We start from the raw sequence: 143,347 nt of genomic DNA, 5'->3' as shown, positions 1-143,347 counted from the left end.
GTGCTTGCTCCGGGGCACTGGAGTGTTAGCTCCGGGCGCTGAGGTGATCACACCGGTGGTCACACACCAAGGCTGGGTGCTCTTCGGATTTTTCAACACAGGTATTATAATAAAGGAAACTTGTAGATTTTTGTCCTAACTTCAAATAAGCTTTTCTCTCTATCCTACAATCCAGTTTTGTTTTGTATTTTTTGCTTTGCTATACAAATGTGAGCATAAAGTTGCATACATTTTACTCTTTAAAGCTGTTTCCTTATTTAGTGTCACACAGACACACGCTCAGTTGCGTGTTGCTCACCCTCTGAGAACGGCATCGTGTATTTTCTTGTGATACCTAACATGAAAAACCTAATTTATTTTTCAGCGTGATTTAGGCTTAAACAAATTTACCTTCCCTTAATTGAGAAGCACATGTTCATATAAGAATTTCCCAACCCTATAGACATTCATAGAGAACAGCCAACTAATAGGGCATCTTATTTTATTTTTTTATGGTATTTATTTATTTTTAATCCTCATTCAAAGACATCTTTCCATTTTTTTTGTTCAGATAGAGTGGGAGGGAGAGAGAGAGAGAGAGAGATTGACCTGAGAGGGACACATCGAGTGGCTGCCACCCGCACGACACAACCAGGGCCGGGGACAAACTGCAACCGAGGTACATGCCCTTAGTGGGAACCGAACCCGGGTCTCTCAGGACCGCAAACCGACGCTCTAACCTCTGAGCCAAACCAGCCAGGGCCTAAGAGGGTATTTTCAAGATTAGGCACAGATGTCTGTGTCAGAATGAGCGAGAGGGACTCTCCACGGGCTGAAGAGCGAGTACTCGAAGAATGTACCCACAGCTGTGGGCCTGTGATCACAGCAGAGAATCAGACAGTCGGAAGCCGTGTGGGGGAAGAGGAGGAACCAGAAACACCCATGACGTGATCCGCCGAAACGCAGCAGAGAAAGGGAGACCCCCCACTCACAGCTCCGCAGCACCCTTGTCCATCAGCACACACGACAAGCACAAGTTCCACAAGCTAGAGCCCAGGAGTTTAGAAAGATTGTTTTTTTTCATTTAAAAGTGATGCTAGTATCTCTCTCTTTTTTTAAAAAAATAAAATATGTTTTTATTTTAGAGAGAGAGAGAGAGGAAGGGAAAGGGAGAGATAGAAACATGGATGTGAGAGAGAAACATGGATCAGCCGCCTCCTAGACGCCCCCTCCTGGGGATCGAGCTCGCAACCCGGGCATGTGCCCTGACCGGGAATCGAACCAGGACCTCTCAGTCCATGGGATGATGCTCAATCCACTGAGCAACCTGGCCAGGGGTCCTAGCATCTCTTAAAATCCCTAAGCAACTCCACCATGCTGCCTCTGTGTTCTCCATCCACCTCTGAGCAGAGCCAACCTGACCGGCCTTTCTCACCAGGACTGGAGAACATGTGTTCCCTCCTTGGGAGCCCATCCAAGCTCCGTGCTGTGACCTTTTCACATTGAACTTAAACCATGTGGCACACGAGTTCCTTTGGTCCTGGCCAAACATGACTTCCTGTTCCAGAGGAGAGAGGCTTAAACAGTCTCATAAAAAGACTCAAAGGGCTTCTTAGATATCAAAGGGTCCTTACAAAACATCATTTGACGAGTTAAGTGTACGGAATAAGAAACACACGGAATTCATTTCCTTCAAAATGCACATGGGATTAAGAATTATGGAGAAAAGGGCTTAGGAAAATACATTGGAGTTTTTATCAAACTTAACTTAAAATGTGTAAAACATAACTTGAGCTGCATTAAATATATAAATCACGGCTGCATGTATCTCTTAAAATGTGCAACTGTTTATGCATAAATACATCCGCACAGAAGATGAACCTATAAAGTGATGTGGCAGATTTTTATGACTCATAGTAGACATTTTACATCCAAATGAATTTTCATTTCGGAATAAGCCGCTGGCAAGGCCTTGGCGCAAGCCGAGACCCGGCACCGCCGCCCGCGCCCCGCACGCCGGCGGCCACACGCTGGCCTCTTTGTTTGGAGGCCGTCTTCGGGGGGGAAATTTTACGTAGAGTCAAGTTTTATGTATACGTTAAGTGATAAATCTAGGAATTCTCATTTAGGCTTAAGAAAACCAGATGTGAACTCACGGAGGGACTCAGACTGATTTTCTGACTGTTACCCCAGAGGAGACCCGAACACACGGAGAGCTAGTCAATCAATCATTCTTAGAAGAAACTATCAGGCTCATCAGATGATTATTTAAGAAAAACGATGCTTACTTATACTGGTCTATTTAGCATTGTCTGTTCAAAACACATCTCTTGCAATGACTATTGGTTGTAGTGTGTGTGTGTGTGTGTGTGTGTGTGTGTGTGTGTGTTGGCATAGAAAAGACCAGAGAGAAAACATGGAAATACTGACAAGGGAAATTCCCCAAATGGTAGAAAAATAGGTAATTATATTTTCTTTTTTGGGGGCACTGATCTATCACCCATGTTTTTTAAACTGTGTGTTATGGACACTCACTGTTACGCTGGTAACTGTTCAGCCACGGACTCTCGGGAAAAAGAAAAGCAGCAAGTTTTGTTTAGCAGTGTTTGCCAATTCCCGAGGTGTAAATACTCCCTCCGTGGTTCATGTGAAGTTACCGACTTGCTGTCTGTGAACCCTTGCTGGGAAGAGACTGCCCAGCTGGCCCTCGGGAGCCTGGGCTGAGCATCTCCACACACCCCTGGAACATTTGATTGTTCCATAAATAAGAGGGTGTCTTACATACAAAGGAAATGAGAATAGGAGGCTTGTACCTAAACCAAGACCCTAGATTTTTAATACATTTTTTTAAAATGGAAAAGAATTACACGAGCATATTAAAAAATTGTCATCTCTTTGCCATGATTTTAGAATAAGGGAAGAGATACAGGGCTTTTCAACTTAGTCTAAGCTTTAGCACTGAGGTGAGCCTTAATTTACTATGGAAGCAACTTTAAGAGTGAAAAGAGGCACCATTATTCATGATGCTGGGAAACCGGCATCGACTAGAAATCTCCCTAGGAAACCGGAAAGTGTGGGCACCCTACCGATGCTTAGCATTTTGAGGAAATGCTAAGGGTCAAGACATGCATGACCCTTAGGTTGGTACTGACGTAGGTTTTATGCACTGAATCTCTATCTTATTGTTTCTAGTCCGTTCAATGTATGCTGAACACCTAACATGTGATGATCATGTGATGACCATGTGATGATCATGTGGTGGGGCGAGGAGCCTGAACCACTGTGACGTAGTCCAGTCTGCTAAGCACAGTAATAGATGTTCCACAAGTCACGGATGGCCAGGGAGAAGCCAGAGATGTCAGGATGAATTCCTGGTGTGGTCCGCCCTTCCCACAGTGTGTTTGGGCAGAGAGGGGCTAGTGTCCCTCCACCATTTCCCTCTTCACCTGGAGACGGGTGATTAAGTCCCTATTATTTAGTTAAAAAACAAAACACAAAGAGAACACTGGATTTCAGGCTGGAAACTTACTTCCATGTACGTGCTGAGTCTGAGAAAACGGTCCCACCCAGCTCCTCTGTTTCTGTGGAGACATCCATTCACCCTACGCCCTCCTCCAGGGGGGAGTCAAACCTGTTAGTGAAGACTTGCCTGGATTCTCCTGCCCTCGGGAAGCCTGGACCGGAGCCTGCGGATCGCCGCCATGTCTCTGAGGATTCCCGTGGTGTGTGTCGTTGGCACTGGCCTGGGCTGTGCCCTGCTGGAGGTACACCATCCTAGCGTAGGGAAGCTGTGGGTGGTTCTGCGCATGTATACGTTCTCTTTTACTTAGTTAATTCCTCTCAGTGTTCACATTTCTCAACTAAGCCCACAGCACAAGCTCTGTGTAAACAGTATTGTAATCCATCTGCCTCCTTTACACGCTGCCTTGGATGCTGTTTTGCTCGTGAAAATAGCGAAACAAGTCTGTTCATCGATGGATTAACAGCCGCTTTGAAGTGGATGCACTGAGCACAGCACAGGCTGGTGGACACCTGTCGGTACACAGAATGTCTTCCTAGAAGCAGCAAATTTCATGCATTCGGATCTCATTCTACGTACCCAAGCGATACCTCCGACCAATCAGAGGGCAGGGAGGGATGTGATCTGCCTGAGATGAGGCAGAACTCGGATTCTGCCTCCCAAGACATGCTTGTCGGTCACCTTGAGGAACAGAGTCAAAGTCATGTACTTGGGCTTCGACGTGGGTGCTGTTTGGGTAGTAACTTTTGATATTAATATTTCCTATGGATGTGATGCCGTCACACGGGTTCAAGATAAGGATCCCAGAGTCCCAGAGCCTGCACTGTCCACCATTCGCTGGCCAGATGATTCCGCACCCACCCCTGGCAAGGGTCCTGTACCCACAGCATCAGCCTTGTCCTGTACCCACAGCATCAGCATCTGCTCCGTGGTTCCAGGATGACCTTCAGTGACGCTGTCTGGCTCAGTTCCCCTGGTAACCTGGCAAAGGTAAAGCTGTCACTTACGTTGCTAAGCAACCCTCCTTAACAGACAAAGGCGCTGATGGAACCTTGAACTGAACTGGAAGCAACAACCCACGGACGAAATTGCTGACAGACGCCACGCTGTGGGCTTTCCTGGTGCTGAGGCTCCGGTAACTGGCCTGTCCTTGTGCCTGTGAAATTCTCAGTTGAAAAAGGTATTGGCTTCTTTCAGGGTGTGGGGTGTTAGTCCGGAAGCTTTTAAGCCAGGCCAGTGGCTGGACCTGCAGGACGGAGGTCATCTCCTGTCGCCTGTGTGCATCACGGTGACTGAGCAGCCAGGAGCTGCAGTGGGGAGGCCGGACCCCACATCCCGCCCAGCAAACTGCAGTCGGTGTGGCAGGGACCTTCTGCGGGTGGGTGTCTACGGGAGGGACCTCACGGGTACGACGCTAGCCCACAGTGGGGCCCAAGTTACTGCAACAACTATTCAAATGCATTTTGGAACCGAGGGTTTTTTGTGAGTTGAAATAAATCTCTCACACATATTTGCACTGCTGTGTTTTCAAGTGTATACATGAGCTCAAGATTTTAAAAGTACGTAAAATGCTAAAGACTTTATGATATCTTGTTATAATTGAGTACATGCTCAGCAGCATATTAGTATTATACGATGATCATATACACAGTTTTGACTTTGAAATACATTTGTTTTTGCTGTCAGTATTCCCTGTAGATTTAACATTCTGACGTGATGCTTATCTGTGCTTTAACAGTATGACTGTTACTGATATTAAATAATGTTGTGGCTAACACCGTGCCAACTGAAAAATCAACAAATTCTCAGGTTGCCCTGCAAAACGAAAAAACAAAAAACATGCTCCTCCAATCTCAGCTTATGAAAACTAGAGTAACCAAAAGTTGGCTTTAATTGTTCTGAGGACAAGAGGCAATTGATTTTGTCTGAATTCAACCGAAGTCTTCAAAGGTATATGCATTCATGATGTGTCAGACAGTGGACTTCTATGGGTCTAGACAACACGTGCATGTACATGAATTTGAACATTTTTAAACTCTAGAGTGCAGCAGATTTTAGAAATTCAGAACGTCTACAATGTTCCCCTCCGTCATGATCCCTTTCTGCAGAGCTGGGGGCGGGTCGGGCTGACCGGGGCTGGTGTAGGCGTACCTGGTGATTAAGAAGGTAATAGATCTCCAAGTGCATGAAGTTCTGTTGATGAAAATCCTGTAATTGCACCCAGAACCATGCTGGGCGGCGCTGGCTGGTTGGGTGGCGGTACTCAGGGCCATGTGTCATGTGCTTGGCTGTCTCTCACCAGAGCAAACTCTGCAGGGTCGATGCAATGCGTAGTCTGAAGTGTGCAAATCTCACCTCATCTGGTAGATGTACAATGAAACAGACATTTGGACGAAGGTGAAGGGTCTCACGAGGGACAAGGAAGTCCACCGTCCTCAGGTGCCGGGTCCAAGCATCTCATGAACAAATACGCGGGTGATGGAGGGTGTGGTGCCCTCAGAAGGCACAGCCTATGTTTTTCATAGACGGCACATCACTTATAAAACCTTCCCCCATCGGCCAAGACGCAGATGGAGAGACTGCCCGGCTTCCCAGCCCAGCCTCCGTCCCAGTGACTTAGAATACGTGTGCTCCTTAAAAATCCTGCCACGCGCCAGTAACTAGAAAATGGGGGGAAGGGAAGAAAGGAGGTGTCACAAGGAAAGGAAGTCGGGTTATTAAGGTTTGAGACCCCGTACCAAGGTTTTTTCTTCCTGCCAAATCCTGTTCCTCTTCTCGCTTTTCTTTCGCACAGAATTTCCTTGGGAGGCAGCTACAAAGAGCCTCGGGACTTCTCGGCATCTTGAACAGATCAGAGGAAATTCAGACGAATTGAGAGGGAAAGGTGGCCCCCATCACTTGCAGCCTGGGGCCTCCGGGAAAGAGGTGCCCCCAGTCACGAAGCAGCAGCTATTACTCAAAAAATGTACGGGTGAGAAGAAGAAAGGGGCAAGACATGGAGGTAGAGCAGCAAGAGGGCAAGTGTGGACGTGGGGAAGGAGAAGGGGGACAATGGGGAGGCCGGGAACTGGAGGGAGCTGAGGGGGGCCAAGCAAAGGAAGGAAGGAAGCAATGATAAAAGAAGGGAAGAGAGAGAGGAGAGAGAAAACATCTGGAGGCACGGAGGATACTGAATATAAAACTATTAACGCCAGGCAAGGACCACACCCCTAGACTGTGGCAGGGTCTTGTCCGGCGCATAGTATCGGTTGTAAGGAATGACTCAGCCATTGTTGCAGCGAAGCACGGAGCAGGGATCTACCGGGATGTTTTACGGGAGAAGCATCTTGCCACAATGTATTCGTGTGTTAGAAGCATCTTGCCACAATGTATTCGTGTGTTAGAAGCTGGAATTCGGCTGGTTTTCTACAAGTCCCATAAGCTTTCCGTAGCAGGGATCCAGGCTGTTAGCCCAGCACGGGACGGCGCCTGTGACCGCAGTCCCTTTACACCCAAACAGCTGTGTCTTCTCACGGGGAAGACACCTGTGTGACCACAGGCCCCGGGTTTTCTAAGTTTTCTTCTCTGCGTCACAGGTTGGCCTGCATTCAATCATGAGTCCCAGTAGCTATGAAAATATTGAAATGTTTTTACTTCTTTTTTTTTAATCCTCACCCGAGGACATTTTTGCATTTATCTTCAGATAGAGCGGGAGGGAGAGAGGGAGGAAGAGAGAGCGAGAAATATTGATGTGAGAGAGACACATCCCCTGGCTGCCACCCGCACAACCCCAACCGGGGCCGGGGACAAACTGCAACCGAGGTATGTGCCCTTAGCGGGAACCAAACCCGGGTCTCTCTGGTCCGCAGGCCGATGCTCCAACCACTGAGCCAAACCAGCCAGGGCTTGAAATATTTTTAACTAAAGGGCCCAAGGGCATGTTGTCCCAAATTCAATGACCTCAGCCTCTGAGCCCCTGGATTTCCACCCCTCCCCCATAACAAGACAGATATGTGCACACGTTGGGAAACCCACAAAAGAGACCCTGGCTGACGAGTGAGCCCGGGCACAGGCCAGGCCAGCCGCCTGCCCGTCACCGTTTATCACCTCTGACAGGCGCATGCGCCGGGAGGAGGGGAGGAAAGCACCTCATCTCCACGCCGGAGGTGAGTCCCATGACCCGGGGCACACCAGGCTCTGCAGCGTGGCCGCTGGGTGGAGCGTGGGCACGGTGCGGTGTGGGGGGCCTCCCTGGAGCCCATGCAGTCGGGCATCAGGGACTCAGGCCTCTCTCCAGTCCGTGGCTGCAGCCCCTCATCGAAGCCGTTTCGGAAGCAGGTGGAAATCGCCAGTTACCGAGGCCCAGGAATGTCTGTCGTAGCTGAGTGGACGTGCAGGTCGGCCGGTCGCACGGGACTGGACACTGCAGCACCTCGGAGCCCTGGCATCGGCCGCTCTGTACGGCCCTGCTGCTCACGGCTTCGGATGCCACAGGCTCGCGTCCGGGACGGCGTCAAAGGGCGGCGGTGCCGGGGTGCGCCCTCTCGCTGCAGCACCTTATGTGGCAGAGACACGCTGGGGTCGATTCTTTAACACAGATTTCTTGCCCGGCTCAGTGGTTAAGCGTCAACCCTGCACCAAGAGGTCGCTGGTTCGATTCCCGGTCAGGGCACATGCCCAGGCTGTGGGCCGATCCCCAGTGGGGGGCACGTAGGAGGCGGCCAATCGATGTTCTCTCTCATCGATGTTTCTCTCTCCCTCTCCCTTCCTCTCTCTAAAAATATCAATAAAGAAAAAATACATTTTTAAGTACAGGTACCTTAAAAATGGAGGACGTGCGGAGGCTAACGGCCTCTTCTGAGGCCGAGGAAGAAATTCGGACACCAGCCACATGCGGAGCTTCTCTCGGCAAATCTCAGTTCGCCGAGAACAGAGGGCACAGCTTCCGCGATGGTTGACCAGATGGCGGTCGGGAGATGGCGGCTGCGCTTGTGTGGTCCTGCACTGCCATCGTGTCTGCTCCACGCCAGCCATTGTGCCCCTTCTCTCCCTTCAGTCCCCTCCATCTGCGTGGGACGTGCCCTGGCCCATGGGTGACCTGCCACCAGCCGGCAGAGAAGCCGAACTGGCAGGAAGGGGGACGCAGGAACCAAAGCCAGGGTTCGCTCCGCGCGTCTCCCCGGCCTCGTCTCCTCCTTCTCTCCTCCGCTCTCACTCGGGTCCCCAGGAGTCTCCGCAGCACGAGGCTAAAGTGCTCAGCAGGCTAAAGGCAGGCTGACAGTAATGATGGCTCTTCCAACCCTTTCCATCTCCTCAGGAGTCTGCGACGTCTTCTGGGGTCTGTCGGTTTCCGGGGTGCTCTGTCCGCCCTCGGAATGCGTCCGGAGAGAGCAGAGATGGCCCTGACGTCTTTCCACGGCAAGGTGTTCGCTGTCCTCACACCCACCACACCTTTGCTGGTCCCCCAAACTGGCCCAGGGAACCCTGCTCCCCCAACGCCGTTTCTTCTCGTGAAGCAAACCCCTGCATCCTGTTGATGAATCCCTGGCCAGCTGTGGAGATCGCCCCCTGCTGGGAGTGTGTGGAGGGACCATGCAAGGAACAGTGTCCCGCCCAGAAACTCAGCTCCTCGTGGGCAGGGGTAGAGCGCACTGGTGCGCGTCAGGGGTGCTCAGTAACCCAGGGTCTCCATTTGCCAAGTGTATGGTCTGGTGCACACTGCATGGTTGCTTACATATCGGGTTCTCAATTTGTAAAATGGGAAAAACAATACCATTTACCTAATAAGGCTTTGGTGACTTTAAAAAATTAATCTGGCCCGTCAGGTGTGGCTCAGTGGTTGAGCATCGACCTATAAACCAAGAGGTTGCCAGTTCGATTCCCGTTCAGGGCACACACCCAAGTGTGGGCCTGATCTGCTGTGGGGGCCATGCAGGAGGCGGCCGATCACTGTTCTCTCTCACCGATGTTTTTCTCCCTCTCCCTCTCCCTCCCTCTCTCTCTAAAAATCAACAAAGGAAAAAAATTTTTAATAAATAAATTAATCTACTCCTGGCTGGTTTGGCTCAGCACTTTGAGCATTGGCCCGAGGACCTAAGGGTCCTGGGTTCGATTCCAGTCAAGGGCATGTACCTGGGTTACAGGTTTGATCCTCAGCCCTAATTAAGATCATGTGAGGCAGACGATTAATGTTTCTCTCTCTCTCTCTCTCTCCCCCCCCCCCTTCTTCCCTTTCACTCTCTCTAGAAATCAATGGAAAAATATCCTTGGGTGAGGATTGAAGAAAAAAAGAAATTAATCTGTAGTAAGTACTTAGGATAATGTCTGGGGCTGAGCAAATTCTCTGTATTTTTTATTCTTCTTATGTTTGTAGTATTGTCATTATCATGTCTATGATCTCATGGTCTCAAGCACAGCTTCGTATTTTTTGTAGTTACTCAGTAAACGTATTTGTTATTTCTTAGTTTATTTGATTAATAGGTTAATATTCTTTATTAGTATTTGGAAACACTCAGTTTTAAGTGTAAACATATGAAAACTACAAAGTCTTCACACTGAACATCAAGTCTCCTACTCTGTCTCCGAATCTCTCTCCTTTGAGGCTACCACCATTATCTGTTGTTCATATATCTCCTCAAAATATCGCATGTGTGTGACAGCACTTGTGTGTCTGTGAGTGTGCGTATTCCTTGATTAAAAAATACAGCTGAAACTGTCCCTCCCCAGCCCACACTCCTGTCTTCCCACCAGCAGGAACTACTGCCTTAAATTTCACCTTGACTCACCTTGTTCTCCTTCGGAGTAGCCTCATCATACATAACTCTAAGCAAAGCTTTTAATTATGTTTATTTTAAGCTCTGTAAAAAGGCTATCTTTCACCACTTCATTCATTTTTTAAGGAATTAGAGCAAATGATACATATTTTTCTGCCCTTTTATTCTCTTAACAATATTTATTAATTTTTGGTTTAAATATTTGAGTCAACTGACCAGGAAAACCCTTATCATTGTAAATTAGAATAATAGAATTAAGATTAATTTTTATAACCAATGATGTCTAGAAATAGTATCATTTTCTTGTATCTTCTAAAACATTGCTTTCTCCTTAAGTTTCGAACACCTTTGAGAAGAGAGGGTTCAACGTTGGTACCACCTCAGAATGACAGAGGGTGCGTGGGAATGACAGGTGGCAGCAACCCGCTCTCGTGTTCACGGAATGGCTGGTGCCCGACTGACAGTCCCGTCGCATCTATTAGAGCACCACATGTATTTAATTTGGGGGTAATAGCTTCATAATGACGCTTATAGACATGACGGCTGTTGGGTGATCCTAAAATGAAACGAACAGCTTCATATCTAATCATTCTAGTTAGTCCTTCAGGGTATTAGTAAAATAGGCATCATGTTGATGATACAGATATGCTGTTTCTGATAAAGCTTCAGGCGTTTTCATGGAGAAGCCACGAGGCGGGCGGCACTCTGGGTTCGGGACCCCAGCCCTAGCCTGCGGTGCGCCCCACAGCTCAGCCCTGAGACCGATTCCATCTCGGCAAAGGTGTTGATGGCGACCCTCGGGCGGGGGCTGGGCATCAGAGGACCGCTGAGAGAGCAGGCAGCCCTCGGAGCGGCGCCCAGGGCCCTCGGGAAGGGTGGACAGTCCTTCCCACGGGCCTGGGAAGCCGGGGAAACGCTGGAGGCCACGGATGACTCAGCTCTACAACGTTTTGTGGTTCGCGTGCGTTTACTTTACCAAACTGCTGTCTATTTAGCATTTAACTTGCGTCACACTCCCCTGGGGAAGAAAGGAGAAAATAATTCGCTTAAGAACATCTCCACACACGTCACCAAAGCAAAGAGCTGAGACGGGTTCCCACGTGGGAGCCCAGGCTGAGGACCAGGCTCGGTCTGCGGACAGGTTCCGCTGCCCCCTCCTCCCTCCCCCTCCAGCCTGTCCCCCCCGGCCCTTCCTGCTGGAAACATACTGGTTCCAAGCTGAGGCTCTGGGCAGCGACCAGGGGCAGCGGGGAATCCGCAGGCACAGAGCTGCAGCCTCCGGACTGGGTGTGAGCTGGAGGTGACTCCCTGGAGAAGGGCGTGAAGGCAAAGGACTTGGGCTCGCGGGTGAAACTAGACGTCACCCCTCACGGGCCCCCAGGCTGCCTCTTTGCAGAAGGTCTTGGGAACTATCAGGAGGCAAGTTAAAGGGAAGGAAATCCCTTCCCTGATGAGCAATGTCATTCTGCGTTTGTAATAACCAATAAAAAGAAAAAGAGGAGCCCTGGCCAGCGTGGCCTGTGTGATTGACTGTCGCCCCATGCACCGAAAGGTCACCGGTTCCATTCCTGGTCAGGGCACATGTCTAGGTTGCAGGCCCAAAGGGAGGCAACCAATTGATTCCTCCCTTTCCCTTCTTCTGTCTCTAAAATTAATGAAAACATTTTTTCAAAACAGAAAAGAGGACGCTAGTGAATAGAGTTGGAGTGTCCAACCCATGAAATGCAGCTTCTCCCTCCCCCCGGCAGAGCGGTGCGGCCGTGGCCCTGGCAGCCCCCCTGGCAGAGTGGCGTGGCCGTGGCCCCGGCAGGCCCCCAGCAGAGCGGCGTGGCTGTGGCCCCCGGCAGCCCCCCGGCAGCCCCCCGGCAGAGCGGCGTGGCTGTGGCCCCGGCAGGCCCCCAGCAGAGCGGTGTGGCTGTGGCCCCGGCAGTCCCCAGCAGAGCGGCGTGGCCGTGGCCCTGGAAGCCCCCCAGCAGAGCGGCGTGGCCGTGGCCCTGGAAGCCCCCCCGGCAGAGCAGCATGGCCGTGGCCCTGGCAGCCTCCCCGGCAGAGCGGTGTGGCCGTGGCCCTGGCAGGCCCCAGGAGCACACAGCAGGCTGGCCATGGGCCCGGAGGAGACGCACAGCCTCCTGCCTTCAGAGATCAGGGACAATCAGCAAAGCAACGTGCACGGCACAGCGGTCAGTGGTCATCAAAGCTGCACAGTCTGTCCCGATAGTGGCTGCCTCCTGAGAGCGGACCGTGAGCACTAACCATGGAGGCTGCTTGGGGACCGCGGCCAGTCACAGAGGCCCGTCCTGTCTTAGCCCCGTGTCTGGACGGTGGTCGGCAACTCTGCAGAGACACTGTATATAGTGCTCGCCTGGGGTGGGGGTGGGGACGGGAAAGGAGAGTGACCGACAGTGACCAGGGCACTTCTCATTGGGGGATGGAAGCATCGCAAGGATGGGGTGGGAGAGCTGTGCAGCCCTGTGACCCCTACGGCCACCGCGCCGGCCCTGCCCACGGCTTCAGGGACGCAGAGCACAGCACAGGGACGCCTCAGAGACCAGCGACTCTGGGGTTCAGGCCTCCTCCGCCCTCACGCTGGCCGTCTCCCAAGTGAAGGGGCCGAAGAGACCCCGGGTGGGGTGGGGAAGCGGAGGGGAGGTGGGTGGGAGGCTGAGGGGAGGCTGGAGGGGAGATGGAGGGGAGGCTGGGGAGGTGGAGGGGAAGAGGAGGGGAGGAGGAGGGGAGGAGGAGGGGAGGTGGAGGGGAGGAGGAGGGGAGGCTGGGGGAGGTGGAGGGGAAGAGGAGGGGAGGAGGAGGGGAGGAGGAGGGGAGGTCGAGGAGAGGTGGAGGGGAGGCTGGGGGAGGAGGAGGGGAGGTCGAGGGAAGGTGGAGGGGAGGCTGGGGGAGGTGGAGGGGAAGAGGAGGGGAGGAGGAGGGGAGGTTGGGGGAGGTGGAGGGGAAGAGGAGGGGAGGAGGATGGGAGGAGGAGGGGAGGAGGAGGGAAGGAGGAGGGGAGGTGGAGGGGAGGAGGAGGGGAGGTTGGGGGAGGTGGAGGGGAAGAGGAGGGGAGGAGGATGGAGGATGAGGGGGAGGCGAGGAGAGGTGGAGGCTGGGGGAGGAGGAGGGGAGGTCGAGGGAAGGTGGAGGGGAGGCTGGGGAGGTGGAGGGGAAGAGGAGGGGAGGAGGAGGGGAAGAGGAGGGGAGGAGGAGGGAAGGAGGAGGGGAGGTGGAGGGGAGGAGGAGGGGAGGCTGGGGGAGGTGGAGGGGAAGAGGAGGGGAGGAGGATGGGAGGAGGAGGGGAGGTCGAGGAGAGGTGGAGGGGAGGCTGGGGGAGGAGGAGGGGAGGTCGAGGGAAGGTGGAGGGGAGGCTGGGGGAGGTGGAGGGGAAGAGGAGGGGAGGCTGGGGGAGGTGGAGGGGAGGAAGAGGGGAGGCTGGGGGACGAGGAGGGGAAGAGGAGGGGAGGCTGGGGGAGGCTGGCGTGGAAACTGTGCCCGCCCCCCTGACCTGCGTTCCGACCTCCCAGTGCTCAGGGCTCTGAGCAGGAGGCCCCGCCAGGTGTGTCACACACCACGGCCACTGCTGGAAACGAGCGGTGCAGGGACAGGAGGTGTCCAGGCAGAGAGACAGCAGAACTGTGAGATCGTTGGCGTTGTCCCTGTTCTTCCACAAGAAGACCCTCCTGGTCCCCCAGGGGCTTTGGGGTTCCCCAGGAGCTTGTGTTTTCCTTGCTCTGTACCAAAGGGGCCCCTCCTCCTGGAAATAAACGAAGGGGGGTTCGCACAGTAGCCCCGGTTCCCAGAGGAGAGGGTCCGACACGGCAGCCCAGGCTCCCTCCCCCTGCTCTTCCCCTTGGCGTGTTCCTCTGCTCCCGGCTCACCGTGGTCGCTGATATGTGCAAGAGCCCCCCTCTCCCACCTCACTGTCACGCTCCCTGGTACTCTGATCTGTGCCACCCTGAAATGTGGCCCATGCTGGGCACTCTGTTCACGCGCTCTTCCCAAAGGAGGGAGTTTATTGCGCATCAAGGTGAATGGCATTTGTTGCGAATGTACTGTTATAATTCTTTTAGTCTCTTGCCCATTTAGTCTAAAATTATGTTTGAGCCCCAGCCAGTGTTGCTCAGTGGTTACAGCGTCGGCCCAAGGACCAAAGGGTCGCAGGTTCAATTCCCAGGCAAGGACACGTACCTGGGTTGCAGGTTCGATCCCTGGGCCCTGTCAAGGTGATGCAGGAGGCGGCCAGTCGATGTGTCTCTCACATCAAAGTTTCTTTCTCTCTCCCTCCCTTCTTCCACCCTATCTAAAATCAGTGGAAAAATATCCTCAGATGAGGATTAATAATAACAATAATGTTTGAATATCACCCACCAAGTGATTCAAGGACTTATTTAAAGCAACTATACAAAACCACACGAATTTTATAAAATGAACCTTGTTACAGTACGTTCAACTCCCTGAGGGAAAGGCATGCACTTCATCAATATTTGTCGACTGTTAGAAGCAAGTAGGAATGAGAAAGGAAGGACAGGGGGACCAAGCGGGACACTGTCCCCCGGAACTGAATTCGCCCTCCTGAACGCGCTGCTGTCCGGCACCGGGCCGCGGCCGACCTCCCCCCGGCTCCCGCCCGCCTCCCGCCCGCCTCCCGCCCCCGCCCCGCACCCGCTCATCCTGCCCAAGCAGAGCTGGGAGCAAGCACGTGTTTCCATACATAATATTAGCTGACTAAATAAAGCCGTCTGTAAAAATACGAGTCGTCCAATACCGTTTATAGACCAGTGGGATGAAAGATGGAATCCCATAAAGATCTCAGGAAAGGCCAAGAAACACATTGAATAAAACATGTCCTGTAAGAAGAGAGAGAAGGGAACATTTCTGGTCAAGATGGGGCCGTAGTGACAGAAAGAAGAAGACAAGGAGAAAGGAGAAGACAGTGCGGTGGTAAATAAACAGACACGTCAACCGTTTTAAAAACACAGACGACAGCGAGAACGAACCCACCTTAAAGCCCTGTTTTCGGGTGAACCCGACGCCAGACATATCGATGTTGTCTGTTTCGTTTCCGCTCTGACCTTATGGATTGAACCATCTCATTCAATTATATGCATTAGAAGCTGTGAAGTCTTTATCAGCTACATGGGAAATTTTAATCGCTTTGTGTTCATGGTGGTCATTCCCGTATCATTTTACTGTCTTTCTTTTAGCACTCTGTCGATAACGGCCTTTGAATAAAGATCGCTTGTCCTGGACGAGCAGCCTTTGGGTATAATGTTGGCCCGGACTGTGTGGCTCAATGGTTGAGCGTTGACCCTGCACCAACAGGTCACAGGTTCGATTCCTGGTCAGGGCACACGCCCAGGTAGTGGGCCTGATCCCCAGTGGGGGGCGTGCAGGAGGCCGCCAATCGATGTTCTCTCTCATCAATGTTTCTCTCTCCCTCTCCCTTCCTCTCTCTCTAAGATCAATAAAGAAAAAAAAAGAAAAGAGTGTCACACTGGAGGAGGGTGGCCGGGTAAGGAGGCGCAGGCAGGCAGGCCCGGGCGCATGAACCCAGCACCACGCCAAGGGTTCGAGCCCCCCTAGGCTGTCCACCCCAAGCCCCTCAGTCAGGGGCTGGGATCCAGCCCTTGGTGGGAGTTCAGAGCACGAGCGAGTGACCATGTCCAGATCAATACCCGAGCGACCCCTTGGCCAGCCTCGTAGACTCGTGCTCCGACTGACTGCAGAGCCGAATGCCCAGGACTGGACTCCGGGCCTGAACGGACTCAGACCAAGGCTGACCGTTGTGAAGCCTTTGGGCTTTGAATTGGGCTTTTGAAATGTCTTCAGAGAAGTAACACCTTCGGAAGAGCTGTGACCAGGTCCTGGCTGCCAGGGGACGGACCCGGGGAAGGTGTTTTTCATTCCGGTGGATTCATGTAATCTCAAAGCTCCGCGGATTCCAGTGCCCTGCTCTCTTAACAGTATGTCCCAGTGAAAAACCACAGCCTCCCAGTAGACATGAAGTAAACTCCCCTCTCGGAGGAAGACGCTTACTGCACACGGGAAGAATGCGGGTGTTGTCATGACAACGGGGAAGAGCGTGTCATTTGATGTCTGAACCGAACGCCTTACAGAGCTCCTGGGCTCTGGGGTCTTAGCTCAGATTCAGGAAACCTTCCTGCGTCTCCTAACCTGAAAGTCGTAGAAAATGTGGCGACTGTGATCCCCAATGTGGGACCTAGTGAGACGCACTCCTTCCCCCTTAATCCTGGAGCCTGGTTCAAAGCGGATGAGCATCAGCACCCACGGGAAGCTTGTCCCTCCTGTGGAAGCTTGCAGGGGTGTCCTGTCCCTCCTGTGGAAGCTTGCAGGGGTGTCCCTTCCCCAGGACGTCGTCGCAATGTCTGCTTCGTGCTGAGTGTGAGGGGAGTCGGCCCCGGACCGAGAGCTTCCATGAGGGGAAGGGGACGTCCAGCTGGGAGGAAAGTCAGATCTAAGTTGTGTTAGTAATTTCAGATTATTTCCAAATGCGCTGCGTTCCCTCTGGGAGACCACGGAACCGGGGATCCCGTGTCCCGGAAAGTAGCGAACTCGGCTGTACAGAGACGTACCCACGTCAGTTCACCTGGTACCAGAACCTGCGTTGGGGGTTCTGCACCCACGACGTTTTCCCTTCTTGTTGACCTCAGACTGTCCGCGTCCTCGTGCGAAGCTCGAACAGGCTATGTCCTCTAACCTGAGAGGCGTCTTCCCTCTCTGCCTCCAGCAGGTCAGCTGCACACTGCAGCCCACGGAGAGCTGACAAGGGACTCGTGACGGATTCTCTGCGGTGTGACTTTTACCACCATCATGAGGGGACCTCGTGGACGACCCCAGAAGACAGCGCCGCATCTTCCGTGAATGGCTGGAAACCCATCGGTGGTAGAGGCTGCGCTGGGCCTCCTGCCCAATGTCTTTGCTTAGTTCCTCCCGTGGTTGGATGGCCCCCGGGCCCCCACCTCCATTAAGCAACTGTCTTGGTTTTGGTGGGTGATGTCCTTCTCGGACTTGTGTTCCTGTTCTCACCGGGGATCAGGTCTCACCAAAGTCCTCTGCTGTTTCTTTCTCATTCATTTTTTTTACTTCTTATTTTCTATAATGACTAACTATAAGATCTACTATTGGCAAAGTCCAACGCCACCCTCGAGAGTCCTGGGTGGCCGGCAAGGTCACATCGTCCCCCGTGTACTGGTACCTTTTTGCTCCCCGATTTCCGCTCCTCCCCCAGCCCCCCTCGGAGCACGGTCCACAGCCCCCCCCCCGCAGCAGCGAGGGGGTCCCAGCAGCTCAACCTTGAATTCCTGACGTGCTGTTTCTCCCTTAACGTCCCCCATGCATAGCTCTTTAAAGTCTACTGAGCCTATCAAACCCCTATTTGCCCCAGTTAAGACTCTTCAAACTTGTTTACCTGTCTCTGATCTCTTACCTTTTATTTTTATACATTTTTATTGATTTTAGAGAGAGAAGAAGGGAGAGACAGATAGAAACATCCGTGTGAGAGAGAAACATCGATCGGCTGCCTCCTGCACTAGGGGTGGAGCCCCAAACCGGGGCGTGTGCCCTGACCGGGAATCGGACCGGGACCTCTCAATCCACAGGACGATGCTCAACCACTGGGCCACACTAGCTGGGCTGATCTCTTTACCTTTTAAATAAGATATTTGTAAATGTTTCATTTTATCAGTCAAAAATAAATTCTGTATTTGGTTTAACAAATACCAGTCCTGCTTCATGAAGGACATTTTCAGATATAAAAAAAAAAAAGTACAAAGATCAGAATTCGGACCATTCCATTTTTGACTCCACACTTGCATTAATCTGCTGTCGATGCCGTAATGACCGACCCCACACTGGGTGGTCACACAAGATTAAACAGCAGAGACTCGCTGCTCACCATCCGGGAGCGGGCGGTTCAGGATCGAGGTGCTGACAAGGCAGGGCTCATGCTGAGAGCGTCTAGCCTGGAAGGCAGCCTCCTTCTGCTGTGAGCGCACACGACCCCGCCTGTGCACATGCAGGAGGACAGAGCAGACCCTGGTGCCGTTTCCCGTAAGGACACGCCTACCTGCCCAGGCCCCGCCCTTACACTCTCCTGTGACCCAGGTATTCCGGGAGGCTGGGAGCTCCACACCCTGATGACACCCCGTGGGCTCAGGCTTCAACACGGGTTTCACAAGGACACAGACCTCCGAGCTTAGCGACACCAGCAGCAGAGGTGAGGATGTGCCCTGAGGGCGGGGACATGGGGACAAACAGGCCAATAGGGTTCCGCGGTAGCCCTGCCTTCCAGGGAAAACAGACTAAGCAGGAGTCGGAGGCAGAAGGGCTGTCTGGCAATGGTGGTGATGACCCTGTAAAACGCAGGAGTGAAGTGTGTGTGTATGTGAGTGTGTGTGTCCTGCATCTACACGTACACGCATTTGTAGAGATGAATAAAATTCTTCTCTTGCTGTGTTGCTGGATCTTTAGCCAGTGAGCAATCCCTGACCTCAGACGGAACAGCTGATACAAATTCACTCACCATTGACCACGTGATGCTTTGAAGGAGCCGAAACAATAAAACATCGAGGGAAAAAAATGGGAGAATCTTGGGATGTTGGGTTTAGCAAAGATCCCCTACATGTCACACCGAAAGCGGGGCTCATACAAGTGGAAAACAAAAACAACAAATTAGACCTCATCAAAATTAACAGACCATCGCACTTCAAAAGACATCATGAGGGAGATGATACAAGCCACGGGCTGGAAATTGTTTTCCTAACACCGTTATCAGAGTATATTCTGGCTCTAGTGAAGGTATGTGTAGCTTCATGCGGGGGTGATTCAAACACTGCAGGCTGGTAAGGGACACCCGTTCAGTCTTCCCGCCAACTGCCACTAATTCTGTCCACGCGTTCATCTAACCCGTCACCGCTCCCCCGTGTGCCGTTCATGTAGACACAAAGTCAACTCGCTGCTCTCGACGCATGTTCTGATGAGAGGAACAGCACCCGGACTGGGGCACAGTGGCCTGTGTGTCCTGTTTCCCAAAGCGACGACTCGCCTGCCTAAGTGACCAGCTGGTGGAGTCGGGTGCTGAGCGGGAGCCGGTGCCTGTCAGGTGTGTGTCTGTGACGCTCGCTGTCAAACACAGGCTCTCGAGTCGGCAGGAGGGTGGTGGACTTTAAACCCGTGTGAAAGGCAGGCTGGGGGTTGGAGCATGCACGGTGGACGTGCCCGCAGACACACGGTGCCCGCAGACGCACGGGGCCAGGAGCGCTGAGACTTCCACCTCCCGGGAGCAGACAGTGGAAGGGGAGGAGGAGGAAGGTGACGGAAGGTCTGGGAAGACCCTGGGAGGTGCTCGGGGAGGTCAAGACAGAGCAGAATTTCAAGGAGAGGGGACTGATTGTCGAGTAGGATCAAGACCAAAATGAAACATTATGGTCAGAAAAGAGCTCATAGGAATCACGCATCGTTCCTCTCGGGGTGGAGAGGACGGGACAGCGGGTCCGTGACCAGGTCTCACGGCGGGAGAGATTTTGTTGAAGGAAGCCCCACGGCCACAGCACCTCCAGGATTCGGGAACATCGGAGGACAAGGGCGACAAGTAGGAAATAAAAATGCTAGAACGTCTCAGGAGCCTGAGCCAAGGAGTCTTGCCCAGGTGTCCGGGACGGATGGGTGCACTGTCATCAGACGGAGCTGCCGGCACCGGACAGAGGCGGCTCCGTGCAGCCCGGCAGGAAGGGGAAGGGGACGCGGCGGCCGGGCCTGTTTGTCCCCACATGTGGACGGTACATGGGAATGATCCTGCACGGTGGCGATCAGACTTAAAGAATGAACTCCAGCCCTGGCCGGTTTGGCTCAGCGGTTAGAGCGTCCGCCTGCGGTCCTGAGAGACCCGGGTTCGGTTCCCGCTAAGGGCACGTACCTCGGTTGCAGTTTGTCCCCGGCCCTGGTTGGTCGTGCAGGTGGCAGCCACTCGATGTGTCCCTTTCACATCGATGTTTCTCTCTCTCTCTCTTCCTCTCTCTCCCTCCCACTCTGTCTGTGCAAAAAATGGAAAAATGTCCTCGGGTGAGGATAAAAAAAATAAAATAAAAAAAAGAATGAACTCCATCGTCAAGGGAACGATTGAGCCACCGGAAGGAGACACAACCAGAAAGCGGCGGCCGAGCCCGCGGGAACAGGCTCTCGGTGCAGGCGAAGGGGTGCCGGCTGGTAAGAGATGACGGTGAAAGGGGAGATGGCGTCCTCAGAGCTGTTGTGCTCATTCGAAGTCTATCTTGACCAGAAAGGAGAGAAGCCCGACGGGGCTGTGATAAGTATGCAGAGGCTGCCTGCAAGCAGAGCGGGGGGGGGGGGGGCGGGGGGGAGAGGCCAGGAGCCGCGGGGAAGCGGGGTGCTGTCGCGTGAACCTGGAGGGGTGCACACCTGCCGCTCTGGGGCCAGGCTCCGGGAGGGCTGACGTCACGTGGCGCCCTTGCAGAAGGTCCTTCTGGGCTGGGAGGAGATGGCACCCCGCTGGGGGCTGGGAGTGAGGGTCAGGGTGTTCCGGGGGAAGGCCTGGTGTTGTGGTCCAGAAGGCTCCACAGGCAAAGCCAAGGGGAACACAGACTGTCCTGCAGCTACTGATTTGCCCACAACAGTCCTTGAAGGAGGGTGGCCATGGGGCAGAAGGGTCTGTGGGTGCAGCAGGGCTCACAACAGTAATAAACGTGTGATCCGAGGGACATCCGAAGGGCCCATGCTGGGCGGGGCGGGGCTGAGCTGGCTGTTCAGGCCACACAAGGGCGCTGTGTCCCAGGGGAATGCAGGTGCCACTCAGGACAGTGATCACAGGAGTACAGTCTCCGAGTCACGGACGCCGTTTCTCTCCCACTTCAGCTCTTCACGCACTGGGCCGGAGAGCAGGTGGGGACAGGAGGCGGGCCAGCAGCTGCCACCTACCTTCACATTCAGCAAAACCCACCAGGGCTTCCGTGTCCCTTTGAAAACCTGGGAGACTAGGGGCTGGTCGCTTCTGCCAGATGCACAGACACTCTGGTTAATTTGAAAGATTTTGTAATCAGATAACTTCTGAAAGACATCGATCGCTCTGATTTCCAAAATCACGCCAAAGTCAGTCATGTCCACCAGGCCAGAGACAAGCGGATGCCAAGGGAATCTGCAAGGCGTCTGTTTTGAGGTTTGAGAATATTGTTTTTATTGTGTGTATTCATAAGTGACTTTCTTGGTTCACACGATCATAAGTCCTGACCCCGGTTTAAAAGTGCACCGTAAAGCAGCTCTCGTTATTCCCAAACGTTTTCAGAGAAAGGTAAGGGGTCTAATGCGATTGGTGGTTCTGCTGACATTGCCTCCTCTTGGTTTACAAACAGCCGCAGCTCGTTCCAACGTGGGCGGGGCAGAGAGTGCCCCTGGATCTTCTTTTTCTTCATTTTCTGCCACATTGTCAACCACCTCTTAGTTTTCTACAATTTCAACGAGCGTCCTTGCCCCCGTTTATAAGAGCACAGAAGGAACGGCTCAGTGAATTTAGTCCTGTGGATACAGCTAGCTGCTGCCGTTCAACCCTCCGCCTGACCAGTGGAAAGAGGGCTTCAGATCAAAGGCCAGTCCTCGGGAGCAGGTAATGCCGCATTCACGTCAGAATCCTAGCCTGCGGCTCTGGGGGTTCTGGTGGGCGAACACTGCCCCGCATTCCATTAATATAAATTCCTGAGAGACTGTTCTCCTCCTGCGGAACGACCCTTTCTGGAGGAGTAGCCATACTGTAGGCATGGAGTAGTTACCATGTCTCGGGTCCCCCACTGGTAGATGTCCCAGGAGGCTGTCTCCATCCCTCACATTCAGGCCCTGCCAACTTGGATGTGGTCAGAGAAGGTTTGGGGCAGAAAGAACCGCTGAGGTACAGTCGTCCCTCGTTTATCATGGTTACTCTGTTCCAGACTCTAGCGGTTGCACCTGGCGGTGAAGGATTCTGGGGGTGCTCGAATACATAGTCCATACGGACAGTCATTTTAATTGTAATACAGGGGTGTGTAATTGACTCAGTCAACCGAGCGTGGGCTGTATCACTTTCACTGTCTGATCAACTTTTTAATGAATATATTGGAAAAACCATGATAGAGTGGCTCGGGCTGGACGCTGAGTTTGCAGAGACCTGTCTGTCCACTCGCCCTGTGGCCAAAGACAGAGGGCCTGGGAGATAAGGCCCAAGACATTTGCGGGGTCCGATCCAGTGGTGTTTTCTGTTAGTTAAACTCTCCGAATGCACTGGCCTCCCCTCTCCGCTGAGGGAGTTCCTCTTCCTTTCCTCCTGCAAGTTTCAGTCACGCCCTAGACTCTCCACCATTTCTCGTCATCCCTAAGTCTCCATGTTTAGATCAGCTCTCCAATCTCAATCTCCAAATCTTTCCCATCACCCCTGGGAACCCTCCAAATTTTATCTTTTCTCTTCACGTTTGCGGGGCGGTAATCCAGTGCCTCCCGCAGACCGATGGTTCTGTTTCAGCCACGCCACTCTCTGGAGCTCAGCGGGGGTGAGTTCTCAGCCTGGGTGCTGCTCTGGCTGACCCATCGCCGGACTGCGCGCCGTCTTCCACCTTCGTCTTTCCTCCCGCGAGGCCCGGGAGCCCAGTCTGAAAGGAAAGCTCGGTCTGGGTCTCACATGGACGATTACAAATGCCTCTAAAAGAGATTGCTTCCTACATCAGATTATTTTTGCATTTGTGAACTTCCTATGAGTCATTAGGATGTTTTCTCCCTTTCTTTTTCCTGGTTGTTAACAAATAATATCTCTGCAAATTATATATTTTTATAGGAAATGTTCACCGTGGCACGATTTAAGACGGCAAGAAATGTTAGCGATAAATTCCAATCCTGCATTACCGGGTTATTTTTGTGCATTATACCACTTTAATACAATGAGAGCAGTTCACGAAGATCCCAAAATGTGAAGTTTATGAAACTATGAGACCATCTGCGGCAAGCTGGGAGGCGTAAATGAAGGAAACAGAGAAACCCCAGCATGGGGCTGCAGGAGATCCGCTCTGCAGGCCCGGGGGGCAGTGGGTGCTTTGGATTATTTCTTCCTCTTTTCCTATAACAGAGCTTACATCTTATGTTCAGGCGTGTTTAGAAAGCACATTTCTGAAAGCTATGTAGGAATGGGTCTCGGTTGTGTAGTCGCCGTTGAACACAGTGATAACTTTGTCTCAGAGATACCCAGCTAATTATATAGCTAACACAATTACTGTGATTTAGAATTCTCCTCATTTACTGGTGTGGCAACAAGATTAGGTACATCGAAGCAAACAGAACGTAGCTTTAACCTCCCCAAGGGTCCCTGTTTCTAGATCTGTTAAAAAAAAATACTGGAGTTGTCTTAGCCTTCAAGATGTCAACTAACCTAATTCTTGCCTTCTGTGATTCTGATGACTAGATGTTTCATTCCCAGCAATTAAAAGACAGGATAGAAGAAATAAGGGAAGATAGAATTTGAGCTAAATTTTCAGTTTTATAGAATTCGGATTGGTAAAGGTTAAGGAAACACAGTGATGTCTGATACGTAAAGTAAAGTTTAAATGCAAGGTCAGAGCAGAGATTTGGTCCAGCGGGGAGGCATAGGGAGCACGGGCCAGTCCCTGATGGGCCAGTGCCCTGAGTTACAGCGACAGTCACTCACCGTGGGCTCCAGTAGAGGGAGGAGGACTGGACTGGAGCTGCGTGAGGAGACTCAAGGGTTGGTGGCCATCAGGAGCTCTATGCTGAGTCACTGTCCCACAAGACAGTAGCCATTGCCCTCAAGGAGCCCCTCCCCAGAGCTGCTTTACCCTGGGGGAGAGCAATTGCCCCTCCCTCAGGAATTTAACACCACTCTGTGGGAGAAATGTGACCCGAGGCTCATTAACAGCCAGAAAGTACCTGACAGCCACTAGGCAGAGAAGAGCCTCTGAAAGCGTTGAGCTTTGAAGCTGGCTCTCAGTGTTGGGGGTGTGGCTCTGGGGACTGAGCTGTGAAGGCTGAGGCCTGGATCCCTCCACTGAGCCAATAACACACACAGCAGAAACCATTTTCTACTCTTTTTTAAAAATATTTTTTTCTTTATTGATTTTAGAGAGAGAGGAAGGGAAAGAGAGAGAGAGAGAGAGAAACATCCATGAGGGAGAACAGCAATTGGCTACCTCCTGCATGCCCATCACTGGGGATTGCACCCAAAACCTGGGCATGTGCCCTGGCTGGGAATCAAACTGGTGACCTCTTGGTGCATGGGTCAATGCTCAACCACTGAGCCACACTGGCCGGGCTGATATATGTAGTTGTTTATTGTCATTTTTATTTATTATGGCTATGTTTCTGTCTCCATTTCTTCTACTTATTACCACAGTCCTTTTAACATTTCTTGCAAAGCTGATTTGGTGCTAATATATTCCCTTAGCCTTTTTTTTTTTTTTTTTGTCTGGGAAGCTCTGTATTTCACCTTCTATTTTGAATGATAGCCTTGCTAGATAGAGTAGTCTTGGTTTCAAATCCTTGTTTTTCAACTCCTTGAATACTTCATGCCATTCCCTTCTCCTGTTGAGAAATCAGCTGATAGCCTTATGGGGGCTCCTTTGTAGGTAACTTGTTGCTTTTCTCTCGCTGCCTTTAAGATTCTCTCTCTGTCTTTAATTTTTGGCATTTTAATTATAATGTGTCTTTGTGTGGGCCTCTTTGGGTTCTTCTTACTTTAGCCTCTTTGTGCTTTCTGAACTTGTATGCCTTTTTCCTTTACCAAGTTAAGAAAATTTTTTGCCATTACTTCTTCAAATATTTTTTTCTAACCCTTGATTATGTTCTTATTCTTCTGGCCCTCCTATGATGTGGATGTTGTTACATTTCATATTGTCCCACAGCTCTCTTAAACTGTCCTCCTGTTTTTTTATTTTTATTTTTCTAGTTCTCTGATTGGATATTTTCCTACCCTGTCTTTTAATTTGCTGATCCAGTCTTTGACTTCCTCTACTCTGCCGGCTATTCCTTCCAATGTGTTCTTTATTTCTGCTATGCCATTCTTCATTTCCACTTGATGGTTTTTCATTTCCAATTGTTTGATTTTTATTGTTTCTATATCTTTATTTATACTGCTGTGCTTCCTCATAATCATTACTCTGAACTCTACCTCTGATAACTTGCTTAACTCCATTTTATTTAGCCCTTTTTCAGTACAATTCTCTTGCTCTTTCATTTGGGATTTGTTTCCTTGTTTCACCATTTTGGCTGTCTCAGCCGGGTTTAGAGCCTGCCAAATTTTCCCTGTGTATGTTGATGTTCTACTGATTGTGGCTCCCTCCTCTTGGTTTAGATGAGTATAAAAGGAACCATGCTAAATACCAATGTCTAATCTTACTTTCCTGGGTAGAATCACAAGCCAAGCAAAGATTCAATTATTTCAGAGCTTTTGCCTGCAGGCTGACAATTAGTTTCAATTACTTAATAAGCCTCAGGTTGTATTCTTCAACTGAAGGAAACATCCTTTAGTGGGCAGGGTAAGAAGATGTCTAGTGGGTGGGGAAATTGCTTTCCCCTGGGCTAAAGTTACTTTGAGAATATAAAAACCATATGATCATATCAATAGATGCTGAAAAAGCATTTGACAAAATGCAACACCCATTTCTGATAAAAACACTCAACAATGTTGGAACATAGGAATCATAACTTGACATAATAATGGCCATATATAAAAAACCTACAGTCAACATTGTACTCAATGGGCAAAAAATATAAACATTTCCCTTAAGAACAGGAACAAGAGAGAGATACCTGTTTTCACCACTCTTATTTAACACAGTACTGGAAGTCTTAGCCACAGCAATTAGACAAGAAGAAAAAATAAAAGGGATCAAAATCAGAAAGGAGGAAGTGAAACTGTCATTATTTGCAGATGACATGATATTGTACATTGAAAATGCTAAGGTCTCCATCAAAAATCTACTAGATTTAATAAATGAATTTAGCAAAGTAGCAGGATACAAAATTAACATCCAGAAATCAATGGCATTCTTATACATCAATAATGAACACTCAGAAAGGGAAACTAAAAAAAAATCCCATTCACCATTGCTGCAATAAAATAAAATAAATAAAATAAAATACACAGGAATAAACTTAACCAAGGAGGTAAAAGATCCATTGTCAGAAAACTACAGGACATTGAAAAAAGAAATAAAGGAAGATGTAAAATAGTGGAAACATACCATGTTAATGGATTGGAAGAATCAACATCATTAAAATGTCCATACTACACAAAGCATCTACAGACTCAGTGCAATCCCTATTAAGGTACCAATGGCATATTTCATAGATCTAGAACAAATACTCCAAAAATGTATTTGGAACCACAGAAGACCCCAGATAGCCACAGCAATCTTGAAAAAAAAAAAAAGAATAAAGCGGAAGGGATCACAATACCAGATATCAAGTTATGCTACATAGCCATCATAATCAAAACAACCTGGTACGGACACAAGACCAGGTGTATAGATCAATGGAATAGAACAGATAACTCAGATATCAACCCAAGACACTATGCACAATTAATATTCAACAAAGGAGGCAAGAGCATACACTGGAGTAAGATAGTCTCTTCAATAAATAGTGTTGAAAAAATTGGACAGCTACATGCAAAAAAAAAATAATAATAATTAAATTAAATTAGACCACCAACTTACAGCATACACAAGAATAAACTCAAATGGATAAAACACTTAAATCTAACTCGTGAAGCCATAAAAATTCTAGAAGAAAAATCTAGGCAGATTCTAGGTGTAAAATTCTCGGACATCATATGTAGCAGGCTTTTTATTGATACATCACCTAGGGCAAGAGAAACAAAGGGAAAAAATTAATAATGAGACTACATCAAACTAAAAAGCTCTGGACAGCAAGAGAAACTAGCATCAAAATAGATGGGGAATCCACTCTCTGGGAGAACATATTTGCCAATGATACATTGGATAAGGGGTTAACATCCAAAATATATAGACTACTCACATAACTCAATAACAAAAAAGACACTCCAATTAAAAAATTGACAGAGGACCTGAATAGACACTTCTACAAACAGGACATACAAATGGCTAGGAGATATATGAAAAAATGCTTAACATCTCTAATCATCAGAGAGATGCAAATTTATATGACCATGAGATGTCACCTCACACCTGTCAGAATGGCTGCCATCAACAAATCATCAAACAACAAGTGCTAGCGAGGGTGTGGAGAAAAGGGGAATCTAGTCCACTGCTGGTGGGAATGCAGACTGGTGCAGCCACTATGGAAAACACTATGGTGTTTCCTTAAAAAATTACAAATGGAACTGCCATTTGACCCAGGGATCCCACTTCTAGGAATATATCCTAAGGAGCCTGAAACACCCATCAGAAAGAATATATGTACCCCCATGTTCATAGCAGCACTATTTACAATAGCTAAGATCTGGAAACAGCCCATATGTCCATCAGTAGATGAATGGATAAAAAAGCTGTGATACATTCACACAATGGAATACTACGCAGCGGTAAGAAAGAAAGACCTCTTACCCTTTGAAACGACTTGGAGGGAACTGGAGAGTATTATGCTGAGTGAAATAAGCCAGTCAGAGAAGTACCACATGATCTCACTTATATGGAACCTAATGAACAAAGTAAACTGATGAACAAAATAGATCCAGAGACATGGAAGTAGGGAACAGACTGATAAACCTCAGAGGGATGGGTGGTGGGAGGGGTGCGAAGAGATACACCAAAGCACGTGTATGCATGTATGCACGACCAAGGGACACAGACATCAGGCTGGGGAAAGCAGGAGAGGAATGGGAATAGGAAGAAGGTGGTCAATGGGGGAAAAAGTGAGACATCTGTAATACTTTCAACAACTTAAAAAAAGAAAAGAAAATCCAACGTAATGATATTCACTTCCTTCTGTAGACACTGATTTCTTTCCTATAAGACACATCCGTCTGGTAATTCTATAAATGGGAATAGTGAGTAGGTAATTAAGAAAAATCAATGCTTGCGACATTTGAGTATTTAAGATGTTGTCCTCATTGTTACCGTAATATGGGTAGTAAAACGCTTTGAAAGAAATCGTGATGATTTGAGTCACTTCAACAGTAAAAAAATACACCAGAATAACCCTGGCCAGTTTGGCTCAGCAGTTAGGGCTTCGGCCTCGGGACAGAGGAGTCACATGTTTGATTCTGGTCAAGGGCACATACTCTCCAGCCCTGGTGGGGGTCATGCGGAAGGCAAGTAATCAACGTGTCCCTCTCACATTGATGTTTCTCTCTCCCTCTCTTTCTGAAAATCAATGGAAAAATAGTCTCTGGTGAGGATGAAAAAACAAACAGACAAACAAAAACATCAGACTAGAACTCTGAGACATGGAGGTCTACTCTTTTCATTCTTTAGACTTTAATAAAAATGTATCAGTGTGATCGAGACTTTTGAAACACATGTGCGGACATCTGAAGCCACCTTTGAGTCCTTGGTTTTATCATTCGAAAGCACCCAGTAATGCTCAGAGAACGCGTTTGAGACCCGCCACCCTGGTGGGAACACCACAGTTCGCGGCTTTTGATCGTGAACGAGCGTTTATTGTACAGAAGCTCACAGCTGGTTTTTCAGTCCTTGGTGGAGGTAGATTTGAGCTGTGCCCAGATTTTAGGAATTATGCCTGAAACCACTAGTCACGGGCCGATTCTTTCTGTATGAAGCGCTTTTCATTTCCGTTGGTCAGATACTCACACGTGGATTCAAGCCGTGGAGTAAACATACACTGAACTTTGTGGGAGCCAAGCAGTCTCCCTGCCCACGAGGGAGATGTGTCTCCCAGGAACGTTTGTGGGTTCCAGGTACCGCACATCTTGGTCAGCACTTGAAACTGTCACATTTCAGCTCTCCAGTACATATTTTATGACTTCTCTGAGTGGTCTAAACATTTAAAATCCGTCAGTGTTTTATTGGAAGTATTTTAAGCATCATTTCCAAAGGAGGGAACAGAAAGCCTGTATCACTGCTTCTAGCCAAGCCGTGCGCCCCACTCTCGGGTGGCATGGGGACACTGCTTTAGAAATGGCGCAGGGTCCTGCCGGTGTGGCTCAGTGGTTGAGCATCTACCCCTGCACCACGAGGTCGCTGGTTCGATCCCAGGTCAGGGCACAGCCCGAGTTGTGGTCTCGATCTCCAGTGGGGGGCGTGCAGGAGGCGGCCAATTGGTGTTCTCTCTGATGTTTCCATCTCTCCCTCTCCCTTCCTCCCTCTCTAAAAATCAATAACATAAAATTTTAAAAAATCTTAACCTGAATGAAGAGCCTGGGGATTTGCAAGGGTGGCAGAGGACGAGACGGGCAGAGGACGAGACGGGCAGAGGACGAGACGGGCAGAGCGAGGGGGCGCCGTGAGGAGGGCTGAGGCAGCGTGGGGGCCTGAGAACGAGGGGCCCCATAGTGCAGGGGGCGCAGCTTCACAGGTGACTTCAGCGTGCTCGGGGGTCAGAGTGATGCCCAGCGAGGGGACCACTCAGCGATCTCGCGGTTGAATTGCTCACGGAGGTGCTCAGAGGCTCAGTAGAAACTGGACGCCTGAGTTGCATGAACGCGCCTCCCGTGAACGGGGCCGGGGGAGGCCACAGGGCAGGCCGGATGTGGCCACGTCACACAACAACGGCCTCACTCAGGAGAAACCGCAGGTCTGGCTCCGTTACCCCTCCTGGAACTGGTGTGTGGCTCAGGGCACGTGTCCGTCACGTCCCCAAACAGAAGCTGGCGAACAGGACAGCTGTGAGCACTGTGCTCTGCACAGGGGCAGCGCCCGTGAGCCCGCTGGAGGGGGGAGTGACCCGGGAATGGAGGTCAGGCACAGGGAGATAACGCCGAAGTCCGGCTGGGAGAGGTGAGGCAGGAAGCCACCGTGTCCTTCAGCCTTGACACGCCCTGTGCCGAGTGCCGGGAGGGACAGCACAGGGGACTTGGAAAAGCTGCAGACCCACGCGTACCCCGCGGAAGCCCGTGCGGGCACAGTGCCAACAGGAGGGCCCCACCCAAACCCCGGCCAGTGTAGTGGGACAGCGCGGAGACCAGCGTGGATTCTGGGCCACCCGGAGCCCCTCCGATTTTCCTCCCAAGCCAACGAGAGGCCATCCGGCTGGGTCACAGCTTTGGTTTGGGGAGTTCAGGTTCTGGAGAGAAATGTTTGCTGCGGAAGCTGCCCCCTGCCAGGAGCCCGTCTCCATCTGATCCAAGGTGGGGGCCCAGGCCGCCCCTGTCTCGGTTTCCCTCTGCAGACCCTGCCTCTCTGGCTCCACAGCGGGGGGGGGGGGGGCCCTGGCGTGCTGCCAAGGCCGCTGCCAAGCGCTCTCTCCTGGCGCTCACCGAGTTCTTAACCAGCAGGCGTCACGGTGCCCACCTGCAGGTCAGAGCTGGCCGGGCCGTCGGAGGGGAAGGGGCAGTGCCCGAGGGGTCTGGGGGAAGGACGCCCTCCTGTCCACCGTGGGGATTTCAGTGGGTGCGGATCCGACGCTCTCAAATCACGGAGACTCTGCCTGAGAAGCACTCGGCCAGCTGGCGGGGCGCCCGGTGCCGACCAGGCAGATGGAGGCAGCTGGCCCGGACACCCACATGCGTGGACACAGGCACCTGCTCATGAGATGCTCCTTCCCCAGCCCCCCAGCCTCCTGGAAGCCCCGTGAGGGCCGCTTAGGGGATCGAGGCTGGGCGCAAGCTGACGGGAACCCCCCCTGGCTTGGGGAAGCTACAATGTTCTCACGTGAAATACTGGTGAAGCTTCACCACTGACCACAGGGGTTCGCTCCCAGCACGGGCGGGCTTGCTCGGGGTTGTGGTCACAGCGGGGATCTCTCTCCTTTGTACCAGGAATTCTTGTGTGTTATCGAGTCTCTTAGGTTGATCTGAGACCCAAGGTAAGTGTAGATAGGGGAGAAATGTGTATCCCACATGGAGCAAAATGTGACAAATGTGTCATTTATGTGCGAATCTGGAATAAAGGAGGAGGTGGCTTGGGGGAGGAAGCGGGGCAAGTAGAAATTAGGAAGTAAGAAAATATAAGTCGTCAACGCAGCACCTACCATGTGCCAGACACTGCGCTGGGCAAAGTCCGGCATCCTTTTGTTAATGTCCCTAACGCCCCTCAGGTCGCCCTCACCATCCTCCTCTGATACACTTGGAAGCTGATCTACCAAGTGATGGATCCAATAATTGAGCAAGCCTTTATGAATCGACCTCGTAAACAAACAAACAAACAAAAACTCTGCTGAACCCCAGGCCTGAACATGCCTTCCCTAATTCTTTAATTAATCACTCTGTAGTCACCTGTCAAATTTCAGCCTCTGTGTGATAAACCTCTTCTAGTTCCTGCTTCATTCTCCGCCTCCAGTGGTCACGACACAGTAACATCACAAATGTTACTTTGTTTAACATTTCTGGTGGCAGGGTCTGATTTTGTTACTATTATATTCTTAGTGCTTAGCCTACAACAAATAAGAATTCCTTGGAATGAGTGAATGAATGAGGGAGGGAATGAGTGAATGAATGAATAAATGAGTGAGTGAATGAATGAGTGAATGAGTGAGTGAGTGAGTGAATGAATGAATGAATGAGTGAATGAATGATAGATAGTACTGATGACCGAAGTCCGTCTTTGTTTTCATAGTCCCCTGTGCATCTCCGGAACTGGTTAACTGGTTATGACTCTCAAACCAGTCACGCTTTGCCTTTTACCTCCATCCTGGGTGAACCAAATCTGTCCCTATTGTTGCCTGGGCATCTCTCCTGCCACACTGACGGCACATGCCACCATCAGACCTTTCCTAGGTGGAGATGTTCATTCATCTTCACTCCTCATGGAGCACCCAGTCCCGCACAATCAATGATTAGTAATAAATACCCCAGGCATTAACTATGTAGCTGGACGACCCGCTGTGTCATTTACATAACAGAATCGTGGTGGGCATGAATGCTAATAAATAACAATGCGACATTATCAGTGATCACGGACACGGGCGACATGATGAATTAAGCAGGAGCCTCTAAATTCTTGAATGTAACGTTGTGCGAGAGGAAAGCGATCAGAGGTATATTTTACTCATGGCAGACTCTCTGCCTTTGTGTTGTTGACGGGTCTAATCACCTCACCGCAATTTTATGATTAAAGGGGCCGTTGTGTCCCATAGATTCCGGTTAACTCTTTGCAAACTGCGGGGGAAGGCATCATTTTTCACGGAATGTCCCAGCCCACGGCGCTCACGAGAGGTCCCGAGCAGGGGCCTTGCTTGCACCGGAGAACTTGCCAGATGACCCTGGGGCATGTCCCCGTGGTTCCCACAATCTGTGCACTTACTTTCAGGCTGCGGAACAGTTTTGAGTGGCTCTGTCCTCCAAGTCCAAGTTGGTTGCTGAGCACTGTGGGGTGCCTTTCTCAGGCTGGGATGTTGGAGAGGGGGTGCCTGCTGAGTTTTGAGGATTTACTATCTGCTGTGCATTTTACTTCTTGGTTTTGTTTGTTTGTTTGTTTTAATCTTTGCAACAACCCAAGTACTTTTACCCACTCTGGCCCTTATTCTAAAGTAAATAACCAATCTTAGAGTCACTAAGTAATTTGCAAAAGGTCTACATAAGTGACAGAGAAAGGATTTCAAGGAAGTCTCCCTTAAGTCGACATTTATTTATTTTTACTACATCCCAGGCCGACCTGGGCAACTCAAAGTATATCTTTGTCATCCCTTCTCCTTTGGTAGCATTCTGAGTGCTATTTCCCTTCAAGCACACATCTAATTAATTGACCATCTGTTACATGCTGATAATGTGTGGCAACCGTGGTGAATAATCAAGATTCGATCTCTCCCTCCACAGACCTGGTAGGAATAAAACACTTAGATCTGGCCCTGGCCAGTGTGGCTCAGCAGTTAGTGTGTCAGCCCATGGACCAAAGGGTTGTGGGCTTGACTCCCAGTCCAGGGCATGTACCTGGGTTGGAGGTTCAATCCCTGGCCCTGGTCAGGGTCAGCTAGGAGGCAGCCAATCAATGTGTCTTTCTCATTGATGTTTCACCCCCCCCCCCTTCCTCCCACTCTAGCTTTAAAAAATAAATCAATGAAAAAAAATCCTTGGGTGAGGATTAACAATAAAAACACAATAAACAAACAAAAGCCCTTAGATCTACTGAGTATTATTATTATTTATTTATTTTTGAGAGAGGAAGGGGGAGAGAGAGAGAGAAACGTTGATGAGGGAGAACATGGATTGGCCGCCTCCTGCATGCCCCCCACTGGGAAATTGGACCCACAACCTGGGCATGTGCCCTGACAGGGAATCGAACTGGTGGCTTCTTGGTGCAGGGTCAATGCTCAACCACTGAGTCACACTGTCCGGGTTGAGCATGGGTCAAGGCTCAACCACTGAGCCACACTGTCCGGGTTGAGCATGGGTCAATGCTCAACCACTGAGCCACACTGGTTGGGCTTATTATTGTGTTTTACAATAAAGAGAGAACTAAGCGGTTAGGGCTTTGTCTCCTTAATCCAGCTCAATCCCGGGACTGAGCCCCGGTCCTGGCCTTGGAGAACGACCCACCATTCCACTGAAACTGGTGTTCCCAAGGCCTCGCTCAGCGCTGGTCCTCTCAACCTCAGCCCTGCTTCGCAGAGTCGGCGGACTCCTGTCTCCCTGCTGGGTTCCCGGCTTGCCGAGGGCTCCCCGAATTCCCGGCAAACGTCCGGTGCACCCGGGTGAGCGCCTTCCCAGACCTGAGGGAGGACGGCGTGCAAAGCCCACCTGCCACCTAGTGGGAGGAGCAGGAAGTTCAACCTAGAATTCTGCGGTTGGGGATCTGACTCGATTTTAATTTATTCAATTTCATCTTATTTTATAACCTGTTCATTCTTTTCCACTTTATTTTACCTTATTTGTCCTCAAGAAAGGGGAAGGTCTACCCGTCTCTGCCCTTCTGAGAAGTCTCAGCGTCCAGGTTAACGTTCGTCCACTGAGGCCAACCCAGGGCAGGGCCTTGATTCTCGTCTTACACCTGCTGCCTCCAGTTTGCCTCCTGGACAGACCTTTTCCAAAGTGCAAATCCGCCTCTATGACCAAACAGTCCCACGGCTGGGCTTGAGAACGGAACCCTCGGCTGGTGGGAAGAGGCGACGTTCTGTGGGGACATCTGACTGGTGGAATGGCCGCTGTCCATACATTGTTTTTCTAGCTTGTGTCTGCCTTTCCCTACATCGGTGCTCCTCGAATCTGTGTGTGCTGGGTCATCCTGCTGGGCAGCCACGCTGAGAACCACAGTGAGTGTCGCCCCAGAATGACAACAGAAAATAATGACACGTTCCAAAGCTCTACACTGAAAGGCCTCATGGGACGTGTGAGGGCCCTTCCTTGAGGAAAGACTATCACCTAGAAAAGGTCAGAGGACCAAACAGGCTTGTGAACCTTGGGGAAGTGACGAGCCATCAACTCTACCCACGGACGGAAGAGCCTCCATTCACAGAGTGTGGAGAGCGCGGGCGTGTCTCTGGACACGCGTGTGAGCGGAAAACCAGACAAGGTCACGGAAACGACCCTCGGCTCAACCCCGTGTCCTCACTGAAACGCTCGGGTGGAAACAGCAGGGAGTGAGCGCTGAGCGAGCAGAGGTCTAGGGTCTGGGCGGTGGGAGGGCCGGAGTCCGGGAGGTCTGGGCGCTCGGGGAGGTCTGTGGTCTTGGTGAACTGACCGAACTTGGGAATGTTCGGGGCGGGGGGGGGCGCTGCTGATATTCGGGTTCTCATTGTATTGCATTTTTGCATCGAACAAGCAAATCCTTAGGTTTAATATTGTTTGTAGTCAGGAACACAAAATAGTGTTCATTGATAAAAATAAATCACAGTTTCTCCCTCAAAAATCCAAGGAGTAAGATCATGCGTGTCTCCCTTCCCCAAATTCCACCAGAAATACAAATTTTCCACATGTTTATGTATGTTCACCTGCTGCCCGGTAATGCCTAAAAGTATATGCAAACTAACTGGGCTTCAAGAACACGAATACCTAGCTCTTCCGTGGCAGAAGCGAGGAGAGAAGAGTCGAGAAACACATTTTGAAAAAAGGTCCCGAACCCATCTGTGCCTGAGAGTCGGCCCCCGACCTCGTCCATCTGCTCTCCGTGGAGTCGGCGGCCGGGGCGGGACCCAGGGCTCACCCGGGCTCACCCCCCCACAGTGGCCCGGAGGGAGAAGGAGTCTCCGTGATGAGCACGCACTCGGCAAAGCTCGCGAACCTGCCGGGTGGGTGAGCACGGAGCTGCCCGGGGATGCAGACCGAGAGGCCCGGACGCACTGACGTGTTCGAGGCCGAGATCACTCAGGAGAGTGTGGCTAAGGCTCGGCCACATGACACTTCAAAAAGGCAGCGGATCATCGTGATGAAAGGGAGAGTTGTAAAAAAAGATTTATTTAAATTCCTGATTTTCTAAAAACTCCTCTGGAAATGGATATGAAGAGAAGTCGGGAATTATTTGGTATTAAGAGTTAAAAATTCCCCTTTTTTTTTTTTAAGCCACACTCACTGCGTAAACTTCCCTTAACAAGATCATTTTCGTACGTGAAATTCTGCAGCTCACTGCCCCTCACTGCACCCTTTGAAAGGCGTCCTTCCGGGGCGCAGGGTGGACCACGAGGAGCCCAGAACGCTCGCTCTCCCTCCGTTCCTGCTCATCACGAGTCCGCTTACGGATGACTAGCGGTTCTCTCTGTACCCCAAATCAAACACTTCCGTGTGCCACCTGAACGTCAGAGATTTTCCTTACGGGGAAGAGAGAGAGAAACATACCATTTAAGTGGATTTGCAAGAAGCATCTGTCTTCCCCTTCGAAAGCACCGTCTTCTCACCTTGCTCACCTCGGGTAACACGCTCCACCTTGTCCTGTCAGCTGTTTGGGGCTGCACCACTACACTGCCTCAGAACAGGGTCCTGTCCTCCACGGCACTCTGTGTTCTTGAATGTTCCCAACGTCCAGCGCTCGTCCTACCTGGCGATCACCATTCACCTTGCCTCCGCTCCGGGCACTAACTGGGTCAGGCCAGCCAGAGTCCAGCCTCTCCCGTCAGCCTAGCGCGTGCTTGAAGATGATTCTGTTAGACCTCCGGATACTTCTCTGCACCTGTCCGCCGCACCAGTGCCTTCATCTCTTGCTTTTAAATTAAATCGTCCTAGTCCTGTTGCTCTGAATATGCTCTTGTATGTATGTGTGGAATATATAGTGATCAGTAGAAACCAAGGTTGGAGGTCAGACTTGAGGTTATTTGTTTACTTAAAATAAATAGAACCATCCCTGCTCTGATACAGTGTTTCTACTACTGCTATGTGATACTCTCCACACACACACTTGGCTACTTTTAAAATAGCATCGCTCTGGCCAATTGAAATGATTTTACTTTTCACAGAAACCCTACCTTTTCTTAGCTTGGTCATCATGATAGGGGATTTTACATTACACACTTAGGTGTGATAGCAAATACCTTGGGGTACTTATCTGGCAATAGGTAATGTGCATGTGTCATCTGATCCGAACACCCCCTTCTAACGCAGAGGCTAGAATCCCCTTTGTTATGCAAACAAGAGCACTAAGGCTTGGGGGTGACGGTCCCTGGAAACTTCTTCCCAATCCTCTCTGCTCAATGAGACCTCCTTAGAGTAGAACTATGTTCTCCTTTAACCTGTCGTTCCGTAAACATCCGGCACCAGGAGCGCTGAGTCAGACACGTCGGGAGGGGAATGCGCTCCGCGGTCTGTGCGTATGTTCTGGAGCAAAGCGATGCCCGGGGGGCGAGGGGGTCCCTCCCTCCCCAGTGAATGTAGAGGATGTTTCCTGATGACCTCTTCCCCTCCTGGACTGGTGGTATCCGGGCCTTTTTATCTCTAGAGGGAAGGTCGGAGCCGAGACCACGTCCCGTGGAGAACGGCTGTGGCCAGACGGGATCCCGAGTCCTTTCCCACATCGAACCATCTGGCAGTCATCTCTACACAGGCGGGGAGGCCCTGGGTCGGGGCCTCATGGTGTCCCCGTCTGGGGCGGAAAGCTGTCTTGTCAAACGTGCTGATTCGCGTCTCTTTGCGTTTCTGTGAGGCCTGGAGGCTGCTCCCACCCCCGGTCAGCTGGAAAGTGTTCAAGCAAACCCACTGGGAAGCAGGCTTGGAGGACAGGGTTGGACCCCCTCCGTTTAAGACTGGTCAGCGGAAGGATCCACCAAAAGAGGGTCCCCCAGTGACCTGACCGTGGATGAGAACAAAGGGCACTGTCCAGTGGTCAGACTGCCTAAGGGGATGGTCAGGTCATCTCTGCCCTTGAACGATTTGTCGCTCAGAGATCGAGATTCATTGGGATCCATGTCCAAAGCCCCCAGAGCTCATGGCTTAAATCTTCAGAGAGAACCGTCCTGCGCCGTCAGCTTGGTTCTGACAAACACTTTCACCCTGACACTCAGTTTGTCAGTGACTGCCGGGTGCCGAGGCTGGGGTTTCCACTGGAATCACAGACTTCGGTCCCCCTGCCTTTTCTTTAATTTTTTTTTTCCTTTATTCATTTGAGAGAGAGGAAAGGAGAGGAAGAAAGAGATAGAAACATGCATGAGCGAGAACATCGATTGGCCGCCTCCTGCACGCCCCCCACTGGGGATCGGGCCCACAACCTGGGCATGTGCCCTGATAGGAATTGAACCAGGTGACCTCTTGGTGCAGGGGCCTAGGCTCAACCACTGAGCCGCACCCGCTGGGCAAGCTCCCCCTTTCTTCATTCTAACACTGATAGTGGTCCCTTAGCTTCTCCATCAAGCGTGGAGACCCAACAAACACAGTTCTCAGAACCAGCTCCTTTACCTTCTGCTCACAGCTGAAGTCTCCCCGGGACGGGGGAGGGGGGCGCGTGTGAGTGTGCACATGTGGACGTGTGTGGAAAGGAGGCGTCACAGGAAGGAGCTGGGAGCTGTGAGGTGGCCGATGGGCCCAGACACCTAGTGCAGGAGAAGGACGAAGGCAGCGGCGGGCTGAGCGAGGGGAAGCGTCACACGGTCTAAACCTCCTGTGGAACCGCCCGGCTGCGTCCACCTCTGAGGCGCCGCCAGGTCGAGCTGACGACTCACCTGACACCCGCGGGACGCGTGGCGAGGGGTGTGCGGCATCACCGAACACCTGGAGAGTTTCGGGTGCTCATCTCCCACTGTGTGATTACTAACAGTCCTGCTAATAAAGAGGGAGCACCCCCAGATTAGAGCGAGGACAGCACTGCGTGGTCCCCGCCCCGCTCGGTGCGGAACATCATCCGGACTCGATCGTTTGAGTCATCAGCTCCGGCTTCATGTTAAATTAACAACTTAAAGCTGCTTTCGTCAGACTCCTCTTGTGTCTTCAACACGACGCTGTCATTTTTTCCTTGAATGCAATTTCCAAGATCATCGCTGCGTGTTTTCCTCTCCGATTACTGATTTGCATGTTCGCTCCATTTGCATACGATGTTCAGGCGTGTAGATGCCATCTGGGCAGCGCCCCGCACCCTCCGCAGCTCCGAGACTCGTTGGATGCCCTCACCACCCACTCACTGAAACTCCGTTCTCATTGGGACAGGTGACGAAGGAAGGAGACGAACGGCGGCTGAGGGTGAACAGGCTGCTCCCCGAATCGGGGCGGTTCCGAGGCAAAGGCACAGCTAAGGTTGCATTTCTACACGAGTCCAGTACGGGAACCCGAGAGTCCACTCAGACGTGTCCTGGTAGGCAGGCTGCCTTCACCCTTAGTGTTCGTGAGTGGAGGCCACGCATGGCACAGTACCGTCCACTGGGCGACACAGTGGGGGTGTATCCCTCATTGTTCTGGAGGCCGGGGGAGGCCGAGGGCTGGACATTTCGGTTCCTGGTGAGATTCTTTTTCATGCTTGTAGATGACCACCTTCTCTCTGTACCCTGAGATGCCTGTCCTCTGTGCATGCACACACACACGGACACACACACAGACACACACGCACAAATAGACAAGGACACACATACATACATATGGACACACACAGACACATACACATGGACACACACAGACACACACAGAGACACATATACAGACACACACACATACACAGACACACACATAGACACACACAAATACACATAGACACACAGAAACACACACAAGAACACACACACGTGGACACACACACAGACACTCATAGACACACACATACACAGATACACATACACACACACGGACACACGCACACACAGAAATGGGAGCATACTCTCTGGTGTTTCTTTTTTTAAAGACATGAAGCCCGTTATGAGCACCCACATAATCTCACTAACCCTAATTACTTTCCACAGGCTCAATCTTCAAACACCACCGCACTGAAGGCTAGAACTTCGATACACAGATTTTACAGGGGTACAGTTCAGTCCACTGGACCTCTTATACCTCAGAGAATATTTTAGCTGTAGATATAATTTACTTAAAATTGTCGTGATCTCCCCAAGCTGGGAATATTGTTGAACAGCCTAAATGCCATGGATTCCAAAGGAAGCAGTGCGGTGGCCGGGCACCTACATTTTCCAGGAAAATCTATGGCGTGGTTTTAGCAGCAATCACTCGAATCGACTGACACAACAGAATGACAGTGACCTCCGTTGTCCGCTTGACCCACCGTGCAGCCCCGGTTCTCCAGCCTGGAAGGTCGTCCTTGAGGACACTCAGCATCTCCCCCGTTATAAGTGGAGAAGAAGGAGCCCCTGTAGGAGCTTCTGCCATGAGGGCCAGCGCCCCTGGAAGCAATGCCCTGGCCAGGAGCTGCTCGAAGCTGACTCTTGCTGGCTCTCGTGGGACCAGACTTTGCAGGAAGAGCTGGGAAGGAGGAGGAGGAGAGGGACAACTGAATTCCCAGCAAAGCCCTAACTGGACTAACTGGAGTCCAGGGCTGGGAGCAGGGGAACCGAAGGCTGACATCAATCCAAAGGCCAAGGATGAGTTGACCCGTGGGGTAATGGAGTCAAAAGATCAGAGTAAATGGGGGGCAGGGGAAGTGCGCACAGGCTCACGATCCTACGTCGCCTTTGGCCAAACAGGGTCTGACTGATCAGCTGCCGAGTGCTCAGTGGAGAGAACCATGTCCCTCTGGCTCTAGGCTTGGAGGCCGCGTGGCCGCAGTCGACCCCGAGGGGCTGAGAGAGGGGCCACGGATGGGGGAGCACGGGGCTCTAAGCTTCGGGGGTTCCAGCTCACCACATGCGGGAATTGCTCCGAAGTTCACCACTGCGGAGCCCGTGCGTTATGAGGATTCCATCGTACTCTCTTTCTCTAGCGCCCCACTTGGTACACGTGGGTGCATCGTATTCAACTTACGTTCCACTTTCTTGTGGTACGTCAGGTTCGAATGTGAGCTTCTTGAGACGGGTAGTGTTTGAGGGGTTTCCTGCCAAGGGCCAGTGAGTTTCAGGTCCGTCCCTTGGACTAGATTTTGGTTGGATGAGGGGAATAAGCTCATCCAGCCCCCGGCTCCCGAAAGAGGGGCCCTGAATGGAAAGAGGGGTGACAGGCAATTCCAATGATATTTTTCATACATAACATGTGTTAAAATCAATATTTTATTACATGTACTGGACGACATTGGTGAACAAGGTTATTAGACCTCACGTGTATATTTCTATGACACACCCTGTGTTCATGGCAGCAGTATCCACGGTGGCCAAGACAGGGAGACAGTCCACTGTCCTTCGACAGAGGACATGATGAAGATGTGGTCCGTGTGCACCATGGATACTACTCAGCCATCAGACAAGATGAAATGCTGTCCATTGTGACAACACGGATGGACCCTGAAAATATTATGCTAAGCGAAATAAGACAGTCAGAAAAAGCTAAGGACCATATACTCTTACTCAATTTTCTTTTGCCAAGACTCAGAACATGCAGAGACTCACCTGCCACTGCAACAGCCATCCAGGCTCTGACTTTCTCGCAAGACTTTGTTTGGGGGTGCGGACCTTTGCCAAAACGTTCGCATCAGCCTAATATCACTAGTCCTCCTGTCAAAATAATCCCAATAAGGAAGCAATTGAGGAAAAGAAGGAAACTAACAAGTATTTTGAAGAAGAAGAAGAAAAAATCCAATTTCTGAGCAGTCGTGGGAATTTCATGCAGATCTCCGAGGTTGGAGGACCAGGCGTCTGAGCTGTGGACACTGCGTGTTTCTGTCCAGCCAGGCTGGTGGGCACGTGGCGTGTTCTCTTCTTGAGGGAGATGCCAGATTGTGATGAAGAAAGCATGCACACCTGTCACTGCATTTCAGAAATAACGCCTTGGAGGTCCTGGCAGTTATAAGAGAGGTGGTTTCATTTCTGAAGTCCGAGGGAACCTCTTTATCTAATCTGTCAACATTTTAGGAGCCAGAGATCCCCAGCTCCCCAATGTCACACCTGTTGGCTGACTTCATCAGGAGCATCGGGTCCACCCAGACCAACTGGTCAGTACAAGTATTGCCAGGGTGGACCCGGGGCTGTATCCAGGTCTTTCCCGTGCTTGGCTGGGTTTAGAGAAAACTGTTACAGAACATAACCTGCCTGGGAACTTTCGGAGCTGTGGTTTTATAACTTTCTTCATCGGAGAATTATCTGGGGAGCTTTTAAAGAGCTTGTGCCCTACCTACACTCTGCACCAATTATATTTGAATCCAGGAGGCCGAGACCCAGGCGTCGCTATTTTTAGATCCGAGTAATGAGCACAGAACCACTTTTCACTTGGAACAAAATGTGCGAGGCTGGGGTCCATTCCGCCGCACATGGAGAAGCTGGGGTAGGGGGTGACCTCACACGTCTGTTTGCAGAGATGTCCTCAGGGACGGATGTGCCACAGCAGGTCTTTCTCGTGCCGTTCAGCCTGGCCAAGGACCAACGGGCACCAGGGAGTCAGAGCATGGCTCTCTGAAGGACAGTACCGCTGAGGCAGCAGGGGGCGCTGTGCAGGGCGCCAGCCTCGGGGTCCAGAGAGGTGTCTCCATGGCTTGTCACCTGTCACAGTCCTGAGCAAGTGATGCGATGACTCTGAGCTGCAGCCTCCTAACCCGTCGGGGGAATGAGCCGGGACCAGCCTGGCTCCTCGGTGGCCACGTCATTCTGTGGGAGAAGCTGACGTCTTAAATGCACTTTTCCCCGGAGCGAGCGAGTGCGTGGGAATTCCCTGCTGCAGCCTGGAGGCCCAGCTTCGCGGTGAACACCTTGCGGAGGCCTTCCCACGGCCCGTGGCGCTCAGCGTGCGCTTCGTCCGGGGACGCCTGTGGGGCCCGTTCCAACTGGCACACACGTGGGCGGTGGGTCCCCGGCTTCTCCTGTGGCTGCAAGTTCTGGGGCGAAAGGAGGAGCTCTGTGGCTGAGACGGCGGATGAAGTCCAGACCCGTCTGGAAACCATTTGGAGTTCACGGGCAAATGAAGCAGGTCACAAAATACTAAGAGCTGGAGAGAAAAAGAAACAATCAGCGACCGAGGTGGAATTTGAAGTTAAGGTGGCGGCTCTTCTCTGTCTTAATAACGCCTCCTCAGCTTGTCATGGCAACCTCGTGGGGGGCGGGGGGCGAGCAGGGCTGACAAAGGCTGTCGTGGAGCAAGGGGTTCTGCCACCAGTGAGGACAGGGACAGGGGTGTCTGCCTGATCGCTCGTGCCCATCGGCAGGTGTCGGGGTGCACCCAGATTTCCTGAGGTGCTGGGGTCTCAAAGGGGAGTCCGGGCGCTCTGGTCGTAGGGCACTCTGCGTGGGTGGGCGAACAGGGACATGAGTGAGCAGTGTTTGTGTCAAGCTGTCGCACACTCTCGGTGGGAACAGACTCAGAAGAACAAGCGAGAACGGAGGCCTTCCTGATCGAGGGCGAAACAGAGCAGTTGGCATTGGGTCCCTTTCCCAGGACACCCCTCAAAGAAAATGGTGAGTGGAGGAGAAGACATGTTCAGCTGTCCTTCAGGGGTGACACACGTCCTCCTGGTAAGGAGCCCTAGGTCTTCCTAGGTGATCACAAATACAAAGGTGATCCATTTGCAGAGATGAAGATTAAATTTAATGGTTGAAAATTAAGCAAAGAGTTGAAATTCCCTGACTCAGCACAGCCTAGTGACCTGCTAGAAGGCTGTTCTTTGGGTCACTTGGCGTGGACGTGTGGACAGCTTGGTCAGCTTCCCCCGTGGACTTTGCTCTCTCTCAGATGGCGTGGTCTCGCCATCCTGCTGGTGGGGTGACTCCCAGAGGGCCGGCAGTCTGCACGGCGCTTCTGTAACTGGGGGAGGAGGGGGCCCTGGGTTCCCCGGCACCGGCTGATCCCCAGGAGAGGAGCGGGCAGATTTCTCATCCATTTTCAATTCCTCTGAGGACAGAAGAGACAGACCGTGATGAGGTCCCAGGGGACCGAGGCGAAGCGCACTTTGGTGGCGTCCCGTTGCCTCCACCGAGACTCGACCCTGTTCCCCTGCGCTCCCGGGAAACAGCAAGGTACCGCAAAGTCCGGCGTTTCTCAGGATTGACGTCCGACACATTCTGCTTGTTTCCATCTAAGGAAATACCACCCCGTCCCCAGATGGTAGGAAAGTCACACCTTGTCGCCTCCTCGAGGGGGCGGCACCCTGAGTGCACGGGGCAGAGCCGCAGTCTTCGGTCTCTGCAGAGTTTGGCAGCGAGTCTCCGCCTGGTCTTCCAAAGGGGCAGACGCTGTGGCCGGCGTCTCCCGGGTCCCATCTCCTGGCCTTCCCCTGGGACGCGGAATCGCCTGTGGGACTTGGTCACTCGGTCAGGGCGAGAGTCTACTGGCAGCGTCAGCCCCAGGGGCCTCTGAGTGTAGACATCCGACTTCTTTCCATAAACATCCTGGTGACTTCGAATGAGAAGAAGCCCTGTGCACTCCGGGCCACTGGCCGCCACAGTCCACACACTTGGGGACAGGCTTGGCTTTCTGGCCTTTTGTCTGGGGCCACCAAATCTTAGTATTTTGATTTTTTTTTTCTGGATTTCTATATCTAGGTTTCTTTTCTTGCTGTGAATGAGTTGCTTTCAAAGCGACGAGCGTCCTATTCGAGTGTGAGCATCGCGGACACCCTGTATGCCCTGGGCCCTCCCCGAAGACTGGGCTGGACCCAATGGGACACACCGACAGGCTGAGGTGAGTGTGGTCAGCAGAAGGGCCAGCCCTGTGCCCCTGCAGCTGGGTGGCCCCCGCCCCTCCCAGGGCAGCCCACAGCCTGCGGCTGGACACGGCCAGGTGCGAAGGTCCGGGCATTTCAGCACAGTGAAGTCCCGTGTCCAGAGCTGCTTCTCCGGCTGACTGAGGCTGTTCTGGGTCCTGCTGGATGGCTCCTCCTGGACCTGGGTCTGCCCTGCCCCTTCTTCCTCCAGGTGTTGACCCTAACGAATTCCTTATGTTCCAAACTCTGCGTTGACTCCCAGAGAACCCACCTGCGATGGAATTGTTCTAGCACTCTGTCGACGCCAGGCCTCCGGGTCCTGTTAGAACAGGACACAGGGCCCTGCTCCTCAGGGACGGACGGCAGCAAGAGCAGCTTCTCCATGTCCCGTCTCGGACCCCAGACCTCTGTGTGTCCGAGCAGAGCTGCACGTCCCCCCTGCCCTCCAGCCAGTGACCGTCACGCTCCACTGGACACAGAGCCCTCCCCCAGCATCTGTGCTCGTACCTTCTCCGACAACACCCTCCTGCCTTGTGATGCAATGTACCGAGGACAGAGGTTTATCTTTGACGCCCAAAGGGCATTGCGCCTTCCTCTCATTGCGCCCCCATGACTGCGGACGGATTGATCAGCATTCCACTGCGGTCCTGGTCTCCCTTGACTAATATATATATATTTTGTCTCTGTTTCTTCATCTCTAAAATTAAATAATGACACCCAGCTGGGCTCCTTAGAGGGCTGAGGGGACAAACATGACTTGGAAAAGATTGAAGAAGGCCCTGGCCGGGTAGCTCCGTTGTTTGGAGAATCGTCCCCAACGCCACGCTTGCGGGTTTGATCCCCGGGGCAGGACGCGTACACGAAGCGACCAGCCAGCGCACGCAGGGGGGGACCACAAATCGGTGCTCCTCCCTCTCTCGGTATTCCTTCTCGATACTATTAGACGAGGGGAGAATGACGAAAGGGGCTTGGTGAGCGTGCATGGGAGGGTCCCACGCGGGACCGGTCATGGTTCCTTGGCGGTGGCTGGTCAGACACGGCGGAAAGTAGCCTTGTTTTCCTTCCCAGGGGCATCTGCGCTGGCGGCTGACATTTACAAGATGGTTGTGACAGGAGGCAGTGTGTGCTGCACCCAGGGCTGCGGCGGCCCCGCGTAAGTGGCTCATATGGTGATTGATCCCTTGACCTTGGGCTCATTAACTTCATCCTCTGGCGAAAAGGACAAGGTGGCCTTTGTTAGCACACTCTTCTCTGTGTGTCTGCGCTCAGACACAGCACCCCAGCTCGGCGCGTACTCCCACATGCACCCCCTCTGCCAGAGGGGTCCAGCTGGCAAAATTCACTTTCAGTCAAGGGACAGCAGACAGGGACACCCAGGAGGTGTTCCAATTCTTCCTAGTTGATGAGGACAGGTAGTAGTAGACTTAAGACGCTAATAACATCAAACCCTCTGACAAAACAGGGGGACTCCTCCCCTGTCAGAGCGGGGAGACGTCTCCCCTCAGCAAGGATACCCTCAGATTCTTCATCACCATCGAACTGTACACTTTTCCAGTTTGATGAGGGGACGTTCTGGCCCAGCCGTTATGCAGAGTGAGGGCATGCAGGAGGTGGCCCCGGGGTACTGGTTTTTCTGGTTTTTGTAAAAACATGAGAATCCTTTTAACAAACACCCAGGGAACACCTACTCCGCCTGCGGCGCCCTGGGGACAGGAACATGAGCTGTCCATGTGTGTTCCCGGATGGCGGCCGGTATCACTTTTCCAGGGGACAGGCCCGAGCCGGGGCGGGGCGGGGGTAACTCGATCAGCCCGCACATCTGGGCGCTCACTTCACTCCCAGGGCGGAGTCTCAGATGGACCTGGTGGAAGAGCCAAGGAAGAAGACTGCCAGGTTCCCAGCCGACGTCCTTCCGGGGGGATGGTTCTGAGCAAGCAGGACTCACCGTGCAGAACCCCCTCTCCCACCCGCGACCCGAGAAGGCCAGGTTCCCCCAGACCCGGCAGCTCTGCTGGGCCTGTTTCCTCCGCAGCGTCTGTCTGGGCCCCGGGTCCTGTGATCGGAGGGACTCCTATGCACTTATTTTTATTTCCAACTGGTGTGGACACATATTGTTTGTACAATACAAGCAAAAGGTAATAGATTCTGATTAAATCCCGTACCCAGCACACGCTCGTCCTCCTCGCTGTGAGTAGTGTTCGATTTAAGAGGCGATCCATCTACAATTCCATTCCGTGCTCACTGCCCGGCACCGTTGGTCCAAATTCATGTTTCCGGTCCCTTGTCCCTTCCTGGCAGCCTCTCCTCACTGTGCTGGGGGAGGGGGAGGGGCAATGAGCACGTGGACGCTCAGACTGAGCGAAGGTCACATCCTGTGATCCCGCAGGGGGAGGGGGCAGAAGGAGGGGCCCCACAGGGGGAGGGGCCCCTCAGGAGGAGGGAGCTGGAGGAGGGACCCCGAAGGGGGAGGGGCCCCGCAGGAGGAGGGACCCTGTAGGGGGAGGGGCCCCGCAGGAGGAGGGACCCCGCAGGAGGAGGGACCCTGCAGGGAGAGGGGCCCCGCAGGAGGAGGGACCCTGCAGGGGGAGGGGCCCCGCAGGGGGAGGGGCAGGTTGAGGGAAGCCTGTGGGAGACACACCAGGGCCCCAGGCTCCAGGCGATATTTGGAAGCTGGGAGATCTGAACCTTGTTTTTCTGGCTGTAAATCGATTGTGTCCTGTGACAGGGATTGTGGAGAAACAGACAGCGCTAAATAAAAACCCCTGTAGGACCACCAGCAGGAGACAGACAACAGTCGGAGAGCCTCCCTTGGCCGCTTATTCCACGAGGCTCTAAAGTGCGTGGTGTGCCCTGGCCTGGGGTGGAAGGGACCCAAGTTCCATTCCCCGCCAGGGGCACGTACCTGGGTTGCAGGTTGGCTCTCTGGCCTCAGTCGGGTGGTGTGGGTGACAACCAATGTGTCTCTGTCACATCGCTGTGTCTCTTTCTCCCTCCACTCTCTCTAAAACAATTATTGGAAAAATATCCTCAGATGAGGATTATCAACAAACCAACAAACACAAATACTTGCTATCACAGGTAAAACATACTATTTTTCAACTTCTTTATTTCAAAGTGTAAAATAAATAATCCCCTGTGTTATCATTAGTTCGTCTTCATAACCATATTTTGATGAGTAGACACTGTCCCATTGAACTCTGAGTCACAGATTACTAGTCCGTGACATCATTTCTGTCATGAGGAGATGATTTCTGATTCACCCAAGCGAGACAGTGTGCACAGATATTCTCCCTTTTTTGGGGTGTTCCCTGCCTGAGGAATAAAGGGCAGGACTAGAATCGAATTTTCTACAGAATAGAAACCCTGACAGTTATCAAAAGCTATATCGCTACGAAGAATTTATATACGTAACGTTAGGAACTGATTAACACTATGTCCACGGTTTGGAGATTCACAAGAAAGGTTCGGATGATCATGCTGTAAATCATTCTGACCCATCATCTGAATAGTTCCTGACCCCATCACCTGCTCACCCGTGTGAAACTCTGACCATCCTCCAACGCCTACTAAACTCTTTAAAATCTCTTTCCAGCCTCCCACACCTGAACCTGAAGGCAGGAAACTTACAGCACAAGGCCTTTCGATAAGGCTGAAGACCACCCTGGCCGGTGTGGCTCAGCGGTTAGAGAGTCTGCCTTTGGTCCAGAGAGACCCGGGTTCGGCGTCCGCTAAGGGCACGCACCTCGGTTGAGGTTTGTCCCCGGCCCTGGTGGGGCTGTGCGGGTGGCAGCCACTGGATGTGTCCCTTTCATGTCGATGTTTCTCTCTTTCTCTTCCTCTCTCTCCCTCCCAGTCTACCTGAACCAAAAAATGGAAAAATGTCCTCAGGTGAGGATAAAAAATAAAATTAAATAAATAAATAAATAAGGCTGAGGACCAACCACAGGTAGTGGGACAGAAGAACCAGGCCAGTTCCCCTGAGGTGTTTGCAACGTCATTTTTGCCGGCCAGGCAGCTGGTTAAGGATCTCAGCTGCTGTCGTGTGCGCATGTCACTAGGTGTGAGGGTGGGCGGGGGGCTTGGAGGGCGTTGGCACAGGACTCTGCAGCCCGCAGAGAGGGGAGCCCCTGCTGGGGCCCCGCAAGGCAGCCAGGCAGGAAGGACAGCCGACTTCCAGCCTCCTGGACAATTTTGCCTCGGGCTGGCTTTTGTGTGTGTGTAAATCATTCCGATAATTGCTGTAATTCTGTGCTTAGCTTGGCTGCTAAGACCCTTGGTTCATGAATATTCATAAGATCTGGCCACTCTCCACTGTTACTTAGATTTTCCTAGAAGGCGTTGTGGCGGAGAGCACCCCTGTATTTGCACCCCTGTATATGGGTGGTGATAGCGTCTTGTCTGGGTGGGAACTGCCCCGTGCCCACCCACCCTGGTGACCCCAGGAAAAGGCTCTCTCAGCAGGTTTCTGTCTTAGACTTTGATTATTTCATGTATTGTTTGCTGAGCCCTCTGCCAGGCACTGGCTTAGGGACGGGCTCTGGCGAGGGTTCAGATGGGTGCCCAGCTCTCCAAGGTGAGCGGTCTGCAAGGTGGACTTAACGACAACCATCACACCGTTATGAGGAGGGGTCCTCGCCCCGCCTGCGGCTAGTGTCGGATGGAACTCTTGCAGTATGGCAAGGAATCTAACTCTGAGACCGGCACGGGAGGATGAGCGACACTCATTTGTGCGGCACTAATCCCTGCATTTCCCAGGCTCCGTGGTCCTCCGAGGAAGGGGCCCTCTTCACCTTCGTCAGGGCTGCAGTCCGAGCCGGTGTGCAGAGCCGTCGGCCTGTCGGAGCAGTCCACGCGGTCACGGCAGGCTCGGCCGTGCATCCGTGCGCAGTACGGGGCTCCACGCGGTGCACGGCTGTGAGGGAAACACAAAGGCAAGGAAGCAGGCGCGAGAAGCCCCCAGCCAGGAGCCAAGAGCGCCAAGCGAGAGAATTCCCTTATTTAAGGGATTAGGTTTTCCCAAATTTCCATGGGCTTGCAGTGGCCCCACCCACCTTGGCCAACCATCTCTGTCCCCAGGTGTGACTGACAGGCACCTTCCCAGTCACTCCAACTCCACTGACCCCTCTGCGGATCCCTTCTCCAGCGGCCTGCAGGGGTGGACGGTGGTTCCCGGGGAGTGTGAAGCTGCCCGCCCAGAGGCAAGGCCCCTGATGTCTGGCCTCGCTGTGCTCCTTTCTTGTCACTAAACCAGCTGATCACAGCCCTGCCGGTAGAATCGCCAGAGCTGCTAAAAGCGGGTGAACTCGGAGCGCTGTGGTTCTGAAGGGTTTAGAGGCACACCCAAAGCAGACTGGGGAGTGGGGTGATCCAGATGGGGTGGGGCTTTCCCCCGGATTCAGATCCCTCACTGAGCCTTAAGATCACCCTGAAGCTAACATACCCTTGCTACAGAAAACACGTAAAATCAAATGGAAAGTTATTTGAAACGTTTACCCTGTTTTGCTCCGTATACTTGTAAACCTTTCCCTGTGTGTATTTCTTTTTAACAACAAGCAACAAAGCATGAAACATGTCGTTTTATGGGAACGAGTCACGGATCCCAGGGCAGTGAGGTTCAGGAAGGTGGTTTCGGCTCGGGACGCAGCAGGGGCATGGAGGGGGACCCTACCGGACTTGGACTTGGGTCTGGAGGAAGCCCGGAGCCCCAGGTGAGCATGGACCTGGGCAGGCCAGTGGGGGACAGTGCGGGCTTCGTGTCCCTGTCTGCGGGCTGAGCGGGTGGGCTTCATCCCGAGGGCGAGGGGAAGCCATGGGCAGGGGGCACAGCACTGCGGGGAATCGTTCAAAGCGGAACAAGGGTACAGGCCGACTACAGGCTCCGGCAGGCTGCAGCCGTCACGCCGCCGCCCTGACCCCGGCCAGGCTGGACCGAGCCAATCACACGCAGACCACGCTCGGGTTACGGTTGTGGTGCCTGGCTCTCTAGGAGCAGCTTCTCCTCCACCTTCCCCAGCAGGCGAGACCCCAAACATCTCGCACCTCCCAGTTCCGCACAGAGTGCCACTGGGTTTATGGTGCCTGAATCCCAAGACGAAAATGAAACCAGTTAAAAATGGCTCATCCGCCCAACTCACAACTCCGGTGATCCTAAGAGAACTGTCTTGCCCACAGGACTGCATTACTATTCATTTATTTTCTTTGATCCTCACCCGAGGACATTTTTCCATTTTTGTTCAGATGGAGTGGGAGGGAGAGAGAGGGGGAGAGAGAGAGAGAAACATCAACGTGAAAGGGACACATCCAGTGGCCGCCTCCCACATGACCCCAATCAGGGCCGGGGACAAACTGCAACCGAGGTACGTGCCCTTAGCGGAAGCCGAACCCGGGTCTCTCTGGACCGTGGGCCGACGCTCTAACCGCTGAGCCGGTTAGCCAAACCGGCCAGGGCTATTAATGTATTTTTGTTACTGATGTTTCTCCTTTTTCGCCACAGACAGGACCGCATTATTATTGGGTCACCCTAGTGCTATTATTCTCACGGTTGTTGGGAGGCCTGCATTCACCTGAACACACTTTAAGAGCCATCTAGTAAACCATGAGCGTGCAGCGGAATTGTCGCTAGAGACAGTTAACACCGAGGTATATGGGAATATACATGTACATGACAGGTAACTTCATGAAGAAAAAATATAGTAAATTTGAGGTTACCCCCAAGGCCAAAGTGGTTGTACAGGTGAGTAGATACTAGGTCATGTCTGCCCTGGTTTATATATACTCCCCTGCTTGAGAAGGAGTAGGTATGCGTTTATAAGAAAAGAATAACACCTCTGGCCGGTTTGGCTCAGCGATTAGAGTGTTGGTCTGCACTCCAGAGAGACCCGGGTTCGGTTGCCGCTAAGGACACGTACCTCGGTTGCAGTTTGTCCCCGGCCCTGGTGGGACTGTGCGGGTGGCAGCCACTCAATGTGTCCCTTTCATGTCGATGTTTCTCTCTCTCTCTTCCTCTCTCTCCCTCCCAGTCTACCTGAACAAAAAATGGAAAAATGCTCTTGGGTGAGGATAAAAAAAAAAAAAAAAAACAGAAAAGAATAACAATTCCTTCAAGATTTTTTATTTTTGTATCCAGACAAGAATCATTGTGATTTGAAAGCTGTTCAGGGGACAACACGTACAGGATGTGGTACCTGATTGGCTGGGGCCGGGAGGTGAAGGTGACCCCTTGGTCCTCGGCTCCCACAGGGTACGACGTGTCACATGAAACGCAGGGACGAGAAGGCAGCACGACCCCGGGGGGACCTCAGGGTGCCTTCGCGGACTGAATGAGAGATGCCGAGAAGTTCAGGGTGTCGCCTCTGGACCCCAGAGCCAAGACCGCACTGGAGACTGACGGAGGAGTCGCCGCTGACCGTCTGCTGCCCTTGAGGCTCCGGGAAGGAAAGATCATACGGGGAATAGAGAGTGAGAAGCACAGAGGAAATGTGGAGCGATTTACTGGTCCAGAAAAGGGCAGAGCTGAGCCGAGGAGCCCGCGTCACAGACGTGTTTCAGGACGGAAGCAGGACCGGCCACAGACGCGAGGATGTTCATCCTGAAAGTTCAGGATAAAAGGGTTGAATCCGCCCTCTGGGTTGGTCCACTGCCTGTTTTTGTCAATAAAGTTTTATTGAGACAAAGCCACCCTTGGTAGTTCACGGATTGTGATGGCTTCCAAGCTATGAATAAGCAGCTGTGGTGCAGATTCCTGCGCCCTCAGCGCCTGAAACAGTCGCTCCCCAGCCCTTGACAGATTTAGTTTTGGAAAGATAGAAAATACCCCTTCATTTATTTTTGTTATGTGTTTGTTTACAAACGAGCGGCTATGCCTGGATAGACAGGCAGGCGGACCCTCCATGTACCCAACGCTTCTGTTCCCCCAAATCCCGACACGCAACTCGGAGCACCGGCACCGTCCCCGCGGCCTGCACTCGCTCTGTGGTGAGACGTGTACCCTGGTTTGCACGTGCTCTGTGCTGACGAGGTGCAGGCACCCCGCAAGTCTTTTCCCTCAGAGCCGCTCACTGCCAAGGGGACGTTGGTGGCTCCTGGGGGAGCTCAGTGAGTGCAAGTCCCCAGGCCATGCACGATTTCCCCGGGAGCTCTTCCAAGCCCCTTTCCCTCGCCGGGATTGACGCCCACTGGGCATCGAACTTCACAGAACTCTGCCTGTGAGAGCTGAATCTGCGGAAGATAACCAGTGCTTGTGCAAATGCAGTTTTCTGGGCCTCGCCCTAGACCTGTAGAACCTTCTGGAGTAAGCCAGCACATCTGGTGAGGCGGAGACCGCGAAGCCACACCTGAAGAAGCACCTCCGTCGAGTTATTTCCTGCCGTGAAGCTTCCCAGCTCCGTGGACACATGGCTTGTGCGTCCTCCTCGGTCGCTCTCGACATTCCCGGTTCTCTTTTCAATGCCGAAGAGTCGTCAGCATGTGCGACTCAGCGCTGGAAGAGTGTGCACCAGTTAAGATGTGTGTTGCTCGATTTGTGTCATGCATTTAACTCCTGGGGAGACTTTAAGAACGGGCAGCCAAGCTCCTGTTCCAGGTGCTATGTCTCACAGAGCCTTGACATCTTTCTTCTGGGTCAGACACCAGGGCCCAGCTGCACCGGACTGTCCCGCCTCCAGTCGCCTCCCATTCGCCTGGGGGCCGCCAGTGGGGCTGTGCAGGCACCGCACTGGGGGCTCGCTGCCCTGGCCCCTGAGCGCCCTGTGGCTGGGCCGATGGTAGTGCACGAGGGGTGCTTTCTCCTAGGTTCCACGCCTTGGGGGTTTGAGAACTGTCTCTTGGGAGAGAGAAGAGGCCATATAAAAGTTCAAAGAGCCCTGGCCAGTTTGGCTCAGCGGTTAAAGTGTCGGCCTGTGGTCCGGAGAGACCCGGGTTCGGTTCCCGCTAAGGGCACGTACTTCGGTTGCAGTTTGTTCCCGGCCCTGGTTGGTCGTGCGGGTGGCAGCCACTCGATGTGTCCCTTCACGTCGATGTTTCTCTCTCTCTCTCCCTTCCCCTCTCTCCCTCCCACTCTATCTGTACAAAAAATGGAAAAATATCCTCGAATGAGGATAAAAAAAAAAAAAATTAAAAAAAAAAAAAAAAAGTTCAAAGATTTCTGAGATGTCCTGTCCGGGAAGCTGGCCGTTGTGCGTGAGCCCGGACGCTCCATCCCCACGGAGCTTTGCGGCCGAGGACCTCACGCAAGTACGGTGTTTAAGGCCCAGTTCCATGTCCACCTACTCCGGGAGGTGTTCGGTAAGATCTGCCCCCCCTGATTAACGCTCCCGACTCTGAATCCCGTCGCGCTGGTGCATTTAACACGAATGGAACCCACGTTGATGAACTGGATGTTAGTGATAGAATACCACAGTCACACGCAGGGGGTTCAGAAAGTGAAACCACGGCTGCTTCCCAGGATCCTGTGAGCATAGACATGTGGCTGAAGACCCATGGCCGGTCACACTGTGTCCGGTGAGACAGGACACGCATTTTCGTCTCCCCACCGAACTGAACACCAGAGGTGAGGAGACACCTGTGTCTTGGTATGTTTGTGTCTACGTGGCACTTGTCATCTCTCCCAGACCAGACAGTGCGCACAGCTGCACGGAATGGACCCTGCTTCATCCCTTTGCTTTGGAAGAATCACAGAACAGCCATAAACATCTAAGTGTTTCCTTTAGAAAATCAGTTGTTCTAGGTAAGTCCTGTTGCCCACGGTTCTCCGTGTTGAAAATGTGTTTTGCCACCTAGGAATGAGGGCTCAGCTCCAGGTGAAGACAAAAAGGAATTTGGGGGGGTTTTCACCACCACAGTGAGGTCCTCAAGCTTCACCCTGGCCGTCAGGAGCACCTGTGTCCCAGCAGGTGCTACCCCGCTGGTGTGCCCTTCTCTGTCTCATTTCCTCGTCGACGACGCTGGTCCTGGGCTGGTGTTTCTAAACCACACTCCGTGAGTGGTCAGGGGAGAAGACAAGTTGATGATAGAATTTATGAAAGAAGTGTAGTCTCCTCACATCAAAGATTTGCATTTTGATAAAAACCTTTGAAAACAAAAGGCCCTTATCAAATAAACAGTGGAAGAAAAAACAATATCCCTAGCTTTTTATCTTGAAGACTTTCCTTATCCACAGTCTAGTGTCATAACCCTTACTAAAAATAACACAGTCTCTCCACAGAGTCTAAGTTAAACTCTTACAAATCAGATTATGTTTTTTTATTATTTTTTTATTTGGTTTGAGAAATAAGTTTCCTCCACAATAAATTTTGCTCCACATACACAGTATTTTAAAAATGTCACAAACATTACACATTGCATGCTTAATAGAAAAAATAACATATAGTAAAATTTTAATATGCAATAGATCCAGTAAGAAAACATTCCAGCCTTTTTTTCGACGTTCCCGTTTGGCGTCCTGGAACACAGTCAGTCTCGGGACGAGAAGAGTCTCGCTGTATTTCAGATGGCGTTGGAGTTTTACGGTGAACAGCCTCACATTCTTAGATGTGAGAGGTTTCCCAAGGCAACCCCGGGTTAGACTCCGAGTCTCCTGGCTCGTGGTCCAATGTTTGAGCTCCCAGGAGGGCAAGGCAGGATGTCGAGTTGGCAGAGGCCAGCCTGAGGCAGGAGACGGTGTGGCACGGAGTGGAAGGCCATGCAGGGGACGGAGACTTCCCAGGTCCCGGGTGTGGCTGCTCTGGCCCAGCCCGTCCCCTTGGAATGACAGAGACCTCCCGCCTCAACTTCTTTCCACGGAAATGCAGACGGGGGTGGGTAGCTCCTTTGGAAACCACGGCAGAGTTGTGCGAGTGGAAGCTAACCCCGTCACTACTCTTTTTTTTTTATCCTCACCCGAGGATATTTTCCATTTTTTGTACCGATAGAGTGGGAGGGAGAGAGAGGAAGGAGAGAGAGAGAGAAACATCGATGTGAAGGGACACATCGAGTGGCTGCCACCCGCACGACCAACCTGGGCCGGGGACAAACTGCAACGGAAGTACGTGCCCTTAGCGGGAACTGAACCCGGGTCTCTCCGGACCACAGGCTGGCGCTCTAACCGCTGAGCCAAACCGGCCAGGGCCCCGTCACTTCTCTTGTCTTACGCACTGAACGTTTTCAGTAGCTGCAGAGTGACCGTAGCGGCACCTCCCCAGGGGGCAGCGCTCAGGCAGACGCAACCGGCTCGGCTCACACCCTTTCAGGGGTGACGCTGGCCAGCGGTCACTGAGCTCCTTTCACAGATGGAGGGACCAGGGCTGCCCTTTCCACTCGGTTGTGCCAACTCATGGGCGTGTCAGCTCCGGCCTGTGCCTCCTGCGTGACATCATGGGGGAGGAGCCAGCGAGCCCAGCCCCACCACTTGTGGCTTTGACCACCACTGGGGTGCTGCGCGCCTGTGGATCCCCGAGTCGTGATGCTTCACTCAGGAAGGAGTGAGGAACCCACATTTTTGTCGACATCATATATCAACTCGAAACTGACTTTTGGAGGAATAATACCCCAGATCCTGGTTGAGACACAGGGCCCTGGTGAAATAGGATCCAGTGGACGAGGGGAGACCGTGACAACCTGTGTCTTCCATAGGGAGCCCGCTGCTTCAGAGAGTCAGGGGTCTTATCGAGGGGGACTTGTCACTTCCCAGGTGCAGACTCCAACCAAGGGTTTCCCTGCTGCGACACATACAGCTCCTCGTGTGTAAGGAGGAACCACGGCGTTGACTGTCACTGCCTTTTCTCCTCCGTGGGCAGCTCTGCCAGCCTGCGGGTGCCAGCCCCGGGGTCCTTTGGACAGGGCAGTCAGGGCTTTCTCCAGGGCCATGTGCCTCGGTATGTCCCAGCCAGACATTCTGGGCTCTCCACCTCCATGCTCGGTTTTCCATCGGACTCTGCAGCTTAAACCCTGCTCAGATCCCAAATGAGGTCCCTGAGGGCTCCTGGGCATGAGTGACATCTGTGTCACTTGATGGGTCTCTGAGGTGGCACTCTGGTCTGAGGCATCGGTGGGAGCCCAGGTCCATCCATCCATCCATCCACCCACCCACCCACCCATCTATCCATCCATCCTTCCTTCCATCCATCCAGCCATCTATCCATCCATCCATCCATCCATCCATCCATCCATCCATCCATCCATCCACCCTCTCATCCATCCATCCATCCATCCATCCATCCATCCATCCATCTATCCATCCATCCATCCATCCATCCACCCTCTCATCATCCATCCATTCATCCATCCATCCATCCATCCATCCATCCATCCACCCACCCACCCATCCACCCATCTGTCCATCCATCCATCCATCCATCCATCCATCCATCCATCCACCCATCCATCCACCCATCCATCCATCCACCCATTCACCCATCTGTCCATCCACCCACCCATCCACCCACCCGTCCATCCATCCATCCATCCATCCATCCATCCACCCATCCATCCACCCATCCATCCATCCACCCATCCACCCATCTGTCCATCCACCCATCCATCCACCCATCCATCCACCCATTCATCCACCCACCCATCCACCCACCCATCCATCCATCCACCCATCCATCCACCCATCCATCCATCCACCCGTCCATCCACCCGTCCATCCATCCATCCATCCACCCGCCCGCTAGGCTCCCTTCCCACACATCCCATGCTGCACTGCGGAGCCTCTGCAGTCAAATCTGAATGACAGGCAGGGCTTTGGCTGGTCCCAGATGGGGGCCTGCCCTCCCTGAATCCGGGGCACACCTTTCACTGAACCCGTGCTGTGCTGTCATCCAGAAGGGTTGCCAGGGGACCCCTTCAAGGGCTGTACAACCCCTGTGTTAGTGCAGGTGGCCTTCCCACCACAGAAGTGTGGCTCCGTGCATCCTGTATGAGGGTTGCTGGTGTGAGCCCTGCACAGACAGCTGTTGTGAGGGGACCCTGGCTGAGGGGCACAGCTTCGTCCTCTCTTCCAGCATCATGGACCCCAGCTGCCCTGATGGAAGTGATCACCCCAAAGAGAGTGTGAAACTGTGCACCTCGGGACTCTGACTGCAGGACATATTTCTGTTAGATATATGCTCTGTGTTCGATCTCCATTTCCCTAAATGTCCCTATTTCCAAGAAATAATCAGTCTGAGACTCATCGATGCAATAACACTGAGAGAGACAGCCAGGGGCAGACTCGGTTGTGGGGAAATGGAGAAAAGACCGACTACCAGGAAAACCCTTAATTTGCATTTGACTCCTTGTCAGTCCGGAGACCGGGAAGCCAACGCAATCCCTGGAAGAAGCTCTTTATCTCTCAGGACAAGGCCACATGCCTCCAGGGCGGTGGGATTAGTGTCTGTCATCAACCATCTGACGGGGGGCACTCTTCTGTGCGGGGCCCTCTCTCGAGGAGGGGAGACCGGTTTTCTGGGAAAGTCACATCTTCTCGGCAGACATCCGCAGTGGTTCACTGATTTCTCTTGGCAAGACACACACCCAGCCACGTCTCGGGCTGCACGCCCAGGTGACCCAGAGCGACCGTGAGCAGCCTGGCTGCTGCACCCCGAGACCGCGGCCTCCCGGGGCAAGGGGGTGGTTACCGAGCGCTCAGCCATGTCTGTGCCCTGCCCCCACCCCGCCACAGGTCTGCTCTTTGATCACCTCGGCACCTGGGTGTAAAGTGGACTCTGAGAAGCATCCGCAGAGCCCTCTGGGCTGCACACACATCGCTCTGCCCGCTCTGGAGACCGTCCCGGCGTGGTGGCACCCAGTGTCCCCAAATAGCCCAGCCAGCAGGAGGGGCCGCCACCCTGGGCGCTGCAGACGCCCGCCAGCTGCACGGGTAATTACGGCTCTCCCCCTCTCTCTTCAAAATCTCAGCTTTCGAAAGAAAAGATGAGAAATTCTTCGGGGTAATTAGAGACTGCGGAGCGCTTCTGGTAATGACGAGGGAGCGTTCCGACTGATTTGCGCAGGAAGAGGCAGGGAGAGAGCCAGGCAGGTTGGAGACATAATGAAAATCAACTCTGCCCCCGTCTTGACGGGGCTGCCCGTCAGCCAGGGAACAGACGTGCTCATGAGATGGGCCCTGCTGCCCCGGGTGGCAGGTGGCAGCCTTTGTTCCCAGGCACGGTCCAGCGCCTCGGCAGAGGGTCAGGCGTCGGGGTGCAGGGAGCCGGGTCCGAGGGAAATGAGACCCTCAGGAAGGTTTCTGGGGCATCACGGTGCCAACCATGGCAAATCCTTCCCTGCAGCCAGGGCCTCAGCTTCATGCTGGACAGACCCTAGGGGCCTTTTTCTTCCCTTTGCTTATCCTTCCCTGCCGACAGGCACTGAATGCCAGCCATCATCATGACAGCCAGAGCCCGTTCGGCGTGTCTGTTCACGGTTTCAAGTCTGCGGATGCAGGACAGTTTCAGATCCCAGGGAAGCGGTGTCTCTCAGCTGGACCTCGGACACAACAGAGCCCCACACCGCATCTGTGTCATCAGATCAGTCACCTGGCGCTGGTTGCTGAAGAGGTGGACACAGCTTGGAAGCAATGTGTGTGTGTGTGCATGTGCACGTGTGAGCTGTGTGAGTGTGCATGTGTGAGCTGTGTGTGTGCATGTGTGAGCTGTGAGTGTGCATGTGTGAGCTGTGTGTGTGCATGTGTCAGCTGTGTATAGGTGTGTACATGTGTGAATTGTGCTTGTGCATGTGTGAGTTCTGTGTGTGCATGTGTATGAGTTGTTTGTGTGAGCTGTGTGTATGTGCATGCAGGTGTGAGCTGTGTGTCCATGTGTGAGCTGCGTGTATGTGCTGAGTGAACTATATGAGTGCACGTGTGAGCTGTGTGTGTGTGCATGTGTGAGCTGTGTATTTTGGGGTGCATGTGTGAACTGTGTGTGTGCATGTGTGAGCTGTGTATAGGTGTGTACATGTGTGAATTGTGTGTGTGCATGTGTGAGTTCTGTGAATGTGAGCTGTGTACTTTTGTGTGAATGTGTGAGCTGTGTGTGTGCATGCAGGTGTGAGCTATGTGTGTGAGCTGTGTGTGCATGGCTGTGGAAGGAGGCGGACGAGGGGGCAGGAGGCAGAGAGGAGAGGCCCCCTAGGCAGAGTCCAGGCAGCTGGGGTCAGTCCTGACATTGACGCGAACTCTCTGGGTGGCTCTGGGTGAGAAATATAAACCCTCTGACCTCACTTCCTGTAACAGAGGAAGGAGGAAGGGCCGGGTCCCCAGGTCCCCTTGAGGTCTGGGCCATGGACAGAAGGCGTTGAGAAAGGGACATGGTAAGGGTCAGGGTCCTTTCTGAGGGGATGTAGTTTCTGGCTTTTGCAAGACCACTCGTGTCTTCTGGTCAGACCTTAGACACTATAGATGGTGGGGGAGAACTTCGTGACTCGAAGCAGAGACTGGGGAGACAGAAGCACAGCCCTTTCGTTGCTCAGTGCTCCTGGACAGGGGGCCTGCGCCGTTGTGGGTCACCCGCCCGCTCCGATGGCGCGACTCCGTCGTCCCGGCCGTCTGTCCACAGGGCAGACGGCAGACGGCCAGGCCCATCCGGCCTGGGCCTCTGAAACCTGGGTGGTCCTCGTTCCAAGGTGTCAGAGCCAGAGACAGGAGGGGTTCCCGTGGCGAGTGACCAAAAGCAATCACAGGTGTTTTTTCCTCATTTAATTCTGAGATCAGCTCCATATACTGAGAAAGGTTTGGACGTTGCCTGGGTGCGTTCGCCCCGCACTGGGCCTCCCTCTGCAGTTCACCCCGCAGCAGACTTGGTTCACCCCGCAGCAGGCCTCCCTCCGCGGCCCCTTAGGGAGGCTCTGGCCCGTGGAGTCAGCACTCAGAGCTCAGCACAGGGTGACGTGGAGCAAATCACACGCTCCTCCTGGACCTCGGCATCGGCCCTTGAAACCGGGTAACACTGATAACTTGGGGTGAATGTTGTGAGGGTTCCACAAAGAGGGTAACGCAGGGTGCTTCGCACAGTGTCTCCAAATAGAAATGAAAACAAGTATGGTGAGGTCACAGAACGGGAAGCAGGACAGCAGGGCAGAGCTCTGCTCTGGGGGAAGCGACATGATATTCCTGACTCAGTGTCCACGGGGGACCTGAGAGTCGGGTCCCGCCCACCGCCCGGCACGCAAATCTGCAGTGTCCAGACGTTTTGATCATGTGCTCCGTAGTGAAGAATAAACTGGACATCATTCCTGATGGACGAAGTCACTCAGTCACTCGGTGCTACACACACTTTGGCCCATGGGCACATCCACTATCAAGAGCGCCGAGTGTGTTTCCTAGTGTGAGACCTGTTTGGATGATGGCAAATCCATGTGTACACACCGTTGCTTCTCCCAGCGTTCCAGGCCAGGACGTTGTCATTCTGTGCTGAAACCCGTGCCGGTAGCCCCTGAGGACACCTGCCTGTCGTACAACGGGTGTGTTCCCACCTGCCTTATGTAGTTTCCTGCCGGTCTTCATCTCTCCATGGGAAATAGAAGGTTGGGTTGTGTGTGTGTGTGTGTGTGTGTTAAATGCCAACAAAAACCTAAGCACAGATGCAAACGGGAAAAATAGAAATGAACATAAAGATGGATAAAAGAAGAATAACTCTGAACTCCCCTCAAAATGAATTGCTAACATTTACCGAGTGCTTGGAGCTCAGAAGGAGCCGCGGGAGCAAAGATCTATTACGTGTTTCCAACACGCCGGGTCTTGCCCTGCGTTATTTCTTACGGCTACTCAGTGCTTTCTCACAACGGTGAGAAGGAGGTGCCATTACCCTGGGGGACATGCAGCGTGCCCCACTTTCCAGACGAGAAAGCTAGGGCAGAGCATTCGGAAAGACACACGCGATTACTTCTCCACCGGGGTTTTTCACTGCCCGGCACGGGCCGTGGGCTCTCCAATCTGGAAGCTCCCCTGTGACCTCTTTTGCGATGTTGGCCCTTAAGCACCATCATTTCTAACGGAGCCCAGTCTCGGGAGACAGACGCTCTGGCTCAGGGTGTGGTCCCCCCCATTACTGTTTAAACAGTGCGTGGTGTCTGCAGCTTCCCCGATAGAGTAACCCCGCGGAAACCAGAGCAATGCTGCCCGCCCCCAGGGAAGACAGTTCAAGAGACTTTGAACATATTGCTTAATCTTCACTTATTGCTAAGGCTTTCTCGCTAATGGAAGGTTCGCCGAGCCCTTCCATGTGGGACGTGAAGTGTCTCGCTGATCACATTCATATATTGATGTACATTGAGATGATGTTTGGGACCTATTACTCAACTCGCTTTTTGCTTCTTTGCTGCAGGTACCAGCACACTGAAAATCACGGGCGTGGCTTGCTTTCCACCTGTGCTGGGCAGCAAGGGGCTTGGCCCAGCCTGTGAAGAGCTGGGTCTCTGATTTACTGACTCCACCGACACGGAAACAGCCTGGCACGTGGTTGGCGCTTAAACATCAGTCTCTGACAGCAGATTGAGGTGCGTCCAGCTCGAAGCTAGTGCTCTTTCCACTGCTCAGGGCTGCTTTGCATGGCGGTCCCCAGGGAGGGACGGTGGGGCGTGGCTTTGCAAAGCCCAACCAGGAGCCCTCGGCTGGCTGATGTGTCTTACACGTGGTCAGCCTCTGGGTGGAGAATGAGCTCAGACCGACAGAGAGGGTTTGTTTGTAGGGCAGATGGGATGTAGCCCACCTGGGGTGTGCGTTCCTGTATATATTTGGAGAGAGTTCCTGGTACACGTATTTCTATGACCATTCAGGCCCCATTTGTTTACTGAAGACCTGGGATGAATTCACCACCACGCCGCTTGAGATTGTCTTCAGCAAAGGTCTTGAGAATCCAGAGCGAATCCAGGCTAACGAATGGGAAACACCAGAAAACGCCCTGTGATGCCGCCGCCTGTCGGTTCCCTGTAGGAACGTGGTCTGAAGCTTGTCTTTGCGACACACTGGTCACCTCGGGGACTGTTCTTCCCTCGAGGAGCTGCGGGTCTCCCCTGCACGTTACGGGTTCTCCAGGGCTAATGGGATCCCCACTTCCTATAGAAGTGCCTGGCACAGAAGAGAAAACTTGGCCCTGCAGGAGATATTAGTCCATGGACGTGCCGTTGGGTCAGAGACAGCGGGGCAGCGTGGACGGTCGTGGGCTCACCGTCAAGTCCACTGGCTTCCGTTCCTTGCTCTGCCGCTGGGCTGGCCAGTCGACCTTGCTGACCTCCAGCTCCTGCCCCTGTGATGCAGTAACGTCATGGACCTTTCCATTCTAGGGGTTAGATTGAAACCTGGGAACCCGAGCACGGTGGCTGGTGCCTAGCAGAGGCTCAGTCTGAGCAGAGTGGGAACACTCCTTCTAATTCTCAGGGAGACACTGGCCCCTGGCTTCTGGTCAGCCCCTTGGCTCGGAATATAGCTTGGGAGGTCCCGTGACCACTAAAGACCTACACTTGCACCTCACTTAAATTAGAAAGTGATTGTGAAGAAAACTTCAGCGAGTGCCCATGACAGTCCTTGCGCCTTGCACACGGAGACAGCAGTACCCGCCGAGCCGTGGACCGCACCGGCCACGGAATGGAGCACAGAGGGCTGGCGTGGGCTTGGCCTGAGACCTGTGCCGCTGCGTCCTCCCTGAGTCCAGCCCCAAGGGCACAGAGGGAGGAGGAGGTCAAACATGTGGCCTTTGACATAAATTATATTCCTTTAGTGTAGCGACCTTCACGCTTGGAAAGACAAAACACAACACAGAAGTAACTTACCGACGGCACTTTGCGTATTAAAAACCTGTTGGGAATGCGATGTCGGCGGGAGGAGACAGGGAGGAGGCTGTGGAACTGTAAGACGTGCTGCTCTCCTGGTACCTAAACAGTTACTGAAGAGAGAGGGGCGTCTGCCCAGCATCACACCTGGAGTGGTCAACGCTGGGAGGGGCCGGAATTCACTGTCCGCCGCCCTGAGCGACCGCCCCTCCCAGCTGCCTCTCCCACCCCGGCCCAGGACCAGGAGCACCACGGAGGCCCGCCTGCCCCCCCAGCCGGCTGTGCCCCCCAGCGCAGTGCTGCCGGCGTACCTGTGGTTTCAAGCACCTGTGACCCCCCCTCAGAGCATGGCCACAGGACAGGGTGGAAACCGTCCCCAAGAAGAGGGAGCGCCCTGCGCCCGGGCAGCCAGGAGGTGCAGGAGCGACAGGGAGAGGGTGGGAGAATGTCCGGAAGACAACCGAGCAGGAAACATAGGGGGTGTAACCGGGGGTCTGTTTACAGAAAATTGTGTGAGGATAACACGTCCTCCGTCTGCACCGGGTGTGACGGCTGCATCGGTTCAGTGCTGACTGGGTCCTTGCTTTGCTGTGACTCTCCTGGTCCTGGAACTGGATTTAGGTATGACAACGTCAGGCCTGCCCCAGGTCCCATGGAACCTGGGATCTTACCCACCGTGTTGGTCGTGTTACCTGTGGGCAGTTCCTTAGAGAGAACTGATCTCTCCCTGTGGGCGGCTGTGGTTACCTCAGTGACGTAGGAAACACGCCCACCCGCCCGTCATCATTCACCGACAGACGTTAACCGACACGCCTTCCACGCCTGGGTACAGCGTCAGCATGAAGGTAGACCCGGGGTCCGACGGTCCCAGTCACATGGGTCCTTCCCAGCAGTGACAGTCAGAGCAGGTCACCAAACATTTGGGTCTCAGGAGGGTGTCCCCTACATTCGCTGAGGTCTAGGCCCCGAGGATCTCGTGTCTCTGGTCCTACGGTGGTCCACAGGCTGAAGGGGCCTCAGGCACATGACCCCCAGACCCTGAATCCAGAGAGCTTTCAGGAGGTTATGGGACCTTGGAGAACAAGCAGACGTTCTCGTGCTTCCCGCCCTCCCCTGGAGGACACGTGGCCCTGGAACACACGTCCACGCTCTCTCCATGGGCTATGCTCCCCCCTCCCCTGGAGGACACAGGGCCCTGGAACACACGTCCACGCTCTCTCAGTGGAGTATTTCATCTTCAGTGAAGCTGGTGCACATTTGGTTTCTTTCTTCTTCTGTTTTTATTCTCATGGGAGAGGCATTGAGCAGCATGTGGACTTGGTTTTACTGAAAGCAAATGCCAGCATCCGAACTTGGGCTGTTACCGGACGACTGGGCCAGTGGGCAGACGTGTGTTAAGTGTGAGATTCTCACGCGGCTCCAGCGACCTCGGGTCAGCAGCACCTGCGGTTGCTCTGGGGGAGGGATGAGCAGACCGAGGGCCTGAGCTGTTAACAGGTGCACCAGGACATGGTCTCCCTTGCTCTTGTGGAGGAGATGTGGCGTCAGGACGGGGTTGATCTGGGTGGTGCCTGGGCCACAGGAGGGCAGAATGCCAGGTCCGGGACCATCACAGCCAAAGGCTCCTCCTCCCCAGGACCTGGTCACCCACAGGGTCCCCTCACCTCTTGGGCGTCTGCCAAATACACCAATTGTAATGCCAAACGCTTGGCGGCAAGGAAGCTGGTTTCATGCCTCCTCGGCATCACCTTGGTTGAAGCCATTCTCTTCTTTCGGCGTCTTAAGCTCACTGCAAGGACTCTGTCCACAGAGCTCTCCACCCATTAAGTCCTTTTCTCCCGTGGGAGGTGGCCGTCTTCGGAAATCGCCACTTCCATGTATTTCCGAGTGAGTGTTTGTGGCTACACGGATCCCAGTGCGCACGGCTGTTCATCCGCTTGGGAGACGCAGCCTTTATCTTGGCAGGCTGACGTCTCTAGAAATCGGATGTGTGGTGGAAATCGTTTCCCTTCTTGACGCCTTCCCGCGACGGTTTGAAGTTTCCAGCGGAGCGGCGGCGGCTGCTCTGTTTTTATTTTCTGGCCGCGGTGGCGCTCTGTCTGCCTGGGGACGGTTCCTGAGCTCTTGGGTGTGTGGCCTGTTTCATCTTCAGGGGAGCTCGTGTCCGTTCGGGTTCTTTCTTCTTCGAAAGTTTTAAAATAAATATTTAATTCAGGCGCATCAATCGGTTTCTTTGAAATGCCTTTGAGTCATGTTCCAGGAGGTCCCCGTGCGCCAGAGCCTTGGGCACGTCTGTGTGTAAGGTCCCTTATCCGTGCTGTCTGCTCCAAGGGCGGCGCCCAGGCTCGGGTGGCAGGCGCCGCCCAAAGCCACAGTCGGGCTTTCCGTGCAGCTCTGTAACACTTTCAGAGTAGGAACTGTCTTCACATCCCTCAGCTTCTCGGGAAGATAGTTCGACGCTCCCCAGAACGCTGGCGTTCCCCCAAAGCATCTTCCGGTGTTGCCTGGAATTTCTCTTTATTTATCAGATGGAAACAAGTTTTTATATGGCAATATTTGTAATTTAATCAAAATATAAATTGATGATCCCTGGCTGGTTTGACTCAGCAGTTAGAGTGCGGGCCTGAGGACCAATGAGTCATGGGTTCGATTCCAGCCAAGGGCACATACCTCGGTTGCGGTTCATCCCTGGCCCTGGTCGGGGTCGTGCGGGAGGCAACCTGGCCATGTGTCCCTCTCACATCGATGTTTCTCTCTCTCTCTCTCTCTTTCTCTCTCTCTCTCTCTCCCCCTCCCACTCTATCTGAAGTTAAATAGATGAATGTCCTCCGGTGAGGATTAAAATATATATATGTTTCGATTTCAAATTACATAAGCAATCCAACTATTTGCTATTTGTAAGAAAAACGACTTGGAAACGTTGAAAGAAAATAATGTAAAAATGCTTACTTCAAACAAATGGAAAGGAAGGGCACATTGGGTAACCCTATTAGAAATCGGACCACACAGGCCTTAGGAACAACTACACATTTTGTTAAAGTTATAGCAAGGGACCATGTAATAATAGACGATTTAACTAGAAGATATAATAATCTTAAACTCAAATGCACTTTGCAAAAGTCTCAAAGATTAAAATTTCCAAAATCGACGCCACGACAGTTGTTTCGCAGAACTGTAGGTAGACACGTCCGTGCCGAGTTACTGTGTCTGTGAGGCCAGCGGACGAAAGACGGTGCTAGGAGAGAGGTCGAGAGCAATGCAGGCACCGAGCCTGGCTCCACGGACACCTGTAAAGTGGACCCTGAAGGCCAGGGAGAGGTGCTTGGAGGGGACGCGGCGAGCACCTGCTGCACGATGAGAACATAAAACCGTCCGCTGCTTTAGTTAGCGACCAGACCGCGGAAATCAGCAGTGGTGCGTTATCCTTGTCGTCAGAGACGCACAGACCTTTAGGGAAGGCGAATCCGAGAGCGGCACCGTCAAGAAGCCTCTACAATGAGCTCTAGTCACTTGTGACAACCACTGTCCCCCGGGCTGACGGCTCTCTGTCCGCGGCGTGCCTGTTGGACATGCGGGGCACACGGACCATGACCTCACGGAGGCCGACCAGGGAGCAGCGGGGTCCTACATGGGTTTCAGGCTCGTCCTCGTGTTCATGGGAAGCCTTCGAGGCTTCCTCCGTGGAGTGGCAGCCGGCCTCCAGGCTGGCGCCGTGATTCTTGGCTCCACGCCCTCGGCCATCCCCACCCTACACGGACTGGACCCGAGTTGTGTGGCCGCAGGGACATTGTGCGACCACGGCATGGCTTTCCAGGCGAAGTCACAAGGAAGATCATCGCCGCTTCTGCCTCTGGGGAACGCCGGCCGCCATTGCACGAGGGTGCTCAAGAGGCCCCGCGGAGTCCACGGGGGGGGGGGGGAGGACTGGCGCTTTCTGCCGACACTCAGCACCCACTCGCCAGGCAGGGGGCCGCGCCCTGCTCCAGGCAGCGCCTCCAGCCTCGGTCCAGGCTCCAGAACCTGCCCCGTGGCCGCATCTGGACTCCTGGGTGAAGCAATGACCAAATTCCTGAGCACGGAAACCACGGGCGCTCACGCGTGTCTCTGGTTGGCTGAAGCACCAAGACGTGGAGTCATGTGTTCATTGTGAAGCCGTAGACAACAAACACCCAGAGTGTAACTTCTCTGCTGTGTCTTCTGCATCCTCCCCGCACCCGCACGACTACAGGAGCCCATGGACTTTCCTCTGAAAACCCCAAGGGTTCGATCGGCCGGCTTAGCTGCTTCATGATGGCCACTCGAACCGAACCCTTCCTGTCGGTCCAAGCCACGGTCTGTGAGCTGGCTACCGGGTGGGTTATCTGTGGTCAGACCCACCGAGGGAGCAGTCCATGGTCCACCCAGGTTGGAAACCTTGTGTCACGGCCTCGGCGAAAAGGCGGCCCTCAGATCTTTAGCGGGACGGGCCCAGGGTGAGGACTCTCTGCTGATGTCCTGTGCTGGCCCTGCCCGGTGTCCTCACTGCTGAGCACAGCAAACAGATCAAAAATATCATCTACAACCTTCCACCCAAGTGACGTTCATTATCCCTTGTGAATGTAACTAATGACATTCATTTAAATCTGTTGTGTTTTTTCTCCTTCCAACGAAATTGAATTTTCAACTTTGGACTGGATTTTTAAAATCTGACCCAGCTTGCCTGGCCCGTGTGGCTCAGCGGATTGAACATTGTCCCCTGGACTGAGAGGTCCTGGTTCGGTTCCCGGGCAGGGCACACGCCCAGGCTGTGGCTCGATCCCCAGTGGGGGTCGTGCAGGAGGCAGCCGATCCATGTTCTCTCTCATCGATGTTTCTCTCTCTCTCCTTCTCCCTTCCTCCCTCTCTAAAACCAACAAAGAAAAAATAATGAGTCTTCGGATGCTTCGTGTCACCCAGGAAACCGCACGTGGGACCAGAGGGCGTGAAGCCGGCGACCTTTCTTTGGGAGGGACCCGGGGCCGCCCCTTCTGCATGGCCGCCGTCCGTGTGCATTCATTCGGACACGCGTGTCCCAGGCAGCCCGAGAGGCCGTGGAAACGCTGTGGGCCTCCGTGCTGCCCACGTAGACGCTGCCGTTTCCCAGGTGGACACGCGCAGCCACATCACCGAACAGGACGGGAGCTTGGAGGACGATGAACGGTTCCGAATTGTGTCCATCAGCCATGTCCAACATGCTCAACACGCCGAGGTGCGTCTCCGGGGTGACTGTGTCTGTAAATAGCTCACTTCGGGCTGGACTGAAGAGAAGGAATTCCGTGTTAAATCTTCAACATCCCTACAAAGTAGATGAGCCTCCCCCAAGCCTTCATTTATTCTAGAGGGAAACCAGCAGCCTCCAGACCGGTGCGGGGCTCGCCGAGACCCCGGGGAGACGGGATGGGAAGAAGCTAGCCGGTGGGTGGTTCCTCTCGAGCCGGTGGGCACGGCCATCGAGAGCACATTTGTAGACCTGGGCACTTGCGGTTCCTCCTCTGTGGGGACCATTAGAAGGACCTACGGGGGGTGAAGATGGGGTGGGGTACAAGTGGAAAACCATTATACTGTTTCTTAGCCCTACGTGGTTGTAGGTCCCTTGTCTGCCCCCGGGTTTCCGAAACCCAGTTCGGGCCAGTGGACTTGGGTCTTTGTGAGTCACAGTGTGGTGGCTGTCAGATGAATGTGAAAATGTTCAAAGAAACAGTAACAGGCCGAGCTGGACCGTCCTTCCCACAGCTGAGGATTGTTCTTAAAGTAAAGACTTTAAACCCGGAGGGAAGAGACACAGAATGTTGGAAACTGCCAACACCTCAACTCTGCCCTTTTTCGGGGTGGTCGTGGCACCAGCCCCCCAAGCACCCGGTGCCCACCCCTCCGCCCACACTCGGCAGAGCTGGTCTGCGCTCAGCGCAGCGAGGGGCTCCCTCCCGCTCAGGTGGACGGGGCTCCTGCCAGGCTTCCCGGGAGCCGCCGCGAGCAGCCACGGGCGAGGGCAGTGTCCACGCGGTGGCGTACACCGTGCGAGTCGGTGGCTGCAGGCATGCAGGGTGGCGTTGCAGGAAGCAGAGAGCTCGGCCCTGACAGGGAAGCCTGGTAAACAGCCCGTCAGGCCCGCAGAACCCTGATTGCCTATTCACTGTTGAAATCTCCATGAACCCCCGTTCCACAAGCCATGAATAGCTGCTAATTGGCAGCACTACCAAAGCCAAGCTCAGAAGGCAGGGTGCAAAAACAGCCCTCCCGAATCCGCAACCTGCCAGCTGTCCCACAGAGACGCGGCGCCGCGCCCTTCACACGGGACACCGTGTAGAGTCTGCTGTCCGATGGAAACGCCCAGAAGCGCGATGCCGCAGGCAGACGGCAGAATCGGATGATACGGATGCAGATTGAAGAGATCAACCCATCTGTCGAGGCAATCTGTGCAATTGTGTCCTTGCGGGCAGTTGTTATTTACATGTTTATTTTTTTAGCAGAAGCGGCTACCTGAGCGTCGTCCAGGGAAAACGGCGAAGCGTCTCAGTCCAACGTCTTTGTCAAGAGTGTGAAGCAGGGAGTCTCCACGTGGCGCTCGCCCGGCCGGAGGCGGTGGGGGGAGGGGCAGAACCAGCAGGGAGACGGAGCTGGCGGGGTGCAGTGCAGGTGGGGTGCCCAGCCTAGAGTGGACACCTGTCTCCCTGCTCGGTCCGGGGGCTCTGCGTGCCAGGACTTCCAGGCTGAAAGGACCTATCAGGGGGACAGAGCCCAAGGGTCCCTTTTTACGGAGGGTCAGGGGACGCCTCCGAAACTTCCCCAAAGTCACACAGACGAGGTCAGAGGCAGAGCCTCATCCTCGGCTCGTGACCCTGGGGTGCTGGGTCACAAACCTCTCTACTATTACTCAGAGGCACCGCCCCTCCACCACCGCGGCCTCACCCGCCACAGGCAGAGTGTCGATAACCTTCTCGTAACGAGCCCCACAAATCCAGGAGTGATGAGAACACCAAGAGACACGTGTCACGTTAGGGACCTCTCGGTGACGCGAGGGTCACGACGGCCATCACGTGAGGGAACAGTGCATGTGTTCTTCAGAGAGTGCCCATTAGAATTCAAGTTAAGGGACATTCGTCCAAGTTGCAGTCACCAACGTCAGACAGGCTGAGCAGGAAAGGGGTGCTCCTCACCCTCGCTCGTGGGAGGGCAGCTCTCCCGCTCGGCTGAAGGTCGGTGTGGGAAACACGTGCACCCCAGAGCCATACTCGTCGACCTTGGAAATCCATTTCCTACGAATGTCCTGAAGAACATCGTCAGGTAACAAGGAAGAGACGGGTGTGAACGTGCTCACAGTACTGAAAACTGGGTGTGGGATTTGTCCACAAGTGAAGGTCAGGGAGCTAGATGACAGACACACAGCGTGGGGCACCCTCGATCATTCTGTGATGATCCTGTATTGTATGGTGGTTCGCAGAGCGAGCTCTGGAGTTGGTTACAGTCCAGGCTGCACGTTGCTAGTTGGGTGACCCTGGGCACGTTACTGAACCTTCTTTGCCTTGGGGTCCTCGGCTGTGAGATGGGGAAATCCTACCACATACCCGACAGGATTCTCATGAGGACTGAATCAGTCAGCGCTCCTTTGTACTGTGAAACCCTGGGTTAGACAACTACATCATGTTGCATTAGTCAAGGTTCTACAGAGACACAGAGCCAATAAGAGATGGATAGATAGATAGATAGATAGGTAGGTAGATAGAGAGATAGGTAGATAGATAGATGATAGAGAGATAGGTAGGTAGATAGATATATAATACATAGGTAGGTAGGTAGATAGATGATAAAGAGATAGATAGATAGATAGATAGATAGATAGATAGATAGATAGATAGATGATAGGTAGGTAGATAGAGAGAGATAGGTAGATAGATGATAGATAGATGATAGCTAGATAGATAGATGATAGATAGAGAGATAGGTAGGTAGATATATAATACGTAGGTAGGTAGGTAGTTAGATGATAAAGAGATAGATAGATAGATAGATAGATGATAGGTAGATAGGTAGGTAGATAGATAGATAGATAATACATAGGTAGGTAGGTAGGTAGATGATAAAGAGATAGATAGGTACATGACAGGTAGAGAGAGAGAGAGATAGATAGATGATAGGTAGATAGAGAGATAGGTAGGTAGATAGATATATAATATGTAGGTAGGTAGGTAGGTAGGTGGATGATAAAGAGATAGATAGGTAGATGATAGATAGATAGATGATAGGTAGATAGAGAGATAGGTAGGTAGATAGATACATAATACATAGATAAGTAGGCAGATAGATAGATGACAGGTAGATTTATCAAAGAAATTGGTCCACGTGATCCTGGAGGCTCCGGAGTCCCGCCATCCCCCACCTGCGGTGGAGACCAGGAGGGCAGTGTGTGGCTCGGTCTGAGTGGAAGGACCTGAGACCCAGAGCAGCCGATGGTGAGAGTCCTGGTCCGAGTCCTCAGGCCCAGGCAGGAGAAGGAGGATGTCCCCGTTCACGCCAAGGGAGCCGGCTCTCCTTTCTCCTCCCCGTCGGGTTCTGACCGGGCCCCACAGGACTGGCCCAGGCCGTCTGTGCTGACGAGGGTGGCTTCTCCCCGGCCACCTCTGGCCGCAACGGCTCCCAGCGCCCGGGACGACGGCCCACAGGCCTCTCGCGCCTTAGCCCAGTGAATGGGCCATCACAGTGCTCAAAGTTATGATTATTTCAACTTTTTATATCATGTAGTTTCAACATAAGATGTTGTCAGAGACTATATTGTTTTCAAGTGGGAAAAAAAGCCTAAGGAAATAAACCAAGATATTGAAACATGATTATCCTGCTTGTCTCTGTCTCGTGTGTGGACAGAGAGACCATGTACTCTCTGTATAACAACACGGTTGTAAGATCCATTCAAATATCGTCGGAAGCCTGCCCCCAAGACCAGAGGACCGCGGCCTCCTGTGACTCGGCAGTAGTGTGCTGGGGTGGACGCGGTGGGCACACGGGTGGGCATCTCGGGCAGGCTTCCGGAACCTCCCGAAAGCCCGGTGGCACCAGAGGTGTGTACACACGGAATGAGGTCATCTCTGCGACACACTTGGCCTGAGGCAGAATATGAAGCACTAGCTGGTGTCCCCACACCACACCGGCGAGCTCGTATCACTCCTCGTTATTGGATGAGACAGGAGCTGGGCAGGGTCCGGCCACGTGGAGGGCAGGAGTGACGGACGGTCACAGCGTGCAGCTGGGACCCCACCCCACAGCTCGGATGCCGCGAAAGGGTCCGAGCTCCCGCATGCGCTGAAGCACGCGGGCCCGGGAGACTTCCCGGGACGGAGAACGACGCGCCGCTGCCTGCAGTTCTGCACCCGCGTCCTTGTCCGGGCAGAACACCGGCGGGCGGAAACCCACACGCGCCTCTCGTCACAGCTGCCAGGGCAGTTGGCTCGTCCGGCGTCCGGTGTGTCAAACACATCCAAGCCTCTGGCCACCTGGACTAGCAAATGTCCTCACCCAATCCTGCTCTAAAATGCAGCGCAATAAACGCAGGGGTGAATGAGAACACGAGTAAATGAATGAATGGATCATTCGATGTTTAGGGAGGGAAGGAAGTGAGGTGTGTGATGAAGCAAACAGCTGAATGTTGGGTTAGAGCCTGGATGCTGAGTGTATCCAGGAGCCGAGTGTATCCAGGAGCCGAGTGTACCCAGGAGCCCGGTGTAGCCAGGAGCCGGGTGTAGCTAGGACCTGAGTGTAGCCAGGAGCTAAGTGTACACAGGAGCCGAGTGTACACAGGAGCCGAGTGTACCCAGGAGCTGGGTGTAGCCAGGACCTGAGTGTACCCAGGAGCTGAGTGTACCCACGAGCTGAGTGCACCCAGGAGCTGAGTGTATCCAGGAGCTAAGTGTACCCAGGAGCCGAGTGTAGCCAGGAGCCAAGTGTACCCAGGAGCCGAGTGTACCCAGGAGTCGGTATAGCCAGGACCTGAGTGTAGCCAGGAGCTGGGTGAACCCAGGAGCCAGGTGTACCCAGGAACCGAGTGTACCCAGGAGCTGAGTGTAGCCAGGAGCTGAGTGTACCCAGGAGCCGGGAGTAGCCAGGACCTGAGTGTATCCAGGAGCTGAGTGTACCCAGGGGCTGAGTGTAGCCAGGACCTGAGTGTAGCCAGGAGCTGGGTGTACCCAGGAGCCAGGCGTACCCAGGAGCCGATTGTACCCAGGAACTGAGTGTTCCCAGGAGCCAGGTGTAGCAAGGATCTGAGTGTACCCAGGAGCCGAGTGTACCCAGGAGCCGAGTGTACCCAGGAGCTGAGTGCATCCACGAGCTGAGTGTATCCAGGACCTGAGTGTATCCAGGAGCCGAGTGTACCCAGGGGCTGAGTGTAGCCAGGAGCTGAGTGTATCCAGGACCTGAGTGTATCCAGGAGTTGAGTGTACCCAGGGGCTGAGTGTAGCCAGGACCTGAGTGTAGCCAGGAGCTGGGTGTACCCAGGAGCCAGGTGTACCCAGGAGCCGAGTGTACCCAGGAACTGAGTGTTCCCAGGAGCCAGGTGTAGCAAGGATCTGAGTGTACCCAGGAGCCGAGTGTACCCAGGAGCCGAGTGTACCCAGGAGCTGAGTGCATCCACGAGCTGAGTGTATCCAGGACCTGAGTGTATCCAGGAGCTGAGTGTACCCAGGGGCTGAGTGTAACCAGGAGCTGAGTGTATCCAGGAGCTGAGAGTACCCAGGAGCTGAGTGTACCCAGGAACCAAGTGTACCCAGGAGCCGAGTGTACCCAGGAACCGAGTATACCCAGGAGCTGAGTGTATCCATGAGCTGAGTGTATCCAGGAGCTGAGTGTAACCAAGAGCTGAGTGTATCCAGGAGCTGAGTGTACCCAGGAGCCGAGTGTACCCAGGAGCTGAGTGTACCCAGGAACCGAGTGTACCCAGGAGCTGAGTGTATCCACAAGCTGAGTGTAGCCAGGAGCTGAGTGTATCCACAAGCTGAGTGTAGCCAGGAGCTGAGTGCACCCAGGAGCCAAGTGTACCCAGGAGCCAGGTGTACCCAGGAGCCGGGTGTACCCAGGGGCTGGGTGTACTCAGAAGCTGAGTGTACCCAGGAGCCGAGTGTACCCAGGAGTCGGTGTAGCCAGGACTTGGGTGTAGCCAGGAGCTGGGTGTAGCCAGGAGCTGAGTGTTCCCAGGAGCCGGGTGTAGCCAGGATCTGAGTGTAGTCAGGACCTGAGTGTACCCAGGAGCTGAGTGTATCCAGGAGCTGAATGTACCCAGGAGCCGAGTGTACCCAGGAGCTGAGTGCATCCACGAGCTGAGTGTATCCAGGAGCTGAGTGTACCCAGGGGCTGAGTGTACCCAGGAGCTGAGTGCATCCACGAGCTGAGTGTATCCAGGAGCCGAGTGTACCCAGGGGCTGCTGCTGTTCTGCCCAAGGACAGGTCAGTGCAGTGCCTGGGAGCTGAGCTACGTTTTCAGAGAACGGTGTGTGTTTCTCCAGACTCGTCCCCGACACGGTCCAGCCTCACGTGATGAGCCAGTCTTCCTTATGGTCAGTGATTGGCATGTTTGGGTAAAGGCTAGCTTTCCTCCTTGAAGACAGTATTTCTGCGATACATTTCAACGTTTTGGCAACTTCAGTGGTCTGCAGACAAGAAAACGGAGTGGAAAGACGGTAATGCCACCAGCCTGAGCTGCTTTTTTTTTGGTTGTAATTTTCTCTCTTGGTTCATGATAACATGCAAGTCGTTACCAAGGTGTCATCAGCATGATGCTTCCTTCCCACTTCCCATAGGTCGGAAACCAGTCAAAGCCAGTGAATGCCAGTACTCAGGTTGTGAATTAGATATAAGGGAGTATGTTATTAAGTGTTTCTGCTCTAAGATGGACTTTGGGGCGTCCGTTTGCACAGCCCCGAAGCCGTTACTGTCTGATCTGCCCCTTTCTCTTCGGATGTGACACGAGGCTCCTGGTTGAGGGCTCTCCCGAGAAATGCGCGGGGACCTCACATGTTCACACATCTTCCTGCGTCTGCGAGTGGAGAGTGAATACACCTCGCTTGGCGGTAGCATCGCTCACGTGAACACCCAGGGCCCCGGATCCTCAAGGTGGCGTTCGTGTGGCGGTTGCCATGACAATAATCTTTCGAGTCCAGCCACGTTGAGCGAGCAGGATCTGGACCATTAGTTTCAACCTTGTCACTGAATTGCACGAGAGAGGGTGTGCTGGTTAAGATAAAACACGGGCGGTTGGTTCATCCCTGGGCCTCCCATCCGAATAACTGCGTGCACTTCGTACATAAGAGGAGGAAGACCGTCCCACCATAATTGTACGAGAGATGACACATAGATCTCATTGTGTCTTTTTTGTTGTTGTTGTTTATTTATTTTTTATTTTATGAATTTTTATTTATTTTTTGTTACAGATATTTTACCTTTTTACCCCATTGGCACCCCCCACCCCACCCCCCTCCACCCTGTCCCCGGCTTAGTTGTCCATGTCCATTGGTCATGCATACATGCATATAAGTTCTGTGGTTTATCTCTTCCCACCCCCCCACCCATCATCCCCTCTTCTGAGGGATGTCAGTCTGTGCCCTACTTCCATGTGTCTGGGTCTACTGTATTCCTCAGACTGTTATGTTCATTATGTTCCGTATATAAGTGAGATCATGTGGTATTTGTCTTTTTCTACTTGGCTTCTTTCACTTAGGATAATACTTTCCAGGTCCCTCCATGTCGTCTCAAAGGATAAGAGATCTTTCTTTCTTAACGCTGCATAGTGCTGCTATGAACATGGGGGTACATATATTCTTCCTGATTGGTGTTTCAGGCTTCTTAGGGTATATTCCCAGCAGTGGGATCACTGGGTCAAATGGAAGTTCAATTTTTAATTTTTTGAGGTAGCACCATATTGTTTTCCATAGCGGCTGCATTCCCACCAGCAGTGTACTAGAGTCCCCTTTTCTCCACAACCTCGCCAACACTTGTTGTTTGATGATTTGTTGATGGTGGCCATTCTGACAGGTGTGAGGTGATACCTCATTGTTGTTTTAATTTGCATCTCTCTGATGATTAGTGATGTTGAGCATTTCTTCATATGTCTCTTGGCCATTTGTATGTCCTGTTTGGAGAGGTGTCTATTCAGCTCCTCTGCCCATTTTTTAATTGGGTTCTTTGTCTTCCTTTTGTTGAGTTGTATGAGTACTCTATATATATTGGAAATTAACCCCCTATCTGATGTATCATTGGCAATGATGTTCTCCCATACAGTGGGTTGCCTTTCCATTTTGATGATTGTTTCTTTTGCTGTGCAGAAGCTTTTTAGTTTGATGTAGTCCCATGTGTTCATTTTCTCCTTTATTTCTGTTGCCTTAGGTGATGTATCAGTGAAAATTCTGCTCCGTATGATATCCGAAATTTTGTTGCCTACATTTTCTTCTAGAATTTTTATGGATTCACGGGCCACATTTAAGTTTTTTATCCATTTTGAGTTTATTTTTGTGTATGGTGTAAGTTGATGGTCTAGTTTGATTTTTCTGCAAGTAGCTGTCCAATTTTCCCAGTACCATTTATTAAAGAGGCTGTCTTTACTCCACTGTATGCTCTTGCCACCTTTGTCAAATATTAATTGAGCGTATTGCCTTGGGTCCATTTCTGGGTTTTCAGTTCTGTTCCACTGGTCTATAAGCCTGTTCTTGTGCCAGTACCAGGCTGTTTTGGTTACAGTCGCTTTGTAGTATAACCTGATATCTGGTATTGTGATCCCACCTACTTTGTTCTTCTTTTTCAAGATTGCTGTGGCTATTCGGGGTCTTTTTTGGTTCCATATGAACTTTTGAAGTATTTGTTCTAGTTCTATGAAATATATCGTTGGTGCCCTGGCCGGTTTGGCTCAGCGGTTTGAGCGTCGGCCTGCGGTCCGGAGAGACCCGGGTTCGGTTCCCGCTAAGGGCACGTACTTCGGTTGCAGTTTGTCCCCGGCCCTGGTTGGTCGTGCGGGTGGCAGCCACTCGATGTGTCCCTTCACATCGATGTTTCTGTCTCTCTCTCCCTTCCTCTCTCTTCCTCCCACTCTATCTGAACAAAAAATGGAAAAATATCCTCGGGTGAGGATAAAAAAAAAAAAAAAGAAAAGGAAATATATCATTGGTATTTTGATGGGGATTGCATTGAATCTATAGATTGCTTTAGGTAGTATGGACATTTTAATTATGTTAATTCTTCCAATCCATGAACAGGGTATGTGCTTCCACTTTTTAATATCTTCCTCTATTTCTTTATTCAATGACCTGTAGTTTTCTGCAAATAGGTCCTTTACTTCTTTGGTTAAATTTATTCCTAGGTATCGTAATTTTTTTGGTGCGATGGTAAATGGGATTGTTTTTTCAGTTTCTCTTTCTGTGAGTTCATCATTGATGTGCAAGAATGCCGTCGATTTCTTGACGTTAATTTTGTATCCTGCTACTTTGCCAAATTCATTTATTAAGTCTAATAGATATTTGATGGAGTCTTTAGGGTTTTCTATGTACAATATCATGTCATCTGCAAATAATGACAGTTTCACTTCCTCCTTTCCAATTTGGATCCCTTTTATTTTTTCTTCATGTCTGATTGCTATGGCTAAGACTTCCTGTACAATGTTAAATAAGAGTGGCGAAAGTGGACATCCCTGTCTTGTTCCTGTTCTTAATGGAAATGTTTTTAGTTTCTGTCCATTGAGTATGATGTTGGCTGTAGGTCTTTCATATATGGCCTTTATTATGTCGAGATATGATCCCTCTATTCCTACATTGCTGAGCGTTTTTATCAGAAATGGATGCTGGATTTTGTCGAATGCTTTTTCAGCATCTATTGATATGATCATGTGGTTTTTATTCTTCATTTTGTTTATATGGTGTATCACGTTTATTGATTTGCGAATATTGTACCAGCCTTGCATCCCTGGAATGAATCCCACTTGGTCATGGTGAATAATTTTTTTGATGTATTTCTGGATCCGATTTGCTAATATTTTGTTCAGGATTTTGGCGTCTATGTTCATCAGGGATATTGGCCTGTAGTTTTCTTTCTTCGTAGTGTCTTTTTCTGGTTTTGGAATTAGAATTATGCTGGCTTCATAGAACGTGTTTGGAAGTCTTCCTTCTTCTTGAATTTTTTGAAATAGTTTGAGGAGAATGGGTGTTAGTTCTTTTTTGAATGTTCGGTAAAACTCCCCCGTGAAACCATCTGGGCCTGGGCTTTTGTTTGCTGGGAGAGTCTTGATTACTTGTTCAATTTCCTTAGTTGTTATTGGTCTGTTCAAGTTTTCTATCTCTTCCGGGGATAGTTTTGGGAGACTGTGTGTTTCTATTTGTCCATTTCGCTTAGATTGTCGAATTTGTTGCCATATAGTTGTTCATAGTAGTTGTTAAGGATCTTTTGTATTTCCGTGGTGTTGGTTGTTACTTCTCCTGTTTCATTTGGGTTCTCTCTCTTTGTTTCTTGGTAAGTCTAGCTAAGGGACCATCAATCTTGTTTATCTTTTCGAAAAACCAGCTCTTTGTTTCATTGATCCTTTGAATTGTTTTTTTTGGTCTCTATGTCATTTATTTCTGCTCTGATCTTTACTATTTCCTTCCTTCTACTTGCTCTGGGGTTTTCTTTTTGTTTGCTTTCTAATTCTTTAAGTTGTGAGGTTAGACAGTCAATTAGAAATTTTTCTTGTTTTTTGAGATAGGCCTGTAGTGCTATGAACTTCCCTCTCAGAACTGCTTTCGCTGCATCCCATAGATTTTGTGTTGTGTGTTCATTTTCATTGGTTTCCAGGAAGTTTTTCATTTCTTCCTTGATCTCCTCGGTGACCCATTCATTGTTTAATAACATGCTATTTAGCCTCCATGTGTTGAAATGTCTTTGCCTGTTCTTATTGCAATTGATTTCTAGTTTCATGCCATTGTGATCTGAGAAGATGCTTGATATGATTTCAATCTTCTTGAACTTGTAGAGATTTAGTTTGTGTCCTATCATGTGGTCTATCTTGAACTTGTAGAGATTTAGTTTGTGTCCTATCATGTGGTCTATCTTTGAGAATGTCCCATGTGCACTTGAGAAGAATGTGTATTCTGTAGTTTTGGGGTGTAATTCTCTGTAGATATCTATTAAATCCATTTGGTCTAGTGTTTCATTTAGAGTCTCTGTTTCCTTGCTAATTTTTTGCCTAGAGGATCTATCCAGTGCTGTCAACGGGGTGTTGAAGTCCCCTGCTATGATTGTATTGTTGTCGATTTCTCCTTGGAAGTCCTCCAGAAGATTTTTAATATATTTTGGTGCTCCTATATTGGGTGCATATATGTTTATCAAGGTTATATCTTCCTGTTGGATAGATCCTTTCAATATTATGTAGTGGCCGTCTTTGTCTCTAGTTATGGTCTTCATTTTGAAATCTATTTTATCAGATATGAGAATTGCTACCCCAGCTTTTTTTTGCTTTCCATTTGCTTGGAAAATTTTTTTCCATCCCTTCACTTTCAACCTATGTGAGTCTTTTGTTGAGAGGTGGGTCTCTTGTAAACACATATAGATGAGTCATGCTTTCTTATCCAATCAGCTACTCTGTGTCTCTTTATGGGAGCATTCAATCCATTAACGTTTAAGGTGATTATTGATATGTACTTATTTATTGCCATTTTTGTTTAGTGTGGTTCTATTTTTCTTCCCATTTCTACTGCTAATTACAGCAGTCCTTTTAACATTTCTTGCAGTGCTGGTTTGGTGCTAATGTATTCCCTTAGCCTTTTTTTGTCTGGGAAGCTCTTTATTTGATCTTCTATTTTGAATGATAGCCTTGCTGGGTAGAGTAGTCTTGGATTCAGATTCTTGTTTTTCATGACTTTGATTACTTCATGCCATTCTCTTCTGGCCTGTAGTGTTTCTTGTGAGAAGTCAGCTGAGAGTCTAATGGGGTTCCCTTTGTAGGTAACCTGTTGCTTATCTCTTGCTGCTTTTAGGATTCTCTCTTTGTCTTTAATTTGTGGCATTTTAATTACTATGTGTCTTGGTGTGTGCCTGTTTGGGTTCTTCTTACTTGGGACTCTCTGTGCTTCTTGAACTTGAATGCCTTCTTCCTTCACCAAATTAGGGAAGTTTTCTCTCACTATTTTTTTTTAATATATTCTCTATCCCTTGCTCATTTTCTTCTTCTTCGGGGACTCCTATGATGCGAATATTATTACGTTTCCAGTTGTCCCATAGTTCTCTTAAGCTGTCTTCCTGTTTTTTAATAGTTTTTTCCTTTTGTTTTTCTGATTTGTTGATTTTTTTCTACCCTGTCTTCTAATTCACTGATCCGGTCCTCAGCTTCCCCTACTCTGCTTTTTAAACCTTCCAATGTGTTTTTCATTTCTGATATGTCATTTTTTATCTCTTCTTGTTGGTTTTTAATTTCCAATTGGCTTATTTTCAGTGTCTCTATGTCCTTATTCATGCTGTTCAGCTTCCTCTAGATCATGGCTCTGAATTCTAGCTCTGTTAACATGCCTAATTGCTCCATATTGATCTCATCTTCGGTGGAGGTGTCTTGCTCTTTCATTTGGCTTCTGTTTCTGTGTTTCACCATTTTAGCTATCACTGTGGGCTTTGGAGCCTGTCAAGTTCTCCCTGTGGGTGTTGGTGTTCTGCTGTTTGTGGCTCCCTCTCCTGTGTTTAGATCAGCGAGGGAGGACCCACGTTAAACACCACTGTCAAGTCTTACTTTCCTGGTTAAAGTTGCCAGCCCAGGAAAAGTACTGTTATCCTCTAGCTTTTTGCCTGGAGGCTAGCAGGCTAGGTTAATTGATCAGTTTTGGGTTGTCAGTTGATTGAAAAACTCCCTCTGCTGCTCAGCCAAGGGGCTTTCACAAGGGTGGGGCAGATGCTGGTTGTTTGTGAGCCTCAATTAGCACTTCAATGGCCCACAGGGTGGGGTTGGATCTCCGAGGGAGGGGCTGCTGCCTCTCTCAGAGCCCTGGGAAGGAGCAATGTGGCTACCGTCCTGGTTGGCAGCAACTCAGCCAAAGCTCTGAGCGCCCTCCAAACCCCGAGTGTCCCGACACAGTTCCAGTCCAGTCCGCCCTCCCTCTGCCGGAGCCCAAGGTGAGTGGCTGTGGCTGTCTTAGCCTCTGTCCCGGCTCTGCGCTGTGGGGCCGCCTGGGAGTGTGACCCGAGGGCGCTGCTCCCAGCTGAGGCCGCTGCCGAGCTGCCGACCGTGGGCCCCCAGCCCCGTCTCGCGCCTTCGTAAGCCTACCGGGATGGAGTCAGTGTCCCTCGGTGTATGGTCCTCGCAAGCTGCTTTTCTGTTGGTTTTTCACGTCGATTTGTCTGTGTTATAGTTGTAATTCCAGTTTGGTTCTGGGAGACGGTCTGTGTAGCTCCGTTCACTCCGCCGCCATTTTTTGGTTCTCCTCTTTTCCTCTTTTTTAAATTGTTTTTCAAGGTGGTCTTTCAGACCTGAAGGACTCCAAACCTCCTTGAGGGTTTCCCGTTTCCTCTCTTAGCTCTCAGTGGACTGGCTGGCTGTAGGGGGGCAAAGTAGATGAAATGACACATAGATCTCAGTTGTGTCTTGACGTGGTCGGATCTGCAGCAGGAAGCACATCTAGGGGACACAGGCTGTGATCAGTTGGTGACACCATCCCCACGGTCACCGGATCGCTTGTCCTCGGAGAGCACATTGTCACCACTGCCTGCTGGCTGTCGGGGTTGTGTCACGGGCACACGTGCGGGGGAAGGAAGCAGTTTCTGTGCCTAGAGGCCATACGCCTCACGGGAGCCCAGGTCTGCGCCGTGGGGCGGGCTCTCTGTGGTCAGGGCGCCAGCGGCATCTCCGTTCAGTGACGGCTCTGGTTCCTCTCGGGGTTCCCCACGTGCCCTCGTGTTTAGGTGAGGAGCTGCCCCCTCGGCTGGACATCTTCTCTGGCCACCTGCACCCAAGGTGTCCCGTCATGCCCCTGACTTCGACCGGCAGCTGGCGTCGGCTGTCCCTGGTCAGTGTCGCCGGCAGGGCTGTTCTGTGTCCTCCTGTCCTTCAGGGGGCTGGCCAGGGGCCCCTTTCCGGGGGGCTGTTCCCTCACGCAGCTCCCCGCGGCTGCCCTAGACGACCTGTGCAACGTCTGTACAGCTCAAAGCTGACATGGAGACGGATGGAAAAAACATCGTCAGACGAGATCCGTTCAAACTGGCCCTTACACGCTTCTTCCGTTAGAATTGGGGCACTGAAAGGCGAGACAGCATTTTCTATAGTGTGTCCAGGGTGACCCACTCACAACCCGGCAGTGTGGACTGTCACAAAGGTGCCCTGAGCTGCAGTGCCGCGTACGTGCCTCCTGGGGGCGGCAATGCCAGCCAGCGCCGCGGAAACACGGGGGCAGGATCCCCGCCAGCCGGAGGACCTCCGCGGCGTCTGCCCATCCCGACTGCTTCGCCACGAGAGTGCTTCGCAGGAGGGGAGGGGCTTCCTTTCCAAGCCTCACACATCATTCGATTTGGTGATTGAACCCAAAACGCTGCCCCAACCACACTCCCCCCGGGACGTGAGCAGCTGTGGACCCACCCTCCCGGGGCGGGCGTTGATGTTCCCACCCTCAGCTTGTAGCCACAAGGCCACCTTGTCTTCGCGAAATCTGCGCCTGCTGTGAAAACGACACGGAGCAACGAGAATGAGTAGGCAGCATCCCGTGGGCTGACATGCGGAATACCCCAAATAGCTCCGTCTGTGTAAGATGGTCAGTACCTAACCGTGGTGTTTGTAGAGCATGTTAGTCTGAAACCATCGTCTTCCCCTCAAGGTGGCACAGTCAGCCGGGTCCTCGCCACCCCAGGCCCTGCGGCTCCAGCACCTCCCGCACGGGCTCGGTCTCTCGCAGACCCCAGCTCCGACGTCACGGCAGGTGCTACCTAGACGCAGGGTTTGCAGAAGACAGGCCTTTGCTAACAGAGAGCACGGGGAAGGGCACCTGGAGGCCGGAACAGCATGTGCACAGAGCTGGGAGCGAGTCCTGTGAAGGAGGCTCAAGGTGCATGGGGTGAGGTTCTCCTTGGGGCCGGCCTTAGGGGTGCTTCCCAGTCCTTAGCACTGAGTGCGCGTACAACCAACTGTCACATGGACGAATGTGACACCAGCAGAGATCTCTGCCTCTGCTCCACCTGCACCCTCCGCGAGGGGGGAGTCACACCGTCTGACTGTGAGGGAGTGTGTGCGCCATGTCCCCGGGGGAGAGGTGGACACAAAGTGAAATCCGTGGGGTTCTCTTCAATGGAAAAAAATCAAATTTAAAAAGGACATCTAGGAACAAGGTCATAATAAAAGTGGACAATTCCTTGGATCAAGGAGACGAATGAATTCCATGAGCCCGGAGCCGGTCTGGTCAACATGGATGTTTCCACGGTGAGTCACGTCTCCGAGCGTCACCTCGGAGTCTGGCCCGGGGGGCGAAGGAGAAAGTAGCAGATCTCCCGAAAAAGGTCTGGGCAGGGTCTTGTTTGCTTGTGCACACAGGGCAAAGCAACGCAGTGTGAAGTTGATACATTATTAGAGGAAGAATCAAGCACACGTCACTGTTTCGGGTGCGTTCTGACCTAGGGCACGTGACCTGGCTCGCGGTCGAGTCTGGGTCGGTCAGCGAGCGTCTCTGCTGTCAAGACTCAGTCCATTCAGCCTCTGTGGTCCTTCACCCACTCTTTCCACACCCCCCCCCCAATCCGTGTGCATGGACATATGAACTTTCTCTACTAATCACGTCGCAATCTGTTTCCCACTCTCCTGTTCTCTCACCTGTACCCAGACTCAGCCCAAAGCTCCGAGTCTATTCCCTCTGCCCACCGACAGGCATCTCCTGTGCCCACCTGAGCCCCTGCCCTGCAGTGAACCCAGGGCCCCTCGCCTTCCGGCCCAGCCGCAGCACGGCCCTCAGCAGTCGCCTGCTATTACCTAGCCCTCCTGGGGTTCACTCTGCCTAGTAGTTATTAGGGTGTGTTCACACTCGCTCTGAGTGTCTCCCTAACGGGTCTCCCCATTGTCTCAACATTCCTTCTTGAGCATTTGGGACGCCTCTTTGGCAACTCGCCTTCGGTTCTGTTCCCAGCCGCCCTCCTGGGGTCCCAGTGTGAGTCTCCCACAGGGCACCCCAATCGGCTGCACTTCCTCCCATGTCTTCCCGACATGAACAGACCGAAGTCCAGGCTTCTGGCCGCTCTTGTAGCAGGGCTCACAGTACTGCACCCCCGCTGGGCTGCAGGTATGCAGCTCAAGGTCACGCTCTCAAAGCCCTGAGGGCAGGGACCGAGCCTCGTTCCCTCGGCGCCTGCGTCAGCCCGGAGCCCTCTCTGAATGGGGCCCACTTCACTCTTCGCCCTGCTCCTGGTTCTGTCAACCATTCCACTAGAGGCTACGCCGCGCGGGTGTCCGAGAACAGAAGTGAGTGGTCCTTCGTTCCATTCACATAGGTTTCTGCGTTTCTGTATTAAAGTTCAGCCTGCTGCCCTGGCCAGTTTGACTCAGCAGTCAGAGCGTCGGGCACGGACCAGAGTCGCAGGTTCGACTCCAGTCACGGGCCCGTGTCTCGGTTGCGGTTCGTCCCTGGCCCTGGTTGAGGTCGTGAGGGAGGCAACCAGTCGATGTGTCTCTCTCATTGATGTTTCTCTCTCTCTCTTTATCCCCTTCCCACTCTATCTGAAGATAAATGCAAAAATAGCCTATGGGTGAATATTAAAAAATAAATAAAAGTCAGCACCTTCTGCAGAAGAGGTGATTTGGGTGCATTCTTGATGCCTCTACAAACCACAGAGCAGTATTCCAGGGGCATTGGGAGGACGATGTGCAATCAGGGCCTGGGTTCCAGAGCAGCTGCCTGCTGCAGCCCCGCCCTCCCCTGGAGCCCCGCCCTCCCTACTGGAGCCTCACCCTCTATGCTGGAGCCCCGCCCTCCCCGCTGGAGCCCCGCCCCTGCTGGAGCCCCGCCCTCCCCTGGAGCCCCACCCTCCCTACTGGAGCCCCACCCTCCCTGCTGAAGCCCCACCCTCCCCTGGAGCCCCACCCCTGCTGGAGCCCCACCCTCCCCTGGAGCCCCACCCTCCCTACTGGATCCCCGCCCTCCCTGCTGGAGCCCCGCCCTCCCCTGGAGCCCCGCCCCTGCTGGAGCCCCGCCCTCCCCTGGAGCCCGACCCTCTCTACTGGAGCCCCGCCCTCCCTGCTGAAGCCCCTCCCTCCCCTGGAGCCCCGCCCCTGCTGGCGCCTCACCCTCTATGCTGGAGCCCCACCCTCCCCTGGAGCCCTCCCTCCCCTGGAGCCCTCCTCCCCCTGAATTTCCCCCTCCCCCTGGAGCCCCGCCCTCCATGCTGGAGCCCCACCCTCCCCTGGAGCCCTCCCTCCCCTGGAGCCCTCCTCCCCCTGAATTTCCCCCTCCCTCTGGAGCCCCGCCCTCCCCGCTGGAGCCCCGCCCTCTGCGGCCTGCTACAGGATGGCCTCACGTGGGCACTTCACCTCTGTGTGCTTCAGTTTCCTGGGGTGTAAGCGAGATGATCGTGAGACCTGTCTCCTTGGGGTGTCGTGCCAATTCAACACATGAATACATATACATTCCAACCGACCTGGGAAGTCAGTGACCACAGACCCATGTGGGAGCCAGGGCCGTGGCCCCCATGTCCCGTTCCACAGAGTTGGTGCAGGGCAGCAGTGCTGGGGGCACAGAGCCTGTGGCAGAACATGGGCCCCACTTTCCTCAGGAAGGGTGGTTTAAAGGGACAAACCGGGGGCCTCTCCGGGGTCAGGTACGATTGTAGTGACACTGAGTTCTGCAGAGTGAGGTTTTCCCAGATGAAGAGATGATCCAGCTCGGCTTTTTGAATTGAAAAGCAAAACGCATGGAAATCGACCGTCCTTACCCCTCCCAGGGAATAAAACGTGCAGGTCAATATATTCACGTTTGCTCTGCAGTTGCCGGAGGCTGTGCAGCCAACCGTCCCACCCTGGGTGGCTGGACCCGAAGCCCCCTCGCTTCTGGAGCTGGGAGACTGAAGCCAGGGTGTCAGCCCGGCCATCCCCCCCCAGAGTTTGTCCTGGGCGCCCCCGGCTTCTGGGAGTGGTTGGTGATCCTCGGTGTCCCCAGTGGAAACATCCTGTGACTTCTGCCTGTCACCCCGTGGTCTCTGCCCCCCCCCCCGGCGTCTGTCTCTCCTCCCTGGAAGGACGCCAGTCACTGGACTTCATGCCCCCCTAACCCTGCGAGACCTCATCCTAACGAAGCGCATCTTCAAAGACACTGCTTCCCAGTACGAGCACCTTCTGCAGTTCAGGGTGGACGTGAGTTCTGGGGTGGACACTACCCCAGTCCAAGCATGAAACCTCTTCTTTGGAAACAAGGCAGAAGGTTAGTTCGAGTAGACCAAGGTTTTCAGTTGACAGTGAAAAGCAAATAGAATCCAATCAACAGTGGTCTAAGGACCCTTCAGCCACGTGTACCTCGCGCCAGGTTGTGTGTGTGTGTGTTGTCAGTACCCAAAGGCACTTCAGACCCTGGGGCTGTGGTTCATGGCCTGATCTGTCACGGTCATTCACAGAGTAGATATTCACAGCCCCATCTTCTCGGCTGGTGAACATGATTTTTTGCAGCTACAACTGAGGTCGTTCCCATCACGACCCTGAGTTGCAGCTGCGATGACCTAGTGTCTTGTCCTGGCCGCCGCGTGCGGGCATGTGCCTGTGCCCTCTCTCACATCACCTTGTGTGGGGCAAGTGGGAGAAGCTGTTGCCAACTGGATACAGCCAACATGAGGGTCCGCACTCTGGGAAAAGCACCCTGCAGGGGCCCTAGGGCATGAGGCCGGGGCCCTGAAGACGCGCTCGTCCACCAAGCATTGGGGGGCAGGGACCCCTGCCCAGTCTCTGTGCCTTTCTGTGTGGCTCTCCCACAACACGGGTTCCTTTTCCTCTTGCATCCATGTTCCTTCAGGCCTGGAAGAGAAATAAAATCCTGCTTCCTTCCCCGTCCGCCTTACAATCGCTTTTCCTTCCCACCTCAAACCCCCTCCTCCAAGCTGGTGCTCCCTGTCTCGTGGTTGCTCCCGGTCTGTCTGCCTGGCCCACGGTGTGGCCTTGTGTTCCTGTGTCGCTCCCATTTCTGGGTGGCCTCAGAAGCCACGTGGGTGACCCAGTCTACACCCCAGTCCCTCCAAGGTCCTCTTCGCCAGGGAGTCCACGTCATCCATGCACGCTCCTGGGCACCCCACGCATCCCGTCACCCCAACACTACGCCGTCATCACAGCCCGATGGCTGGCCCTCCCCTCCGTTCGTTGCCCTCAGCCTCTCCTTGGACAGAACCGCAGGCCGCGTCCCGGGGAGATGTTTGAAGTGGTTCCGCACCGCACGCTCCCTCCCTCTGGAGCTCTGACATCTTATCTCTCTGGATCCTTCCCGACGCCCGAGTGTGCTGAGTGAGGACGCATCGAGTCATAAACTGTTAGAAATCAAGGCTGTTTGCTGAGGGTGACGAAGGAGTTTGCCGGAGAAAAGGGCGGGAAGGAAACGCAGCAGAATAGGGGCCGTGTTCGTGTCTGGTTCGTGGAGTTGCTGCTTTGTTTTGTGTGAACTTAAATCAGTGCGTGTGATCCGATGGCAAAACACATGATCTGAGTTCAACACGCAGTTATGGGGGACCGTCCTTTCTAAGCACTCCGCTGCCACCGGACCCAGGGATGGGTGCACCACCTCCGTCCAAGCTCTCAGAGAGGTGACCACAGTATCTAAGTAAACACCATTTCACAGCGACAGCAACCAGCCCGTCTGGTGTGCAAGGAAGAGCGACCGCTGGGGAGCGGAGACACCCACACACCCAGGTACGGACGTGTGTGTCGTGTGTGTACAGGTGTGGCTGTGTGTATCGTGCTCCACAATCACACTTTGCTTACTGCGTGAGTAAACATGATGGCTTAAGCTCTCATCCTTTCAAGAGACCCGTAAGAAGTGTGGATTTCGTCGCGCCCATGGAGGTGGAGACAGCTGGTTGCTCGCTCACGTGCCGATGTCACTGTGAAGAGCACGCGTCACGGAAGGCACCTTGAAGAAAGAACGTGGTCAGCGATGCCGCCGGTCACGGTCACTGTGCCAATGTCCCTGCGTGACCGGCGTGTGTCCAGCCCCGTCGAGCATCAGAGACACTGCCTGTCCTCGGGGGAGGGCGGGGCAACAAGCTTGAGTCAGAGTCTCCCCTGTCCGGTAGGGGGCGCCTTCCCCACTGGCTGGGGAACCTGGGGGCCCCTCAGAATGTCTGAACTACTTCCCGCCACAGGAAAAAGAAGGCGGAATATGCTCCCTCAGAAGTATGTTACCACTCCGCGGCCAGTTTATATGAAAACTTGAGTAAAAGCAATCCTTTGAGGGACATTTGCCATTATTCTGCTAGTCTTCACATCGATAAATAGTGTATCTCTATTAAGACAGTGATCTGGGGTGTAATCGGAGCCACTGGCGAGAAAGTGAAGACGTAATAAAAAGGGGGAGCAATAAGACTAATGAGAACAAAAGGGAAACCGAGAGAAGCCGGAAATGTGTCCCTTTCTAACCAGAAATTTCAACGGCCTCACTGTGGTTAATCAAGTATTTATTGTAACCTCCTAAAGATGTCTTGTGTGTGTGTCATTCATTCATTCTGCAAACATCCCCGAGCACCTGCTCTGTAGTGTTGACATTTTAGCTGCTAGAGAATCACAGGAGGTGGAGACATACACCCCAAGGATACAGGGGGGCTGTGGCAGAGAAACACACACACGCACACGCTCCAAATCAGAAGAAAAGGTGATTCTTAGGTAAGCTAGTTAAGAATGTCGTCCCAAGGAAATAAAATACATGAAATATGGAGCTAACAAGGCGTTCCCGGGAGGGAAAGGCGCTTGGGGGCTGGGCCACACTCTACAGGGAGGTGACCCCAGAGCAGGGTCCTCAGAGATGCTCAGCTCCGGGAGCTGAGGCCACAGGGCGTGGGGCGGGACCCGCTGTGGGCTGGCCTCTCGGTTCACCTGTGAGCTCTGAGTTCACTGACCTGACCAGAGGTGAAATTCCATCCAATGACGATAGTGGGTGTCGGGAGACTGCCCTTCTCACGGCTGAAATTCTGAGAACACACCTGCCTCTGACTTACCCCCTGAGGGTGGGACACAGAGAGGAGGCGTCAGGGGGGAGGAGAGTGACTTCCCGAAGGGCCTGGAAGGTGATCTGCTGGTCTGAAGGTGGTCCTCTGGGGACGGAGAGGCCCAGGTACGTCCGAAGAGAGTGAACGGTTCTGTGGTCTCAGAGACCCGTCGTATTGCGTCATCCTCCCTCCACGCGATGAGACGCTGATCGGCTGCGTTTCTTAGCTTTTCGGCTCACAGCGTATCGGTAAAGAGCGTTGACGGTATTTTCACTGCGACCGTTTGCTTGGTGGTCAGGGTCAATGTCTCTCTTGGCTTTGTGTTTGGGGACTTCTGAGTTCTCCAGATGAAAAAATTCCTATAAGCAAAAGTGACACGGTTGGGAGAACAAGGGGAACGGGTTGCAACTTCTCTCGATATTGTGCGTTTTTTGGTTCGTGACCTTTTTTATTCTGCTGGGTGGCAAGTATGGTTGGCCTCGTTTTACAATGGTGGTCCCAGCCCTCATTATGCATATGTAATGTTTGTATTAAATGTTCAAGACGTAATATTTAAACACTGGGACTCCAGCCCCAGCCGCCGTGGCCTTGGCTGGTCCCCGAGCCCGCTGGTCCCAGGTTCCGTCTGTGACGTGGGGGTCCTGCCCGCCTGTCCTGTTGGCAGTGAAGCGTCAGGGCGGTGAGCAGGGCTGAGTAAGCTGCGGCCCTGGCTACGGTGCTGGAGTGGCCGTCACAGGGAAGTGCCTGGGGGAGGGGGGACCTACCTGCGCAGATACTCTCCGACCCCCGAGGCCCGCGCGGGCTACCCGTACCCCGAGACGTGGGTACGTAGAAGGGGATGGACGCAGACTGAGTTTCTGCTTCCCACGGACTGGCTGGAAGAGACGGAACGTGACATGGTGGACGGAGGTGTGGAGGTGAGCTCTCAGCAGGGAGAGGCCTGTCCACGGAAGGACCCTGCCGGCCAGCGAGCGGTCCTCCGGGCTGAGAGCAGACGGTCAGTGCCAGCCTGCGACTGGCTGTCTCACCCAGGAGTCCAAACAACCTCGTGTCCTGTGCTGGGCCGGGCTGTGGCCCCGATGGACCTGCTGCTGTGTTCTGTGGATTATTCCCAAGCACACAACACAGAAGCGAGCTAGACATACAATTTTGGATAGATTTTGAATAAAAGATGAAAAAAGAATAATATTTCTATGGATACGAAGGGAATGTTTTGAACAGTTTCCTCTGGGTGTGTAAATATTGATTCTTGTCCTGTGAATAAAAATTAAAATACTCAAAAGAACATTTTAAATGTGAAAGTACAACACAAGCAACCCTCGGTCAGTTTTGCTCTCGTCTTTCCCCTCCACCCTAACACACACACACACTCTCACATATTCACTCACACACACAAATACACATTCACACACATGCACACTCACACACTCACAAACACACATGCACTCCCCCACACAGACACACGCTCACACACATTCACACATGCACACTCACACACACGCACTCCCCCCACAGACACACGCTCACACTCACAAACGCACACACACCTCCCCACACTCACACACATTCACACGTGCGCACACACTCACAAACATATATGCACTCTGCCCACACAGACACATGCACACACACATGCTCACACACATGCACACACACACAAACGCATATACACTCTCCCCACACAGACACACACTCACATGCATACACACACACGCTCCCATACACATGCACACACACTCACATGCACATGCATACCCAATGGATAAGAACTCTTAGACTAGAGCAAGTAATTATCACCAGGAAGCTAATTTTTGGGGTTAATTAAAGGCTTGAGAGTCAGGAGGGCCAGACACAAGTGCGACAGAAGTGCTGGCATGATGACGTGCCCCCTGGCGCTCTCGACGGGGGAGGCCGGGCGCCTGCCTCAGTGAACCTGGCTCTTTGTGGGACGGAGGGCACAGCCACACCTGTGCAGACTGCGAACGCCGGGGTCCCAGAGGCTTCAAAGGGGGACGTTAGTGCTGTGAACACGTCTTTGTTCTCTTCTCAGAAAATAATTATGGCACAATTTGCCCTAATTCAGATTTTAAGCCTTGATTAGAGATGTGCAATCTTACCTTCAAATAAAATATATAATTTTCTGCAGTGCATGAATTCACTCATCCATTCTTCTTTCTCAATTACAGCAAATTGCCCCAATTTGGGGGCCTGGTAGAGTGTGTTGAGGCCACTCAGAGCCTGCCGCCACTCCACCTCCGGGCCGTGCAGCCCCAGCAGACAGTGTGGCTGTAAGCGAGGGGAGGGGCCGTCTGGGGCAGGACCACGCGGGACCCAAGTGTGGCTTCTGGAGATGGTCCCTGCTTTACGGGAAAGCGTCCGGCCCACCTTATCGAACTGCCTGCAAGCCCACGGATGCTCCCGAGTCCCTGGAGAGCCGGGTGCTGCGGTGTTTGGTGAGCAGGCTGGAGGGCGAGAGGGGAGAGGGGAGACGGGAGATGCTGCCCACGCTCACCTGGGACTGCAAGGAGAGAGGGCTGGTCGGGGAAGAATCTATTCCCGGCCCGGTGAGGAGGGCGTGACGTGCAGAAACTCGCCTATTTATTCTGACAAGTGCACGGGACAGGTGCGTGCCCTGCGGAGTCTAGCTTCCGGGTGAGGACAGGGCCTGGGTGAGGCAACCCGGTGGGGCCGACCGCACGGCCCACGGATGTGCGGCCAGACGTTCCCGAAGGAAGCCCAGCAGCAACGAGCACGTGCTCAGGCTGAGCCAGGCTCTCCCGGTTCAGCCTCTGAAGGGCCCCGTGGGGCTGGCTTTCTGCAACGCACTTGGGCCGCACCGAGCGTTGTTATTTCTTCGTGGATTGTGTGTCTGTCGATGGAAGAGTTCACGCAGGGAGCACACCTTATTCAGTTGTGCGAGCATAATTGTTGAATGGATCCTTTCAGCCTCATCATGTCAATTAACTTCCGTATTTACTTATTACACGAGTAATGGGGTCACGTGGGCCAAAATGCCAAAACCGCACGATTGTCGGTGATCAAGGCCCTCCCTCCCGCCCCCCTGCCTGCGCGTAGTCCTGTCTCGTGCACTTGAGGAGACAGTGTGCCTTGTCAACGCTCAGCGCCGAGCGTCCTTCTCGCTCCAGGACGTCACCAACCCCTTCCTGTCTGAGACCGCAACCGTGCTCACCAAAACGTCCTTCCGGCAGATCCTGTCACGCCCAGTACGGAAACCACTGGCCACCTGTGGCTATTTAAATTTAATTTCAAATGAACTAAAATCGGAAACTCAGTTCTTCCATGAACTACCTGCTTGTTGCGTGGTGGGTGCTGCGTGAGCTGGGGCAGGTCTGGGACAGTGTAGCTGCAGAGTCCCCACCACACACAGGACGGTCTCGAGCTGCCTTTCAGATTCCTGGATTTGCATGTTCTTGTTTTCACTTTATTGCATCATTTAAAAACCTTGTAATTGGCCTGGCCGGTGTGGCTCAGTGGTTGAACGTTGACCCATGTATCAGGAGGTCGCTGGCTCGATTCCCGGTCAGGGCACATGCCCAGGTTGTGGGCCTGATCCCCAGTGGGGGGGGGGGTGCAGGAGGCAGCCAGTTGATGTTCTCTCTCATCGATGTTTCTCTCTCTCTCTCCCTCTCCCTTCCCCTCTCTTTGGAATCAATAAAGAAAAAAGCATGCTAAAAACTTGTCATTGAAATGAAGTCGAAAATTTTGGAAGCTAGACTAATGGGTTTGAAGCTGTTGCCGAGAAAACAGGTTCGTTTGGGGTTCGCATGTCAGCTCTGCGGTCCGGCCTCCCCTTCAGGACGCTGTCTGTTCCGGAAGGATGCCCCAGAGGTTATTCCGAAAGGTGGGACGTGAGGCTTGGCGGCCTCATGACGGAGCATCGGTCTGTCCCTTCGTCTGCGAGGCGAGGACACCGGGCTCATGAGCTCATTCGCGCCTCCAGGCTCCGGCCGGTCTCTGAGCCGGTGCTTCTCACTCTGCTGCTCGTCCAGTCCGTGGCCCTGCCTGGGGAGGCGGCGTCTACCCGCAGGGCCCGTGGCGGTGTGACCAGGTCCCCGGGCACTGGAAGGCACTTCCAAAGGACCAGCAGAGCTGGAATCTCAGGGCAGCAGGAGAGAGGTGACCCGTCGGAGCCTGGGATCGCCCACTTTAAGTTCCGTGCGTCCTGCTGCAGTCACGCGGTTGCGTGTACTCTCCGGCTGGCGTGTGGGAGTGGCGGCTTAGCAAGTGGGCACGTGTCCCCGTGTTTCCCGGGACATTAGCACCCTAGGTGCCCTTGGAGAGACCCTCCTCTCCGGCACACACCGTGAAGAGGTCATACTACAGCGTCTTGGTTGGACGACCCAGAGGACTCATTTAATCAAAGGGCCTGCGTGTGCCTAGGTTGCTGTCAATAGAAGAGAACGTCTTGGGTTTAATTACCATCTTCTGGTGGCTGTTTGGGATTTTGCTGGGTGGCGGTTGTCTCGGTCAGAATTCTTGCTTTCCTTTGTCGCTCAGGCTCTGACCACGCCGACGACACGCGTCCGACGGAGACGTGGTCCTTCTCAGCCGCTGCGGGAGTCGCAGGACCTTCCGAGAGAAAGTCGGCCGTTGGCCGCTCAGCGCTTGAAGCCGGGAGAGCAATGAGCAGCCTTTGCGTGAGCGTCCGGGGGGGCGGGGGGGGGCGTGAATGTGGGGGGGAGATAAGATAAGAGGACGGGCCCAGGAGCCAGGACTGAGCTCTGGCTGCAGCCCCAGCGCCGGGGGCGGGGAGCGTGGACTCGGCCTCATTTCACACTCCATCGGACTGTGCGATCCCGCGAGCAGAGCCTGGACTGTGCTGGCCGCTGTCTCCATCCTCCCAGCCGCGGGGGCTGGCCGGGGGCTGGTCCTCAGGTGTGTGCGTGGACAGGGACTGGACGAACAAAGCAGCGGCTCAGGACCGATCCCCAGGCTGCGCAGAATCGAAGGCGCGAGCACCTCTTCCAGGCTCACCCGCTGGAAAGCTCAGAGCGGGTTTGGGAACGGGGCTGCCTACCTAGAAAGTGGTTAATTTTGCACTGCCCCAGCCCCCAGCCCAAAGGGATGGGGGAGCTAGTGGGAAGGACGAGGGGCTTGGGGAGAAGCATCCCCTTCTTTATATTCAGAGGAACACGGGCAGACTCAGCTGCCCCGCTGGGTAAGCAGAGGCTGCAGAGGGGATGAAGCACCAGGGACCTGCTGTCTCCAGACAGTCCTCTCCCCCAGGGTCATGGTCCCCGCTAGCGGTCTGACCTTTCAGCTCCCCTCTGCCTGGTCGGGGCTCAGAACATGGGAGCGTCCTCGCCCGAGAACCTCCCCCCGGGTTGGAGGGGTGAGGTCCTGCCCTCCCTTCCCAACCAGCCCTGCCTTATTCCTTCACGTCGTCTGGGTAGAGGCAAGGTTATGGAATAAATCCTCACAGCACTTAATTCACAGAGTTAAATTAGATCATTTCTTTTTTCTTAAATCCTCACCCAAGGCTATTTTTTTGTTTATCCCAGACAGAGTGGGAGGGAGGGGGAGAGAGAGAGAGAAACATTGACTGTTTGCCTTGAGCATGACCCCGACTAGGGTGGAGGGCAAACTATAACTGAGCCCTTGACCAGAATCGAACTCACGACTCTGGTCCACAGGGTGACTCTCTATCCGCTGAGCCTAACCGGCCAGGGCCAATTAGATCATTTTCTTTTCTTCTTATTAATTTTAGAGAGGGAGAGAGAAATAGAAACCTCAATGAGAGAGAACATCATTTGGCCGCCTCCTGCATGCCCCCCACTGGGGATCGGGCCCACAACCTGTCCGGGAACCAAACCGGGGACCCCTTGGTTTGTGGGCCGATGCTCCCCCACTGAGCCTCACCGGACGGGCAATTCCATCATCTTCTGAGCCGCATTAGCAGAGGCCGCCTTGACTATAGCTCAGTGGACACACTTTGGGGGCCTCGGTCTCCCGGGAACCCTGCGGGAGAATGAGCCCTGGACCCAGAAAGCCTTCAGGTCAGGTGACTGAGAGCTGCTCTGGGCATCTCAGCGGAGGGAAGGGCATCCGCAAAGCTACCCCGCGGTGGAAAGTCTGCGGCTCAGAGGAGCTGAGGAAACCGCTCCAGGTCCGGCCGTGGGGGACGCAGGGGGACAGGAGGCCCTCGCGGGATGAGCTGAGGACCAAGGAAACCTCCGACCCCGGAGGGCAGCCTGCGGTCACACTGGGATGGACCTCAAACACACGTCACCTATGATTTTAGGCGAAACACTTCTTTCCGGAGGCATACAGAGAGTGGGGAGCAAGAGCCTGGGGAGCCAGACGTGGACTCCGCCTCCTGAGCCCGGCCGATGCCACCCCGCTGCCCTGGTCACTCTCGCCAGCCGCTGCCATCCGTCACCTCCGTCCACGGCCCGCTGCTTTGATCTGCACACGTGGCCTGGCTGCCTTCACGGGCCTGGGTGGCCACGAGGAGACGTGGGTGCCTGGGAACAGTGGAGAAGCCCCCCCCAAGTAGGTGGCTTTTCCTGCACTCCCGCCAATGAGGAAACAGCCTGGCGAGACCATCATGCGTTTTTCCTGAAAAGTACTTAGATTCCCAGAACGACGTTGCTCCTGTCGGCGTCCCCGGTGCACGTGGTCCACATACTTCCCGCGGTGCCCATTGCAGGCTGTTGGCTGGTCAGTCTGCTCCTGCTGAGCCCGGGCTGTCCACAGCAGCACGGCCTGCCCCCCAGCCATTCCGTCCGGTTTCCAAGCACTGTGATGGTCACGCTGATGTTGTCCACTGTGTAGAGACACTGTTTGCCACGATGATGTTAGACTATTTTGTTCGCAAAATTAGAGAAATCGTACACTCTACGTACGCATCTGCCATTATCATCAAGTATACACAGTGCTAAGGAACCGAGCGGTACGGAGTTTTCAATTCTCGGAAAGTTAGTTCGCGTAGGAACGGCCGAGCCAGGAACACTCCTGCGTCGCTGCTTCCGTGGGGTCGGCACAGGATGTGGGGTCCCAGGGCCTGGGTCTAATTCCAGTGCTTACCCGGTGATACTGGGAAACGGGATTGTTCTCTTCAGGTTACATGTCTATCGTATCCTTTGGATGGAGACGGAGTATTAGGGTGCACACAGAGCTGACGGAACAGTGCCTGGCTGCAGGGACCCTCGGCTGTGCCTCGCCAAGATGGCCTTCCCCACACTCTGCTGTGCCCTCGTCTTCCCTTCCCACTGGGGGAAACCGAGACTCAGGAGTCCGGGTGTTTGCTGAAGGGCAGGTAGCTCCGAGCCAGCAGATTTGGGAGGGGAACCCAGGCCCGTCAAGTCCAAATTCTGTGTTCTTCCCGCAGCGCGGTGTCGCTCCTGACACGGAGGAAGCTCTCATCTTTCCTCCCGGGATGCAGGGAAGGTGTGGGGAACCCATCAGCCTGGTAGTAAGTAACCATGTCACTACTATGTTTAAAGACTGACCAGACTCCATGAACAATACTGACACACCCAGACCCACCCCCTGTCCTTGAGATTCTAGTCAGCCCCGAAGCAAACACCAGCTTGCGTGGAGTCAAACAAGCCTCGAGTCCGTTGCGAGAGCGGTCTCTCCGCCGCGCTGCGTCCACGCTGGTCTTGGGACGCCAGCCGGAAAGTGACGGTCAGTGCGGCCCCTGAGACCAGGCCCACGCCACTCTCCTGAGCCCTTGGGAAGTGTGCCCCCTTTCCCGAGAGTCCCGCAGCCCCCTGCCCACTGCGGACACCCAGACAGAGGGGTTAGCAGGTGCTGCCGGGCTGCCGGTTAATTTCCAGTTCACGGCTCAGCCTGAAGCTGAGATCTCAGGCTGGGGACAGGAGCCCACCGGCTCTGCAGGCCCAGACCCTTGTATTCTAATGGTAATTTCTCAGTCTGTCTTCCACAGCCCGGGACCAGATGATGAGCCTGCTGCTGACAGGGTCGCCCTCTCAGGAAGCACTGACGTCTGGACACCTGAATACGGGCGCAACCCCAGGGACAGGCACACTCCCTGGACGGAGGCGGACTCGGGACTCAGAATAAAGCCGCAGACCGCCCTGGAAGCCAAGTTCGCAGTGTCCCCCCAACCCTGTGTTTTAGTGGGGCAGCAAGGGAGAGCCTATGTATATGCATAGGTGTGTGTTTGTGTATATTTATGTATATATGCAAGTGTGTATACGTGTGTTTCTGTATATATGTATGCCTGTACATGTATATTTGTGTATTTATATGCATACCTGCATGTGTATGTGTATATGCATATGTGTACATGTATGTGTGTATATATGTGTGCATGTGTGAATATGTAGGCATACGTAAGTCTGTGTGTGTGCATGTGTACGTGTGTGTTCGTGTGTGCGTGCATGTGCATGTATATTTTTATGTTCATGTGTGTGTGTACATGTGGATGTGTATATGCATATGCCTAGTGGGGATGGTGTGTAGCCCGGGCAGTGGGGTAGGACACAGATGCCTGCGGGGTGGCTGTGGAGGGCAGGCAGCGATGCTGAGTAGAGACCTGACCAGGACCCGGAGGGACACACGTGGACAGAGCAAGTAGGAAGAGGAGCGAATGTGTGTGGACGGGCACAGCGCCTGGAAAAGGGGCTCCACAGGCTGTCACTAAGTGATGCTCTTCCAGTCTCCCTGTGGGGGAAAAGCTGTTTCAGAGGAACAGTAGATGAAACGCACACGATGCCGGTGTACACCTAGGCAAGCAGACGCTGCTTCGTTTGTGATGTGCGCCCAAGGGCCGACCGTCATAGAGACAGTTCTTGTGTGTGCTTCCGGGGGCGCCGAGCAAGTGAACGGAAACGTGCGGCGGCGGTGAGTTAAGCTTCTTGACTCATAACTTGTTTCTCGTCCGTCCCTTCGACTCCTGTTCAGAACGACGCATTTCCGGGAGCCCCCCTCACAGCAGCGCACACGGATGGTCAGGGCTGCAGCACTTCATTCCCTACACGCTGGAAACAAAGCCCTTTAACGTGCAGATCGCATGCGGCTGCAGCCCTTGCCGCTCCGTCTGCGACCGGGGGATGTCAACACAGCGAGGCAGCCCTCACCGGGTCTGGGAAAGAGGAGCCCGATGCAGGGGCAGCTGCTAATGAGCCCATCCCCGCCTCCCTCCTGCCTGTGGCCTCAGGACAAAGGACAGACGAGCCTGGCTTCCTCCCCTCGGGGAGAGGCCCCAGCTGCTGGCCTGCTAAACAGCAGCAGAGGGAGGGTAGACCAGCTGGCTGGGACAGACCTTCTCCATGGCCCCGCCCTCTGGGAGCTGGCTGGGACAGACCTTCTCCATGGCCCCGCCCTCTGGGAGCTGGCTGGGACAGACCTTCTCCATGGCCCCGCCCTCTGGGAGCTGGCTGGGACAGACCTTCTCCATGGCCCCGCCCTCTGGGAGCTGGCTGGGACAGACCTTCTCCATGGCCCCGCCCTCTGGGAGCTGGGCTCCAATGGAAATGCAGGGAGACAGTGGGTCCCCCAGAAGCGGGGAGCATGCTGGAGCTGGGAAGGGCAGGGAGCGACTCCGGGGTGACAGGCCCAGGCCAGGAGCAACCTGATCTCGACACAGGCTGTGGGGCCAGAGAGGCCCTTGTGTCTCCATCTCCATGGTCCATCAATAAACTAAAAATCACCTTCCAGCTTTGAAAAAATGTTTCCCCTGACCTGTTGTGAAAATAAAACGCGGTGAGGGACGTGACCCTGACAACAGAGAGATGCTGTGTGGCCGAGGGCCCCCCTTCTCTCCTGGGCCCGCTTTCCCCACCGACACAGACCCTGCCGTCACCAGCGGCCATGGCCCGTCCGCGGGAGGTCACCGCGCCGCGGGGGCCGAGCTCTTCCCGGCCGCTCACGCCTCCGCTCCTCTGCTCTCGCTGGGAGTGCGAGAACGAGTACGCACGGCGTTTCCCCCCGAGAGTCATGGCAGGAGATGTTCTTCACCAACTCTTTCGTGTCCGAGCCTCAGCGTGAGACTCCTGGGACAGTGTCCTTGACCGCGCTCCGTGCGCAGCTCCCTGGCTGCGGTCTCGCATTCGCAGATTGTGCCCAGTGTCCGGGCATCGCCATGGGGGGCGGACCCACCCGGGCCATGGGGGGGCGGACCTCACACGGGCCATGGGGGGGGACCTACACGGGCCATGGGGGCGGACCCACATGGGCCATTGGGGGGGCAGACCCACATGGGCCATGCCGTGTGTGTGTGGGGGGGGAGACCACACTGCGGCTCCACGCCGGGCACACCCTTTCTCCGAGGATTCGGCACTTTGACCAGCAGGGAACTCTACAAGCCTTTCTCTCACTTTTAATGTGTATTTTATGCGTAATTATTGGGGCTAACGTGATTTTTGAAGTGGGCACCTTTCTTGTTAGGTGACATCGGAAGATGACGTTGGACTCCACAGGAAGGAGGAAGGTGTGTGGAGTACCTTATGGTTTCTTTTAAAGTAAAATAAAAAGCTTTTATTTTTCTTATTCTTAATTGATCTAACAGATAACAATCTGGTTAAAATAAAAATAGCAACAATGTGTTACCTTGTGCATGCTTACATGTGTGTGTGTATACTTATATGTACAGATACGTGTATACATACATATGCATACATATACCCATGCTTGTGTGTGCTTACATATAAGTGGAATGAATCACAGAAATGATCCAAGGGGTGAAAGGGAGAACTTAGGATTATTCAGTTAATACAGAAGACACACTGCAGAGAAGTAATGCAGGGATGTTTGAAAATGGACCTCGGTTGCTTGTCAGGGTTGATTCAGACTCTAGGGAAGGAGACATGACCTGGGTGGACACACAAGACAATATACAGACGATGTGTCCTAGAAGTGTACACCTGAAACCTCCATAATTTTATTAACCAATGCCCCCCCAATAAATCCAATTTAAAAACCTTAGTGGTTTCCATACAGTACCTTCTATTTTCTTCTTCAACAGATTAATCCCCAGAAAACACACGAAGAGCTCGGACACTTCCGGACCCGAAGGAGCATGTTGAGTTCCCTCCCGGGGGACCGTGGGCGCCGAGGGTGGGGCCTCTCCAGGGCGGACACAGGCGGGAGGGTTGCGGGGAACAGGAATCAGAACCATCCTTCCTGGGGATGAATGTCGTAGATGGTGCTCCAGCTGCATTTGAGAGACCTCCTTTTGTACTGAAAGTCTTAAAAGAGGGCATAACACTGCATTATGATAAATAATCCATAGTTCTTTTGACAAAAGAATAACCCCGTAGAGAGGGCGGGGGAAAGGGTCTTGGAGTCAGTGGGAGACCATCAGCAGTGCTGTCCGACTGTGGGGGCGAAGTGTCTGGCAGGTTGCTGTGTTCACCCTGAAGACCCTGGAGGGGGGAGAGCGTATCACCCCGCCCGCCAGTCTCTCAGCCCTGCTCCTGTGCCCGGGGGACCCGGGAACATCGGCGTCTGACCGCAGGGCTGTGCTCACACTGCAGCAAGGGCATGTCCCCGACTGCCTCCTGAGATTCCTGCTTGCACATCGTCACTGTCCACACCGACCGCGCCCGGCCTCCTGCAGAGGAAAGACGTCTGGAGTCCGGCCTGGCCCGCCCAAGCACTTCCCAAGTGACGGGCGGTCACGGGATTTCCCTAAGCCTGGAGTGACCGGTCGGGAGGAGAAGCGAGAACTTCCGGAGGGCTGGGCAGGGGCAGGAAAGGACCAGTCCCCGAGAGGGGGACCAGCAATGACACAGCAAACCAGCAGCCGCAGCTCTGAGCAAAGAGCTCGGTCCTGTTGGAACAACCTGACTTCTCACAGCGCCGAACCCCGAACCGGAAGGAACCCAGCATCCTTCCCTCCCACGCTCGGTGGCTCACTTACCCCTGGTGCCATCGCCAGACAAACGGCATCACTGTGGAAATCAGACGCTTGCGCAGGGCTATCAACGTGTCCTCTCTCTGCGGGGCCAGGAAAAGGGAAGTCAGCCTGTCACGGGGAGCAAGGGGCCCGTGGAAGTCCCGCGTTCTGGAGCTCAGTCCGTCAGAACCTGGTCTCAGTCTCTCCTGGGCAGAGCCATTCCGGGTCATCAGAACACGTTTAAGGAGCCTGGGCCATAGCTGACCCCACGTCTCGGCTTCGCAGGGGACCCCTCTCCTCCCCCAGTAGCGGGGACTCTTCAGATGTGCAGATGCTTCAGTCTGGTCCTCACCACTCCTGACCTTCGTCTCTAGTGGCCGGGACGGCCCTACTCGGTCCCTTAGCCACTGACTTACAGGTTCTCTCCCAGGGACACCTAGAGGTCTGAGTTATTTGCTTACCTCATTGTCCCTCGTCGTACTGAGCAGAAGCTTGAGAGGGCCACCAACAGGCTCCTGAGTGGGACAGCTTGGACGCGGCCATCAAGCCCGCCTCAGCGGTGCACACCCGGACCTGTCCCCTCTGTCGCCCAGCTGCCCCCACCCGGGCGGAGCCTGGGTCACGATGACAGATTTCCTCAGTGAACCTTCTGTGACCTACCTTCTGTCACTAGAGTGCTCTCCGGGTCTCTACGCCTCACCAGCATTGACACTTGAAATCAATCCTGCGGCCTGGCGCTGTCCTGGCGGAAGGAGAGATTAGGAAAGGTGACTGAAGGGTCACGCGTTGTTCCCACAGTTCAGCCACCCAGTCTACGCAGGACGAGAGCGGGAGGCCAGGAGGGCGAGGCTGGGCCAGGCGCGGGGTGTGCGGGCAGACTCCTGGCGAGGCCGTGCGCGGCCGGGGCGCCGATGGCGTCATCGTTGACTTGGGTGTCCCTCGGGCCAGGGGCACGGTGCACCAAGTCGGTCGGTGCTGGGCACACGTTGTTCTAACTTAGGGAATGAACAACGAGCCGGGTTCCTGGAGTCTCCTCTCTAAAGGTGTCGGGCGTGTACCGACCGAAGCCTGTTGGTAGGTGAGCGGTCGGCCAGCCAATTGCGAAGGGAGGGAAAACCGTGTCTGTGGTGTCCCCGCCCAGAAGGCCCGTTCTGTCCCCTCCGGGGTGGTCCCCACAGCCCCGCTGCGTCAGGGAGGGAAGGCCCCAGGATCCCTTTGGAACGGGCGTGCGCAGGTCACAAACACACTTACTCCGTTCAGAAGTTCGTTTTTCTCAGTGAAGAATTTCCCCACTGGAAATACGAACCCCAATCAGCAAACTTCCCAGCTCTGTGCCTCCCGTTTTGCTTTCACATCATCCTTTCATTGTTGCGTTCCACCTGTAATTTAGCAACTCATCTCCTCATCGACCGATCGTCTATCCAGCTATCTAGCCAGACCTAACATGTTTACACATCCATGGGCCTACCTTGCTTACCTGACTGTACTGCGAAACTCTGGGGAAAGAAATCGTCAAGAGCTGATTCCTTTCTCCATCATCCCTCCTGACCAGCTTGGCCGTCATCACCCACCAGATATGTGCTTCCCAGCCCGAGGGTCGGGAACATCCCTGATCAGAATGAACAAACCTTATATATGGTGTCCTTTTAAACACTTTTCAAAATATTTTATGACGGCATGTTTAGTGCACGGTAGGGAAGCTGAAGTCCACGTTGTACGCGGGGAAACGGGCCTCAGAGAGGTTCGGTGACTTCTCTGGGATCACACAGCAGTCGGAGGGACCGTAGCCGAAACCTGGCTCTCCTGTCCCTCACTCCCGAGCAGCCTCACCGAGGGCCTGGGCAGCCTGCGGCCCTGCGGCCTCGGAGAGAAGGGGCGACTGTCCTGCTCTTCTGTCCAGGTGCAACCCCACAGGCCGCCGGGAGACACCGCGTGCCTTCCAGATGCCACCCACTTCTTATGATACATGTGCTGTGATTAATTCCGGAACGTTTATGTCGCTGGAAAACTCGTCACTTTTTACCGTAAACAGCGGGGGAGAAAGAACAAAGTCGAGAGCTCGGTCTCTGCACAGGTCGTGCCGTCCTGAGCAAGCTGCCCGTCCGTGCTTCTCCAGCCCAGGACAGACGCAGCACGGCCACCGCCTCACGGGCCTGTCCCTGGGGGGACGCCGGCAGGGTCTGTCCACAGGTTTCTTGGGGAGAGGTGAGGTGTGGTGGGCAGCAATTGTGACCCCGTCTTCCCCAGGGAGAGTGAGGTCATCTTGGGTCCAGTGTCCCCGTTAACTCTCTGCTTGACATCAGGCAAGACACCGCATTCCCCGCTCTCCACGAGTGCAGTTCACGACTTCAGTCTCACGAGAGGCCCACGTGAGGGCACCAGCGCCCCCTTTGTTTGCCGGGCACACGGTCCGAGACCCCCGGAAGGTGCCTGAACCATGGCGAGCCACACCCACCGTGCTGCGGGCCTGCTCTGTGCACAGACGCGTGCGTGATGGAGGTTCGCTTCTAAAGTGGGCACCTCACAGACAGACGGTCCCTTCCCACCCGAGAGCTTGGCAGTCCACACACGACCCCTTCCTGGGTCAGGCCACGGACTCACCTCCCCCTCGAGGGGGCTCGTTCCGGCTTCTTCGCGGAGCATCCAGGTCATCAGCATCGCTGCTCCTGAGCCTTGGGGCCGGGGCCGAGGACAGCGAGGGTCACTAGCACCGCAACACTGCGACGCACGATGGTCTTTTCAGTTCTCCGTGTACTGTTTCTGTGACACGAGTGTCCGGAACTGGAACGTGAGCCTTGGGCTGGCCGGACCGCTGCTCCCGTGTCTGCCTCCCCAGAGGCATCCCAAGAGGAGACTCCTAAAAAAAGGCAAAAGGGAAACAAGCGTCCAGGTTTGGTTTCTCCGGAGCCGTGGCCGCGGTCCCCTGGGTCCTCCCGGGAGCCGCATGCACAGTGTCTCAGCCTGCGGCCCCAGACTCTGGCCCTGCCTGTGAGCCTGGCCCGTCCCCCCCACCCCGATTCTGGGCATCCCTTACAGCGTCCGTCCTAGGGCAAGGCCTTCCTCACCCAAGCAGAGCAGAGCGCCCCCTGCGGGCAGTGGGGGAACCGGCTTTGACGTCCGTGCGTGCCAGGCTCAGGGGCTGCACTGTGGGAGGTGGGCATGTCTGGTCTCCTCTGGGCTGGCAGCCACGCCCCTCGGGGCAGAGGTGAGGTGCTATGTGCCGAGGGCCCGGGACACTGGGGCATCGCCGTGGCCCTGGGAGGCCATGAGGCTGGTGAGACAGCCGCCCCCGCAGGCCCGGCCCCGCCACCATCCTTTAGCCTGCACTTGGCTTCTGTCGCCCTCGGCCCAGGGGCAGGGGTAAGGCTTTGCCCCGGAAGCTCTTCTCACGTCCATGGGACAGGACTCAGACAGGGGTCGCAGAAGCGACGCAGCGGTGGGGACATGGGACCCCAGGGGCACTTTCGGGAAACGTATTATTTAACCTGGAGAGGAAAAGCTGAAAGGTGACTTCATAGCGTCTCCAGGGCCACATCTGGAGAAAGAAGGAGTTTCTGACCTTGAAAGACGTGGGCTGAGGGTGGATGTAGCCGGGAGGGTCCTGGAGGCTGGCGCTGAGCTTCCCGGGGCAGGGGTGGGCCGGCTGGTGCCCAGTGCCCTGGGTGTGAACTTGGGTTCGAGGCCTCAGCCGAGGGCACAGCCAGGGACTCCAGGTGGCTGGTCCCCGGCTTCACGCTCCGCCAGGAGGGCCCGCGGACGCAGGGGAGAGCTGAGCGGCACAGCACCCCCAGATCTCTGGAATCGGGCCCTGGCCACACTGGGCTGTTCCCCTCCCCCCCGCAACACTTCACGTTACCACGTAGGGAGTAAGGTTTTCCTCTCTCATGTCCATCTTTATGTTCTGTGATCTTATTTTCTGAAAATGTTATTTTTTTAAAATCTTTAAAATGAAAAAGACGTACGACCTTGCAGAGTGATTGTGAGCAGAAAAGCCAAAGGTAATGGGCAGGTAACCCCGCCGTTGCATAGGGGGGACGCTCGGGGAGGGGCGGGCTGTATTTCAGTCGGCTTGCGCCGGCTCACGGAGCCAGAGTCCAGTAGTTGGGGTGTCGTGAACCGCGCGTTATAATGTCGGTAGCTCGGATCTGCCACGACGCGGATTGACAACGGGGACTTGGCCAACCCTGCAAGGCGGGGCCCCCCCTTCCCCCCACAGAGCCAGGGCGCGGCCTCGCCTGGGCACACGCGCTCCAGCCAGGTTGGTGTTTGCCTGTAATTGTCTGGAAAGGAGAAAGCTCCAATGGCGATATTTCAAAACAGAGTTATACACACGCACTCACCCACATATATATACGGGGTGGGTGGGGTGGGCTTGCAGTTGTGAGTTCACAGAACAGTGTATTCTTGTGTTATTATTTACTTATTAATGAGTGTACTATTTATTTGTAATATTATCTTCTTATTGTTGGCATTAATTTGTGTCCTTAATTACGGTTTACCTTGGAGGTGATAATGGCTGATCATTCAACCTAGTTTTGGCCAGCCCTGCTCATACGCACACGGACAGATACATCAGAGTTAAATATATTGCCTATTTAAGCACTTACATATTTTGGTGTTTAAAATATATTACAGTTAAATGTATTAGAGTTCAAGGGTAATAGGGATGCATATATATTAAAGGTAAAATGATATGCACATTTTTAAGAAAACATCAGTAGCAGCAAAAGTGCTTTTTTCAGAAGGAAGTCGCTATGCCTGCGACACAGATGGATGCAGGAGCAAGTTCACGCGCCTTTTCTGGTCTTTATGTGAGACATGGGGGTGGGCAGAGTCCCTCCCCCGGCCTCCCCTGCAGAGGGTCCCCGTGTCGGGGCACAAGGACGTGGCTCTTCATCGAGTCCCTCCTGGTGCTCTGGGGTGCCAAGCTGGCCCCAGGGGAGCTCGGCCTCCCACCCCGGGCTCCCGGCTTTCTGCGGCTCCGTGTGCCTGAAGTCAGGGGCCTCGGCTCCCTCGGCACCTGAGCCCACGCAGCTGTCCAGGCGACTCTGGGCTCCACCCCAGGGGGGTTCGACTGGTGCCTTCCTGCCTTTGTTTGTGGGTGTGTTTAGAGAGCAGCAGCACCACCCTCCCCATTCGGGGGGTACGTGCCCTAGAAACCCTTTGACTGTAAAGTGGGAACGGTTTTGTTATCTGTTTGTATCGGGTCATGAGATTTCCAAAGTGGTCGTGGTTGTTGGTAAAGAAAGCTTTCGTGATCAACGCCGGAGGCTGTCATCAGGGAACGGGACCCGCCAGTGGACCCCCAAAAAACGGGCTGGCAGGGCGGGGGCGTTTGCAGGGGAAAGTCTGCCTGTTCTAAGCGAGTGTTTCCAGAGCCTCTGGGATGTCACTGTGCACCATGGCTGCAGGGGAGGCCACCACTGTGCCGCTAGGATGTGCTCTCCCAGGGCAGTGACCTCACCGGTCCCTGCTCCTGTGGGACCCCCTGCACCTGGGACCGCGGCTGCATGTGTGGGCGTTGGACCCGTACTCATCCAGTGGCTCGAAACCCAGCGCCGAGCAGGTCACCACTTTGCTCTGGGCAGAGACAGCCAGTGAGGCAGAGAGGAGGCAGCTTTTGGAATCACTCAGGTTTTGTTAAAACCCAGGTGGAGAAGCTGTCCATGGCTCTGAATGTGTTCTGTGTGCAGTGACGATCATGACTCCATCACAGAAGTCCCAGGGATGCAAATCAGAAGCTCCCTTTAGTGTTCCTATAAACCAGGGTGAATCTAAACTGGATGGAAAGTACTAGCTCATCACCTGTCACACGAACACGCATGCCCCTCTCTGTCATCACCCATCATCACATGAACACGCATGCCCCTCTCTGTCATCACCCGTCACACGAACACGCATGCCCCTCTCTGTCACCACCCGTCACACGAACACGCATGCCCCTCTCTGTCATCACCCGTCACACGAACACGCATGCCCCTCTCTGACCCGGGGAACCAGGCCCCAGTCTCGGGGAGGCCTTGTTTGCTCACGGGAGGGCGGCCATCCCCTGACTCAGGACCCAGCTGCCTTCTCACTGGCCAGGTGCGGGGGGCACGGGTGCAGGCAGAAGGTGCTCGTATCACCCGCTTACATCCGGACAATCCACGGCCACGCTGAAGAAGTGGCACCGACCCAAGTCCCGCCTTTCATGATCAGGAGCTCAGCGTCGCTGAGTCAGTGACAGCGCATCGGGTGCGAGGACGGGAAGAACGTATGTACGGGAGGAGGGAAGGGACCCAGCGCCACCCTGCTGTCCCCACGGCCTTGACCGAAGCCCTCGGCACAACTGGCTGACTGACCCTGCGGCCGCAGGGCTGAAACTGTATCTTCTTCGAGACTCTCACCAGGGACTGTTTCTCTCAGACCTTGATGACCGGTCGCAGGGCCTGGCTGCATTTCTGCAGGGACCCACGGCCCTCGCGATGGAGTGGGTTCTCCTGGGCACAGCAATTATTCAGCAGCCCTCGGCCACGTGCGCTCCTGGTGCCAACACTGAGCTGCGAGAACCTAAGATGACATAGGACAAGCCCTGCCCCGGGTCTGGAGAGGGCCAGAGACACAGGTCACGTCATCCCACTCGAGTGCCGGCCGCTCCGGGAGGCACCGCAGGAAGCTCTCAGAGAAGGCCAGGGTAGCAAAATGTCTTTTAGGGAACTGGGAACGGAAATGACATCGTTAAAGTACCTGGGGCAGAGAAAGCAAAGAGCCCCTCAGCGGAACCAGGCCCTGGAGGGTGCCGGCTGTCTCCGCCGTGGGTCCTCTGAGACCTGGGCCGGAAAGACCTCCTGGGCCCAGGGTGAGCATCCCTCCGACGTGACAGCCCTCGGTGTCCTCCCGGGAAAGCCGTTCCCCAAAGACAAGGTCCGACCAGGGCTTCACCCCTCAGGGGATCCTATCAGCCTGTCTGGATGCTTCCCGGGGCCCCCTTGTCCTGGAGAAGCCCCCCGAGGAGAGGGCCTGGCCTAGGAAGCCCATCAGAGGCTCTCACGAAGGACGCAGTTCCCGTAAGTCAGAATCCTCCGTCGGAACTCCCGACAGTAATAAAATCTCAGCTTTATTCACGGGGACAGCAGCGGCGAGCTGCCACCCGGCCGATGACTCCCGAGCGCGATCCGCGACGGGAAGGGGCGCCTTCCCGGTGCACGTCAGGGACCCCAGAGACGCTGCCGGAGCAGGTCAGTGTGTGGCGGAGGAAAACCGCAGGGTGAGAGACTTCACGGTGGAGACAGTGCAAGGGGCCGTTCTGCCGCTTCGTTTTGGGCTGTTTCAAAGACATCAGAAGGTCAGTGGGATGCTGCTGACTCTTTAGGGATCACTCACCTGTCCCCGCTCGTTAAACAACCAGGGTGCCCACGGCCGAGCTTCCTCTAGTATCTGCCTACAGAAGACGCTTTTGAATTATTAATTACAATTATCCCCGGCTAGTCTGGCCAGTGTGGCTCAGTGGTTGAGCATGGACCCTGCACCAAGAGGTCGCCGGTTCAATTCCCAATCAGGGCACATGCCCAGGTTGTGGGCCCAAACCCCAGTGGGGGGCATGCAGGAGGCAGCCAATGGATGTTCTCTCTCATTGATGTTTCTCTCTCTCTCTCCCTCTCCCTTCCTCTCTTTCTAAAATCAATTTTGAAAAAATTAGCCCTGGTTGGTTTGACTCAGCAGTTAGAGTGTCAGCCCTCTGACCAAAGGTCCCAGGTTGGATCCCTGGCCCCTGTAGGGGTCATGCAGGAGGCAACCAATGGATGTGTCTCTCTCACATCGATGTTTCTCTCTCTCTCCCTCTCCCTCTCTCCCTCCCACTTTCTCTAAAAAAAAAAAAAAAAAAGGAAAAATATTCTTGGGTGAAGATCAAATATATATATGTGTATATATATATGTGTGTGTATATATATATATTTATATCCCTCGTCTCCAGAGTGCTAGTATGGTTGGATCATGCACTAGAGCCTAAACTCGGGAGAAAGGCATCTCTGAGTCCATTTCTGGCTCGTCCACTGGGGGACTCTGACCCTATGAGGAACCTTCTCTGCCCTTCAGCGGCCTCGCACAGGCGGAGATGAGAGTCCCACCTGCACTGAGTCGTTAAGACGTTTCAGGGCGATAGCAGAAGTACCACGGGCACGTGTACAGCGAGTCCTCGTGAGTTACACTGTAGCAAATGAAAAAATAAATATTCCCAATGGAAACAGAGACAACTGAGCAGACATTTTTTCTAAGATCCGCAGGCATCGGTTAGCATCCGCTGACGCTCTCCACTTATAAGAAGAAAAGTAGAATAAAATATAAGTATCCATCACCACAGGGTTATGGGTGAACTTGCAGGTAAAAATGAATCAGTAAAGAATTCGTCTCAGAACAGGGGTTTATCCCCTTTCAGAAGGTGCTGTCGGCGGAACGGAGAGTTTCGGAGAAAAGGAGAAAGACTCGAGGCGAGCAATCTGCTGGGCCCTGCCCTGCCCTTCTCGGCTCTGTGACCCTGGGCAAGTCGTTCAGCTGGGCGGCTGCACCGAACCTGGCCGGAGCCTGGCCTTCCGCCGGGTACAGCGCAGAGGCTCAGTGAGCTGCCCTAACGGTTCTGACCCGTAAGTGCCCGAATCAGCCCTGCTCCTGTCGACCCAGGTGAGCTATGGGTCCCCAAGGACAGGCTGAAGAGTCAGCCTGGAAAGCGACTCTGGTGAAGGCTGGACAGTCACAAACAAACACAAGCCAGCCCGACCGTTGTGGCCAGAGTGCCGTCCAGTGCACCAGGAGGTCGCTGGTTCGATTCCCGATCAGGGCACATGCCTGGGTTTTGGGTTTGATCCCCAGGAGGGGGCGTGCAGGAGGCAACTGATCCATGTTTCTCTCTCCCTCCCTCTCTCTTTCAAATCAATACAAACATATATATTGTTTAACCACAAAAACCAGCAAAGGTCTGAGCTCGTGCCGAGCAGGAACTCGGTCCTCAGAGGGTTGCTGGGAGAACGTCGGGGACGGAGGACCTGGAGAGCCCAGTCAGAGCAGTGCCATCACACCACGCACCCTGAGAACTGAGCAGACTCGGGGTCTCAGGCTGAGCTCTGGGCAGACGCACGCCCCCGTGAGGAGGGCCTGGGGAGGACGTCACCCTGCTCGCGACGCCCGGCCGTCTTCCGCAGGATGGCCCAAGCCTGGCTGCTCTTGTCCCCAAACTCGTTTATCTTTGATCAACTCTCATCCTGGGGCCCCCGCATTCACAGGACTGTGACTGTCACCAGAATCCACTTGACACGCAACATATATCACATTCGGTCTGTCGGTAACAAAGGGTGATTTCATGTCCGTGGAGACAATGCCAGGCATTGTTGGGAAGCTGGCTCTCACTTGTCGAGAAAGTCGGGGTTGGGTCCCCGCGTTTGGGCGCTCAGACCAGAGGAGCTCTGGCATCCAAGTGTCTGCAAACGAACATCCCCCATTGTCGGGGACCCCCTGAGAAATCTCCTTCTCCCCATCCGTGCCCTCCACGCAGGAGGCGAGGATGAATAACTGCCCCGGGGGAGGGCCGCCCTTGGCCGTCCGTCCACGTCCTGGGCTGTCGTGAAAGTGATCATTCTGCTCAGACACTTAGAGCCCATGATCTCTGTCACATTCACCGATAGGATTTCCCCAAGCTGGGCTCGCTTTGCGTTATTCAGTCCTGCATAAAAGGACCATTGTGTCCCTAGTTAGAAAAATAAATTAAGTCTTTGAGGGGTGGGGGACTTTGATAAGACGCGCCCTTTGTGAGTGCACAGGGCTCCGAGCTCTTCCGCGTCTGCGGCTGGAGCGCTCGGCGGCGCAGCCGGCGGGGCTTGGGCGCGGGGCAGCGCCTCTGAGCCTGCTCGCTGGGTGTTAGCTTGCAGACACCTGTCGCGAGCCGGGCTCCCTCGGCAGCATCCCTCCCGTGTGCGGCAAGGGTTACGGCTCGGGTTTCTGTGCCAGCCGAAAATCAAACCTTCCTTTTGTGGCAAATAAATTGCTAGCACTTTGGGACGATTCTAATGGGAGAATCCAATCTGAGGTTACTCGAGAGCCAGAGGCCACGGCGGCTCCGAGCTCCTCGGTGGAGCTGGGTGTCTGGCACCGAGTTGACCTCTGTGACGGAGCTGGAGACAGTAACAGCGATAATTAAAAATAGGTTTAAAAAACCTTAAATGAGCACGCAGCGTGCGTCTACTTCAAATCGGTTTCCGCACTGAGGCTCTTTGGTGGCTACCTATTTAATCCTCTCAACGGGCTCTCTTTATAGAAGAGGGAATTGAGGCTCAGAGACATCGAGTGACTCGCTCGAAGTCAGATTCCGGGAAATAATAGCGCTGACTCCAAAGTCGTGCCTCCTCTAGCTGAACGTGTGACTTCATGCCTCCCGCCACCTCGCACATAATAAGGACACGATAATGAGTCACCTGCGGGACAGTGTTTCTTTTGTTTTTATTAATTTATTTTTGTTACAGATGTTTCTCCTTTTTTCCCCATTGACACCCTCCTCCCCACCCCCCACCCCGTCCCCAGCTTTGTTGTCTGTGTCCATCAGTTCTGCGTACATGCGTATAAGTTCTGTGGTTTATCTCTTCCCTCCCCCCAGCCCCCCCTTCTGAGGGTTGTCAGTCTGTACCCTCCTTCCACGTCCCTGGGTCTACATTGGTATGTGGGTCCGTCGCATATGGGTTAATTTAAAAAGCAAATACACACATTAAAAAAGATATTTGGGTATTCCTGCACAATACTTTACAGTGTTATTGTTTTTAAAATTAATGAACGTAACTTTGGAAATGAGTGGAGTATGTAAGTTTAATGACAGAGAAAACCATGTAGAGCAATGTGGTCTAGTGACAATGTTGTTCGTCATGAGGGGACGAGAGGACCGTTCTGTCACCGCTGTGGATGCACCCTGGAGTCAGACAGGTAAGCCCACTGCTTTCGTGGGCAGTACAGGTGAGCAGGCAAGGAAGCTCGAATGATACGTGAGGTGACAGGTTACAGCTGGAGACATCGGAAATCTCACGCGTATCTTAATTTAAACACAGAGGCTCCATATGGAAGTATTTAAAGACGTGTGTATGCACAGACTTGCGTACACACACGTTCACACGTTTCCTTGTTCCATCAGCTTAGAGGACCTAGAAAGAATGACACCCCAGTAGCAATGAGCACACCCAACACCCAGATCTTGGCTGCTAATTCCACTCTCCAGTGAGAGAAGCAGGACCCCTGGAGGGACGACTTGTCCTAAGATGAGCAAAGACATTTTACAAGATGATCCTGGAGCGCTTTGTAACACAAGAAAATAAAATGGTGTTCAATACACCCAGACACACACAGACACACACAGAAAGACACACATACAGAAAGACACACAGACACACAGAAACACACACACAGAGGCACGCACACACACACAGACACACAGAAACACATACACACAGAGGCATGCACACACACACAGAAACACACACACAGAGGTACACACACAGAAACACACACACAGAGGCGCACACACACACACAGAAACACACACACAGAGGCACGCATGCACACACACACAGAGGCATGCACACAGACACACACACACACAGAAACACACACAGAGGCATGCACACAGACACACACAGAGGCATGCACACAGAAACACACACAGAGGCACGCACACACACACAGACACACAGAAACACATACACACAGAGGCATGCACACACACACAGAAACACACACACACACACAGACACACACACACACAGAAGCACAATGATGGGACGCAGGAATCTACAAAATGAGTTCCCAGTGGCTGAAGCTGGAAAAATCAAAAAACAAAATAACGTGGAATTATAACCCAAATGAGGGGAAAAAATACCCGTGAGTCCATACTTATATAAATAAAAAAACTGAATAAATAAAGAAAGAATAGACAAGTATCTTAGGCAAAACAAAAAAACAAAAAACAAATTCCAGGTACATTTCTTAACTCAGGATATCTGTATTGTTTTAATGACACATCAGACTTACAGGGAGGACCGGAGAGAGATCACATCAGGGCAGAGGACCGGGGCCTCTGCGTGTCTGCGGGGCACTGCACCCTGACCACTCTCCCGTCAGTGACCACCGTCCTGTCCATTCCCACCAGCTGCAAGATGCTCTGCTCCCTGGAGCTCCCTCTCCTGGTTCTGAGACGCGAGGTGGACACCTCACGGCCCTCCCAGACCCAGCCCTGGGCTCCGGAACACAGGAGGCGAGGTGGTCGCCGGCTGGGACTCTGTGAAACGACCCAGGGTGCGGAGTCCCTGCCCAGGGCCCCGGAGGGGGCTCTGCTTCCCTCACACAGAAGCACCCGCACAGAGTCCCCAGTGCTCCTGCTCCTCTTCCACACGATCTCGCTCCTGCACCAGATCCACGTGGGCTGAGCTAAACCTCCCTGAGTGAGCGATGCAACAGTGTTCCGTTTTATTTCCATGTCCTTAGCCATGACTTGGATCCGGAGGAGTTTTCTGTGACTTTCAAAGTTACATTCTTACGAGGTTATGTTTGTCCATAGGAGCGTCTCCCGGCGTTTCTCAGTGAGAAACCGATGGCGTCGGGACAGTCTTGCGGAGGCTCTGAGAAAAGGGGCCCAAAATGCTGCTTTGTGACCCAGAGGTGCACAGGGCACTTGTCACCGCCAGGATGGGCCGTCCCGCTGTGGGCTCCGCGTCCCTCCGGGCCCTGGGTCCGATCAAATGCGCCACCTTCACTCCGGTTAGCATCCTCTACCTCACGGGGCGAGTCTGCTACAGAGCCCGGACTAACGCTGACTCCATACAATTCTGGCAAAAACTTTTTACCTCTAGAAACCTTCCCGTGGCCGGAATCGTCACATCACTCATTACATCTTTGCTGAAGGGAGATCCAGGTTATCTCCTGAGACCCTCTGACCCAAGGGCACCATGAGCCCAATGAAGTGTTGCCAGATGTGCAGTCTCGGGGCCAAACGATTCTGGTCGAGAGCAAACAATCTGGAAAGTGGGCAGAGCACGATTCTGCCTACTTCGAAGACTTGAACGTTAGAGTTCCTCTACTTTCAATCAGCACCCGCAAGACTTCAGCGTTAACATTTACTTTGTATTGTGAATCCATAGAATTGTCTTGTGTTAATTTACAGCTTGAATACGCTCGAACATAATACAATATCCAGTGAGGAGGAATTGAACGGAGGGGTTGCTTTCATCTGAATGCAAGAGTCCCTAGCGCTTTAACATGAATATCCATTAAATAATAGGAATCTGTATATGAATCTTATCAAAATGATTGAAGGCAAGCACAGTTAATGAGCTGATCATTATTACTCTTGAAAGAAATCACACTTGCCCCGGGAAAGGGCTGTTCTTTTCAGTGGGGCTATTACCCTCTGGATGCACACTCAGGGAAGGAACTGTCCTGTGAGGTTTCCTTCTCGGTCTTGGTTTTCCAAGCTGGGAGTGAAGGTCACCAAGGTAAGTCACCAGCCACGCCTGAGGACACTTTGCAGCGGTGGGACCTCTCTGACCTTCCGGGACCCCGTCTAAAAGGAGGGTGATGATGCCTGAGCACCCTGGCTCAGACTGAGTGTGGCCACCCTCTGACCGGGCTAACGTGATGGGACCTGCAGGACTCTTGGTGGTATCACTTCTATAGGGTTCGCACAACGGAGAGCTTAGGACAAGTGCGACGATGACCTCAGCCCAGGGCCCCTCCAAGCACACAGCAGCCACTTCTGAGACAATCCCGGGGTTGAGAGTACCCCCGGGGGTCCAGGAGTCAAGGAGGAAGCGGGACGTTATTATTGCTCCTGCTCCGCGTGCCTGTCTGGTTCTACCTCCAGGAGGAAGAGACAGGCCGCCCTCCTTGGCGACGTGGACAAGGTGCCCGAGCACCTCCCCCGCAGCCACGGAGAACCCCGCGATCACCGTGTGCGGCTGCTATTTGAGTTTGGTTGATCGCCACTGCCCACGAACAGATTTCCCGAGGACTGGATGCAGGACCACGGGTCATTGACGGGACACGATTGTTCCCAGGCCCAGAGTTCAGTCTGGAACAGCCATGCGGATACACATCATATCTGCCCCCGTCCAAACCCTGCCCGCACCCACACACAGGCAGGCTGGGCTCCCGTCGCGCCAGGCTCCGGCCCCCCGTCCTGGTGTCCTCACCACATCACCCTCGTTTGCAGAGACTGTCCTCGCTGCCTGGAATGCCCGTCTTTCCTCCGACACCCACGCGCAGCCCCTCCGGATGGGCACGCAGGACGTGGGCGTCCTATACAGTCCCAAGGACCTGAGGAGCGTGTTTATTCACACCAGACGGGCGTGTTCAAGGACCGCAGTTATTGGACCCACTCTTCGTGGACCGACGAGGGGCAGGCCTCTCCGTCCGCTGTGGCAGGCAGAGCCCGCGGCGGCTGAGGGCCCGAAGCCTGCGGTGTATGGTTCCTGGCTCCTGTGGGAGGGACGATGCGGGAGTTTGAGGGGCTTTGGCCCCCGGGGAAGCCTCAGCATCAGCCCACCTGGGTCACGGGATGGTGAGTGCCACCCTCGCCCCTTACCACCTCTCTGCGAGGCACAGAAGGAAGTAGGCTGGGGCAGGGTCTTTCGTCCGTGTGGTTGTTTTTTTCTTACATGCTGACAAAGGGTGGACCCTGCCCTAGGAAACCTGATGTTCAAAATAAAACATCCTCTGTTAGAATTAAACCAATCTCGCCCTGGCCGGTTTGGCTCAGCGGTTAGAGCGTCGGCCTGCGGTCCAGAGAGACCCGGGTTCGGTTCCCGCTAAGGGCATGTACCTCGGTTGCAGTTTGTCCCCGGCCCTGGCTGGTCGTGCGGGTGGCAGCCACTCGATGTGTCCCTTCACATCGATGTTTCTCTCTCTCTCTCTTCCTCTCTCTCCCTCCCGCTCTATCTGAACAAAAAATGGAAAAATGTCCTCGGGTGAGGAAAAAAAAAAGAATTAAACCAATCTCCTTTGAACCCAAGCATCTGCCTTCTTCCTGGCCCGTGGCTAGAGCCCACTGAGTTCCCCGTCACGGCTGGTCATCCGCCGGTTCGTGGACACTGTTTCCTGTCGATCCCTGTCCCGCGACACAGACGACCCACTTCGTCGCCTCGAACCTCAGGATTTTACTGCCTTTTCTACAGTGGCTGGTCTTCCGTGCGGGGCTCAGCTGCCCGCTGTCATGGCCTGGACTTTGCCACAGGGGTCCCTGGTGCGCTGACCTCTCCCTTCGACCATCTCCTGGTCCCTGCGGGTCACCCGATCCCACACCTGCCTCCGTGAGCCGCCTGTCTTTCGAAGGAGGCGTGAAGATCCACAGCCTGAGGGCACAGCAGGCCCTCGCTCGTGCAGACAGGGAAGCCCCGTGCGTGCTCCTCCCTCAGGCCCGGCCCTGTGCCGCCGGGTCTCACCCTCCGGCAGGAGGGGCCCAACGGAACCGGTGACGGACTTCTCCCTGCAGACGACGTTGGTCAGTTTGCACCTTTTTCTAATCATTCGGCTTTATTTAAACATATATTTAAGTGGGATATAGTTATATGTAATTGTAGATGTAATTAATACGTGCAAAGGGTACATCATGTATGATATACATATGATGTTAAGGTAGAGCCTTTTCCAACCCATCGCGTATTCGGTTATCTTTGAAATCGAGTCAAACCGGGTTTCCTGAGCACCCACTGAACATAGATTGAGGCACAACGTCATCGTTGAGGCCTTTTCAGCCAGAAAAATCCCCGCGACCACGACGCAGGGAGTGCCCGAGATCGGATGACGGCCCCTGCCTCCCACACACGTCACCCTGCGAGCCCAGAGCCCTGCCCCAGGGCCGCAGCTGTCCGAGACCCAGAAGGGAGCCGGCCAGCGTGCGTGGGGTGCTCCTCAACGAGGAGTTCCCGATGTTCGGGCGGACGGACCAGGAAGGGTGAGGGGCTCCCCCCTTCCCAGCAAAGCCTCCCGGAGACCCAGGTCTGCCGCAGGCGCTGAGACGTGAATGAGGCACCGAGCAGTCCTGCGCCCCCGTGGTCTCCCGCCCTCCATCCTGTAACCAGAGCTGGGCCAATCATGCCCATCAAAGGGCCAGCAGGGAAGGTCAGGTTCAGGAGGGGCTATCATTTTCGAGGCGCTTCCTGCGAGGAGTCTGACTTTTGATCTCCGGTGACGGCTCAGGCGGTGATTGAAGCAAGCGCAGGGCCTGGCTCACCTGGCGGGGCCAGGCTGGGGACAGGGGCACCGGGGCTGAGCTCTCCAGTCCCAGGATCACAGCCCAGAGCTCGGCTCTCCTGCACGTGGACCGGGCCAGACCTTACATCACACGCAGCCGGGTCCTGCGAGGCTTCCTACCCCCCAGAGCAGCCCCGCTGGGGGTGCCGAGTCCTTCAAGCCTCTCTTTTGAGCATCAGGATGAAGGCCCGGGAAGAGGAAGACATGTTCCTACGTCAAATTGCTAATTAATGACCCACCTGAGACCAGACCCAGGGCCCGTGCCTGCCAGGGTGCACACTCTGAGTGTGCATCAACGGGATCAGACCCCGCGGCCTCCTCCACAGGCGTCACTCCACCCAGGAGCGGGGCTGGAGGAATGGGTGGCGGTGAGGTTGCCAGACAGCAGAGACGGTGACAGGATCCCACCGGAAGTGTTCCTTTTCCTCGTGCGTAAAATAAAAGACCTGCGCTCCGTGAGGGTCCCAAACAGAACTGTCCTTTCCCCAAACTGCCAGAGCTTTGCTCTCGGTCGTCAGGGGCCTGGGTGTCCTCTTGGCTCTCTCCAGTGACCAATGTGGCCACCATGCCAGGCACTTCACCCCTGAGCGGCCGGCTTGGACACCCACTCTGGGACGTGCCTGTCCCGTGACGTTCGATCAGTGTTTCCCAAAGTTGGCTCAGGCAGGGTGTGACCTAAGCACAGCGGGGGGCAGAGCGAGGGGGGTCTCCCGGCTGCAGGGGTCTCTGCCCAGCTCTGCGGGTTCCCCACGCGCTTCCCCAGTGCTCACAGCAGCTGCCAACAGGCAGGACACCCTTGTGATCAGAAAACCCTTCGCTGAAATCTACGCTGTGAGACATTTGTTTACATTTATACGAAGGCAGAAATCTCGTTGTTTAAAAAAATATTCTCAAATCCTAGACACCAGGTAGGCGATGGACGTGAGCTTCAGACGTATTTGTCTGATCGTCTACGGACCAATGTTGTCCTCACCAGGAAAAAGGGGGAGCCCGGTGTTGGCTCCCGAGCGGAGCCCGCAGCGCCCCCGAGAAGTGTGCCCTCGGCTGCTCTGCGGAAGGGCCCCTGGCCTTCCCCGGGGCTTGGGTTTTGTGAGCGCACAGTCTCCCAGGCACCCCTCCTGCCGGAGACCTGCTTCCTCTCTGCAGCTTACCTCATGGGTTTTAAAGTTCTCCTCTGACTCACATGAAAAATTAGCTTGAAATGAATACCCCACGACGGCCACAAAGCCCTCTGTCAGGGCCCGGGGCCGCCCACCCGTCCGCGCCGGGCGGAGCGAGCGCCAGGCACTGGGGTCAGGCTCAGGGTGGCCCGGCCTCTGGTTTCACTTACGTGCACATTTTCTCCGCGGAGATAGCACACGCGTCTCAGATTTGGTTACTGGCTCCGGGAAGGGGTCTCATTTGTCCTGATGTGAGTTTTAACCTTGAAAATGTTTTAAACTTAACTTGCCCCCTTTAGTTTTAAAACATACAGTTCTTTAAAATGTCCTTTTACCAGGGAAATTAGGATACTGAAATCTGGTAAATAAACAAAAAGAAGCACAGGTCCTGAATAATCGGACGCCTACAGACTTGATGGGAAAAAGTGTTCACAGCAAACTGGACTGTACTAAAGAGGTGGAGGACAGCTCCTGCCCTGGCACCCCGTCTGCCTTCCCTGCTCCTGGGGACCCTGCCCGCAACGACCTCCCCGTTCCCGTCCACATCGTTCTGTCCACGTTTATTGTCGTACGTTATAATGACAAAGACCTAAAAGAATGGACCTCCCTTTGCCTCCCTCCCCGCCTCCCTCTTTTCTTCCTTCCTGTCTCCTTTCTGCCTTATTTTCTCCTGTGATCCAGCAACACATTCTCATCATACCCTCGTCCGTGGTGCGGGTCCGGGCGGAGGAGCACACCCCGGGGCCCTGACAGTGTGAGGAGTGAGAAGCCATCGCCGCGTGTGAGCCCAGGGAGACGCGCCGTACCGGGACCGGGACCGGGACCGGCTGGAGAACCCGGGCAGACCTGGGGCCTCCCGGAAAGCCAGGGTCTGCCCGAATCCTGCAGGATGAAGGCGAAGGGCCGTCCCAGGCTGCGAGACCCGCACGTGGGCAGCGCCCAGACCCAGGCAAGTCCGGCCCCGGAAGTCCGCCAGCATTGCCGGAGGACAGTGAGCCTGTGGGACGCGGGACAGTGGCCTGGGTGCCTCACTGAGGGTCGGACTTCATCGACAGGCAGCAGGGAGCGATACATTTTTGACATTTGAAGACAGTAGGGACGACCATCCTATCCTTAAAAGTGATGTCCACGTAGACAAAGACACGTGCTCTCAATGCATTATTAAACTGCTATGCAATGTACACACTGTGTACCACAATGGCCTGACGTACATGCGCAGTGATGTGGAACATTTATAAATACAGAGACGCCGGGACATGATCGGAACGTGTTACTATGTATCTAGAATAAATGCAGCCACACTGTGTGCGGGATGGACACACACGAGAGCAGAGGAGCGATCCATCCACACAGCTCGCTTCCTGGTGCTGCTCCCCAGATTCCACTGTCCACGCAACTCCTCCCGTCCCGCGGCCCGAGGGCTTCCTCCAGCCACGTCCTCCTTTAAGAAACGATTTCTTTACCGCACTGAAGCTCTTGAGAAACTCCTCGTCATGTTCTTAGCTTTCTCTACACACAGCATTCTGTCTCCTTTTTTGAAGTATTGTTTGTTTTTGTTTCTAATTAAGTGCATTTTCTGGTTCAGGGCTTTTGACAGTGCCAAAGAAATGTAATTAAAATCACACCGGTCACAGAGGAGACTTCTGGCGAGAGCCTGGTTTGATTCCCTTCTGGAGAAAAACCTGCTCAGGAGCGGAGCCGACCTGCTCTTCATCATGGTGGCTCAGCTGCCCAGGAGGGGAGCACTGTGCACCCCACTGGTGTGTAGGCCACCCTGCCAGCCCCCCAGCCCTGCCAGCCCCCCAGCCCCCTAGCCCCCCAGCCCCCCAGCCCCCCAGCCCTGCCAGCCCCTCCAGCCCTGCCAGCTCCCCCAGCCCCCCAGCCCTGCCAGCCCCCCCAGCCCCCCAGCCCCCCAGCCCTGCCAGCCCCCCAGCCCCGCCAGCTCCCCCAGCCCTGCCAGCCCCCCAGCCCCCCAAGCCCTGCCAGCCCCCCCAGCCCCCCAGCCCCCCCAGCCCCCCAGCCCTGCCAGTCCCCCCCAGACCCCCAGGCCTCCCAGCCCCCCAGCCTCCCAGACCCCCAGCCTCCCAGCCCCCCCAGCCCTGCCAGCCCCCCCAGCCCTGCCAGTCCCCCCAGACCCCCAGGACTCCCAGCCCCCCAGCCTCCCAGCCCCCCAGCCTCCCAGCCCTCCCAGCCCCCCAGTCCTTCCAGCCCCCCAGCCTCCCAGCCCTCCCAGCCCCCCAGCCTCCCAGTCCTTCCAGCCCCCCAGTTTTCCCAGCGCCCCCAGCCCCCCAGCTCTGCCAGCCCTGCCAATCCCCCCAGGCCCCCCAGCCCCCATCCATCCCATCCATCCCATCTATTTCAGCCTCTCAGCCCCCCCAGCTCCCCCATCCTTTCAGCGCCCCCAGCCACCCCAGCCCCCCAGCCCTCCCAGCCCCCCAGCCTCTCCAGTCCTGCCAACACTCTCAGCTCTCAAAAGGCAGATGCCTCCTCCCCAGAGTTCAAAGACCAACCTCACATCCTGGGCAAAGCTCTTTCTGAGTGTGCCCACGGGAAGCACTCTGAGGTTGACCCCATGGCCTAAATCCAAATCAGAGGCAAATGGATTTTTCCCAAAGTCTTGCCTCAGACAGAAATTTCGAAAGTTCCCTACATTGACCTTGTCTGGGGTGACGCCTGCTGGGGCTAGGTAGGAGGACAGGGCCTGGGGCCAGTCACGGGAGGTCGGTGCAGCTGGACCGTTCACAGGAGAACCTGGAAGGGGACAGCTGAGTCCGCTTTCCTGACAAAGACCCCGCAGCCGACGAGGACACAGACAGTTGGCTTGTTGTGCTTAAGGACACGATGGTCAGAGCACCGCCCTTGGCAAATTCCCATCGTGATGCCTTAGGAGCAGCTGCAGAGAGCTGACCAGGAGGTGGGCGTGGTTCCCATCTGAGAAGGCCTAGGGACACCAGAGGGTCCTCCCAGCAGTGCTTGCTTCTCACACAGTCCCCGCCACCTGGGTCTGCAGAAAAACTGTGACAGTAATTCATTCTTTGGAAGGAAGGAAGGAAGAAAGGAAGGAGGGAAGGAAGGAAGGAAGGAAGGAAGGAAGGAAGGAAGGAAGGAAGGAAGGAAGGAAGGAAGGAGGGAGGGAGGGAAGAAGGAAGGAAGTTCCTCTGCTACAACTCTCTTTCAAACCCTTCCCCAACACACACACACACACACACACACACACACAAACAGGCACATACATACACACAGGTATACACAGAGGCACATACACACAAGTACACCCACACAAGTACATACACAGGTACACAAACACAGGCACACACACACACAGGTACATACACAAAAGTACATACACCTACACAGATACACAGAGGCACATACACACAGGAACATACACACAGGTACACGTATAGGCACACACACACATATGCACACACACAGGTACACACATGCACACACACTCCATCCTTTCCTAACCCAACACATCCTGCCACTGCTTTGCTCAGGATGTCCGCCTGCACCCGCGCTCTGTCACACTGTCACCCTCCGAGACTCCCCCCTGGCCCTGCCTACAGGAAGTCTCCCTGCCGTCTGGCCGGCTCCCGGCTCACGCACTGCGCTGCCACCCCCTTTCTGCACGGAGCTGTGGCATCTGCCCACCTGCCACTGGAGCCTGGGAGCTGCTTGTCTGAGCGTCCTGCCCTGAGCCCCGAGTCTGCCCAGCAACACCAGGAATTGGGAGTCTACGGACCCGGTAGACAGAAGCGCACAGAGGTACGTGGGTGAGGAGACAGTAAGTGGAAACCTGCCTGTGGGAGTGGTTGTGACGTGGCCCAGGGCTGAGCCAGGGCCCAGGAGGGTCCATGATTCTCTTCGGAAGTTGATGTGAGCGTGGGCACCGCTGGGGTGCCCGAAGGTCCGTGGGAATGGGAACTGTGGGTTCAAGCCCTCACTTCCTGAGGTTTTTGATGGGAAATGACTTGAAATCCTCGGCAGCCTGAGGGGTGAAGAGTGCCCCCCCACCCCGAGTATCGGCTCACTCCAGGGGAGTCACTTACAACGGGCCCCGAAGACAGGCTGAGATCTCGGGTCACCAGGGGAAGGCTGTGTTAAGTAAGGAAGAGTTAGAATCGAACATAAATTAATAAGGTTACGACCCGGTAAAAGCTTTCCCACAGCTAAAGCTCTTTGAGATTGCATTTTGCCTTACTCTGTATTTTTGAAGATCAATAAAAATTCATACTAATGCTTCTGGGCTGAATGAGAGGGGAGAAGGCTACGCTTTAATTCCCAGACATCGTGCTGAGTGTGCGGCTCCGGCGGGAGGATGACCACGGTCCCTGCACACGCGGGAAGGTGCCCATGAACTCCGTGCAGACGGGCCAAGGACCCCCACTCTCGGGCCCCTCTCCAACTGTGTCGTCAACGACAGCCGGGTCTCTGAAACTGACTCCCTGCGTGGGCCAGGTTGATGTTTAAAAAAATAGAGGAAACCTTTTTAGCAGAGATTCCGTTATAATTGCTTTGGAAAATGTTGAAATGGGATGTGAAGAGAAGGAAGTCAGAGGACCGTTTGAAGCTGCATTTAATCAGGGAGCGATGGGACCGAATCCGTCTTGGATGCGGGAAGGGGCGAGGGTGTTTCTTCCCCCTCCTCTGCCATGTCAGCGAGCCAGATGCTTGGGCGGGGGTTGGGAGGACCGAAAGGAGAGATGGACCAGACAGTGCTTCTCTTCCCACAGATGTGGTCTTTGCCTCACACCCCCGCCTTCCTGAGGGACCGCAGGGTCCCACGCCAACGCACCCGCCCAGCCCCCTCCGAAGTCCACTGTGGCCTTTGTCATGCCTGTTTGCTGGGAGTCTTCCCAGTCGAGCCCCGGTCCGGGGTTCCCAACACCCCTGAGGCTCACAGCAGACACCCCTGGTCCAGCCTCTGGAACCGCCGCCCAGCTGGGGCCAGACCCTGGGGACATCTTCTGTGTGGGGACGGACGCACTTTCATCTGTGTCGCATTTTGGAAGTGTGTGGAAATTGCATCGGAACCAGCAGTCTCGGCCCGGCGTCGGGTGAATCCGACCACGTGTGCGGACGCTGCAGGGACAACCGCATGAGCGCCTGGTGGACAGCAGGCCTCCTCCCCTCCGCTGTGCGGTTCGGGTACAACAGTCGCCCTGAGCCTGCGTCAGTCCTGTGTCCCGGGGGGCTCGCCAGTGACGCGCACGCTCCCCAAATGCACAGCAAGACGCAGAGCTCTGCTCCGAGCTGCCGGGAGAAGTCTCGGCGGGCCATCCCGTCGCCCTTGGCCTGCTACGAGAATCACCATTGGCAAGTATCTGCCTTCTCATGTCCTCGATAACCCTTTCTTATTTTATTTTTTTTGTTTATCCTCACCCGAGGACATTTTTCCATTCATCTTTAGACAGATTAGGAGGGAGGGAGAGAGGGAGAGAGAAACATCAATGCAAAAGGGACACACTGACCCGTTGCCTCTCTCGTGACCCCGACCAGGTCCGGGGACAAACCGCAACCACAGTACGTGCCCTTGACCGGAATCGAACCCGGGTCTCATTGGTCCGCAGGCTGACGCTCTAACCACTGAGCAAACCAGCCAGGGCTATTGCATAACCCCTGCTCACATCCAACCTTTAAATGTTCACCAATGCGACAGTTACACAGCATCTGGCGACGTCGTCAAACAACGTTGCATAATTCCGTGAGGATCACAGGTTCGACAATGCAGAAAAGCAAGAAAACAGAGAATGTTGCAGTCCCAGCACCCGGAGAGTAACACTAGTAATATTTTGGTGCCTATGATTCTAGATTATCTTAACCAAAATGAGATAATAACCTTTGTGCTATTTTGTAAATTAAAAAAAAAAAGAAGTTTGAACTTTGGTTTTTAGTCTATCTGTATCTTTTCTAACCCCTGTGTCTTTTCCGAATTCTCAGATCGACCCGTGCACACATCACAGCTTGTTTGAGCAGCCAGGACTACACGACATGTTGTTTTTCCGTCCGTGCTCTGATAGTCTTGTGCGTCTCCTTCTCAGGACATGCCTCGTGTAACACATCCGTGAGATTTCCTGCTTTGTAGAGTCATGTGGCTCTTTCCTTTGCTGCCTTTCTGCCTGTCACCCCGTCCCTGTCCGTCAAAGCGCCTGTAAGCCCCGTGGGTTCCGGCGGGATGCTCTCCGGCTACCTACACTAGCGATGTCACAGTTCGCCTTCGTATTGGGGTGCAAGTAGTCAGAGGCTTTGAATGTATAGTTACGGATTTTCCTTTGCCCTGGAAAATAATTGGTGTGGTCTAACTAACGATTTTAATCTTTATTTATAATCTTTGATTTAATGTCTCTGAGCCTTCAGTTTCAATATGCTTGTTCCTGAGCAGGAAAGAGATTGAACAGCTTCTACATGTTCCTTGGCTGCTTGGTCTTTGCCTGTGCAATCGCAACTGGCCGTCATTTTGGCCATGTTTCTATGAAGCTACTTGTGCTTTTTAACAGATCTGTGTTTTTCATTTGTTTCGGACACTGACCACTTGTCAGTGACGCTGATCTGTGTCACTGATCACAGACACTTTCTTTGAGGTTGAAACATTAGTTTCCAAACTTTATGCTGTTTGGGTTTAAAACAAATTGTGTTAATATTATCAATTTAAAATAGTTTTATTTATAGACTGTTATTTTGTATGTAGTTTACAGAAAATCCTCTCTCCATGTGTACGCAGCTGATTAGCAATACTTCATTCTATTTCTTGAAGTTTGCCTTTCACGTTTAACTCTTTAAAAAAAATTTTTTTTATTTATTGTTTCTAGAGAGAAAGGAAGGGAGAGGGAGAGAGAGACAGAAACACTGATGAGAGAACATCGATTGGCCGCCTCCTGCACGCCCCCTCCTGGGAATCAGGCCCACAACCTGGGCATGTGCCCTGACCGGGAATCGAACCAGCGACCTCTTGGTGCAGGGTCAACACTCAACCACAGAGCACATCGGCCGGGCCACATTTAAGCCTTTAAGCCATGTTTTTTGTTGTGATTATTGCCTCAGCGCCATATGGTGGGTAACCTGCCTGTTCCAACCACCCTCGGCAGGAGCCAACTCATGCAGCTGGTGCCCCACGGCTCCTGGCCCTGCTTCCGGGTTCCCGGCTCCTCGCCCTGGTCCCGGGTTCTCGGCTCCTCGCCCTGGTTCCGGGTTCTCGGCTCCTGGCCCTGGTTCCGGGTTCTCGGCTCCTGGCCCTGGTTCCGGGTTCTCGGCTCCTGGCCCTGGTTCCGGGTTCTCGGCTCCTCGCCCTGGTTCCGGGTTCTCGGCTCCTGGCTCTGGTTCCGGGTTCTCGGCTCCTGGCCCTGGTTCCGGGTTCTCGGCTCCTGACCCTGGTCCCGGGTTCTCGGCTCCTGGCTCTGGTTCCGGGTTCTCGGCTCCTGGCCCTGGTTCCGGGTTCTCGGCTCCTAGTCCTGCTTTCGGGATCTCGGCTCCTGGTCCTGGTTCCGGGATCTCGGCTCCTGGCCCTGGTCCCGGGTTCTCGGCTCCTGGCCCTGGTCCCGGGTTCTCGGCTCCTGGCCCTGGTTCCGGGTTCTCGGCTCCTGGCCCTGGTTCCGGGTTCTCGGCTCCTCGCCCTGGTCCCGGGTTCTCGGCTCCTCGCCCTGGTTCCGGGTTCTCGGCTCCTGGCCCTGGTCCCGGGTTCTCGGCTCCTGGCCCTGGTCCCGGGTTCTCGGCTCCTGGCCCTGGTCCCGGGTTCTCGGCTCCTCGCTCTGGTTCCGGGTTCTCGGCTCCTGGCCCTGGTTCCGGGTTCTCGGCTCCTGGCCCTGGTTCCGGGTTCTCGGCTCCTAGTCCTGCTTTCGGGATCTCGGCTCCTGGCCCTGGTTCCGGGTTCTCGGCTCCTAGTCCTGCTTTCGGGATCTCGGCTCCTGGCCCTGGTTCCGGGTTCTCGGCTCCTGGCCCTGGTTCCGGGTTCTCGGCTCCTCGCCCTGGTTCTGGGTTCTCGGCTCCTGGCCCTGGTTCCGGGTTCTCGGCTCCTAGTCCTGCTTTCGGGATCTCGGCTCCTGGCCCTGGTTCCGGGTTCTCGGCTCCTGGCCCTGGTTCCGGGTTCTCGGCTCCTCGCCCTGGTTCCGGGTTCTCGGCTCCTGGCCCTGGTTCCGGGTTCTCGGCTCCTGGCCCTGGTTCCGGGTTCTTGGCTCCTGGCCCTGGTTCCGGGTTCTCGGCTCCTGGCCCTGGTCCCGGGTTCTCGGCTCCTCGCCCTGGTTCCGGGTTCTCGGCTCCTGGCCCTGGTCCCGGGTTCTCGGCTCCTGGCCCTGGTTCCGGGTTCTTGGCTCCTGGTCCTGGTTCCGGGTTCTCGGCTCCTGGCCCTGGTTCCGGGTTCTCGGCTCCTCGCCCTGGTTCCGGGTTCTCGGCTCCTAGTCCTGCTTTCGGGATCTCGGCTCCTGGCCCTGGTTCCGGGTTCTCGGCTCCTGGCCCTGGTTCCGGGTTCTCGGCTCCTAGTCCTGCTTTCGGGATCTCGGCTCCTGGCCCTGGTTCCGGGTTCTCGGCTCCTGGCCCTGGTTCCGGGTTCTCGGCTCCTGGCCCTGGTTCCGGGTTCTCGGCTCCTAGTCCTGCTTTCGGGATCTCGGCTCCTGGCCCTGGTTCCGGGTTCTCGGCTCCTGGCCCTGGTTCCGGGTTCTCGGCTCCTGGCCCTGGTTCCGGGTTCTCGGCTCCTCGCCCTGGTTCCGGGTTCTCGGCTCCTAGTCCTGCTTTCGGGATCTCGGCTCCTGGCCCTGGTTCCGGGTTCTCGGCTCCTGGCCCTGGTTCCGGGTTCTCGGCTCCTGGCCCTGGTTCCGGGTTCTCGGCTCCTGGCCCTGGTTCCGGGTTCTCGGCTCCTATTCCTGCTTTCGGGATCTCGGCTCCTGGCCCTGGTTCCGGGTTCTCGGCTCCTCGCCCTGGTTCCGGGTTCTCGGCTCCTGGCCCTGGTCCCGGGTTCTCGGCTCCTGGCCCTGGTTCCGGGTTCTTGGCTCCTGGTCCTGCTTCCGGGTTCTCGGCTCCTGGCCCTGGTTCCGGGTTCTCGGCTCCTCGCCCTGGTTCCGGGTTCTCGGCTCCTAGTCCTGCTTTCGGGATCTCGGCTCCTGGCCCTGGTTCCGGGTTCTCGGCTCCTGGCCCTGGTTCCGGGTTCTCGGCTCCTGGCCCTGGTTCCGGGTTCTCGGCTCCTGGCCCTGGTTCCGGGTTCTCGGCTCCTGGCCCTGGTTCCGGGTTCTCGGCTCCTCGCCCTGGTTCCGGGTTCTCGGCTCCTCGCCCTGGTTCCGGGTTCTCGGCTCCTAGTCCTGGTTCCAGGTTCGCAGCTCCTGGTCCTGCTTCCGGGTTCTGGGCTCCTCGCCCTGGTTCCGGGTTCTCGGCTCCGAGTCCTGCTTCCGGGTTCTCGGCTCCTCGCCCTGGTTCCGGGTTCTTGGCTCCTACTCCTGGTCCCGGGTTCTCGGCTCCTTGACCTGGTTCTGGGTTCTCAACTCCTGGCCCTGGTTCCGGGTTCTCAGTCTAAACGGACTGTTCTTTTATTTTGTACACTGTGCTTGTTTTTACAGCTTTCTAAGGAGCTTTCCTCTGGTAGGCAGTTTGTCCCAGAGCCTTGGCTACTCTTAGTCTACTTTTCCTTACACATTTTGGAATCAAGTTCCAAGTTCTAGGAAAACTTTTGTTCAGGGAGTGTTGTCCAGCGTCTCAAATTCTATCTGGCCACCATCCCAACAGACAGCTCAGCGCGTGACTGAAAACCATAAGACTTTGTGATGGAGAATGGACTGAGCAAGCAAATCCTCTGCAGAACAAAACCTCGTCTTTAGGGAGATTCGAGGACAGTGGTGACATCTGGGTGTCCTGGTGGCTGGTGGTCTCTTCTGCAGTTCTGCTGAGGACAAGCAAAGGGGCAGAGAGATCGTTTTTAAATTCCTCGTTCCCTAAGGTTGTAGCCATGGTAACAAATAACTCCCAGGCCAACGTCAGAATTGTTTTTAACCCTAGGTAATCATTCAATGCTGACTTGTGTTAGTGAGGACACCTTTGAAACCCAGGCAGTTAGGGACAGCCTCCTAGTTTGAAAGTCAGCTAGTGAGCACATTTTATGATAGATAGGCAGATAGATAGACAGACAGATAGATGACAGATGATTGATGGATAGACAGATGATAGATAGATAGATGATATAGGTAGATGACAGATGATAGGTGGATGATAGACAGATAAATGATAGACAGATATAGATGGATAGATGATAGATGATAGGTAGACAGATAGATGATATAAGTAGATGATAAATGATAGGTAGATGATAGATAGATAGATAAGTGATAGACAGATATAGATGGACAGATGGTAGATGATAGGTAGGTAGATGATAGACAGATAAATGATAGACAGATATAGATGGATAGATGATAGATGATAGGTAGACAGATAGATGATATAGGTAGATGATAAATGATAGATAGATGATAGATAGATAAGTGATAGACAGATATAGATGGACAGATGGTAGATGATAGGTAGGTAGATGATAGACAGATAAATGATAGACAGATATAGATGGATAGATGATAGATGATAGGTAGACAGATAGATGATATAGGTAGATGATAAATGATAGATAGATGATAGATAGATAAGTGATAGACAGATATAGATGGACAGATGGTAGATGATAGGTAGACAGATGATATAGGTAGATGATAAATGATAGATAAGTGATAGACAGATATAGATGGACAGATGGTAGATGATAGGTAGACAGATCACAATGCACTGTAACGTCCATAGATGTGCTTCTTCCCAGCAGAAGGCAGAGCTGCCGCGGGTCATGGACAGAGGCGGAATCACCGGCAGTGTCCAGCTGGGGCGTGTCGTTTGGGAGGTCCAGGCCGAGAGCCAGCGGTCATACTGGAAACCCTACGCCCATCGCTCTATTCAGCTGGCACGAAGCCCCGTGACGGGAACAGTATCTCACTGCTCAGACGGACACGCAGAGGGTACAAAGACACGGAAGGGCTCCACTGAGCCCACCGACGGAAGGTAAGGCAGCAGGGTGTCCACGCCGCCTGGACGCTGTCCTCTCTGCGCCACACTGACCCTGGCATCGGCTTCCCTGAGGACAGGGAGCCCGTGGGTGCCCAGGAGAGGAGGTCTCGGACCCCCTGTCACCCGGAGTGGGACTGGGGCAGAGATGGGGAGCAGGGCGGGCTTTGCCATGAGAACAAGTGAAGACGACGGTGGGCACCGGGAATCCGGGGAATGTGGGCGCAGGTGCCCAGAGCCCACGCTGAGCTGGGCCGGTCATGGCAGGGTGGGGACTCTCTCCCGGTCCTGTCCTACCCGGCACAGCAGCTGTCCAGCCCAGGACTCCCACTCCAGCCGCCCCCACACCCCCCAGTCCTCTGGGTTTGCTCCGGGTGCCGGGCTGACCGGGCGTCCGCCGCCACACAGCTCACCCCTGTGACTCTGCTGTGATGAAATTGAATGAACAGCAAATCACATTTCTGCAGCTGCTGCCGCCTCTCTCCCATCACCTTCGCCGGAGCCCTCGCGGCTCAGGGGGGACAGACCCCGCCGCTTCTCGCAATGTTTGTGCTGGAGAAGTCAGTACCCGCGACGTCAGTCACTCAGCTCCGCTGCGCCGGGGCCTTTGGGGGACGGTACAGGAAGCGCTTGTGGAGCGAGAACTGCAAGTTACAGAAGCACACCCCTGAGCGGCGGTCTCTTGCTTGTGCTAGGTGAGCGTTTAGGGTTAACAAGCTTCCACGGAGCTCCTATCGCTTCACCGTACACGCTGGCTCTGGGGTTCTGAGTAAAAAAAAATAGAACAAAAAAATGACAGAAATGGAATACTGTCTTAACATAGAGAGAAGGACCTTGAAGTGACATTGTCACATTGAAAGGGGGACGATCAGCAGGTGCATCTTGTAATTTTAGGAAGGCACACAGTACAGGTGGCACGGGATAGAGACAGAGGTGAGGGACAGGGGTGAGGGACAGAGAGAGGGACAGGGGTGAGGGACAGGGGTGAGGGACAGGGAGAGGGACAGGGGTGAGGGACAGGGAGAGGGACAGAGAGAGGGACAGGGGTGAGGGACAGAGAGAGGGAGAGGGAGAGGGACAGCGGAGAGGGACAGGGAGAGGGACAGGCAGAGGGACAGGGAGAGGGACAGGGGAGAGGGACAGGGGAGAGGGACAGAGAGAGGGACAGGGGTGAGGGACAGAGAGAGGGAGAGGGAGAGGGACAGGGAGAGGGACAGGGGAGAGGGACAGAGAGAGGGACAGGGGTGAGGGACAGAGAGAGGGAGAGGGAGAGGGACAGGGGAGAGGGACAGGGAGAGGGACAGGCAGAGGGACAGGGAGAGGGACAGGGGAGAGGGACAGGGGAGAGGGACAGAGGAGAGGGAGAGGGAGAGGGACAGGGGAGAGGGACAGGGAGAGGGACAGGCAGAGGGACAGGGAGAGGGACAGGGGTGAGGGACAGGGAGAGGGACAGGGGAGAGGGACAGGGAGAGGGACAGGGGAGAGGGACAGGGAGAGGGACAGGCAGAGGGACAGGGAGAGGGACAGGGGAGAGGGACAGGGAGAGGGACAGGGAGAGGGACAGGGAGAGAGACAGGGGAGAGGGACAGGCAGAGGGACAGGGAGAGGGACAGGGGTGAGGGACAGGGAGAGGGACAGGGGAGAGGGACAGGGAGAGGGACAGGGAGAGGGACAGGGAGAGAGACAGGGGAGAGGGACAGGGAGAGGGACAGGCAGAGGGACAGGGAGAGGGACAGGGGGAGGGATGGGTGAGGACAGGTAAAGTACTAGGAGGAAGCAGGCACAGGCTGTGTCTCCTGGGGGGTGGCAGGAAGAGCTTCTGGTGAGGGGGAAGAATATGTCGCCGCCTTAAGGACTTTGGACAAAATTCCGAGATGCTCCCCTTGGGGGGTTTAGATCAGAAGGGTCCGTCCGTTGCTCCTCTGCTTCCTGGACCCCGTCACAGAGCCAGTGACTCCCCTGGCCCCTCGGAGGTGTGGGCTCCTTGATCGGTTCCACGTCCTCGCGGTCATCATCCCTGAGAGCCAAGCATCCCACACATTCGTCACCCGTGTGCCCCCCGTGGTTAAAGGGCAGCCTTCACGGGAACGAGGACTGTGCTTCCCCGTCACCCCCGTGCCTGTAACATGCTTAGCACATGGAGGGTCCTTGGCAAACATTCGCCATTTAGCAACAGTCAGGTATGAGACAAAAACGTTCTAGATTCTTTCTATTTAGCCTGATGAAAGGCTCAGGGTTCTGATTTCTGTCCCATTTTACAGATGAAGAAAGTGAGGCCCACACCCTGGACCGAGACACCTGGCCACACCTCCGGGTGGAGCACACGGGAGCAGAGATGGAGGCTGGGCAGGAGGCTCGGGGCGGGAAGTCCGGGGGTCTCATCTGAACTCTGCGGTGCTGGGGTGGAAGGGGCCTGTGTCCGTGGTGGAGCGCTGTGGGGTGCCAGCCCCCGAGAGGCAGAGGCCCCTTACAGTCCCAGGCGGGGCTCCGGAGCCTGTCTGCCGTAGGCCCAGACAGTGGGGCGAGCAGAGACGTGGAGGCCGTCACAGTGGTCTGCGTGTCCTCTCGTGGCTGAAGCAGCTGAGCACACCCTGTGCCTCCTCGAAGCCACGGGGGTTATAAAAGCCGATATGGCAGACTGGGCCAGGGACTCCATGCAGGGGGAGGTGCCAGGGCCCGGTGCTGCCCATCTGAGCAGACGCTTGAGTGGAGAGCAGACTGGGGCCAGGCTGTCTCCCCTGTGCCCCCACCAGCGCCTGCTCCCATGGCTGGAGCTCCCCCACCCAGCAGGACTGCCCACACACACTTCCTTGCAGTAAATGATCGTTTATGCCACCGACCTTCGAGAGCGCCGGCAGCATCCCTCTTCTGAACCACGACAGCAACATAGTGAGAGCTCCCACTTTTTCTTTCAGCTTGAGTTCCCCAGTGTGTGCGGGTTTCCTGTCATCTCATCTCTTAAAGGCTGAGCATATCTTGAAGAATCCTGAAACACCAATCAGAAAAACAGCTATGCACCTCCATGTTCCTAGCTAAGATCTGGAAACAGCCCAAGGGCCCATCAGTAGATGAGTGGATAAAAAAGCTGTGGTACATCTACACGGTGGAGTACTATGCAGCTGTGAAAAGGAGGATCCCTTACCCTTGCAGGCAGCATGGAGGGACCTGGAGAGTATTATGCTGAGCAAAATAAACCATTCAGAACAAGACAAGTATCACATGATCTCACTTATTTGTGGAATCTAATAAACAAAATAAACTGATGAACAAACTAGATCCAGAGACATGGAAGCATGGAACAGACTGACGAACCTCAGAGGGAAGCGAGTGGGTGGGAAGAGATTAATCGAAAAATGTATTTGCATATATGACCACCCATGGACACAGACAATTGGATGGTGAAGGCATGGGAGGGGGTCAGTGGGGGAACAAAGGGGACATCTGTAATAGTCTCAACAATAAAGATACATTTTTTAAAAAGAGTGGCTGTCAGCTTGACTTCAGTGGCTCAGGTGGAACAATGGAAAACGACGCCTCCTCCTTCTCATTTCCCAGAGAGAAACGTCTGCGCTCAGAGGGAAAGCGCGATCCGGGCACAGAGCTGCGGTGGGCACCCCGTCTCGGGAGTGACTCTTCAGCGAGCCTGCCCAGCTCCCCAGAGACGTGAGCAGGGAGCCTCCAGCGTGGGCTCCCTTTCTTCCTGCCCTGGAGCCTTGCGGTGTGGGCCCCTCGCTTCCAGGGTGGACCAGGACGGACAAGCCCAGGGCCCTGGCACCCCGGCGCCCCCTCTGGCCGCCGTTAGAGCAAGAGCTCCCGCTCAAAATAGTTCAGGTGACAGGGGAAAGCAAAACATATTTACAAATAACGTCAGGATTTCCCTCTTCATGTGACCGAGGAGGTTACATTCAAGATGAGATCAGTGTTGTCTGAAGTGAAGCTTACAGCCCGACGGACGTAGGAGGAGGAAGAGACGGGAGACGGGAATGCGAGGGAACAGCGGACAGAGAGAAGCCCGGAGCAGGCTGACGGGGACAGACAACAGGCCTTCGGACGCGTCCTCTGCTCCTGCCGGGACCCGCGGGCCGGTGGGCTGGAGGTGGGCTGGCAGGGTCCCGCCTCTGCGGCCGCCCGGTGTTGCCGCTTGTCATGAGCAGGGGAGCGTCCCCAAGACAGTCACTGACGCCTTTCATCTTTCCACAAGGCCAAGTTTATGGGGGGCGACTCCCCAGTGAGCCAGTCAGTCACGCAGGTTACTCTCAGTGAGGGGAGGGGAGTGATGAAGTCCCGGTCACGGCAGGGTCGCAGGCGGAGGGGCGCGTGGGGCTCAAGCCAGGCAGCGGCAGTGTCGCGCGCCCGGTGGAGGGGAAGCCCCGCAGGCCCCGCGTGGGGCCCATGGTACAGCCGGGCTCCAGCGCTCGGTGGTCAGAGCTTGAGTCCTGATGGCCCACCAGGGGCCGAGCGCCATCCTTAGCGACGTCCAGACGGAGTCCTCATCTGAAGGCCCGGACTTGTGGTCTGGGGAGGTCTGGCCCCTCGCAAGGGCATACCCCTTGCCCCTGTTACCTCACTTCTGGGCTCCGTGCGACTTGACATAACTGCCGGGGCTGGCGGTCACTCCACAGGAAGTTGTCAGGAGTGTCTGTCCAGAAAGTCCCCTTGGACCTCGCTCGATGCAGCGCTGGTGTCTGTACAGCGTGGACGGGATCAGGAGCCTCCGGGAGAACCTACAGCAGACCCCACTTCGTGCGGGGGTTTGCGAGAACCCCACCGGGACGTGTGGGTGCCCAGGCAGCCTCTCGGTGCGAGGTCACGAGAGGACCTGAAAACGCCCCTCCAAGTCGCTGCGTCGTGGAGGCTGGAATGCTGGCCCAGCCTGGCCTCTACACCCAGTCCTCCGTGGGCATCACGACACCGGTGTGGTGAGCTCTGACGACAGGTCTGCGCCACTCTGCAAATCCCACCTGCTGGTGACAGAAGGCTTGACTGCTGCCGGGACGTCCCCGGCAGAACTCGGCCGATGCTCATGAAGAACCGACTTAGTGCTTTTTAACCCCAAACGAATGTTGGACTGAGTTTCATGGCGACAGAGTCCTCGTCTGTCTTGCTTTGTTCCCGGTGTCCTCGCGCCGTCAAAGACGGATGCTCCAGTCGCAAAGATAAACGGTTATCGAACCGCGTGGTCTTTGCGCACCCCCGAGGCGTGACTAGAACAAGGTCACCGTGGCGATGACCGTCTTTGGCCCCGTCAGGGTCAGTAGGAGAGGGAAGCTGGAGTTCTCCCGGTGAAGGGGAGGGAACGGTCAGGTGTTACCCTGCCATTCTGTCCCCACCGCCACCCAGACTTTACGGGGCGCAGAGCTGAGGTTCTGCCCTGGGTGTTCCTTCGTGGAGCAGCTCCAGGGAGCCAGAGTGGAGGGAACAGCTCTGCCCTCACTCTGTGGTCCCTCCCCGGTCTGGCCTAGTCTGATGAGAACAACATGCCCACAGGCGAGGTGCCATGGTGACTGACTCTCATCTGCAGGGCCGAGGGCTGAGAACCTTCAGTGTTGCTCGGCTCCTTGGACAGGAAGCGGAGTGTGGTTTCCCAGGACGAGACCAGCAGCGAGTCCCGCAGAGAGGAGAGAGCCGGGTGTGGGAAAGGGACACATAGCAGCCATCAGGTGTCGCACCCCACCCCCGTGAACATCACCCCCACCAGGATGTTACACGCCTGCGTCTCAGCAGACACCCTGACCGGCGGGAGAGGCCAGCGCACAGCCAAGCCAAGTGTCTGAGTAAATAAACAGCCTTGCAAACATTTCACTTTGGGTTTATATTTCTTGGTGGTGGTGGTGGTGGGTTTTGTTTGGTTTGGTTTGTTTCTTTAATTCTAACCATGTTTTTAAATGTCAGGTAAGTAACTTTTTCAACAACTCCAGGCCATTTTTAAACTTGGCAACATAGCAGGACCCCCTGGGGCTGGCGGGCTGCACTGTGGCTTTAGCTGGTGCTCCTACCCCCGCCCTAGGAAGAGGCCTCTGGTGAGTGAAAGGCTTGGCTTTGAGAGTGCAAATACCCCCTGCCGAGAGTCTGAGAGTGCAAATACCCCTGCTGAGAGTCCGAGAGTGCAAATGCCCCCGGCTGAGAGTCTGAGAGTATAAATACCCCTGCTGAGAGTCCGACAGTGCAAATACCCCCTGCCGAGAGCCCACAGTGCAAATACCCCTGCCGAGAGTCCGAGAGTGCAAATACCCCTGCCGAGAGTCCGACAGTGCAAATACCCCTGCCGAGAGTCCGAGAGTGCAAATACCCCCTGCCGAGAGTCCGAGAGTGCAAATACCCCCTGCTGAGAGTCCAAGAGTGCAAATACCCCTGCCGAGAGCCCGACAGTGCAAATACCCCTGCCGAGAGCCCGACAGTGCAAATACCCCCTGCTGAGAGTCCAAGAGTGCAAATACCCCCTGCTGAGAGCCCGACAGTGCAAATACCCCTGCCGAGAGCCCGACAGTGCAAATACCCCCTGCTGAGAGTCCGACAGTGCAAATACCCCTGCCGAGAGCCCGACAGTGCAAATACCCCCTGCTGAGAGTCCGACAGTGCAAATACCCAGCGAGGGAAAGGCCGACAGTGCAAATCCCCCTGCCGAGAGCCCGACAGTGCAAATACCCCTGCCGAGAGTCCGACAGTGCAAATACCCCTCCTGAGAGCCCGACAGTGCAAATACCCCTGCCGAGAGCCCGACAGTGCAAATACCCCCTGCTGAGAGTCCCGAGAGTGCAAAATACCCTGCCGAGAGTCCGACAGTGCAAATACCCTTGCTGAGAGTCCGACAGTGCAAATGCCCCCTGGCCGAGAGTCCCGACAGTGCAAAATACCCTGCCGAGAGTCCGACAGTGCAAATGCCCCTGCCGAGAGTCCCACAGGGCAAATACCCCTGCCGAGAGCCCGACAGTGCAAATACCCCTGCCGAGAGCCCGACAGTGGCAATGCACCCTGCTGAGAGTCCGCAGTGCAAATACCCTGCTGAGAGTCCGACAGTGCCAAATACCCCTGCTGAGAGCCCCACAGTGCAAATGCCCCTGCCGAGAGCCCGACAGTGCAAATGCCCTGCCGAAGAGTCCGACAGTTGCAAATACCCTGCCGAGAGTCCCACAGGGCAAATACCCTCTGAGAGCTCGACAGTGCAAATACCCCTGCCGAGAGCCGAAGTGCAAATGCCCCTGCGAGAGGGGCCGACAGTGCAAATACCCTGCCGAGAGTCCCACAGTGCAAATACCCCTCCTGAGAGCCCGACAGTGCAAATACCCCTGCCGAGAGCCCGACAGTGCAAATGCCCCTGCCGAGAGTCCGACAGTGCAAATACCCCTGCCGAGAGCCCGACAGTGCAAATACCCCTGCCGAGAGCCCGACAGTGCAAATACCCCCTGCTGAGAGTCCGACAGTGCAATACCCCTGCCGAGAGCCCGACAGTGCAACTACCCCTGACGAGAGGCGCAGTGCAAATGCCCCTGCCGAGAGCCCGACGCTGCAAATACCCCTCCTGAGAGTCCCACAGTGCAATAACCCTGCTGCCGGAGCCCGACAGGGCAAAGCCCCGCCCGAGAGCCGACAGTGCAAATACCCCTGCGAACGGGAGCCCGACAGTGCAATAACCCTGCCGAGAGGCAGACAGTGCAAATACCCATGCGAGAGCCGACAGTGCAATGCCCATGCCGAGAGGCCCGACAGTGCAAATACCCCTGCCGAGAGCCGACAGTGCAAATACCCCTGCCGAGAGACCGACAGTGCAAATGCCCTGCCGAGAGTCCGACAGTGCAAATACCCCTGCCGAGAGCCCGACAGTGCAAATACCCCTGCCGAGAGCCCGACAGTGCAAATACCCCTCCTGAGAGTCCCACAGTGCAAATACCCCTGCCGAGAGCCCGACAGTGCAAATACCCCTGCCGAGAGCCCGACAGTGCAAATACCCCTGCCGAGAGTCCGACAGTGCAAATACCCTGCCGAGAGCCCGACAGTGCAAATACCCCTGCCGAGAGCCCGACAGTGCAAATACCCCTGCCGAGAGCCCGACAGTGCAAATGCCCCTGCCGAGAGCCCGACAGTGCAAATGCCCCTGCCGAGAGAGCCGACAGTGCAAATACCCCTGCCGAGAGCCGACAGTGCAAATGCCCCGCCGAGAGTCCGACAGTGAAAATACCCCTGCCGAGAGACCGACCAGTGCAAATACCCCTGCCGAGGAGCCCGACAGTGCAAATACCCCCTGCTGAGAGTCCCACAGTGCAAATACCCTGCCGAGAGCCGACAGTGCAAATGCCCCTGCCGAGAGCCCGACAGTGCAAATACCCCTGCCGAGAGCCCGACAGTGCAAATACCCTGCCGAGAGTCCCACAGTGCAAATGCCCCTGCCGAGAGCCCGACAGTGCAAATACCCCTGCCGAGAGCCCGACAGTGCAAATGCCCCTGCCGAGAGCCCGACAGTGCAAATGCCCCTGCCGAGAGCCCGACAGTGCAAATACCCCTGCCGAGAGTCCGACAGTGCAAATACCCCTCCTGAGAGCCCGACAGTGCAATACCCCTGCCGGGAGCCCGACAGTGCAAATGCCCCTGCCGAGAGCCCGACAGTGCAAATACCCCTGCCGAGAGTCCGACAGTGCAAATGCCCCTGCCGAGAGTCCGACAGTGCAAATGCCCCTGCCGAGAGCCCGACAGTGCAAATGCCCCTGCCGAGAGTCCGACAGTGAGTTCCCTGTCTGTGCTCGACACCTCGCGTACCCGGAGCACATGGTGGCAGGTGTTAGCAGACAGCACCCAGACGGACCCAGGAGACCACGGAGGTCTTCCTGGAGGGGTGTGTTGGGTTGGTTCCCGGCTGGGAGCACTGGGGTACACAGAGAGGGGAGGCGAGGGGAGCGGAGAGGATGGGCGCCAAGGACAGACGGGCGCTGTCTCCAGTACTCACCGTCCTTGGGGCATATGCCTCATTTGGGGAATCAGCCCCCAGCCTCTGAGAACCCCTGTGGCTCATTGGCTGTGCTCACAAATGCCAGGGACAGGACCTTGGTCTATTCCCCACCCTGTCACTTCCTAGATGGGTGACCTTGAGCGACTGCGTGCACCCCTTAGTGTCCCGGCTTCCCGGTCTGGGTGGGGGTGCCAGGGGTACCCCCCCGTCACATGGTGGTGGAGCCACTGGGGCAGGTCTGGCCCGCGCTGGGCCAAGCAAGTGCCAGGTCCCTGGGCAAGAGACTGACGGTGTCAGCGTCGACCAGAGTCGAGCTCGGGGAGGCAGGACCTCGCCGACCCGGAGGGCGGTGTGTTTGACGGGGAGGCGGACGGGAAGCCCGAGGGTCTCAGAAGTCTGCTTGAGCAATTCGACCCGGATTAGAAAGAATTTTCCTTAACTCTCTTTTCTTGAGATTTGTACAAATTTCCAAAGGAAATCAACATCTGCCTACCTGGAAATCTCCAAACACATCTCATCAGCCGTCAGCTCGCCGTTCCCGGAGCGCAGGAGCTGTTGGGCCCTTGGGCTCCTCGGGCCTGTGCGAGTCTCCTCCTCCTGCTCCCCACGCCCTTTGCCCCGGCAGGGCCTGGCTGTTTAAACAGCGGGAGGATCAGCTCCACGCAGGGGCCAGCCCCTGGGGACACGCGTGTTTTCCACTATTTGAAGGAGATTTGCATCCTCGGTGAAAAGTAATCTCTTCAGAAACTAGCTCAGCGCACAGGCCTGTCCGAGTAAACATGGGAAAGGTCGGTGAAGGGCAGCCTTGGGGTCTCACAGGAACGGCTCACGGGGCGCAAATGTCGCCGGAAAGGAGACGGAAGGGCAGAGGAAGCCAGATCACCTTCCGTCCCTCAGGCTCGTGGTGCGGCCCGAGGCGGGGACACGACCTTGAACCTTCGCTCTAGAAATGCGGGGATGTCTCCCCAGGACCTTCGAGGCACATCAGAGAAAGTACATGACTATTTACTGTTCCCTGTTTATTTTAAATTTTTTTTCCTTTATTGATTTTAGAGAGAGAGGAAGGGGGAGAGAGAGATAAAAACATCGATGAGAGAGAACATCGATCCCCACTGGGGGTCAGACCCACAGCCTGGGCACGTGCCCTGACTGGGAATGGAACTGGCAACCTCTTGGTGCAGGGTCGACGCTCCACCACTGAGCCACACCGGCTGGGCCACTGTCCCCTGTTTTAAGCAGAGGGTGGAAAACTTTGTATATAAAAGGGCCTCATAGTAAGTCGTTTTTACTTCCCAAGATACAAGGTCTCTGTCTCCACTACTCAACTGGGCCTTTGAAAGCAGCCCCAGGGGTTCATGGCTGTTACTTGGGGAACCCCTGGTAAACCTTCCTCTGGAGAAGGGTCTCTGGGGCCCCCACACCCCTTCCTATGAGCTATTTCGGTCACTGATGAACAATGTGTGTGTACGTTCCTTGATCTTCAGCAGTAACGTACTAAGAGCCACAGACGCACTGGAAAAGACACTAAACAGAGATGTAAAAGCTGAGATAAAGATAAATCAGGATACAACGAATTATCAGTGCTACAGTACTTCCACGAGGGAGATACGGCAGAACCGGTCTGTCAAACCTGAAACGGCTCCGTGTCCGGGTGTGGCCCGTGAGGCGTGGGCTCAGATCAGTTTCTCTCTCTGCTGGTCGATGACCCTGCGGCCGAGAAAGACTCTCCTGTGAAATGCAGGGAGAACACGTTTCTGCTCACTAACATGTGACACAGTATCAAACGCCACCTGCCAATCAAGTAAAAACTAGTGGTAACATTTGTCCCGCAACGTTTCATCTTTATAATGTCAGTCCGTTGTTCTAACTGTTGGAAGGTATTGCACGTTTTATATTATTAGCAGATGGATTTCAATCCCACGGAAACTATTTAAATTTTTTATATAAAAAGAGTTGGAAATGATGTTTCTAAGACTTCTAAAAATTTGTGAGTGAGGGTTTTCTTCCCTCTTGAAACAGGTGAAATGCTTAAATTATTTTTTGGCTATTACATTGCATAATAATGGAAGTATTTCTGAACACTTGTTTATATCATGCTTTTACCAAAAAGCAATGATTTCTTTCCAGGAAAAAACAAAAACAAAAAAAAAACAACAGTTATTTCTGCACTGTTCATTAAAACGCCATCTTGCATCTGCTCTCTGAGGGGGTCTCCTGGGCAGCCTGCCTGGCAGGATGGGTTCTGGGCAGTGGCTCATGAGCAGCGTGGGGAGAAGCAAAGGGACACTCCGCGGGGTCCCGCCGTTCACAGGCGCTGGCAGGAGGGTGACCCTCCACCTCCCGCCTCTCTGCGGCTGTCCCCCAAAACAGCTGTCATTTTCTGAGACTGCAGATGACACTGGGCAATAGAATCTGTCAATCCATACCCACGTAGGTCACTGCCAATAAATCCGAATTTGCTGAGGTTGGACGAATGAGCGACAGGACTCCCCTGGCCCCCCTGGGTGAAGTCCCCTCAGCTCCCTGCAGGATCTCCCCAGGAGCACGTTGTGCAGGGTCACGGGACCTGCGGAAGGTCAGACACCAAGCCCATCACACAGCAGCCACCTGCCAGGACCGTGTCTTCCTTACAAAGGGCATGAGGGCGACTGGCCACGTCACTGTTTCCTGCGGAACCCAGGGCACCAACTTGTGGATCTTCTGAAAACCTCGCCCCACAGGTGGCATCACTTCCTGTCTGCGGGGAGGCTCAGTTTTCCAAAAACATACAGGGCTTCGTTCAGAATGGTCGTGAGGACCGAGCCCGCGGTCAGAGCTTCTCCGCCAGACGCCTGGGTGGCAAACGGCTCTGCTCTGCGGGTCCCTCCACCGAGAGCCCTGAAGCCACGTCTTCCTGTGCTCCGTGTTTCACTCGGTTCCTTCATTTCCCCACACGTGTCTTCCAAACTAATAGCCTCTTCCATGAATTGCCAAGACTTGGTTTCTCCACTGATAGCAGGACCTTCAGCGAGAGGCACAGAACCACCGAGTCTTCATGCCCGGCTGCCTACCTGTGCGTCTCGGGTCACCTCGTCGCCTCCTGCACTTCTTTACCAACACACACGGGGTCCTCACGATGCACATTCTCAGGTACGGACACCCCAAGTGCCCACTCGTTTCCAGACGCCCAAGGCCCCTAGCTCACCCAACGTCTCTACTGTCTCCACACTCAGCTGAAGTGTCATCACCTCCCGGAGAGAAGGTTCCCATCTGCTCCAGCACAGCCCAGGGTGACTCCAGCGGTACCTCCACCGCGCACACAGCCCTGATGTCCTGCCTGTCACCCTCCTGCACTGCACATCTGTGGGCAAAGGGACCCCATGCAGACACACACGTGGTGAGAAGAAAGCGAGGTGAGAAGGCAAAGCCCACGTCCTAGAGCTGACGCAAGAAGAGGGAACGCAGGGAAGAAGGAAGTTGTGCATCGAAGTAACCCCACTGGGGTTTCCGTCGCCTCTGACAGAAGTTATATGCAGTTTAGATGTAAAGAAAGGGGAATGGAAAATTTTCTGAGTTTCTAAAGGAAAACGGGGCTTTTCTCGTTGCTCACGCTCGAGTCTCCTACTGGCAGCCTGCGATGCCCCTTCCCAAAGGGCTCTTGGGCCCGAGCCCGACGGCACAGCAAGGTCAAGGTCGCAGGTTCCGTGGCAGGGACATCTCTGAGGCTATTACCTGAATGGTCCATTAAGCATATTGAAAATGAGACAGAATCCCTCAGCCAGACAGAATTCTTTATCCTCTTTGTCCTTGGACTTTTGCTACCACAACGCAATCCTGAGACTGCGGTAAGAATGTTCTGTCCGTCCTGTGGGTCCGCGTCCCTTCCTCCTTCCCTGCCTCCGTGTTGTGACCTCTGTGGCAATGGGCCGTGTTCATACCCAGAGCCCTGTGGACACGTGGACATGTGGACATGTGGACACGTGGACACGTGGACATGGGTGCTTTGCTGCCCTTCCTGGAGAGCACTGAAGGGGTCGGGATGGACATGGGCCCTGCAGGGCCCCCTGCCGGCTCCCTGCGGCTCAGGCGGCCAGACGGGCAAGTCCACGGAAGGTTCACACACATACCTAGAAAACAAGCATCCAGGTCCTTCCTCCACGGAATCCCCGGTGGGAAATTAGCCAAAATCAGAGCAGAAGGTAATGAAATAAAGGAAGAGCCCGAATTCTCTACATTCATCAACGCGGTGATTGATCGGGAACCTCTGGCTGCTGGGAGCCTCCCCAGGCAGGTGTTGTCGGGGCTCCCATCGGGGAGACACCCGCACGGACAGTTCGCATCCTCTTGAGGTTACAATCACCTCTGAACCTACTGAATATAAAATAATTATATGCTTAGTAGATATCCATTATTCTTATTCTAAGATAAACAGTTTTCCCCTTTAAAAATACCAAATGCTTTTGGGAGACTACCACATTTGCAGAGAGCAAAATGTAAATTCCATAATCTCACTTTTCAAAAAAAAAAAAAAAAATCTACTATGAACACTTAGGTATGATGACATCTCATCACTTTTCCCTCTGCTCATATTAATAGGGACTATCTTTTAGATCCTATGAAACAGACCGCTTCTGTGTTTTACACACATAAAATTACAGTGTGAGCAGTTCCTACTTTATAACTTTTTAATAAGCATTGGTTTAGAGACTGTTTAGTATTCCGCCAGTTGGCTAAATGAAATTAACCAATACCTCTCGACTAGGCTTTAAAATTGTTGTCATTATTATTTTCTGATAAACAGAATGATATCTGCATCTCA

This window comes from Molossus molossus, unplaced genomic scaffold, assembly GCF_014108415.1.
Source record: "Molossus molossus isolate mMolMol1 unplaced genomic scaffold, mMolMol1.p scaffold_m16_p_15, whole genome shotgun sequence".
Classification (NCBI taxonomy): Eukaryota; Metazoa; Chordata; class Mammalia; order Chiroptera; family Molossidae; genus Molossus; species Molossus molossus.
This window is presented reverse-complemented; position numbering follows the sequence as displayed.